Genomic DNA, 144,179 nt, shown 5'->3' with positions numbered 1-144,179 from the left:
GCCAGTGTGGGTGAGTTACACACAGTGGCTCTATTAGCTACAAGACACAGTTAGCGGGAGGGTCAGTGTGCTTCTCTGGTTTGTGTTTCACTTAACACCAGCCACAGTGGTTTCAATGACTTTGGCACAGAGCCATTCACACACAAAGGTTTGCCAACTATCCTTAATTCACCACCAAAGTGTTCAAATACAATAATAGTCTCATATGCCAAACTGCAACGTAATGGGAACTTTTGGTGTCAATATGGTGTCCAATCCGAATCCAACTGAGTTTGCAGAAATCTGCTGACTGCAGCTAAAGTAGTATGAGCTACATTCCGCTAATGGAAGTGATCTGGCAGGGGTCCAAGCCCAGCTTGAGACTGTAAGACAGTGTAAACTCCCCCCAGCTGGCTGTTCAAGACGTCAGTCAGAACCCTCTGTACCAGCCATCGGTTTGCATCTACAGAGATGTTAAACCCTCCAATCCGTTTGGCTTTATTCTCTTTAACAAACATGGTTGTGTTTACCTGCCTGGCGCCAGATTGTCATTCTTAAGTCTATTACGTATTCACTATTTGGTGAACTATGTAGAAAATCGGGTACCATTTGTTATGAAACCTCAGTCTCCCTGCCCCCTTAGGGTCCCATGGGAGGGGATTTGAAGAGACAGTAATAGAAGCTAGTTTGTACTTCCATTAAGATCGCATTCTATTACACTACTCTGTGGTGCTATTGATCCAGAGATCCAGGGTAGAGGGGGCAGCAAGAGCATAAGTTCCCCCGAGCAGAGGCCACCATGGCTGGGTAGAGATGGGCATCTCTGGCCCTAGTCCTCCTAGACACTGAGCCATGACTAAATATCTCAAAGAGTGACATGGTGTGTATGTGTGTGAAAGAGAGAGATAGGGCAATAGAAATAGAGAGAGAGCAAGCAGAAGGTTAAATACAGGATGTGTGTGTGTGTGTGTGTGTGTGTGTGTGTGTGTGTGTGTGTGTGTGTGTGTGTGTGTGTGTGTGTGTGTGTGTGTGTGTGTGTGTGTGTGTGTGTGTGTGTGTGTGTGTGTGTGTGTGTGTGTGTGTGTGTGTGTGATTTGTAGTCCTGAGTCTAGAGTTCTGGACCAATTCAAATGGACGTTTGGGATGTAAACTGTGACCTGAAAGTGTTCAACACAGATACAAAAAACTCCACTGTTATTAAGTGATAGCTTTAAAAACTTTAAAAACTGAGACATTTTGAGTGAGACTCAAACATGCTTTAGAAGAGCTGAACTGAGGACAGATACAGTATATAGCTGAGTAGAGAAGAGCTGGGCTGAGGACAGATACAGTATATAGCTGAGTAGAGAAGAGCTGGGCTGAGGACAGATACAGTATATAGCTGAGTAGAGAAGAGCTGGGCTGAGGACAGATACAGTATATAGCTGAGTAGAGAAGAGCTGGGCTGAGGACAGATACAGTATATAGCTGAGTAGAGAAGAGCTGGGCTGAGGACAGATACAGTATATAGCTGAGTAGAGAAGAGCTGGGCTGAGGACAGATACAGGATATAGCTGAGTAGAGAAGAGCTGGGCTGAGGACAGATACAGTATATAGCTGAGTAGAGAAGAGCTGGGCTGAGGACAGATACAGTATACAGCTGAGTAGAGAAGAGCTGGGCTGAGGACAGATACAGTATATAGCTGCGTAAGAAGAGCTGGGCTGAGGACAGATACAGTATATAGCTGAGTAGAGAAGAGCTGGGCTGAGGACAGATACAGTATATAGCTGAGTAGAGAAGAGCTGGGCTGAGGACAGATACAGTATATAGCTGAGTAGAGAAGAGCTGGGCTGAGGACAGATACAGTATATAGCTGAGTAGAGAAGAGCTGGGCTGAGGACAGATACAGTATACAGCTGAGTAGAGAAGATGGTGGAACATTAGGTCACCAAGGTCTAAAAATGAAGAGAGGAGATACCCTGTTGTGGCAGTCACAGTAGTCGATGAGAATAAATAATAACAGGAGATACCCCTGGTGTGGCAGTCACAGTAGTCGATGAGAATAAATAATAACAGGAGATACCCCTGGTGTGGCAGTCACAGAGTCACAGAATAAATAATAACAGGAGATACCCCTGGTGTGGCAGTCACAGTAGTCAATGAGAATAAATAATAACAGGAGATACCCTGGTGTGGCAGTCACAGTAGTCAATGAGAATAAATAATAACAGGAGATACCCCTGGTGTGGCAGTCACAGTAGTCGATGAGAATAAATAATAACAGGAGATACCCCTGGTGTGGCAGTCACAGTAGTCAATGAGAATAAATAATAACAGGAGATACCCCTGGTGTGGCAGTCACAGTAGTCGATGAGAATAAATAATAACAGGAGATACCCCTGGTGTGGCAGTCACAGTAGTCGATGAGAATAAATAATAACAGGAGATACCCCTGGTGTGGCAGTCACAGTAGTCGATGAGAATAAATAATAACAGGAGATACCCCTGGTGTGGCAGTCACAGTAGTCGAGAGAATAAATAATAACAGGAGATACCCCTGGTGTGGCAGTCACAGTAGTCGATGAGAATAAATAATAACAGGAGATACCCCTGGTGTGCAGTCACAGTAGTCGATGAGAATAAATAATAACAGGAGATACCCCCTGGTGGCAGTCACAGTAGTCATGAGAATAAATAATAACAGGAGATACCCCTGGTGTGGCAGTCAGTCGAGATACCCCTGAGTCACAGTAGTCGATGAGAATAAATAATAACAGGAGATACCCCTGGTGTGGCAGTCACAGTAGTCGATGAGAATAAATAATAACAGGAGATACCCCTGGTGTGGCAGTCACAGCAGTCGATGAGAATAAATAATAACAGGAGATTCACCCTGGTGTGGCAGTCACAGTAGTCGATGAGAATAAATAATAACAGGAGATACCCCTGGTGTGGCAGTCACAGTAGTCGATGAGAATAAATAATAACAGGAGATACCCCTGGTGTGGCAGTCACAGCAGTCGATGAGAATAAATAATAACAGGAGATTCACCCTGGTGTGGCAGTCACAGTAGTCGATGAGAATAAATAATAACAGGAGATACAGTCACAGTAGTCGATGAGAATAAATAATAACAGGAGATACCCCTGGTGTGGCAGTCACAGTAGTCGATGAGAATAAATAATAACAGGAGATACCCCTGGTGTGGCAGTCACAGTAGTCAATGAGAATAAATAATAACAGGAGATACCCCTGGTGTGGCAGTCACAGTAGTCGATGAGAATAAATAATAACAGGAGATACCCCTGGTGTGGCAGTCACAGTAGTCGATGAGAATAAATAATAACAGGAGATACCCCTGGTGTGGCAGTCACAGTAGTCGATGAGAATGTAAAAGCTGCTGTCTTGAACCTTTTTTACCTAGGCAAGTTAGTTAAGAACAAATTCTTATTTTTAATGATGGTCTAGGAACAGAGGCAGAACAACAGATTTTTACGTCGTCAGCTCAGGGATTTGATCTTGAAACCTTTTTGGTTACTAGTCCAACGCTCTAATCACTAAGCTACCTGCCACCCCAGGAGAAACCCTGATTCTTCGGCAGTCCCCATAGGAGAACCCTTTGAAGAACCCTTTTCGGTTCCAGGTAGAACCTTATTGGGTTCCATGTAAAACCCTTTCCCCAGAGGGTTCTATATGGAACCCAAAAGAGTTCTACCTGGAACCAAAAAGGACTCTACCTGGAACCAAAAGGGTTCTCCTCTGGGGACAGCCAAGAACACTTTTGGAACCTTGTTTTCTAAGAGTGTAATGTGTGTCAGTGACCGCAGAGTTAGAGACACGCTCGCAGCATGTTTCACGGGAACATGGGAGTGTGTGATCACACCATGGAGCAGGATGCCATCATTCAGCAGGAGAACAGTAGCGTATCAACTAGCACAAAATTGAGGTCGAGCAGAAAGCCACAAGAACATTTTGAAAGATAAAGGCACTGGAACTTGAGTTAACTTCTGACTGAAATATACTGAACAAAAATACAAGTGCAACATGCAACAATTTCAACTATTTTACTTAGTTACAGTACATAAAAGGAAATCAGTCAATTTAAATAAATGAATTAGGCCCTAAACTATGGATTTCACATGGCTGGGCAGGGGTGTAGCCATTGGTGGGCCTGGGAGGACATAGGCCCACCCAATTGGGAGCCAGGTCCAGCCAATCTGAATGAATTTTTCCCCACAAAAGGGTTTTATTACAGACAGAAATACTCCTCAGTTTCATCAGCTGTCCTGGTGGCTGGTCTCAAATGATCCCGCAGGTGAAGAAGCCAGATGTGGAGGTCCTGGGCTGGAGTGCATACACGTGGTCTGCTGTCGTATAGCCGTTTGGATGTGCTGCCAAATTCTCTAAAACGAAGTTGGAGGCAGCTTATGGCAGAGAAATTAACATTCAATTCTCTGGCAACAGCTTTGGTGGACATTCAGCATGCCAATTGCACGAGCCTCAAAACTTCAGACATCTGTGGCATTGTGTCGTGTGACAAAACTGCACATTTTAGAGTGGCCTTTTATTGTCCCAGCACAAGGTTCACCTGTGTAGTGATCATTCTGTTTAATCAGGTTCTTGATATGCCACACCTGTCAGGCAGATGGAGTATCTTGGCAAAGGAGAAATGCTCACAAACAGGGATGTAAACAAATTTGTTTATATGAGAGAAATAAGCTTTTATATATGATATATAATATATATATATATATATATATATATATATATATATATATATGAGGGAAATAAGCTTTTTGTGAGTATGGAACATTTCTGTGATCTTTTATTTCAGCTCATGAAACATGTGACCTACACTTTAAATGTTGTGTTTATATTTTTGTTCAGTATATAAAAACCCTTTGAAGTTTCTCCATCATGACCTTGATCAGAATGCCTTATTATAAGCAGCCATAACAACAGACAAGACTGGTAATGCTGATTCCCCTGCTGTCATTTAATCACATTGGGTAAATAAAACAGCTGCTGAAGAGTAATGACCTGAAGTGACTTCATCTCCAGGGAGTTTACTATACTGAGTCTGGGGGTGCATCTTTATCTGAAGTGGCTTCCTCCCCTCACCTCTCCTTCAACTGCACTGATCTTAAACCATACGATAGGTAAAGGCAATATGGTTGTGGACTTTCTTTCATGGTCTATTTTTCCAATCAGTGTGAATGAAGGTGAGGAGACAAAAATATGAGATAAGGAGAGGATACAAGGAGAGAGGAGATGAGGCTAGAAAGCCTTGTTTGACTGTTGGTATGCACGCAGAGAGTCAGTGAAGGCTCAATGATGTAATGCTAGCATATGGCTACAGTGTTAGCCTTACAGTGGTCCATTTTAATGTGTTGCTAATGAACTGAAGTACTGTAGCTTCTCAATAGGAGCCAATCAGGTTGACATTGTGGAAGAGGTGGAAGAGACAAAGCAGAGCTGAATATGGACCAGAATACATTTTTAAAGGGTTGGGAGTTCTGGCCCTGTTCAGTTACCCAAGTGCTCTGTTTACAATGGAGTTGCTGATGCTGTCATTTGTATCACATTCAAAAGGTGTTTTATCAGGACAAAGCAAGTCCTCAAATCAATTTCATGTGCAGTGTCTTGTTGTCAGTTTATAACAACACAGGAACCCCCTAAAAGAGGATAATGGTTGTTACTAAAAAGACAACTTGGATTTATTTTGACCTAAATGAAAAAGCATTGAAAATGAATGATGACTGAAGTAGTGAGGATGAACAACAGAGTGAGTCAACTTTGGATGAGAGCCACAGTCTAACACACCACTGGCCCCGGGGGTGACCCCTGTCCTACTGATCTACTGATCTACTACAGGGTTTTATGGAACAGGATCTGGGCAGCTTGCCCTATCACGTCTCTCTCTTCACCCAGTCCTATATAGCCATATTCAAAGTAGAAGGTTAAAAAGTGAAACAGTTTGGAAAGCTGCGCTTAGTGTTAATTGAAACCTACATCAAGAGTCCCTGACTGGGCAGCTTGCCATTCCCTTCCCTATCATAGCTCACTTGATCTAATCTTAGTGTAGTGTTATCCAAAAGGAGGTAAAAAGGTAGAACTCATTGATTTGTGCCTCATGGTAATTTAAACCCACAGAGCAGTTTGGGCAGTTTGCCCAATGCTATCCTTACTTGAACCAATCCTATAGTTTTCTTATCCATGAAGAATTAACAGGCAGAACTCATTCATGCTTACAGGGGCAATTCCATCCGACCTGTGTGTGTCACTAGGCTGGTACTAGAATACATTTGACACTGGGCACAGTGACCTTCACACAGAGTGTATGAGGAGCATGGTAAGGACCTGGGGAGGGTAGAGGTAACTTTCTCTTTCCGCACTCTCTCTTTTTTCTCTCTCTCTGTATCTCTTTCTTGCTCTCTACCCTTTCTTAAGCAGCCAAGAGTCCACATTTGACATGCATTTGATGCACACACACACACACACACACACACACACACACACACACACACACACACACACACACACACACACACACACACACACACACACACACACACACACACACACACACACACACACACACACACACACACACACACACAAAAACACAGGGCATGTCAGCAGGGATCTTCTCTCCAAGCTGCCAAGGTTATTCCTCTGTAGGGACACTTCAGAGCAGATTTCCCATGAGTATCTCTGGTCTTACTGTTACTGAGGTCACAAACACACACGAAGGCTGGGCTGTAAAACTGTCAATAACGATATACCGGTATTCATTTACAAACAGTAAACTGATGGCAATCAAGTTAGAAACTGCTGCTAACTTCTGTAGCACAACAAGTCAACATCTTCGGGAGGTCTGGTGAGGCTGGCTTCTCATACATGGAGGCTAACAAGAGCAAAGCCATTTCTTGGGGTGAAGCCACCCTGATGGAGTGATAAGAAAACCCCCAATAGGATCCTTTTTAAATAGGATAGTTTACGATGTTGCAGATATTCTATACCGTCAAATACCGTCATATACTGTCATATACCGTCATATACCGTCAAATACCGTCATATACCGTCATATACCGTCAAATACCGTCATATACCGTCATATACCGTCAAATACCGTCATATACCGTCAAATACCGTCATATACCGTCAAATACCGTCATATACCGTCAAATACCGTCATATACCGTCAAATACCGTCATATACCGTCATATACCGTCATATACCGTCAAATACCGTCATATACCGTCAAATACCGTCAAATACCGTCATATACGGTCAAATACCGTCATATACCGTCAAATACCGTCATATACCGTCAAATACCGTCATATACCGTCAAATACCGTCATATACCGTCAAATACCGTCATATACCGTCATATACCGTCAAATACCGTCATATACCGTCAAATACCGTCATATACCGTCATATACCGTCAAATACCGTCATAATGTCAAATACCGTCATATACCGTCAAATACCGTCAAATACCGTCATATACCGTCATATACCGTCAAATACCGTCATATACCGTCATATACCGTCAAATACCGTCATATACCGTCAAATACCGTCATATACCGTCATATACCGTCATATACCGTCATATACCGTCAAATACCGTCATATACCGTCATATACCGTCATATACCGTCATATACCGTCAAATACCCTCATATACCGTCATATACCGTCAAATACCGTCAAATACCGTCATATACGTCAAATACCGTCATATACCGTCATATACCGTCAAATACCGTCATATACGTCAAATACCGTCAAATACCGTCATATACCGTCAAATACCGTCAAATAGCGTCATATACCGTCAAATACCGTCATATACCGTCATATACCGTCAAATACCGTCAAATACCGTCAAATACCGTCATATACCGTCAAATACCGTCATATACGTCATATACCGTCAAATACCGTCATATACCGTCAAATACCGTCAAATACCGTCATATACCGTCAAATACCGTCATATACCGTCATATACCGTCAAATACCGTCAAATACCGTCATATACCGTCATATACCGTCAAATACCGTCAAATACCGTCATATACCGTCAAATACCGTCATATACCGTCATATACCGTCAAATACCGTCATATACCGTCAAATACCGTCATATACCGTCAAATACCGTCATATACGTCAAATACCGTCATATACCGTCATATACCGTCAAATACCGTCATATACCGTCATATACCGTCAAATACCGTCAAATACCGTCATATACGCAAATACCGTCATATACCGTCAAATACCGTCATATACCGTCAAATACCGTCATATACCGTGAAATACAAATATGAAATACCATCATATACCGTCCGTCAAATACCGTCATATACCGTCATATACCGTCATATACCGTCATATACCGTCAAATATCAAATACCGTCAAAATACCGTCATATACCGTCATATACCGTCAAATACCGTCAAATACCGTCAAATACCGTCATATACCGTCAAATACCACATATACGCTCAAATACCGTCAAATATATACCGTCAAATATAAATACCGTCAAATACCGTCAAATACCGTCATATACCGTCATATACCGTCAAATACCGTCATATACCGTCAAATACCGTCATATACCGTCATATACCGTCAAATACCGTCAATACCGTCAAATACCGTCATATACCGTCAAATACCGTCATATACGTCAAATATATACCGTCATATACCGTCAATACCGTCAAATACCGTCAAATATATATACCGTCAAATACCGTCATATACGTCAAATACCGTCATATACCGTCAAATACCGTCATATACCGTCAAATACCGTCATATACCGTCAAATACAAAATACCGTCATATACCGTCATATACCGTCAAATACCGTCAAATACCGTCATATACCGTCAAATACCGTCATATACCGTCATATACCGTAAATACCGTCAAATATACCGTCATATACCGTCAAATACCGTCATATACCAAATACCGTCATATACCGTCAAATACCGTCATATACCAAATACATATACGTACATATACCGTAAATACCGTCATATACCGTAAATACCGTCATATAAATACCGTCAAATACCATCATATACCGTCAAATACCGTCAAATACCGTCATATACCGTCAAATACCGTCATATACCGTCATATACCGTCATATACCGTCAAATACCGTCAAATACCGTCACCGTCAAATACCGTCATATACCGTCATATACCGTCAAATACCGTCATAAATACCGTCATATACAAATACCGTCAAATACCGTCATATACCGTCATATACCGTCAAATACCGTCATATACCGTCAAATACCGTCATATACGTCAAATACCGTCATATACCGTCAAAATACCGTCATATACCGTCAAATACCGTCATATACCGTCAAATACCGTGAAATACCGTGAAATACCATCATATACGTCAAATACCGTCAAATACCATCATATACCGTCTTATACCGTCATATACCGTCAAATACCGTCAAATACCGTCAAATACCGTCATATACGTCATATACCGTCATATACGTCAAATACCGTCATATACCGTCATATACCGTCAAATACCGTCAAATACCGTCATATACCGTCATATACCGTCATATACCGTCAAATACCGTCAAATACCGTCATATACGTCATATACGTCATATACCGTCATATACCGTCAAATACCGTCAAATACCGTCATATACCGTCATATACCGTCATATACCGTCAAATACCGTCAAATACCGTCATATACCGTCAAATACCGTACCGTCAAATACCGTCAAATACCGTCATATACCGTCATATACGCTCATATACGCTATATACGTCATATACGTCATATACCGTCAAATACCGTCAAATACCGTCATATACCGTCATATACCGTCAAATACCATCAAATACCATCAAATACCATCATATACCGTCATATACCATCATATACCGTCAAATACTGTCAAATACCGTCATATACGTCATATACGTCATATACCGTCATATACCGTCAAATACCGTCAAATACCGTCATATACCGTCATATACCGTCAAATACCGTCAAATACCATCATATACCGTCATATACGTCAAATACCATCAAATACCGTCATATACCGTCATATACCGTCATATACCGTCAAATACCGTCATATACGTCAAATACCATCAAATACCGTCATATACCGTCATATACCGTCAAATACCGTCATATACCGTCAAATACCGTCAAATACCGTCATATACCGTCATATACCGTCATATACCGTCAAATACCGTCATATACGTCAAATACCGTCATATACCGTCATATACCGTCATATACCGTCAAATACCGTCATATACCGTCAAATACCGTCATATACCGTCAAATACCGTCATATACCGTCATATACCGTCATATACCGTCAAATACCGTCATATACCGTCAAATACCGTCAAATACCGTCATATACCGTCATATACCGTCATATACCGTCAAATACCGTCATATACCGTCATATACCGTCAAATACCGTCATATACCGTCATATACCGTCAAATACCGTCATATACCGTCATATACCGTCATATACCGTCAAATACCGTCAAATACCGTCATATACCGTCATATACCGTCAAATACCGTCATATACCGTCATATACCGTCATATACCGTCAAATACCGTCATATACCGTCATATACCGTCAAATACCGTCATATACCGTCAAATACCGTCAAATACCGTCATATACCGTCATATACCGTCAAATACCGTCAAATACCGTCATATACCGTCAAATACCGTCATATACCGTCATATACCGTCAAATACCGTCATATACCGTCATATACCGTCATATACCGTCATATACCGTCAAATACCGTCATATACCGTCAAATACCGTCAAATACCGTCATATACCGTCATATACCGTCAAATACCGTCAAATACCGTCATATACCGTCATATACCGTCAAATACCGTCAAATACCGTCATATACCGTCAAATACCGTCAAATACCGTCATATACCGTCATATACCGTCATATACCGTCAAATACCGTCAAATACCGTCATATACCGTCATATACCGTCATATACCGTCAAATACCGTCAAATACCGTCATATACCGTCAAATACCGTCATATACCGTCATATACCGTCAAATACATCAAATACCGTCATATACCGTCATATACCGTCATATACCGTCAAATACCGTCAAATACCGTCATATACCGTCAAATACCGTCAAATACCGTCAAATACCGTCATATACGTCAAATACCGTCATATACGCTAAATACCGTCAAATACCGTCAAATACCGTCAAATACCGTCAAATACCGTCAAATACCGTCAAATACCGTCAAATACCGTCATATACCGTCAAATACCGTCAAATACCGTCATATACCGTCATATACGTCAAAATACCGTCATATACCGTCATATACCGTCATATACCGTCAAATACCGTCAAATACCGTCATATACCGTCATATACGTCAAATACCGTCATATACCGTCATATACCGTCATATACCGTCAAATACCGTCATATACCGTCAAATACCGTCAAATACCGTCAAATACCGTCATATACCGTCAAATACCGTCAAATACCGTCATATACCGTCATATACGTCAAATACCGTCATATACCGTCATATACCGTCATATACCGTCATATACCGTCAAATACGTAAATACCGTCATATACCGTCATATACCGTCAAATACCGTCAAATACCGTCATATACCGTCAAATACCGTCATATACCGTCATATACCATCAAATACCGTCATATACCGTCAAATACCGTCAAATACCGTCAAATACCGTCATATACGTCAAATACCGTCATATACCGTCATATACCGGTCAAATACCGTCATATACCGTCATATCGCCAAAAATGAAGAAAAAAATACAATGATATAACTGCCCTAACTGTCCCAGTGATATAACTGCCCCAGTGATATAACTGCCCTAACTGTCCCAGTGATATAACTGCCCCAGTGATATAACTGCCCTAACTGTCCCAGTGATATAACTGCCCCAGTGATATAACTGCCCTAACTACCCCAGTGATATAACTGCCCTAACTGCCCCAGTGATATAACTGCCCCAGTGATATAACTGCCCTAACTACCCCAGTGATATAACTGCCCTAACTGCCCCAGTGATATAACTGTCCCAGTGATATAACTGCCCCAGTGATATAACTGCCCTTACTGCCTCAGTGATATAACTGCCCCAGTGATATAACTGCCCTTACTGCCCCAGTGATATAACTGCCTCAACTGTCCCAGTGATATAACTGCCCTAACTGTCCCAGTGATATAAGTGCCCAGCCCTAACACACACAGACATGCACACATCATCACAGATTGACAGGCACACAAACAAGGACAGACATATACATATATATATATACATACAGTACATACATATACATACAGTATATGAACATACAAGGACAGACATATACATATACAAACAAGGACAGACATATACATATATATATATACATACAGTACATACATATACATACAGTATATGAACATAAAGACACACACAGGAGCGGAATGGCCATCTGGCAATTCTGGCAGGTGCCATTTTTTAGTTTGGTAGTTTTGTTACTAATTTTTGTTTTACTTTTTCCACATTTTGTTACGTTACAGCCTTACTCTAAAATGGATTAAAGTAAAAAATGTTCCTTATTAATCTACACACAATACCCCATAATGACAAATTATTTAGTTTAACAAAAAAATTGTAGACATGTATAAAATATGGATTTAAAAAAATACCTTATTTACATAAGTATTCAGACCCTTTGCTATGAGACTCGGAATTAAGCTCAGGTGCATCCTGTTTCAATCAATCATCCTTGAGATGTTTCTACAATTTGATTGGAGTCCACCTGTGGTAAATTCAATTGATTTGACATGGTTTGGAAAGGCACACACCTGTCTATATAAGGTCCCACCGTTGATAGTGCATGTCAGAGCAAAATCCAAGGTATGAGGTGGAAGGAATTGTCCATAGAGCTCCGAGATAAGATTGTGTTGAGGCATAGATCTGGCGAAGAGTACTGAAACATTTCAGCAGCATTGAAGGTCTCCAAGAACACAGTGGCCTCCATCATTCTAACGTGGAATAAGTTTGGAACAACCAAACTGAGCAATTGGGGAGAAGGGCCATGATCATGGAGGTGACCAAGAACCTGATGGTCACTGAAAGAGCTTGAGAGTTCCTCTGTGGAGATGGAAGAACATCAATCTCTGCAGCACTCCAGCAATCAGGCATTTATGGGTCATTGGCCAGACAGAAGCCACTCCTCAGTAAAAGGCAAATGACAGCCCGCTTGGAGTTTGCAACACAGCACCTAAAGGACTCTCAGACCATGAGAAACAAAGTTCTCTGGTTTGATCAAACCAAGATTTAACTATTTGGCCTGAATGCCAAGCATCACGTCTGGAGGAAACCTGGCACAATCACTCTAAAAATAAGGGGTTCAACATGGGTTCTTCTAAATCCTCAAAGTTCTTTGAAGAACCTTAAGGTTCTTGACACACAATGGCCCCCAAAAGGTTCTTGACACTGACAATGGCCCCCAAAAGGTTCTTCCAAGAACCCCATAGGAGGTAGGGTTCATCGAGGAACCTCCTTAGTTCTTGGGGGTTCCTGCAGGAAGCTAACTTCCCAACTAGAAACATTTGGATTTGAATTTGAAAGGACAGCAGGTGCAGGCACTTAAATTGAGGAGATCTTTACATTTTTCAGTTAAGGTTGGTCCCTTATATGATCTAAATGGGTATTGTTTAATGATGATACCGTCTCTCTTTTCATATTTGTGAAAATCTTTCTAAAACAGAAATTGGACACAATTCAATGGATATCAATCAACAAAGAGTTAAGAATTTGTAGGCTGTAATATGTTGAAGGCTGGCTGTATTGGTGCAGATGACTGAACTGCTCACTTTTGTGTCTGTGTCGGTATACAGACAAGGAGGCATACAAAGGTATGTCAATTGGTATATGTTATACAGATCACATGTACCATCCTCCTCTCTCTACATTATAGACAAGGTACAGTATGTGCAGGAAAACCATCATCAGTTTTTTTCATTCGCATTTACCGCAAAACCAAGGTATGAATACTGTCGTGTGCATGTTTTGTTAAACATCTGTTTAACACTCCCCATCCAACCTGACAGGACTTGAGAGGATCTGCACAGAAGAATGGTAGAAACTCCCCAAATACAAGTGTGCCAAGCTTGTAGCGTCATACCCAAGAAGACTTGAGGCTGTAGTCGCTGCCAAAGGTGCATCAACAAAGTACTGAATAAAGGGTCTGAATAATTATGTAAATGTGATACTTCCGTTTCTCTTAAAAAACTTTTTTTTTTTCTACCATAAAACTGTTTTCTTTACGTAACATGACAAAATGTGGAAAAAGTGAAGGGGTCTGAATACTTTCCAAAGGCACTGTACATCAAACACATGATATCCATGTGTTTGGTACCATTCCATCAACTCCATTCCAGCCATGAATATGAGCCGTCCTCCCCTCAGCAGCCTCCTGTGCAGTGGGTATTATATTTAGAGTCAGGATATTCTGGAGCCAATTTAGACATTAAGACTAATTTTCAACCTAAAATTCATCACAGTCACTGGATTAAGGTTGCACATCAAAATACACTACACGGCCAAAAGTATGTGGTCACATGCTCTCGAACATCTCATTCCAAAATCATGGGCCTTGATATGGATTTGATGTCATTGATGTTGGACGATTAAGCCTGGCTTGCAGTCGGCATTCAAATTCATCCCAAAGGTGTCCGATGGGGTTGTTGTCAGGGCTCTGTACAGGCCAGGCAAGTTCTTCCGCACCGACCTCTTCAGACCATTTCTGTATGAACCTTGCTTTGTGCACAGGGACATTTTCATGCTGAAACAAGAAAGGGCCTTTCCCAAACTGTTGCCACAATGTTGGAAGCACAGAATCATACAGAATGTCATTGCATGCTGTAGCATTAAGATTTCCCTTCACTGTAACTAAGGGGTCTAGTACAAACCATGAAAAACAGCCCCACACCATTATTCCTCCTCCACCAAACTTTACAGTTGGCACTCTGCATTCGGGCAGGTAGCATTCTCCTGGTGATTCATCACTCCAGAGAACGCATTTCCACTTCTCCAGAGTCCAATGGTAGTGAGCTTTACACCACTCCAGCCGACGCTTGGCATTGCTCCTGGTGATCTTAGGCTTGTATGCGGCTACTCGGCCATGGAAACCCATTTCACGAAGCTCCCGACGAACAGTTCTTGTGCTGACGTTACTTCCAGAGGGAGTTTGGATCTCGGTAGTGGGCTTGTGTGGCCTACTACTTTGCGGCTGACCTGTTGTTGCTAATATAAGTTTCCACTTCACAAAAACAGCACTTGCAGTTGAACGGGGCAGCACTAGCAGGGCAGACATTTGACGAACTCACTTGTTGGAAAGGTGGCATCATATGGCGGTGTCACATTGAAAGTCACTGAGCGCTTCAGCACGGGCTATTCTACTGCGAAAGTTTGTCTATGGAGATTGCATGGCTGTGTGCTCAATTTTATACACCTGTCAGCAACGGGTGGTGCTGAAATAGCCACATCCACTCATTTGAAGGGGTGTCCACATACCTTGGCCATGTAGTGTATCTTGAATCATGCATTCCTGCTTAGATGAAACAACATTTATTGAATACCTCAGTAGTCCATTCATAACACTTCTTAATAAAGTACTATGAATGACAAGATGATTACTCATGATTTGGTGGGGGTGAGTTGGCAGCATGTGCAGTGATGTTGGCTGGTGTGGATGAAATGCCAGGGCCAAATAGCACACACACACACACACACACACACACACACACACACACACACACACACACACACACACACACACACACACACACACACACACACACACACACACACACACACACACACACACACACACACACACACACCAGTAATTGCCAATTAAAGCCAATTTGACAGCAGTTCCATCACCACTCTCACAGAGACCCGGCAGCCCCCATCTTGTGGTTAAAGCCCCATTAAAAGGCCCGTTCAGATTCACTAGACTTGTTACCAGCGCAGGTCTCGTAAGTCACCAGCTATTGAAATGTTTAGTTTTTACATTAGTTACACTTACTGTGGCTTCGGCTATGTTATGTTCTCTCTGCACACTTCTAGTAGCATACATCTCACAGCAGACAGTTTGGAAGGATGCTTTGAGAGCAGCTTCTCATCTTAACCATGACACACTTCAACAATACAACTAGATACAGATACTAAACTAAAGCTCATTTCTAGCTAAGGGAATGAATTGGGATGATGAATGACTTAAGCTAAGCTAATGAATGCTAACACTAGTGTCTCTACATCACGTGTCAAACTACTAGTTCCACAGAGGGCCGTGTGTCTGTGGGTTCTCTCCTCCCTTGTATTTGATTGATGAATTAAGGTCAGCTGATTAGTAAGGAACTCCCTTACCTGGTTGTCTAGGTCTTAACTGAAAGGAGAAAATAAAAACCAGCAGACACTAGGCCCTCCATGGAAAGAGTTTGACACCCCTGCTCTACATGATGTAAAGTAGGAGGATGACGCTAAGCTAACTTTAGCCTCTAGCTAAGGTATGGTATGGGGAAGATACTGGTTTAAGCTAAACTAATGCTAGTGTCTCCAGCTGAGGTAAGCTAAGGGGATGGTGCAGTGTGTTAAGCCAGTGAGCCAGGAGAGCAGTCAGCTGTGTGGGGCCCACGCACATATCAATGTAGCCGATAGCTTTGGTGCAGAAATCTGGAGTCATGCATGCTGCCTGCTGCTATATTTAGAGATCAGCTTTATGTAAGGCTAGGTGAATCACACATTCCTCCTCTCTCACTCACACATACAGCATATTGTATACTGTACACACACACACACACACACACACACACACACACACACACACACACACACACACACACACACACACACACACACACACACACACACACACACACACACACACACACACACACACACACACACACACACACACACACACTTAATTATGACATATGACATGCCAAAATAACAACACTATGGGGAATCACATAACGGTATGAGCAAACACTCACATGATGAGATGAATTATTCATGTATATACACCAACAATGTATCACAGTTCGACTTCGAAATTTGACATTTGTCCACGTTTTTCCAAACCTCTATGGGTGATCTCAAGGTAAACGTTGGTTTTGATGTTTAAGTTGAGACACTCACCTAACCAAAAACACTTGCATTGGGCTAGGGGTTTCACTTCTTGTTAAATTAAGGATTAAGGTTTGGGATAGGATTAAAATAGGGTTAGGTTTAGAAATTAATTCAGCGTGATTAAGTTAAGGGTTAAAGTTTAGGAAAGGCTGAAAACAGAAAAACAAAACATTATCCCCTAGCTCTGGGATTGAACATGCAAACCTTGGCGCCGGGGAGTGGCTTTACCACTTATCCACCATCCCCATCTACAAGCCCCTTACAATCAGCCAGCCTACTTGACAGTAGTAACAATCACCGTGTGTCACGCCTTGGTCTTAGTATTTTGTGTTTTCTTTATTATTTGTTCAGGCCAGGGTGTGACATGGGGTATTTTCGTATTGGGGTTTGTAGTATTTGGGATCGCGGCTGAGTAGGGGTGTTGTACAGGCCTGTCTGCCTGAGGCGGTTCTCAATCAGAGTCAGGTGATTCTCGTTGTCTCTGATTGGGAACCGTATTTAGGTAGCCTGGGTTTCACTGTGTATTTCGTGGGTGATTGTTCCTGTCTCTGTGTAGTTTCACCAGATAGGCTGTAATTAGGTTTCACGTTCCGTTTGTTGTTTTGTATTTTGTATAGTTATTTCATGTGTCACTTTTTCCATTAAAGTCATGAGTAACCACCACGCTGCATTTCGGTCCGACACTCTTTCTACAAACGAAGAACGCCGTTACACCGTGGCCGGTTTTGAAGGCAATTCTAAACGTTCATGGGACCTGGATGGACATCTAACTTAGACTGTATACACACCATGCAGGACACAGACACACACATATTCACACACCTTATTCTGTGTTTTTTACTAACCTAAGCAAGGAAAAAAACAAAGGCTATTTTAAACTTAGTGGTTAGGTTTAGCGTTTGGGTTACAAATAGAGTTAGAATTAGGGTTAGGGTTCGAATTAGAAGTAGGGTTACAATTAGGGTTAGGGTTAGAATTAGGGTAAGCGTGAGGGAAAATAGGATTTTTTATGGAAATGACATATTAGGTCCCCACGAGGATAGAAGAACATAACAAGTATATATGTGTGTGCGCGCGCACTTGTGTGTATTCCTCAGAGACCACTCTGATGAGGGTAATTAGAGGGTGTTAATCAAAGCCCTAACAAAATAGATTAGACAGGTGCGTGTGAGCGTGTGTGTTTTGCTTAAACCCCCTCACCACACACACACTCCCACCCCCAACCACTCACCATGATTGTGTGAACTGCAATGCACTCAGACATCAGCCTCATCAGTCCAATGAAAGGGGTGGTTTGTCTCTGAGAACCTATCATCCATTTCCCAGAGGGACCACTCACTGCTGTGGTCATCCTTCCCTCCCTCACTCAGTCTATGTGTGGAAAGCGTCTATCTTCAGGTCATTTATAGCGCTCTTCCTCTAACTTGAGGGGTATGGTCAACTCTCTCTCTCTTTCTCTCTCTCTAAGTGCATAGTGCAGGGAAGCTAATTGAAGGAGAGAAACCAACTGAATGAGAGAGAAAGAGGGAGAGAGAGAGGGATCAATGAAGCTGAGGGGAGGGCAGGTCTACACAGCCCTGCTAAAAATATCCACATGGAAGCCGAACCATCAGACGCATTCACAAGACACAGACGCATAAAAACACATGTAGGCAAACATGCACACACAACACACACACACACACACACACGGGCAGAAACATATAGAAAAACACACGCACACACCAATTCAATTAAAGATAAGAAGAGGAAGAGCAGAGAGAAATCAAAGAGAGAGAGAGAGATTGAGGGGGGAGAGGCGGAGGGAGAGCCGAGACTGAGTCTGACATGAAACTGGTCGTCATGGTATCCAAATCTTTGCTCTCTCCTCTCCAGGGAAACAACCTCTGACAGCGCTGGTGCCGACTGAGAGCTGATTACCACACACACTCTCATACACAGACACACACCTGGGACTCTAGAGCAGAGGGATAAACAACAGTTCAGGCAGAGCCTGTGTCCACCACAGCAATCTCACACACACATACACTACAATCATATGCACATGCATGCATGCATGCGTACACTCCCAAACAATACTGCCAATCAGCTAGAGAAGTAAACACAGTCACATACACCAGCCCTAAAATCCCAAACTATATATACCGTTAATCAACTTCAGAAAACTCACTGTCTCTTTCTTACACACACACACACACACACACACACACACACACACACACACACACACACACACACACACACACACACACACACACACACACACAATACATCAATCAACTAGAGAGAACACACACAGGATTTCTGTCAGGAAAGTGGCAGGTCACCTTAAATGATCTCATAGCCTGCTACAGTCTTGCCAAAGATGACATCTGAAAGACAGGGTTGCTTTCCACTCTCTCCTCAGAACTCTTTCAGACCAATCACATTATATTACAAATCTGTCGTTCTGCCCCTGAACAGGCAGTTAACCCACTGTTCCCAGGCTGTCATTGAAAATAAGAATATGTTCTTAACTGACTTGCCTGGTTAAATAAAGGTCAAATTTAAAATATATATATATATATATATATATATATATATATATATATATATATATATATACATCAGATCAAATTTGAATAACACACAATACTATTCCATGTGACATTCCTGTGTGGTTAACCATTTCCTATGGCTGTGTGTGGAGAGAGGGAAGAAGAAAGAGGGGACAAAGAGAGAGGGGAAGAAAAGAGGTGAGACACACACACTCGCTTGTCACAGTCTCTCACTTCCTCTTACTGGAGTGGCAAGCAGAGGATTAGTGGACAGCCTACAGGAATGTGACAGTTTGTGATAAAACCAAAACAGCCCTTTGCTACACATTGACTTGTCTGTCGTACTGACAAAGCCCCGAATCACATACCATAGTGTTACAGTACATAAAACAGTCACAACATAGATAGTATTAGTGTTGGGAAAAACATTTCTGAATTAGGCTTATAATAATATCCATTCCAAAACCAGACAGTCTGTATAATGTGTGGTCAGATGTGTTGATAATTCAAAAAATAGCAAAAATATTGAGTAAATATTTTACCCAAAATATTGGGTCATTGAAACTAAAACGGTTCATCCCCTGAATGAGGTAGCATACAATGTACTAGCTGTGATTTTCAATCAAATAGCAATATTTATTTACTACCTTGATAATTTAGACGGATATCTGTTTGTTTCATTTCTGCAAATGAGTCCAAACATCCATTTTAAGAAATAGCTGATAGCACCGAACTATGAGAAAACTATTTTTGGTGTATTTGTTTTCATTATTGGTCGCTTGGCTCCTCCTAGTGGTTTTATCGACAATAGTTGATGAATCACCAATAAATCCATAATTTCAAATTCTGTTTAAAATGATTGCTCACCTGAGAAACCTCGCCAACTTCTTACTACTTCTCTCTTTAATGTCGATGTGGACCTCCAGGTCCCACATTGTCCTGCATGAATTCCATTCTATGAGGCTTTATGAGGGCGGGGAACCAGTGGGCTATGCCAGCATGGACTAGGGAACGTGAACAAAGTTGGATAAAGTTGAATTGTTTGTAAATATTCAGCGACATTGCTGTGCTATTGACCAATCAAAGCTCATTATAGTTTCCAGGACCCTACTGGATTGGCTGTTGATACCAAGCGCTACTTAGCCTTCTTGTACAAACATGACCGTGACCAGGGCGTGCGCGAGATGGCGGTCAGTGCAGATGTATTGTTTTGGTAGCTGAAGGAATTATTGGATTTCCTCACCCAAATATAACCATTTGGTTATTTCTAAGGTCATAAAACACTGTGTGAATATGGTTTCGCTTGTTAGTCAAAGTAATTGATTACTTTCTGCAAGTTATTCACCTCTAAAACGACTAAGTTATCGACAACACCAGCGAGCTCAAAAAATAGCTTGTCTACATGGAAACTTCCACGACCAGAACCAAAAGAAAAGATATTGAGAAATCATCAGATGGACAATTAACAGCAACATATGGTATGGTTTTAGGTACTCCTCTGTGGGGGGAAATACTGCTGTGGGTGATGAAAATTTGGTGTGCACAATGCTGACAAGTTGCACCCATCCAGTCCCCGGCTCAGGTCATTACCTCAATACCCCAACACTCCAGTCCAACCCCAGGGGGAAAAGATGAGAGGACAAGAGCGTGTGTCACTTCTTGAGATACAAAGCAATGTTGTGATGCTTTTGATAGCAAAGATAGATGAAAGGGCAAATGGCTTGGAGGACATGGTTGGGGTGAATACGATGAAAATTGATGCTAAAAAAAAGTGTTGACTATCTGGAGAAGTGAAAACCATCAAAAGTGACATGAAGAAAACGGAAGTTATCTGACAGGAAAATGAAAAGATGGTGGCTGAACTCGAGCAAAAGGTGAATGAGGAGGAGAGATACCAGGCCTGGTGAAACCTGAGGCTCCATGGAATTCCAGAGCAGGTGGGTGAGGACATCAAATGAGGAGTTGTTGACATCTGAGAAGCTGTCATTCCCGAATCAAAAGCCAAACTTCAGGAAAATGTGGACATCGTTCATCGTTTGGGGACTCAGGAATCATGACAAGAGGCCGAGGACAACCATCATCTGGTTCACCAACAGATCTACACAGGATCTTCTCTGTAGGCGAGCAAAGAACTGTCAGTTCCTCATCACGCAAAAATGGAGGTTCACAGAGGATCTGACCTCAGCGGTCAAAGTGACACGGGAGGGACTGTGGCCGATGGCAGCTGCAGCTCGAAACTGAATTTCTTTGTCAGTGCAAGAGTGACCATCGATGGGAAATAAATGCGGCCAAACCAGAACATTTGAGAGAGAGACAGAGTCTAACTCGGACAGAACTGGGAGGCCTAAACACTGCCTAAACACAGGTGAAAAACAGCCTTTTATTGTAAAGAATTCACGCAAACACTTGAATGAGGAAAGGCTGACTTGAGAACTGGTAAACCAAACACTAACTATGGGTGAATAACTGCTTACACAATGTCTCCCTCATGTGGGTGTAAGAATAATTTGATCACTTTATGACCAGTATTTCTTAGTTTTATGTTGGAGGGGTTAATAATGGGATGGAAATCCTTTTGAGTTACATATCCTTAGGAAAAGCTTACATTAGCATAACAAGGATGTTGGTTGAAGTTCATGTCTTTATCTCTTTGTTCAATTCGTCATTTACACAAACGTAAGGCTATTTTCATATATTGCAAATAGTTTAATGCAGACTTTTACTTTCTACAAGAGACTGTATTAATGCCTTCTCACGTGTATCTGGTTTATCTCTGAATATTAGGAAATGTGAATTATTTGCGTTGAAAAGATGTGACTTAAACTCATTATGTAATATCGGGGCTCCCGAGTGGCGCAGAGGTCTAAGGCACTGCATTTCAGTGCAAGAGGTGTCACTACAGACCCTGGTTAAATTTGAGGCTGTGTCATAACCGGCCTTGGGCATTGGAGTTGGATTGGGAGTTCCCTAGGGCGGAGCACAACTGGCCCAGCGTCGTCTGGGTTAGTGTTTGGCCGGTGTAGGCCATCATTGTAAATAAGAATTTGTTCTTAACTGACTTGTCTAGTTAAATTTAAAATATATATATATTTTAAATGATATCCCTGTAAAAGATGTGATCACATATCTTGGTATTACAGTTAGCACAGATCAGAAAGAAAGGGCCAACTTAAATTTCTCTCCTATTGTAGAGAACATTGGAAAGAGATTTAACTCCTGGGTATAAAGAGATATTTATCTGGACGTGTACTTTTATCACAATCTGAAGGTCCAGATGAGTTTATACCTCCCTTGCCTTGGATGTTCCTCTGTCAGAAACTAAAATGGTTGATACTAAATTATTTAACTTCATATGGAGGAATAAAGCTCATTATTTAAGAAAAGCAGTAATATGTAACACCCAAAGTGAGGGAGGGTTGAATGCTCTGGATATTAAAACCAATAATATCATCTTTAAGATCAAATGGATACAAAACAATTTGAGAAATAACAATTGCATTTGGAATATAATCCCTCATTTAATATTTCAACAGATTGGTGGTCTAGAATTCTTACTCAAATGCAACTTTGACATGGATGCCTATTAAGCCTGCTAACTTTCATTGACAGGTACTTCTAACTTGGATCTTCATGTACAAACATGTTTTTCCCAACATAGATTTACAATCTGGAATAATAAAGACATAAATACAACACACCAGAACTGGTTTGACAACAGCATTATTTGAGTTAAAAAATGATTGATGATGGACAACAATATGATTATTCAGAATGTATGAGAACACACAATGTTCCATTCACTCCTGAGGAGTTTCTAATAGTTGTTAGAGCTGTCCCTAAAGGTGCTATTCTTCTTTTAGGAGAAAATAACAGGACTCCAGGTGCAACTGTTGAGGAGTTTCTAATAGTTGTAAGAGCTGTCCCTAAAGGTGCTATTCTTCTTTTAGGAGAAAATAACAGGACTCCAGGTGCAACTGTTGAGGAGTTTCTAATAGTTGTTAGAGCTGTCCCTAAAGGTGCTATTCTTCTTTTAGGAGAAAATAACATGACTCCAGGTGCAACTGTTGAGGAGTTTCTAATAGTTGTTAGAGCTGTCCCTAAAGGTGCTATTCTTCTTTTAGGAGAAAATAACAGGACTCCAGGTGCAACTGTTGAGGAGTTTCTAATAGTTGTTAGAGCTGTCCCTAAAGGTGCTATTCTTCTTTTAGGAGAAAATAACAGGACTCCAGGTGCAACTGTTGAGGAGTTTCTAATAGTTGTTAGAGCTGTCCCTAAAGGTGCTATTCTTCTTTTAGGAGAAAATAACAGGACTCCAGGTGCAACTGTTGAGGAGTTTCTAATAGTTGTTAGAGCTGTCCCTAAAGGTGCTATTCTTCTTTTAGGAGAAAATAACAGGACTCCAGGTGCAACTGTTGAGGAGTTTGTAGCCTAATACAGCTAGAAGACATGTACATTTTAAACTATAACTACTATAACATGTAAATAAGAACTATGTCAATATGTTACCATTTCTGCTTTGCAGCCCTAGGACAAGTGAACTGGAACATAGTCTCGTTGTTGTCTGGCAAATATTGTATTATACAAACTCTACCTGGCAGTTTGCTTAGTGGTAAGAGCTGTCCAGTAACCAAAGGTGCTGGATCAAATCTTTTAGGAAAAATAACATGACAAGGTACTAAAATATGTTGTTCTGGCCCTGAAAAAGGCAGTTAATCCACTGTTCCCTGGTAGGCTGTCATTGTTAAGAAAAACTGACCGGTTAAATAAAAACAAAATACCTTTATTATACACAGATTCAAATTAGCTAGCTACTGATAACAAATGTGTATTTTGTGGTTGAGACCCAGAGACTCATGACCATTTATTTTGGCACTGTTCTTATGTCAGAAGATTTTGGAGTGAGTAAGATTTTATTTGAAAATAAACAACTAATAATGTTAATCTGAGAGACTCTGATATTATGTTTTATTTTGATCCAAATGATATTGACCCTGATTTATCTTTCATTGTTAATTTGTTTATCATTCATGGAAGATTCTTTATCCATAAAAAGAAATGGGTGGAGAATTTAAATATTATTTTGAAATTATCAGTAAGTGTAATAACAAAAAAGCAATACGTACCATGAAAAAATATATTTTTCCATGCATATGATGAAGCAGCATCATAGGCAGCCCAGATCTTGATTCCATATGTTGAGGGTTTAGACTAATGTACTGCCTGAAGAGGCAGCGGCCCCTAAATGGCATAAACTGCTCATCAACAGTAACGGACTGGGGACAGGGTTGTAAAACAGGGAAGGTGGTCCACCCAGTTGTCCCACACTGACCTGATAGCAGCTAGCTTGTCTTCTGCACTGACCTGATAGCAGCTAGCTTGTCTCTGCACTGACCTGATTTCAGCTAGCTGGTCTCTACACTGACCTGATTGCAGCTAGGTGCTTGTCTCTCTGCACTGACCTGATAGCAGCTAACTTGTCTCTCTGCACTGACCTGATTTCAGCTAGCTGGTCTCTACACTGACCTGATTGCAGCTAGCTTGTCCTCTGCACTGACCTGATAGCAGCTAGCTTGTCTCTCTGCACTGACCTGATTTCAGCTAGCTGGTCTTACACTGACCTGATTGCAGCTAGCTTGTCTCTCTGCACTGACCTTTAGCAGCTAGCTTGTCTCTCTGCACTGGCCTGATTTCAGCTAGCTGGTCTCTCTGCACTGACCCTGATAGCAGCTAGCTTGTCTCTCTGCACTGACCTGATAGCAGCTAGCTTGTCTCTCTGCACTGACCTGATTGCAGCTAGTTGGTCTCTGCACTGACCTGATTGCAGCTAGCTGGTCTCTGCACTGACTTGATAGAACAGGGCTCCGGGCAGCCGAGAACTATGAAATGGAGGAAAACTCCATTCCCTCGGACCTGGCATCCTTTCACTCCCTCCTCTGGACATTTTCTCCTCTGTCTGTGCTGGCAAAGCCACTTTCTACCATTCTAAATTCCAAGCATCTGCCTCTAACCCTAGGAAGCTCTTTGCCACCTTCTCCTTCCTGAATCCCCCCTCCTCCCTCTCTGCAGATGACTTCGTAACCATTTTGAAAAGAAGGTCGTTCATCCGATCCTCGTGCTAAGTCAAACCACCGCTGTTCTGCTCTGTCACTGCCCTAAACTATGCTGGTGACCTCTTTCTCTTTTATCTCTCCAGATGAAATCTCGCTTGTGACGGCCGATAACAACCTGCCCGCTGACCCTATCCCCTCCTCTCTTCTCCAGACCATTTCCGGAGACCTTCTCCCTTACCTCACCTCGCTCATCAACTCATCCCTGACCGCTGGCTTATGTCGTCCCTCCCGTTTCAAGAGAGCGAGAGTTTACCCCTTCTGAAAAAAACTACACTATCCCTCCGATGTCAACAACTACAGACCAGTATCCCTTTTTTTTTCTCCAAAACTCTTGAGCGTGCCTGATTTATCTTTCCAGTTAATTTGTTTATCTCTCTCAGAATGACCTTCTTGATCCAAATCAGTCAGGTTTCAAGACTAGTCATTCAACTGAAACTATCTTAAGTGTATAACAAAAAAGCGCTCCGCACTGCATGAAAAATATCTTTCTGCTCTCATCCTTCTAGACCTATCGGCTGCCTCATACTGTGAACCATCAGATCCTCCTTCCACCCTCTCCGAGTTGGGCATCTCCGGCGCTGCCCACGCTTGGCATTGCGTCCTACCTGAAGGTCTGCTCCTACCAGGTGGCGTGGCGAGAATCTGTCTCCTCACCACGCGCTCTCACCACTGGTGTCCCCCAGGGCTCTGTTCTAGGCCCTCTCTTATTCTCGCTATACACCAAGTCACTTGGCTCTGTCATAACCTCACATGGTCTCTCCTATCATTGCTATGCAGACGTCACACAATTAATCTTCTCCTTTCCCCTTCTGATGACCAGGTGGCACTGCATCTCTGCATGTCTGGCAGACATATCAGTGTGGATGACGGATCACCACCTCAAGCTGAACCTCAGCAAGACGGGCTCCTCTTCCTCCCGGGAAGGACTGCCCTGATCTCGCCATCACGGTTGACAACTCCATTGTGTCCTCCTCCCAGAGCGCTAAGAACCTTGTCGTGATCCTGCAACACCCTGATTCTCAACTAACATCAAGGTGTCCCGTTCCTGTAGGTTCATGCTTGCAACATCCGCAGAGTCTCCCTGCACTGACACAGGAAGCAGCGCAGGTCCTAATCCAGGCACTTGTCATCTCCCGTCTTGATTACTGCAACTCGCTGTTCTGGGCTCCTGCCTGTGCCATTAAACCCTACAACTCATCCAGAAGCCGCAGCCCGTCTGGTGTTCACTGACCCCAAGTTCTTCACGTCACCCCGCTCCTCCGCTCTCTCCACTGGCTTCCAGTTGAAGCTTGCATCCTGCACAAGACCATGGTGCTTGCCTAAGCTGTGTCTCTCTGCACCTCAGTACCTCAGGCTAGATCTGGTCCCTACACCCAAACAAGGGCACTGCGTTCATCCACCTCTGGCCTGCTCGCCTCCCTACCACTGAGGAGCAGTACAGTTCCCGCTCAGCCCAGTCAAAACTGTTTCAGCTGCTGGCCCCCAATGGTGGAACAAACTCCCTCACGACGCCAGCAGCGGAGTCAATCACCACTGACCGGAGACACCTGAAACCCCACCTCTTCAAGGAATACCTAGGATAGGCTAGCTGGTCTCCTGCACTGACCCCCCCAAAAAAAAAAAAAAAAAAGATTTAGATGCAAGTGGCTGTTCCACTGGATGTCATAAGGTGTATGCACCAATTTGTAAGTCGCTCTGGATAAGAGCGTCTGCTAAATGACTTAAATGTAAATGTAAATGTAGCTTGTCTCTCTGCACTGACCTGATTGCAGCTAGCTGGTCTCTGCACTGACCTGATTGCAGCTAGCTGGTCTCTGCACTGACCTGATTGCAGCTAGCTGGTCTCTGCACTGACCTGATTGCAGCTAGCTGGTCTGCACTGACCTGATTGCAGCTAGCTGGTCTCTGCACTGACCTGATTGCAGCTAGCTGGTCTCTACACTGACCTGATTGCAGCTAGCTGGTCTCTACACTGACCTGATTGCAGCTAGCTGGTCTCTGCACTGACCTGATTGCAGCTAGCTGGTCTCTACACTGACCTGATAGCAGCTAGCTTGTCTCTCTGCCGCCGAGCTGGTCTGGTGTCTCGGTTATCAAAGCAGATAATCCTGGAAATAACATGGAAGTTTTCCAGAGACATTGTTGCACTGAAAAGTTCTCTGCCAGTTTCTGCATCCAATAGGGATTATGTGGATTCCCCATTAGATCTGAAAACACCAGCAAGGATAAAAATCCCAAAGTATGCATGTAAATGAGTTTGGTCCATCTCCTTCCATCTCTCTCCAAAAACACACCTTCCCTCCAAATGAGTGCAGTCCAGAGTGATTTCCTGGATGGAGTCTGGGATGAACAGTTCAAAAGAAGACTTTGTCCTGAACATGAGTCACCACCATCCTCGTTGACCCTGGTTGCATCCTTATCACATTGGCAGCCATGAGGGGTGGCTCATTCCTTGGGCAAGAAGACCATTCATTTTCTAAATGTTTTGACATCCATATTTCTCCTCCTGCAGGCTGCTGATGAGCCGGTTGCTGACAGGCTGGTCCTGGGGTTGGTTGTTGACAGGCTGATCCTGGGGTTGGTTGTTGACAGGCTGATCCTGGGGTTGGTTGTTGACGGGCTGATCCTGGGGTTGGTTGTTGACAGGCTGATCCTGGGGTTGGTTGTTGACGGGCTGATCCTGGGGTTGGTTGTTGACGGGCTGATCCTGGGGTTGGTTGTTGACAGGCTGATCCTGGGGTTGGTTGTTGACAGGCTGATCCTGGGGTTGGCTGCTGACGGGCTGATCCTGGGGTTGGCTGCTGACAGGCTGATCCTGGGGTTGGTTGTTGACGGGCTGATCCTGGGGTTGGCTGTTGACGGGCTGATCATGGGGTTGGTTGTTGACGGGCTGATCCTGGGGTTGGCTGCTGACGGGCTGATCCTGGGGTTGGCTGCTGACGGGCTGATCCTGGGGTTGGCTGCTGACGGGCTGATCCTGGGGTTGGCTGCTGACGGGCTGATCCTGGGGTTGGCTGCTGACAGGCTGATCCTGGGGTTGGCTGTTGATGGGCTGATCCTGGGGTTGGCTGCTGATGGGCTGATCCTGGGGTTGGCTGCTGACGGGCTGATCCTGGGGTTGGTTGTTGACGGGCTGATCCTGGGGTTGGCTGCTGACGGGCTGATCCTGGGGTTGGTTGTTGACGGGCTGATCCTGGGGTTGGCTGCTGACGGGCTGATCCTGGGGTTGGTTGTTGACGGGCTGATCATGGGGTTGGTTGTTGACGGGCTGATCATGGGGTTGGTTGTTGACGGGCTGATCATGGGGTTGGTTGTTGACGGGCTGGTCCTGGCTGAGGGTCAATCTCATCCTCTTTTTCCAACTCGCTGTCAGATTCCGAATTGACAGAGACATGATCTTCATATCGCTCCTTCCACACTAGCTTCTCTTTCTGCAAAAAGTATTTCAAAGACCCTCTGAGCAGAGATTATTTTTTTGCCATACTGATTGATTGTGCTCAGGAGACACATGCACAGCTGTTTATTTGTTGTGTCCTTCCCCCAATTTGCCCCTGGCTGGGGTAGAGTGTGGGAAAATACAATGTATCGAAATAATTTATTGTAGTAACAATGTGCAGGTGGAGCCGAACCCCACATATGTAATAATAATGTGTAGGGAGGGGGGTGCACAGTGTGCACTCAATGAAAATGAGCCAAGGCCAATGAGTCTCAGGTTGAAAAAATAATGAATTGTATAATTTTTATTTGAGTAAATATTGAAAATGGGTTCCACAGAACCGAACACCACACAAGGGTTAAACAAAAATAAGTGTGGCTATCCGATTCATCATTTTGTGGAAATGCACTGTAAGACAAAAAAACAATGTTCCTGATGCCCCATTGTAGTTCCTATGTTAGCCATATGTGTTGAAAAGTGTGCATATACCTGTATACTGGCTATATCTTGTGCCTAAAATCGAAGTTAGTCTTTAGGAAAAAACAATGGGCTGGTACAGTCAAATGTGTTAAAACCATAAGGCCAATAGGCAATGGGGTATAGTGCTCTTTGGAAAGGGGTAGTCTATGGACTGGCAGAAAAACTAAGGGGATAATGGCCACCACTGAGTAAAGCAAAAAGCAACATTGATCCTTGGGCGTAAGAACGGAAGGATGAATGTCTTGTTACTAAAGCTTTTATTTGCTAGGCATTTCAGTAGAAATCTTTCGAAACTGCAGGTCAAACACAATGCTTGGTACAGGCAGTGTTTTCACTCTAAGTGTTGCGATTTTCCAACTTTATTGACACGAACTGTGATTGGATCATGAGCCAATTCACTCATCACTGCTCGACCAATCAAATACAGGTGAACTCATTTGATTAATGTACATTTTTCTATTGAACAGTGCAATTTGCAATGGATTTCTTTCACATATCTTACTGTATACATGCATTAAATGTGACATGACTCAACACCTCTTAAGACAGGCATGAGCTCATCGTCATAGGCTGAAGAGGTCGATAATTCATCTACCATGTGGTTTAATTAACTAGCATAGAAAGGTATTGCTGCAATGCTAAAACATGGTTATTCTCAGTATCATAATCACATACAGCTGGCTGTTTAACCAGTAAATCTGTATTGAGGACCAGGATGGGTTTGACAATTAGTTACAAATGACTATGTACAGTTGAAGTCAGAAGTTTACATACACTTAGGTTTGAGTCATTAAAACTCGTTTTTCAACCACTCCACAAATTTCTTGTTAAACAAACTATAGTTTTGGCAAGTCAGTTAGGACATCTACTTTGTGCATGACACAAGTAATATTTCCAACAATTGTTTACAGACAGATTATTTCACTTATAATTTACTGTATCACAATTCCGTGGGTCAGAAGTTTACATTTCCATAAATTGACTGTGCCTTTAAACAGCTTCTAAAATTCCAGAAATGTCTTGGCTTTAGAAGCTTCTGATAGGCTAATTGACATAATTTGAGTCAATTGGAGGTGTACCTGTGGATATATTTCAAGGCCTACCTTCAAACTCAGTGCCTCTTTGCTTGACATGGGAAAATCAAAAGAAATCAGTCAAGACCTCCACAAGTCTGGTTCATCCTTGGGAGCAATTTCCAAACGCCTCAAGGTACCATGTTCATTTTTACAAACAATAGTATAAAACACCACACAGCCGTCATACCGCTCAGGAAGGAGACGCGTTATGTCTCCTAGAGATGAACGAACTTTGGTGCAAAAAGTGCAAATCAATCCCAGAAAATGGCAACAGATCTTGTGACGATAATGGAGGAAACGGGTACAAAAGTATCTACAGTTGAAGTCAGACATTTACATACGCTTTAGCCAAATACATTTAAACTCAGTTTTTCACAATTCCTGACATTTAATCCTAGTAAACATTCCCTGTCTTAGGTCAGTTAGGATCACCACTTTATTTTAAGAATGTGAAACGTCAGAATAATAGTAGGAAGGATTTATTTAAGCTTTTATTTCTTTCATCACATTCCCAGTGGGTCAGAAGTTTACGTACACTCAATTAGTATTTGGTAGCATTGCCTTTAAACTGTTTAACTTGGGTCAAACGTTTCAGGTAGCCTTCCACAAGCTTCCCACAATAAGTTGGGTGAATTTTGGCCCATTCCTCCTGACAGAGCTGATGTAACTGAGTCAGGTTTGTAGGCCTCCTTGCTCGCACACACTTTTTCAGTTCTGCCAGCAAATATTCTATGGGATTGAGGTCAGGGCTTTGTGATTGATGGCCACTCCAATACATTGACTTTGTTGTCCTTAAGCCATAACTTTGGAAGTATGCTTGGGGTCATTGTCCATTTTGAAGACCCATTTGCGACCAAGCTTTAACTTCCTGACTGATGTCTTGATGTTGCTTCAGTATATCCACATAATTTTCCCAGCCTCATGATGCCATCTATTTTGTGAAATGCACCAGTCCCTCCTGCAGGAGAAAATTCCCTGACATTTCACATTCTTAAAATAAAGTGGTGATTCTAACTGACCTAAGACAGGGATTTTTTTTAACAAGGATTACATTTCTGCAATTGTGAAAAACTGAGTTTAAATGTATTTGGCTCAGGTGTATGTAAACTTCCCACTTGCATTGCTGATTTAATTCGTTAGTAATTAGGCTGCATGAATGAATCTGTAGCCTGACATCTTGTAAGGCATGTAATAAAGTCACTGAAGAATACTAGCCTATCCAAAGTGCTATTATGCAGAAACGATCTCTAACATTGATAGCTACACAGACATTTACAAAAAGAGCCTGCTAATTAAAAATCACACATTTTCACACAGGAAGAAACAATCTGAAATGGTTCATAAAAAGATCATTTTAATGAACAAATACTTTGCACTTTTCTTAACCCACTTCTGGAATGATCTGCAATGATTGTTCCACATTAATGAAAGACACATTGATCTTCAATAAAACCATTTCAACACTTCCAAGCTTGTAATGTGCTGCTATTGTAAAATGTATATTTTACTTGCAGGTTTCACTGTTGGTTAGGAATGGCAGCATTAAAACTAACTTAAAACTATGGTGAGTGAGTAAAAAAACAGAGAATAAGGCTTGTGTGTGGACCTCTGGAAAGCCAATGAGTAGCCAGACAAGAAAGCTAAAGATCCAATTGAGTGACTAATGGAGGATTCTTCTCCACTCCGACTGGTCTACTTGATCTCGACGCCCTGGATCCTGACGTCGCCCTCGAACTGCATGTATTTATACTTCTCGTCTCCTTGGCGATTGGGGAAGTGGATCTCAGAGCCGTCGGGAAAAGAAACTAGGAACTGCTCCTTGGTGAAGGTGATATTTATCTGAGACAGAGAGGTAATTACACATTTTTATCCAAAGAGGTGCTTAGGTATGTGGGATGCAGTGATTGCAAGTTATTGCCACCAGAGGTCCCTAGTAGAACTCCCTTATACATATGGGAAGAGAGGAGGACATTCACATCAGCATGGGTTCAATTGGAAACACACACAGTGTAATTTCTCACCTTAAACTCCTCTCCCTGGTTGAAGGGGAATCCTCCCTCTCTGTGCTCCTCACACCACTTGCCTCCATGGTAGGAATTACACACCACGGCCCGGGTGTCTCCGTGGGCGTCAAAGCGAGGGTTCATGTGCAAGGCGAGGTCATCCTCGCTGTTGCCCACGTTGATGACAAAACTACAGGAAAGGAAGAGGAGAGCACACAGACATAAGGGATAAGGAACCTCCTTTAACCTACAGCACAAGAGGGTCTGGATTGAGAATTACACAGAAACAGCTTATAGCTATAATCAACTTTTGATTGTAGTTTGATAATATATGTTGTGAATACGAACGGATCATTCTCGTGATACAGTGACTCGAGGTCTCTAGGCTGCTGACTGACAATGAAGTGTGTCTGAATGGTGGTTAGCTACTCACTGTGCTGCCTCAGAGTTAGGGATCCCTGTGATGGTCAGGGTCTGGCCCACCTTGAAGGACATGTTCTTTACCACAACACCCTGTAGGGAGAGACCGAGAGAGAGAAATACACCAATTGAAAAACATTGAAAAGGTGCAATTAGCTGATAGTTAATACGTAATTGGCCATAAGTTATGGCCTATAACTTCTGAAACAAAGACGGTTCTATGAAACCATTGTTATAGTAAGTACCCAGACGTCAATTCCATTGTATAATCCACATTAAAATGATGTGGAACAACGTTGAGTCAACCAGTGTGTGTTCAGTGGGTAATGTAGATGGACGTGGCTCTGGTGTAGAGAGCTGTAGAGTATGGCTACACTTTGCTAAACCCTTTCCTGTACTTTTATCCTAGACCCATCAGTCTAACAAATACAACATCTGTCTCTAATTAAAGCTTTTCCCATCTATGGAACGGCCCAAAGATTTTTTATAAATCCCAGTCCTGGACAGCGTTCCCATTTTCCATGCAGTGAATTGGAATTTGGAGGGGGAGGCTACATCTGTCCATAAATGGGGGAAGGAAGGCAGGGTTACACTCAGTAAGGCTTAAGTGAAGTCACATTTTCCGCAAGGTCCATATTATGGTGGGCAGCCAACATGGGCCCGATGGAGGTTGGGCACGGCACAGGATCAAAGTACTGAGTGATCTTTACATGTGGCAGGGGAAATGGTGTTTAGATGATGTTTGTCTGCACATATACAGTCCTCTTAATGAGCTGCATATAGACCTCTTATTGTTGCCCTTCTTTCCATATGACATCTATTGGCTGTGGTGTGTAGTAAATGTTACCCATTTCTTTCACTTGGCAACTCCCTGTTCCTTCTCTGACAGAAGACATAGTTAACCAGTTGAGCTAGAGACCAGGTGGATAATATACTGTATAACCCTGGACAACAGCAGCGAATCAAACAGGAACCTCAAAGGGAAATGACATCAACATTTGTACTTCGGTTTTGTTTCTGTCAGCATAACAGTGGGCATTGGACAAGAACAACTGTCACACCTTACCCCTGAACATGTGTTTTAGCTTTCTTACTTGAATGCACTTCTTGTAAGTCACTGGGGGATAGGAGTGTGTACTTAATGCTTTCCATGTAACTTTGAACGTACAGTAAGTGCCAAATCATTGCTTACAAGACATACACAGTAGGACACAGTATTAGGCCTTTAACAGTCCAGAGCCAGACACAAACCCATTGACATCCAATCCAGAAATACAACAGGATAATATAACTGAGCTCTATTAGTGTGGCACAGACTAGAAGACTACATTCTGACAAGAGAGAGAGAGGATGTAGAGAAGAGATAAATAAAGAGAGAGAGAGAGAGAGAGAGAGAGAAAATAAAGAGAGAGAGAGAGAAATAAAGAGAGAGAGAGAGAAATAAAGAGGAGAGAGAAATAGAGAGAGGAAGAGAAATAAAGAGAGGAGAGAGAAAGTAGACGAGAGAGAAATAAAGAGAGAGGAGAGAGAAAGTAAAGAGAGACGAGAGAGAAATAAAGAGAGAGGAGAGAGAAATAAAGAGGAGAGAGAAATAAAGAGAGAGGAGAGAGAAAGTAGAGGAGAGAGAAATAAAGAGAGAGGAGAGAGAAAGTAGAGGAGAGAGAAATAAAGAGAGAGGAGAGAGAAAGTAGACGAGAGAGAAATAAAGAGAGAGGAGAGAGAAAGTAGACGAGAGAGAAATAAAGAGAGAGGAGAGAGAAAGTAGACGAGAGAGAAATAAAGAGAGAGGAGAGAGAAAGTAGACGAGAGAGAAATAAAGAGAGAGGAGAGAGAAAGTAGACGAGAGAGAAATAGAGAGAGAGGAGAGAGAAAGTAGACGAGAGAGAAATAGAGAGAGAAAGTAGACGAGAGAGAAATAAAGAGAGGAGCAGAAAGGGAGGGGTAGAGGGTGGAAGAGACCGACAGAGAAAGAAAAGTTACAAAAATGAGAAATAGGGAAAGTGGTATAAAGTTCAGAGAGAGAGAGTGGGAGAGAGGGGAGGAAAGAGAGAGGGGGCGATAGTGAAGTGTTGCATTCTTTCCGTGTTAGTCCTCCCTCTTTAATGTAAACTGTGTGCAAAATCTACGGCGCTAGCTGGACTTGGCTACATGCAGCCCAGTGCTACTTCAGACTGCAGTTCCCATCCCAGTGTGAGACATACCTCCCCACACTGTTTGAGAGACACAGGACAACTGGGGCTGCAGGCAATGCAGAAATAGAATGGGTAGAATGGATATACATAGTTCGGAAATCCACATGAGCTCAGGACATGACAGCCAATCTAACCCTTGTTAACCTGACGTTTACTGTAGGTATATCCTATAGCTCCGCTTGGGAAGATCATACTGGCTCACTGGATATAACATCACTCTGCTACTCGATCTATTCTGACTTCTGTTTACGGTAACTTGAATTCATTTAGATCTGAATAGAATTAACCCTGTTGCTCTCAACAAATCTATGATTACCATGGTAACCACAAAATAGCCACGGTGAAACAAAGCCTTTACTTTTATACACAGCCAGAGACCTCAGAGAGTGTTCACACGCACACACACACAGTTAACTGCATTACAAGACCAAGGAGAGTCATTGTTAGTCATGTCCAAGACACGATGCTGCACATTGAGTTCCTGTTAAAAGTGAGGGAGTAAGTAATATTATTGTCTAAATGTGGATTGTAATGTCCAGGAACAGTAGGGTGTGGCCCAGGTTGAACCCACAATGATGCTGTTCATGATCATACTCTGATCAGAGGCAGTCTATCCCACACTGCCTACTGTACCCATATAACTCCCACTCAGCCAACTGTACTGTACCCATATAACTCCCACCCAGCCAACTGTACTGTACCCATATAACTCCCACCCAGCCAACTGTACTGTACCCATATAACTCCCACCCAGCCAACTGTACTGTACCCATATAACTCCCACCCAGCCAACTGTACTGTACCCATATAACTCCCACCCAGCCAACTGTACTGTACCCATATAACTCCCACCCGGCCAACTGTACTGTACCCATATAACTCCCACCCAGCCAACTGTACTGTACCCATATAACTCCCACCCAGCCAACTGTACTGTACCCATATAACTCCCACCCAGCCAACTGTACTTTACCCATATAACTCCCACCCAGCCAACTGTACTGTACCCATATAACTCCCACCCAGCCAACTGTACTGTACCCATATAACTCCCACCCAGCCAGCCAACTGTACTGTACCCATATAACTCCCACCCAGCCAACTGTACTGTACCCATATAACTCCCACCCAGCCAACTGTACTGTACCCATATAACTCCCACCCAGCCAACTGTACTGTACCCATATAACTCCCACCCAGCCAACTGTACTGTACCCATATAACTCCCACCCAGCCAACTGTACTGTACCCATATAACTCCCACCCAGCCAACTGTACTGTACCCATATAACTCCCACCCAGCCAACTGTACTGTACCCATATAACTCCCACCCAGCCAGCCAACTGTACTGTACCCATATAACTCCCACCTGGCCAACTGTACTGTACCCATATAACTCCCACCCAGCCAGCCAACTGTACTGTACCCATATAACTCCCACCCAGCCAACTGTACTGTACCCATATAACTCCCACCCAGCCAGCCAACTGTACTGTACCCATATAACTCCCACCCAGCCAACTGTACTGTACCCATATAACTCCCACCCAGCCAACTGTACTGTACCCATATAACTCCCACCCGCCAACTGTACTGTACCCATATAACTCCCACCCAGCCAACTGTACTGTACCCATATAACTCCCACCCAGCCAGCCAACTGTACTGTACCCATATAACTCCCACCCACCCAGCCAACTGTACTGTACCCATATAACTCCCACCCGCCAACTGTACTGTACTCATATAACTCCCACCCAGCCAACTGTACTGTACCCATATAACTCCCACCCAGCCAACTGTACTGTACCCATATAACTCCCACCCAGCCAGCCAACTGTACTGTACCCATATAACTCCCACCCGCCAACTGTACTGTACCCATATAACTCCCACCCGGCCAACTGTACTGTACCCATATAACTCCCACCCAGCCAACTGTACTGTACCCATATAACTCCCACCCAGCCAACTGTACTGTACCCATATAACTCCCACCCGGCCAACTGTACTGTACCCATATAACTCCCACCCAGCCAACTGTACTGTACCCATATAACTCCCACCCAGCCAACTGTACTGTACCCATATAACTCCCACCCAGCCAGCCAACTGTACTGTACCCATATAACTCCCACCCGGCCAACTGTACTGTACCCATATAACTCCCACCCAGCCAACTGTACTATACCCATATAACTCCCACCTGGCCAACTGTACTGTACCCATATAACTCCCACCCAGCCAACTGTACTGTACCCATATAACTCCCACCCAGCCAGCCAACTGTACTGTACCCATATAACTCCCACCCGGCCAACTGTACTGTACCCATATAACTCCCACCCGGCCAACTGTACTGTACCCATATAACTCCCACCCAGCCAACTGTACTGTACCCATATAACTCCCACCCAGCCAACTGTACTGTACCCATATAACTCCCACCCGCCAACTGTACTGTACCCATATAACTCCCACCCAGCCAACTGTACTGAACCCATATAACTCCCACCCAGCCAGCCAACTGTACTGTACCCATATAACTCCCACCCAGCCAGCCAACTGTACTGTACCCATATAACTCCCACCTGGCCAACTGTACTGTACCCATATAACTCCCACCCAGCCAACTGTACTGTACCCATATAACTCCCACCCGGCCAACTGTACTGTACCCATATAACTCCCACCTGGCCAACTGTACTGTACCCATATAACTCCCACCCAGCCAACTGTACTGTACCCATATAACTCCCACCTGGCCAACTGTACTGTACCCATATAACTCCCACCCAGCCAGCCAACTGTACTGTACCCATATAACTCCCACCCAGCCAGCCAACTGTACTGTACCCATATAACTCCCACCCAGCCAACTGTACTGTACCCATATAACTCCCACCCAGCCAACTGTACTGTACCCATATAACTCCCACCCAGCCAACTGTACTGTACCCATATAACTCCCACCCAGCCAACTGTACTGTACCCATATAACTCCCACCCAGCCAACTGTACTGTACCCATATAACTCCCACCCAGCCAGCCAACTGTACTGTACCCATATAACTCCCACCCAGCCAACTGTACTGTACCCATATAACTCCCACCCGGCCAACTGTACTGTACCCATATAACTCCCACCCAGCCAACTGTACTGTACCCATATAACTCCCACCCAGCCAACTGTACTGTACCCATATAACTCCCACCCAGCCAACTGTACTGTACCCATATAACTCCCACCCAGCCAACTGTACTGTACCCATATAACTCCCACCCGGCCAACTGTACTGTACCCATATAACTCCCACCCAGCCAACTGTACTGTACCCATATAACTCCCACCCAGCCAACTGTACTGTACCCATATAACTCCCACCCAGCCAACTGTACTGTACCCATATAACTCCCACCCGGCCAACTGTACTGTACCCATATAACTCCCACCCGGCCAACTGTACTGTACCCATATAACTCCCACCCGGCCAACTGTACTGTACCCATATAACTCCCACCCAGCCAACTGTACTGTACCCATATAACTCCCACCCGGCCAACTGTACTGTACCCATATAACTCCCACCCGGCCAACTGTACTGTACCCATATAACTCCCACCCGGCCAACTGTACTGTACCCATATAACTCCCACCCGGCCAACTGTACTGTACCCATATAACTCCCACCCGGCCAACTGTACTGTACCCATATAACTCCCACCCGGCCAACTGTACTGTACCCATATAACTCCCACCCAGCCAACTGTACTGTACCCATATAACTCCCACCCAGCCAACTGTACTGTACCCATATAACTCCCACCCAGCCAACTGTACTGTACCCATATAACTCCCACCCGGCCAACTGTACTGTACCCATATAACTCCCACCCGGCCAACTGTACTGTACCCATATAACTCCCACCCAGCCAACTGTACTGTACCCATATAACTCCCACCCAGCCAACTGTACTGTACCCATATAACTCCCACCCAGCCAACTGTACTGTACCCATATAACTCCCACCCAGCCAACTGTACTGTACCCATATAACTCCCACCCAGCCAACTGTACTGTACCCATATAACTCCCACCCAGCCAACTGTACTGTACCCATATAACTCCCACCCGGCCAACTGTACTGTACCCATATAACTCCCACCCAGCCAACTGTACTGTACCCATATAACTCCCACCCGGCCAACTGTACTGTACCCATATAACAAACATATCACTGCTGTCTGTCTGTCTTCTACATGCCTGCCCCACCAGGCCCTATGTCCACAACCTCTGTTATCAGTAGTAGTTTCAATAAGTTTAAATCATTCATTGAGAGAATAACATTAACTTTTGCAAATGACAGATCTACAAATGATATTGCAATGAGACTCCCTTCTCATCTGTAGTCACTGCAGAAAAATAAAGAGTGCCGTCATAAAACCTAGCCTGAACAAGACAGTCGAGCCATCTACCGTGCCAGAAGTCTGATTAGTCTTCTTAGACGCATCGACAACAAGGTTGACTATAAAAGGGCATTGTTAGAGGACATTGCTCTATTACATTGGGCTACAGAACATAGGCTATTAAAATCGGATAATTATTTTCCCAACAGCTGTTTAAAAGCGCCAACATGAACCGTTATGAACTTGCACTGCATGTAGGCTACTTTTCAGATAACAATCAAATGAACTAACATATCAGACATTGTAAACCAGTAAAATAAAATGTTGTACTTACACTCATCTTGACAGCACAAACCGCAAATGTTCACAGCTGAAGAATGCTTAGCTGGCTTCAGACTGCAGTAGAACCAAGCAGGCGAGCTTATATGGTCAAGTGCACTAGCCAAATGTGAGTGACGCTATGATAAACCAATAGGAATATAGGCGCTCAAAAAACGGACCAATCACAGATAAGTTTTAAAAAGCGATATAAACTATTTAGCACGCAAGAGAGGACGAAAATAAAACTTCCATAGTTGAAGGTGATTGAGAGTGAGAAGATAATTAATGAAAGTGTATTTATGATCTATTTATAATAACAATATATTTGGGTGAGTCAGAGGAAAGGATGTAGATGACCACAAGACCAGAGACACAAGTAGACATCACTTTCTTGTTGCCTGGGAGACAGCAAAATATTTGGTTTCAGACAAACTTTTGTAGCTTTTGACTAGGGGAAATTAAATTGTAGCTTTTAGTTGAAAATTGGTTTTAAGTCATTGATCAAGTTTTATGTAGGACGATATGGAAGAAAAAGGTGTAGTCACAAGCTGAAATCGTCTTACAGTATTGCATTTTGGAAGCAGGCCCCCATTAAAGAAGAAACAGACTCTTATGACTGCCTCTGCCTCTCTTTCCCAGGAACACATTTTAAGATCAGCAATAAAGCAGAAATGCTTATTATTAGTCAAAAGGTGGCATGATATTTCCCCAACACAGAGTACATTTCCTGGACTAGCTTGTTGGGGGTAAAGTGGTGTATCTGTGACTTTGGCCAGCGGTGGTGGGGCATCTGTGAGGTGTGTGTGAGAATGCTCTGGCGTGTGTGTAGGACACAGGGAGAGAGAGGTGGGACCATTGGTTTGTTTATGTGAATATAGGTGGACTGAGCACTAGACTGATTAATTAGGCCGTATCTCAGCAATGGGCTCTGTTTACACATCACTCATATAAATAATCAACAAGACTCTCTCTCTTGCAGACACACTGACCTCATGCACGCGGGCACATATAAATAATCAACAAGACTCTCTCTCTTGCAGACACACTGACCTCATGCACGCGGGCACACATAAATAATCAACAAGACTCTCTCTCTTGCAGACACACTGACCTCATGCACGCGGGCACACATAAATAATCAACAAGACTCTCTCTCTTGCAGACACACTGACCTCATGCACGCGGGCACACATAAATAATCAACAAGACTCTCTCTCTTGCAGACGCACTGACCTCATGCACGCGGGCACACACAAATAATCAACCCAGAACACACGTAATAAAAATCTAATCAAATAATACTCATATTCCCTACTCAACACACAATGATCATATATATAATTTTGACAATGTCACCGTGAGTCCACAGTTATCAGAAAGTATGGGCTGTGTTCAGTACGTTTTTACGTTCTGAAATGTTCAATTGAACGGAAACGGTGCTGTACTGAACGACCAGTTGAAAAATGGGGAGGGGTTTGGTTGGGGGTTGGGGAACGCTGTCAAGTTTCAAGCCACAATTCGCCACACCCACCAAACGGGAGCAAACATACCTCAAAGTCTGTTCAAGAACTTACAAGAACGTTTTGGGGAAACGTGATGTTCAGTACAAACCAGCGGTTGGAACCGGTTCAGGGAACAGAACCGATAACCCATTTTTTTTTTTAGGAACAGAATCAGAACCGCAAACTAACGTGATCTATACTGTTCCAGAACAGAACCTTTATTTTAAAATCATGGGAACAGGTTAATAATCCGGGAATTTTGTTTTTGTCACACAAATAATGCAACAAAGCCCCTTTGCAAAGCCCTCATAGTATCATTCAGCAACTTATTCCAGTGTTGGCCTGCCTTCCAGAACATATTTGCCAGGGTTTTATAGCCTATTTTTTGTTTTATTTTTTACTTTCTTAAAACAATAATTGTCCATCTCATGGTTCAGCTGTCAGAGTTTTGACCACTAAATACATCAGGCCATTGCATGCAAAGGCCTATAGGCTTAGATGTCCACTGTATGATATTACAAAAAAATAATAACATAAAATATATACAAAGGAAGAGAAGTTTAGGACTCGCCCCCAGAGATAGAGAGAGAGAAAGAGATGCCAGCGGCATGCTGCAACACCAACATGCATTTCTTTATGTCAGACAGCTACTGCGTCTAATATACAGATAAAGACCTACAGAAGGAGCTTACTTCGTTAATTTTCGATCCGAATATTTTGTATAAAGATAAGCATTATATTGTTAGATTATCGGAGTAACTTTGGTAGGCCTTAAACGTCTTCCTGACCTCAAGTTCAAATGTCAGAGACAGTTGGAGCCCAGGTTCTCAATGCCTTCATATCATAGGCCTGTAGTAGCTAAAGCTTCATTATAGCCACACCACACCTTCAGAAATGATTCTAAACTTATTAAGGTAATATCAAAACTAAGTCAGGCCATTGTTTATAGGGAAAATATGAGTACGCTATTATGTTGCCACAAACACAGAATTACAGTTAGAACTTAAATTGGCCAAAGAAAATGTCTCAACAGAATGAAACAGAACACTTGCAAACTGGTTTTAGCCACTGTCGTAACGTTTGCTATCGTTAAATGTGAAGACTGTTATATTATCAAATCAAGTAATTAACTAGGAAGTTGGGGCACCACGGGAAAATGTTGTTTATAGAGTTGCAATTTCCCAAATATAACTCTACAGATATTTTATTATCTTATCAATTACAGTCTTCTATCAATGATTATTACCTCATCAGTCTCATTCCTGAATGCCGCAAACCCTTGGATATCTGCATAAACCCTAGCATCTGAAATCATGAATCAGCGATATGCAAATTGGTTTAATTACTTATTTACTAACTAACTAATCAATCACAGAAATACATAAACACACACAATAGTTATACATGGTTTGTTATACACTGACATGATACACTGAAAAGTCCCTAGTGGGCTATGCTGATATGATGGCTTGGTAGACAAAGGAAAGGGGTGGGGCCAGCTCAAGAGCGGGAAACTCAGAGTGGACCTACGTCGACTACACTACACTCATGGGAATGCTTATACTTTGAACATGAACAACCGCTCATTTGAAAAAAATTGCAATTCACATATTTATGAGTGTATGACTTTGTTGTCCCTTTCTGCGATGCCGGTCTGTCTGCTGGATAGTCAATCGACAGAAAGTCTCTGGATGGTCCACCAGAGTTCAAAGTCTTTCGTAGTTGTAGTTTGTTATAATGGATATGTCAGAGTACCATTTGGTCATTCGACCGGTTGTGTTTACCAGACTAAAGAATTTAAACAGCTGCAGCCTGAATAATTGGTCTTTAGTTTGTAGATTTCTTAACCATTTCAGCATGGGGATGATCTCCACGTTCTCTGGCCTTGTCCTTTGGTAAAGTTGCCAACCATTTCAACATGTAGCGGCAGCTCCATGTTTTCTGGTCTAATGTAAATTTTGTCGGAAGTGGGTTTTATACTTAGTAGAAAAGGGGGCGTTCCATGACGCCATGTAATGTCTGTGCTCATGGGGGCGTGGCCACTGACTGATCCTAAGTTACTATGAACAACTATTCTCATTTAGAAGACTAAGATCACATTGTTATCTTTCCAAAAGTATTTCTATACTCAATAATTTATTTTATACAATATTCAGATGCGTCCCCCATAATTGAGAAGTGTATACAAACAAAGAAACAGTAATATGTGTCTCCTGTCCTTCATGATGTCACCAAATGAAACAAACTAGACATGACTGTCCTTCAGTGTCCACGTACCACTCCAACTGCTTGGAATACAGAAATACTGTTCAATTATTCAACCTTTTGATGACCAGGTGTCTCTCTGTGTTCCAGAGACATTCCAATCTCGATACTACAGAGCCCAGAAGCATAGTATTTTACGACCGCCATAAAGCGGCCCCCTCCACCTCTGTGGGAGAGAGAGGGAGCTGTAGAGCGGACCCACTGTACCCTGATCCTTCAGATCCTCACAGGAGAGTCATGACACCACACATGTTTTGAATAGGCTATATTGCAGCAATTACCCCAAAACGCTAGTGCCTACCATACCCAACACATGACAGCAATAGCCTACTGTTATTTATTTTACAACAGGCCTACTTATAATTTATCTTAAACTAAATACGGATCACACAATAAAAAAGACAGATCCAACTCAATTTAGCCAATGAAAATGTCAACATTTGGCATATTTAAATAACTTATTTTGATTAATAAATAGGCTAACAATAATAACCATGATATACAATAACAATAATGATAAAACAAATTACAAATACAAAAATAAATAAAATGTAAGTTCCAAAATTGCAATCTACCTTAATAGTGAGTTTCACAGTAGCCTGCATTTGGCCGCTCCAAAGTTCTTCTCATCTTAGTCCAATACAATATGAAAACGTGTCCACACAGAGGATATTCCTCTTGAAGGCTTTTCACTGTAGGCATCGTGCAAACTGCTCCACAATGTAGCAAACGTTCAAGCGAACTGAACTTACCTCTGAACTCACTGCTAATCACCATTCCTCTCCCTTCCTGGTATATAAGCAGCTTGTTTTACCTCAGTATTAGTTGAGTGTTTGTGGCAACATAGACCATTTAACTGACAATGTCACAAAAATGATGTGCAAGCTTCAATGGGGCAGAAGTCCATGAGTTGTTGTGATTCTGATTGGTCAGATAACTAGTGATAATGACAAGAAATTGCCGTATGGGGAATCGTAGGCTAGTTTTATGTTGTTTTGAGTTTTTTGACTGATGTCATGTCTGTGCTAATGTGGCAAATAAATGGCTAGCTAGCTAACAACTGTAGCAATGTATTTGAGAGACAACAATTGTTGATTGTACAAATGTGTTTGTTTTCAATAAACATTGGAGATTAAATATAGTTTACATGTTGTCAACAATCTAATCCAACCTTGTCTGTTTTGCCCCATATTTACACTCATAGACATGGAAAGTAGGGGTGCTGAGGGTGCTGCAGCACCCCCTGAAAAATCTAATATTTTTCATAAAAGTAGTGCACTTGTCACAATCGCTGTCGTTCGTGGAAATGACCGGACCAAGGTGCAGCGTGGTGAGCGTACATTTTTCTTTATTATAAATGTCGCCAACAAAACGGTCAGGGCGTGACAGCACTGGGCCTAGTATTATCGGACTGATATAGATGTCTGTAGTGGGGGCAAAACATTTTCTTCAGCATCTCTGCTTTGCTCAAGAAAGGTAGTTTTATAATTACAGTATCTTGCAGGTTTCAATAGTTGGAATTGTAAGAGTTGTTGCCCAGTCCCTTCATCTTCTCTGCTATTGTCATTCTAATGGATTCCAGAAAGAGCTAAACCCTGTTCTCAAACATTGACATCAAAAGGTGCAAAGTTATGGTCAACGACACAAAACATTCACATCAAATAAAATATTTTTCTTGATCAAATAACCACTTTTTGTGCAGTATTAATTTAACATCCTTACAGACCACTTAATGTAAATGTACATTACTGTATTGTACCTAGGCTGGTCATCTAGGTTTGTACCTGTAGACTTTCCATAAACATGAAGAAAAAAATGCACAATACAGTAATTGAGTACATCGAGACATCAAGTGGCTTGTGATTATGTGATGTGATAATGTGCCTCAGTTGGTAGAGCATGGCCCGTGCAATGCCAGGGTTGTGGGTTTGATTCCCACAGGGGGCCATTATGAAAATGTATGCGCTCACAACATCAAGCAACTATTTTCAGATCAACTGTTTTGTGCAGATAATTATCAGACTCAAGATACAAATGCTGGTAAACTCTCAAATACATTTAGTTTTTTCACAAAAGTTCTGTATTAGCAGACCGATATACCGGCCCAAAAATTGCAGCACCCCCACCCCAAATTACATCTCGCGGCTATGATTGGGCACGCGTCCATTTTGTTTCTAGAAATAACCAACCCGTCTATGAGGTGGACCAATTATTTTGCATTTCCTTTTGTTGTGCGTGACCTGACTAAAAACCACAACTTGTATCATACAACCATACCTACCGGCCTTAAAATCTATTCCATATCTCGATACTATCCCCAATATGCTCCAGTGTCTTTGTGCTATGCTTTTTAGTTAGTTAATCAATACTCTGAACTGGAATACTTGTCTTCAACTCCTCCTCATTGCAATATCACTCCTCAACCTAGCCTAAGATACAGTCAAATCTAATCCTTAATATACTTTGGAATGCATTGCTATTGAAGTCAGGATAGCCCACATTTAATATACTTTGGAATGCATTGCTACTGAAGTCAGGATAGCCCACATTTAATATACTCTGGACTGCATTGCTATTGAAGTCAGGATAGCCCACATTTAATATACTTTGGAATGCATTGCTACTGAAGTCAGGATAGCCCACATTTAATATACTTTGAATGCCCACATTTAATATACTCTGGAATGCATTGCTATTGAAGTCAGGATAGCCCACATTTAATATACTCTGGAATGCATTGCTACTGAAGTCAGGATAGCCCACATTTAATATACTCTGGACTGCATTGCTATTGAAGTCAGGATAGCCCACATTTAATATACTTTGGAATGCATTGCTACTGAAGTCAGGATAGCCCACATTTAATATACTCTGGAATGCATTGCTATTGAAGTCAGGATAGCCCACATTTAATATACTCTGGACTGCATTGCTATTGAAGTCAGGATAGCCCACATTTAATATACTTTGGAATGCATTGCTACTGAAGTCAGGATAGCCCACATTTAATATACTCTGGACTGCATTGCTATTGAAGTCAGGATAGCCCACATTTAATATACTCTGGAATGCATTGCTATTGAAGTCAGGATAGCCCACATTTAATATACTCTGGACTGCATTGCTATTGAAGTCAGGATAGCCCACATCTAATATACTCTGGAATGCATTGCTATTGAAGTCAGGATAGCCCACATTTAATATACTCTGGACTGCATTGCTATTGAAGTCGGGATAGCCCACATTTAATATACTCTGGACTGCATTGCTATTGAAGTCAGGATAGCCCACATTTAATATACTCTGGACTGCATTGCTATTGAAGTCAGGATAGCCCACATTTAATATACTCTGGACTGCATTGCTATTGAAGTCAGGATAGCCCACATTTAATATACTCTGGACTGCATTGCTATTGAAGTCAGGATAGCCCACATTTAATATACTTTGGAATGCATTGCTACTGAAGTCAGGATAGCCCACATTTAATATACTTTGGAATGCATTGCTACTGAAGTCAGGATAGCCCACATTTAATATACTCTGGACTGCATTGCTATTGAAGTCAGGATAGCCCACATTTAATATACTCTGGACTGCATTGCTATTGAAGTCAGGATAGCCCACATTTAATATACTCTGGACTGCATTGCTACTGAAGTCAGGATAGCCCACATTTAATATACTTTGGAATGCATTGCTACTGAAGTCAGGATAGCCCACATTTAATATACTCTGGAATGCATTGCTAGTGAAGTCAGGATAGCCCACATTTAATATACTCTGGACTGTATTGCTATTGAAGTCAGGATAGCCCACATTTAATATACTCTGGAATGCATTGCTACTGAAGTCAGGATAGCCCACATTTAATATACTCTGGAATGCATTGCTAGTGAAGTCAGGATAGCCCACATTTAATATACTCTGGACTGTATTGCTATTGAAGTCAGGATAGCCCACATTTAATATACTCTGGAATGCATTGCTATTGAAGTCAGGATAGCCCACATTTAATATACTCTGGACTGCATTGCTATTGAAGTCAGGATAGCCCACATTTAATATACTCTGGAATGCATTGCTATTGAAGTCAGGATAGCCCACATTTAATATACTCTGGACTGCATTGCTATTGAAGTCAGGATAGCCCACATTTAATATACTCTGGAATGCATTGCTACTGAAGTCAGGATAGCCCACATTTAATATACTCTGGAATGCATTGCTACTGAAGTCAGGATAGCCCACATTTAATATACTCTGGACTGCATTGCTATTGAAGTCAGGATAGCCCACATTTAATATACTCTGGAATGCATTGCTACTGAAGTCAGGATAGCCCACATTTAATATACTCTGGACTGCATTGATATTGAAGTCAGGATAGCCCACATTTAATATACTCTGGAATGCATTGCTATTGAAGTCAGGATAGCCCATTTAATATACTCTGGAATGCATTGCTACTGAAGTCAGGATAGCCCACATTTAATATACTATGGACTGCATTTAATATACTCTGGACTGCATTGCTATTGAAGTCAGGATAGCCCACATTTAATATACTCTGGACTGCATTGCTATTGAAGTCAGGATAGCCCATTTAATATACTCTGGAATGCATTGCTATTGAAGTCAGGATAGCCCACATTTAATATACTCTGGACTGCTATTCAGGATAGCTTTAATATGGAAGTCAGGATAGCCCACATTTAATATACTCTGGAATGCATTGCTATTGAAGTCAGGATAGCCCACATTTAATATACTCTGGAATGCATTGCTACTGAAGTCAGGATAGCCCACATTTAATATACTCTGGACTGCATTGCTACTGAAGTCAGGATAGCCCACATTTAATATACTCTGGACTGCATTGCTATTGAAGTCAGGATAGCCCACATTTAATATACTCTGGAATGCATTGCTACTGAAGTCAGGATAGCCCACATTTAATATACTTTGGAATGCTGGACTGCATTGCTATTGAAGTCAGGATAGCCCACATTTAATATACTCTGGAATGCATTGCTACTGAAGTCAGGATAGCCCACATTTAATATACTTTGGAATGCATTGCTACTGAAGTCAGGATAGCCCACATTTAATATACTTTGGAATGCATTGCTACTGAAGTCAGGATAGCCCACATTTAATATACTCTGGAATGCATTGCTACTGAAGTCAGGATAGCCCACATTTAATATACTCTGGAATGCATTGCTCTGGAATGCATTGCTACTGAAGTCAGGATAGCCCATTTAATATACTCTGGACATTTAATATAATCTGGACTGTATTGCTATTGAAGTCAGGATAGCCCACATTTAATATACTCTGGAATGCATTGCTATTGAAGTCAGGATAGCCCACATTTAATATACTCTGGAATGCATTGCTATTGAAGTCAGGATAGCCCACATTTAATATACTCTGGACTGCATTGCTATTGAAGGCAGGATAGCCCACATTTAATATACTCTGGAATGCATTGCTATTGAAGTCAGGATAGCCCACATTTAATATACTCTGGACTGCATTGCTATTGAAGTCAGGATAGCCCACATTTAATATACTCTGGAATGCATTGCTACTGAAGTCAGGATAGCCCACATTTAATATACTCTGGAATGCATTGCTACTGAAGTCAGGATAGCCCACATTTAATATACTCTGGACTGCATTGCTATTGAAGTCAGGATAGCCCACATTTAATATACTCTGGAATGCATTGCTACTGAAGTCAGGATAGCCCACATTTAATATACTCTGGACAGCATTGCTATTGAAGTCAGGATAGCCCACATTTAATATACTCTGGAATGCATTGCTACTGAAGTCAGGATAGCCCACATTTAATATACTTTGGAATGCATTGCTATTGAAGTCAGGATAGCCCACATTTAATATACTTTGGAATGCATTGCTATTGAAGTCAGGATAGCCCACATTTAATATACTTTGGAATGCATTGCTACTGAAGTCAGGATAGCCCACATTTAATATACTCTGGACTGCATTGCTACTGAAGTCAGGATAGCCCACATTTAATATACTCTGGAATGCATTGCTATTGAAGTCAGGATAGCCCACATTTAATATACTCTGGAATGCATTGCTACTGAAGTCAGGATAGCCCACATTTAATATACTCTGGACTGCATTGCTACTGAAGTCAGGATAGCCCACATTTAATATACTCTGGACTGCATTGCTATTGAAGTCAGGATAGCCCACATTTAATATACTCTGGAATGCATTGCTACTGAAGTCAGGATAGCCCACATTTAATATACTCTGGACTGCATTGCTATTGAAGTCAGGATAGCCCACATTTAATATACTCTGGAATGCATTGCTACTGAAGTCAGGATAGCCCACATTTAATATACTTTGGAATGCATTGCTACTGAAGTCAGGATAGCCCACATTTAATATACTCTGGAATGCATTGCTACTGAAGTCAGGATAGCCCACATTTAATATACTCTGGACTGCATTGCTATTGAAGTCAGGATAGCCCACATTTAATATACTCTGGAATGCATTGCTACTGAAGTCAGGATAGCCCACATGTAATATACTCTGGAATGCATTGCTACTGAAGTCAGGATAGCCCACATTTAATATACTCTGGAATGCATTGCTACTGAAGTCAGGATAGCCCACATGTAATATACTCTGGAATGCATTGCTACTGAAGTCAGGATAGCCAACATTTAATATACTCTGGAATGCATTGCTACTGAAGTCAGGATAGCCCACATTTAATATACTCTGGACTGCATTGCTATTGAAGTCAGGATAGCCCACATTTAATATACTCTGGAATGCATTGCTACTGAAGTCAGGATAGCCCACATTTAATATACTCTGGAATGCATTGCTACTGAAGTCAGGATAGCCCACATTTAATATACTCTGGACTGCATTGCTATTGAAGTCAGGATAGCACACATTTAATATACTCTGGAATGCATTGCTACTGAAGTCAGGATAGCCCACATTTAATATACTTTGGAATGCATTGCTACTGAAGTCAGGATAGCCCACATTTAATATACTCTGGAATGCATTGCTATTGAAGTCAGGATAGCCCACATTTAATATACTCTGGAATGCATTGCTACTGAAGTCAGGATAGCCCACATTTAATATACTCTGGACTGCATTGCTATTGAAGTCAGGATAGCCCACATTTAATATACTCTGGAATGCATTGCTATTGAAGTCAGGATAGCCCACATTTAATATACTCTGGAATGCATTGCTACTGAAGTCAGGATAGCCCACATTTAATATACTCTGGACTGCATTGCTACTGAAGTCAGGATAGCCCACATTTAATATACTCTGGACTGCATTGCTATTGAAGTCAGGATAGCCCACATTTAATATACTCTGGAATGCATTGCTACTGAAGTCAGGATAGCCCACATTTAATATACTCTGGACTGCATTGCTATTGAAGTCAGGATAGCCCACATTTAATATACTCTGGAATGCATTGCTACTGAAGTCAGGATAGCCCACATTTAATATACTCTGGAATGCATTGCTACTGAAGTCAGGATAGCCCACATTTAATATACTCTGGAATGCATTGCTAGTGAAGTCAGGATAGCCCACATTTAATATACTCTGGACTGCATTGCTATTGAAGTCAGGATAGCCCACATTTAATATACTCTGGAATGCATTGCTATTGAAGTCAGGATAGCCCACATTTAATATACTCTGGAATGCATTGCTATTGAAGTCAGGATAGCCCACATTTAATATACTCTGGAATGCATTGCTATTGAAGTCAGGATAGCCCACATTTAATATACTGTATTGCTATTGAAGTCAGGATGCCCACATTTAATATACTAATGCATGAAGTCAGGATAGCCCACATTTAATATACTCTGGACTGCATTGCTATTGAAGTCAGGATAGCCCACATTTAATATACTTTGGAATGCATTGCTACTGAAGTCAGGATAGCCCACATTTAATATACTCTGGAATGCATTGCTATTGAAGTCAGGATAGCCCACATTTAATATACTCTGGACTGCATTGCTATTGAAGTCAGGATAGCCCACATTTAATATACTTTGGAATGCATTGCTACTGAAGTCAGGATAGCCCACATTTAATATACTCTGGAATGCATTGCTATTGAAGTCAGGATAGCCCACATTTAATATACTCTGGACTGCATTGCTATTGAAGTCAGGATAGCCCACATTTAATATACTCTGGAATGCATTGCTATTGAAGTCAGGATAGCCCATTTAATATACTCTGGACTGCATTGCTATTGAAGTCAGGATAGCCCACATTTAATATACTCTGGAATGCATTGCTACTGAAGTCAGGATAGCCCACATTTAATATACTCTGGAATGCATTGCTACTGAAGTCAGGATAGCCCACATTTAATATACTCTGGACTGCATTGCTATTGAAGTCAGGATAGCCCACATTTAATATACTCTGGAATGCATTGCTACTGAAGTCAGGATAGCCCACATTTAATATACTCTGGACTGCATTGCTATTGAAGTCAGGATAGCCCACATTTAATATACTCTGGACTGCATTGCTATTGAAGTCAGGATAGCCCACATTTAATATACTCTGGATGCATTGCTATTGAAGTCAGGATAGCCCACATTTAATATACTTTGGAATCAGCATTGCTACTGAAGTCAGGATAGCCCACATTTAATATACTTTGGACTGAAGTCAGGATAGCCCATTTAATATACTCTGGACTGCATTGAAAGTCAGGATAGCCCACATTTAATATACTCTGGACTGCATTGCTATTGAAGTCAGGATAGCCCACATTTAATATACTCTGGAATGCATTGCTACTGAAGTCAGGATAGCCCACATTTAATATACTCTGGACTGCATTGCTATTGAAGTCAGGATAGCCCACATTTAATATACTCTGGAATGCATTGCTATTGAAGTCAGGATAGCCCACATTTAATATACTCTGCATTGCTACTGAAGTTGCCCACATTTAATATACTTGGAATGCATTGCTAGAAGTCAGGATAGCCCACATTTAATATACTCTGGAATGCATTGCTACTGAAGTCAGGATAGCCCACATTTAATATACTTGGAATGCATTGCTACTGAAGTCAGGATAGCCCACATTTAATATACTCTGGAATGCATTGCTATTGAAGTCAGGATAGCCCACATTTAATATACTCTGGACTGCATTGCTATTGAAGTCAGGATAGCCCACATTTAATATACTCTGGAATGCATTGCTACTGAAGTCAGGATAGCCCACATTTAATATACTCTGGAATGCATTGCTACTGAAGTCAGGATAGCCCACATTTAATATACTCTGGACTGCATTGCTATTGAAGTCAGGATAGCCCACATTTAATATACTCTGGAATGCATTGCTACTGAAGTCAGGATAGCCCACATTTAATATACTCTGGACTGCATTGCTATTGAAGTCAGGATAGCCCACATTTAATATACTCTGGACTGCATTGCTATTGAAGTCAGGATAGCCCACATTTAATATACTTTGGAATGCATTGCTATTGAAGTCAGGATAGCCCACATTTAATATACTTTGGAATGCATTGCTATTGAAGTCAGGATAGCCCACATTTAATATACTTTGGAATGCATTGCTATTGAAGTCAGGATAGCCCACATTTATTATACTTTGGAATGCATTGCTACTGAAGTCAGGATAGCCCACATTTAATATACTCTGGACTGCATTGCTACTGAAGTCAGGATAGCCCACATTTAATATACTCTGGAATGCATTGCTATTGAAGTCAGGATAGCCCACATTTAATATACTCTGGAATGCATTGCTACTGAAGTCAGGATAGCCCACATTTAATATACTCTGGACTGCATTGCTACTGAAGTCAGGATAGCCCACATTTAATATACTCTGGACTGCATTGCTATTGAAGTCAGGATAGCCCACATTTAATATACTCTGGAATGCATTGCTACTGAAGTCAGGATAGCCCACATTTAATATACTCTGGACTGCATTGCTATTGAAGTCAGGATAGCCCACATTTAATATACTCTGGAATGCATTGCTACTGAAGTCAGGATAGCCCACATTTAATATACTTTGGAATGCATTGCTACTGAGGTCAGGATAGCCCACATTTAATATACTCTGGAATGCATTGCTACTGAAGTCAGGATAGCCCACATTTAATATACTCTGGACTGCATTGCTATTGAAGTCAGGATAGCCCACATTTAATATACTCTGGAATGCATTGCTACTGAAGTCAGGATAGCCCACATTTAATATACTTTGGAATGCATTGCTACTGAAGTCAGGATAGCCCACATTTAATATACTCTGGACTGCATTGCTACTGAAGTCAGGATAGCCCACATTTAATATACTCTGGAATGCATTGCTACTGAAGTCAGGATAGCCCACATTTAATATACTCTGGAATGCATTGCTAGTGAAGTCAGGATAGCCCACATTTAATATACTCTGGACTGTATTGCTATTGAAGTCAGGATAGCCCATTTAATATACTCTGAATGCATTGCTATTGAAGTCAGGATAGCCCACATTTAATATACTCTGGAATGCATTGCTATTGAAGTCAGGATAGCCCACATTTAATATACTCTGGACTGCATTGCTATTGAAGTCAGGATAGCCCACATTTAATATACTCTGGAATGCATTGCTATTGAAGTCAGGATAGCCCACATTTTATATACTCTGGACTGCATTGCTATTGAAGTCAGGATAGCCCACATTTAATATACTCTGAATGCATTGCTACTGAAGTCAGGATAGCCCACATTTAATATACTCTGGAATGCATTGCTACTGAAGTCAGGATAGCCCACATTTAATATACTCTGGACTGCATTGCTATTGAAGTCAGGATAGCCCACATTTAATATACTCTGGAATGCATTGCTACTGAAGTCAGGATAGCCCACATTTAATATACTCTGGACTGCATTGCTATTGAAGTCAGGATAGCCCACATTTAATATACTCTGGAATGCATTGCTATTGAAGTCAGGATAGCCCACATTTAATATACTCTGGACTGCATTGCTATTGAAGTCAGGATAGCCCACATTTAATATACTCTGGAATGCATTGCTACTGAAGTCAGGATAGCCCACATTTAATATACTCTGGAATGCATTGCTACTGAAGTCAGGATAGCCCACATTTAATAATATACTCTGGACTGCATTGCTATTGAAGTCAGGATAGCCCACATTTAATATACTCTGGAATGCATTGCTACTGAAGTCAGGGATAGCCCACATTTAATATACTTTGGAATGCATTGCTATTGAAGTCAGGATAGCCCACATTTAATATACTTTGGAATGCATTGCTACTGAAGTCAGGATAGCCCACATTTAATATACTCTGGACTGCATTGCTACTGAAGTCAGGATAGCCCACATTTAATATACTCTGGAATGCATTGCTATTGAAGTCAGGATAGCCCACATTTAATATACTCTGGAATGCATTGCTACTGAAGTCAGGATAGCCCACATTTAATATACTCTGGACTGCATTGCTACTGAAGTCAGGATAGCCCACATTTAATATACTCTGGACTGCATTGCTATTGAAGTCAGGATAGCCCACATTTAATATACTCTGGAATGCATTGCTACTGAAGTCAGGATAGCCCACATTTAATATACTCTGGACTGCATTGCTATTGAAGTCAGGATAGCCCACATTTAATATACTCTGGAATGCATTGCTACTGAAGTCAGGATAGCCCACATTTAATAATGCATTGCTTTGGAATGCATTGCTACTGAAGTCAGGATAGCCCACATTTAATATACTCTGGAATGCATTGCTACTGAAGTCAGGATAGCCCACATTTAATATACTCTGGACTGCATTGCTATTGAAGTCAGGATAGCCCACATTTAATATACTCTGGAATGCATTGCTACTGAAGTCAGGATAGCCCACATTTAATATACTTTGGAATGCATTGCTACTGAAGTCAGGATAGCCCACATTTAATATACTCTGGAATGCATTGCTACTGAAGTCAGGATAGCCCACATTTAATATACTCTGGACTGCATTGCTATTGAAGTCAGGATAGCCCACATTTAATATACTTTGGAATGCATTGCTACTGAAGTCAGGATAGCCCACATTTAATATACTCTGGAATGCATTGCTATTGAAGTCAGGATAGCCCACATTTAATATACTCTGGAATGCATTGCTATTGAAGTCAGGATAGCCCACATTTAATATACTCTGGAATGCATTGCTATTGAAGTCAGGATAGCCCACATTTAATATACTCTGGACTGCATTGCTATTGAAGTCAGGATAGCCCACATTTAATATACTCTGGAATGCATTGCTATTGAAGTCAGGATAGCCCACATTTAATATACTCTGGACTGCATTGCTATTGAAGTCAGGATAGCCCACATTTAATATACTCTGGAATGCATTGCTACTGAAGTCAGGATAGCCCACATTTAATATACTCTGGAATGCATTGCTACTGAAGTCAGGATAGCCCACATTTAATATACTCTTGCTACTGAAGGACCCACATTTAATATACTCTGGAATGCATTGCTATTGAAGTCAGGATAGCCCACATTTAATATACTCTGGAATGCATTGCTACTGAAGTCAGGATAGCCCACATTTAATATACTCTGGAATGCATTGCTATTGAAGTCAGGATAGCCCACATTTAATATACTTTGGAATGCATTGCTACTGAAGTCAGGATAGCCCACATTTAATATACTCTGGACTGCATTGCTACTGAAGTCAGGATAGCCCACATTTAATATACTCTGGAATGCATTGCTATTGAAGTCAGGATAGCCCACATTTAATATACTCTGGAATGCATTGCTACTGAAGTCAGGATAGCCCACATTTAATATACTCTGGACTGCATTGCTACTGAAGTCAGGATAGCCCACATTTAATATACTCTGGACTGCATTGCTATTGAAGTCAGGATAGCCCACATTTAATATACTCTGGAATGCATTGCTACTGAAGTCAGGATAGCCCACATTTAATATACTCTGGACTGCATTGCTATTGAAGTCAGGATAGCCCATTTAATATACTCTGGAATGCATTGCTACTGAAGTCAGGATAGCCCACATTTAATATACTTTGGAATGCATTGCTACTGAAGTCAGGATAGCCCATTTTAATATACTCTGGAATGCATTGCTACTGAAGTCAGGATAGCCCACATTTAATATACTCTGGACTGCATTGCTATTGAAGTCAGGATAGCCCACATTTAATATACTCTGGAATGCATTGCTACTGAAGTCAGGATAGCCCACATTTAATATACTTGGAATGCATTGCTACTGAAGTCAGGATAGCCCACATGTAATATACTCTGGAATGCATTGCTACTGAAGTCAGGATAGCCCACATTTAATATACTCTGGAATGCATTGCTACTGAAGTCAGGATAGCCCACATTTAATATACTCTGGAATGCATTGCTATTGAAGTCAGGATAGCCCACATTTAATATACTCTGGAATGCATTGCTATTGAAGTCAGGATAGCCCACATTTAATATACTCTGGAATGCATTGCTATTGAAGTCAGGATAGCCCACATTTAATATACTCTGGAATGCATTGCTATTGAAGTCAGGATAGCCCACATTTAATATACTCTGGACTGCATTGCTATTGAAGTCAGGATAGCCCACATTTAATATACTCTGGAATGCATTGCTATTGAAGTCAGGATAGCCCACATTTAATATACTCTGGACTGCATTGCTATTGAAGTCAGGATAGCCCACATTTAATATACTCTGGAATGCATTGCTACTGAAGTCAGGATAGCCCACATTTAATATACTCTGGAATGCATTGCTACTGAAGTCAGGATAGCCCACATTTAATATACTCTGGACTGCATTGCTATTGAAGTCAGGATAGCCCATTTAATATACTCTGGAATGCATTGCTATTGAAGTCAGGATAGCCCACATTTAATATACTCTGGACTGCATTGCTATTGAAGTCAGGATAGCCCACATTTAATATACTCTGGAATGCATTGCTACTGAAGTCAGGATAGCCCACATTTAATATACTCTGGAATGCATTGCTACTGAAGTCAGGATAGCTCACATTTAATATACTCTGGACTGCATTGCTATTGAAGTCAGGGATAGCCCACATTTAATATACTCTGGAATGCATTGCTACTGAAGTCAGGATAGCCCACATTTAATATACTTTGAATGCATTGCTATTGAAGTCAGGATAGCCCACATTTAATATACTTTGGAATGCATTGCTACTGAAGTCAGGATAGCCCACATTTAATATACTCTGGACTGCATTGCTACTGAAGTCAGGATAGCCCACATTTAATATACTCTGGAATGCATTGCTATTGAAGTCAGGATAGCCCACATTTAATATACTCTGAATGCATTGCTACTGAAGTCAGGATAGCCCATTTTAATATACTCTGGACTGCATTGCTACTGAAGTCAGGATAGCCCACATTTAATATACTCTGGACTGCATTGCTATTGAAGTCAGGATAGCCCACATTTAATATACTCTGGAATGCATTGCTACTGAAGTCAGGATAGCCCACATTTAATATACTCTGGACTGCATTGCTATTGAAGTCAGGATGGCCCACATTTAATATACTCTGGAATGCATTGCTACTGAAGTCAGGATAGCCCACATTTAATATACTTTGGAATGCATTGCTACTGAAGTCAGGATAGCCCACATTTAATATATACTCTGGAATGCATTGCTACTGAAGTCAGGATAGCCCACATTTAATATACTCTGGACTGCATTGCTATTGAAGTCAGGATAGCCCACATTTAATATACTCTGGAATGCATTGCTACTGAAGTCAGGATAGCCCATTTAATATACTTTGGAATGCATTGCTACTGAAGTCAGGATAGCCCACATGTAATATACTCTGAATGCATTGCTACTGAAGTCAGGATAGCCCACATTTAATATACTCTGGAATGCATTGCTACTGAAGTCAGGATAGCCCACATTTAATATACTCTGGAATGCATTGCTACTGAAGTCAGGATAGCCTATTTAATATACTCTGGAATGCATTGCTATTGAAGTCAGGATAGCCACATTTAATATACTCTGGAATGCATTGCTATTGAAGTCAGGATAGCCCACATTTAATATACTCTGGAATGCATTGCTATTGAAGTCAGGATAGCCCACATTTAATATACTCTGGACTGCATTGCTATTGAAGTCAGGATAGCCCACATTTAATATACTCTGAATGCATTGCTATTGAAGTCAGGATAGCCCACATTTAATATACTCTGGACTGCATTGCTATTGAAGTCAGGATAGCCCACATTTAATATACTCTGGGAATGCATTACACAGTTGTCAGGATAGCCCACATTTAATATACTCTGGAATGCATTGCTACTGAAGTCAGGATAGCCCACATTTAATATACTCTGGACTGCATTGCTATTGAAGTCAGGATAGCCCACATTTAATATACTCTGGAATGCATTGCTACTGAAGTCAGGATAGCCCACATTTAATATACTCTGGACTGCATTGCTATTGAAGTCAGGGATAGCCCACATTTAATATACTCTGGAATGCATTGCTATTGAAGTCAGGATAGCCCACATTTAATATACTCTGGACTGCATTGCTATTGAAGTCAGGATAGCCCACATTTAATATACTCTGGAATGCATTGCTACTGAAGTCAGGGATAGCCCACATTTAATATACTCTGGAATGCATTGCTACTGAAGTCAGGATAGCCTATTTAATATACTCTGGACTGCATTGCTATTGAAGTCAGGATAGCCCATATTTAATATACTCTGGAATGCATTGCTACTGAAGTCAGGATAGCCTACATTTAATATACTTTGGAATGCATTGCTATTGAAGTCAGGATAGCCCACATTTAATATACTTTGGAATGCATTGCTACTGAAGTCAGGATAGCCCACATTTAATATACTCTGGACTGCATTGCTACTGAAGTCAGGATAGCCTACATTTAATATACTCTGGACTGCATTGCTACTGAAGTCAGGATAGCCCACATTTAATATACTCATGGACTGCATTGCTATTGAAGTCAGGATAGCCCACATTTAATATACTCTGGACTGCATTGCTATTGAAGTCAGGATAGCCCATGATTTAATATACTCTGGAATGCATTGCTATTGAAGTCAGGATAGCCCACATTTAATATACTCTGGACTGCATTGCTATTGAAGTCAGGATAGCCCACATTTAATATACTCTGGAATGCATTGCTACTGAAGTCAGGATAGCCCACATTTAATATACTCTGGAATGCATTGCTACTGAAGTCAGGATAGCCCACATTTAATATACTCTGGACTGCATTGCTATTGGGAAGTCAGGATAGCCCACATTTAATATACTCTGGAATGCATTGCTACTGAAGTCAGGATAGCCCACATTTAATATACTCTGGACTGCATTGCTATTGAAGTCAGGATAGCCCACATTTAATATACTCTGGAATGCATTGCTATTGAAGTCAGGATAGCCCATTTAATATACATTTAATATACTCTGGACTGCATTGCTATTGAAGTCAGGATAGCCCACATTTAATATACTCTGGAATGCATTGCTACTGAAGTCAGGATAGCCCACATTTAATATACTCTGGAATGCATTGCTACTGAAGTCAGGATAGCCCACATTTAATATACTCTGGACTGCATTGCTATTGAAGTCAGGATAGCCCACATTTAATATACTCTGAATGCATTGCTACTGAAGTCAGGATAGCCCACATTTAATATACTTTGGAATGCATTGCTATTGAAGTCAGGATAGCCCACATTTAATATACTTTGGAATGCATTGCTACTGAAGTCAGATAGCCCACATTTAATATACTCTGGACTGCATTGCTATTGAAGTCAGGATAGCCCCACATTTAATATACTCTGGAATGCATTGCTATTGAAGTCAGGATAGCCCACATTTAATATACTCTGGAATGCATTGCTACTGAAGTCAGGATAGCCCACATTTAATATACTCTGGACTGCATTGCTACTGAAGTCAGGATAGCCCACATTTAATATACTCTGGACTGCATTGCTATTGAAGTCAGGGATAGCCCACATTTAATATACTCTGGAATGCATTGCTACTGAAGTCAGGATAGCCCATTTAATATACTCTGGACTGCATTGCTATTGAAGTCAGGATAGCCCACATTTAATATACTCTGGAATGCATTGCTACTGAAGTCAGGATAGCCCACATTTAATATACTTTGGAATGCATTGCTACTGAAGTCAGGATAGCCCACATTTAATATACTCTGGAATGCATTGCTACTGAAGTCAGGATAGCCCACATTTAATATACTCTGGACTGCATTGCTATTGAAGTCAGGATAGCCCACATTTAATATACTCTGGAATGCATTGCTACTGAAGTCAGGATAGCCCACATTTAATATACTTTGGAATGCATTGCTACTGAAGTCAGGATAGCCCACATTTAATATACTCTGGAATGCATTGCTACTGAAGTCAGATAGCCCACATTTAATATATACTCTGGAATGCATTGCTACTGAAGTCAGGATAGCCCACATTTAATATACTCTGGAATGCATTGCTACTGAAGTCAGGATAGCCCACATTTAATATACTCTGGAATGCATTGCTACTGAAGTCAGGATAGCCCACATTTAATATACTCTGGAATGCATTGCTATTGAAGTCAGGATAGCCCACATTTAATATACTCTGGACTGCATTGCTATTGAAGTCAGGATAGCCCACATTTAATATACTCTGGACTGCATTGCTATTGAAGTCAGGATAGCCCACATTTAATATACTCTGGAATGCATTGCTACTGAAGTCAGGATAGCCCACATTTAATATACTCTGGACTGCATTGCTATTGAAGTCAGGATAGCCCACATTTAATATACTCTGGAATGCATTGCTACTGAAGTCAGGATAGCCCACATTTAATATACTCTGGAATGCATTGCTACTGAAGTCAGGATAGCCCACATTTAATATACTCTGGAATGCATTGCTATTGAAGTCAGGATAGCCCACATTTAATATACTCTGGACTGTATTGCTATTGAAGTCAGGATAGCCCACATTTAATATACTCTGGAATGCATTGCTATTGAAGTCAGGATAGCCCACATTTAATATACTCTGGAATGCATTGCTATTGAAGTCAGGATAGCCCACATTTAATATACTCTGGACTGCATTGCTATTGAAGTCAGGATAGCCCCATTTAATATACTCTGGAATGCATTGCTATTGAAGTCAGGATAGCCCACATTTAATATACTCTGGACTGCATTGCTATTGAAGTCAGGATAGCCCACATTTGGAATGCATACTCTGGAATGCATTGCTACTGCAAGTCAGGATAGCCCACATTTAATATACTCTGGAATGCATTGCTACTGAAGTCAGGATAGCCCACATTTAATATACTCTGGACTGCATTGCTATTGAAGTCAGGATAGCCCACATTTAATATACTCTGGAATGCATTGCTACTGAAGTCAGGATAGCCCACATTTAATATACTGAACGCATTGCTGGACTGCATTGCTATTGAAGTCAGGATAGCCCACATTTAATATACTCTGGAATGCATTGCTATTGAAGTCAGGATAGCCCACATTTAATATACTCTGGACTGCATTGCTATTGAAGTCAGGATAGCCCACATTTAATATACTCTGGAATGCATTGCTACTGAAGTCAGGATAGCCCACATTTAATATACTCTGGAATGCATTGCTACTGAAGTCAGGATAGCCCACATTTAATATACTCTGGACTGCATTGCTATTGAAGTCAGGATAGCCCACATTTAATATACTTGGAATGCATTGCTACTGAAGTCAGGATAGCCCACATTTAATATACTCTGGACTATTGCTATTGAAGTCAGGATAGCCCACATTTAATATACTCTGGACTGCATTGCTATTGAAGTCAGGATAGCCCACATTTAATATACTTTGGAATGCATTGCTATTGAAGTCAGGATAGCCCATTTAATATACTTTGGAATGCATTGCTATTGTCAGGATAGCCCACATTTAATATACTTTGGAATGCATTGCTATTGAAGTCAGGATAGCCCACATTTATTATACTTTGGAATGCATTGCTACTGAAGTCAGGATAGCCCACATTTAATATACTCTGGACTGCATTGCTACTGAAGTCAGGATAGCCCACATTTAATATACTCTGGAATGCATTGCTATTGAGCCCCACATTTAATATACTTGGAATGCATTGAATCAGGATAGCATTTAATATACTCTGGACTGCATTGCTACTGAAGTCAGGATAGCCCACATTTAATATACTCTGGACTGCATTGCTATTGAAGTCAGGATAGCCCACATTTAATATACTCTGGAATGCATTGCTACTGAAGTCAGGATAGCCCACATTTAATATACTCTGGACTGCATTGCTATTGAAGTCAGGATAGCCCACATTTAATATACTCTGGAATGCATTGCTACTGAAGTCAGGATAGCCCACATTTAATATACTTTTGGAATGCATTGCTACTGAAGTCAGGATAGCCCACATTTAATATACTCTGGAATGCATTGCTACTGAAGTCAGGATAGCCCACATTTAATATACTCTGGACTGCATTGCTATTGAAGTCAGGATAGCCCATTTAATATACTCTGGAATGCATTGCTACTTCAGATAGCCCACATTTAATATACTTTGGAATGCATTGCTACTGAAGTCAGGATAGCCCACATTTAATATACTCTGGACTGCATTGCTACTTGATAGCCCACATTTAATGCATTGCTACTGAAGTCAGGATAGCCCATTTAATATACTCTGGAATGCATTGCTATTGAAGCAGGATAGCCCACATTTAATATACTCTGGAATGCATTGCTATTGAAGTCAGGATAGCCCACATTTAATATACTCTGGAATGCATTGCTATGAAGTCAGGATAGCCCACATTTAATATACTCTGGACTGCATTGCTATTGAAGTCAGGATAGCCCACATTTAATATACTCTGGAATGCATTGCTACTGAAGTCAGGATAGCCCACATTTAATATACTCTGGACATTTAAAGTCAGGATAGCCCACATTTAATATACTCTGGACTGCATTGCTATTGAAGTCAGGATAGCCCACATTTAATATACTCTGGAATGCATTGCTACTGAAGTCAGGATAGCCCACATTTAATATACTTTGGAATGCATTGCTACTGAAGTCAGGATAGCCCACATTTAATATACTCTGGAATGCATTGCTACTGAAGTCAGGATAGCCCACATTTAATATACTCTGGAATGCTGCTACTGAAGTCAGGATAGCCCACATTTAATATACTCTGAATGCATTGCTACTGAAGTCAGGATAGCCCACATTTAATATAATGCATTGCTACTGGTCACCCACATTTAATATACTCTGGACTGCATTGCTATTGAAGTCAGGATAGCCCACATTTAATATACTCTGGACTGCATTGCTATTGAAGTCAGGATAGCCACATTTAATATACTCTGGATTGAAGTCAGGATAGCATTTAATATACTTTGTGTATTGCTACTGTTTACAAAAACATATCCTCCATTCAGTAGCACACACACACCCTCCAGAGAATTAGTAGTTTTCCATGATCATTCTATGGTTCTGTGGTTCCATGCACACATACCCACATACCAGCACAGTATCAGGCCAAATTCAGATGACATTGTGTGTTGCTAAATGTGGTGTAAGAGTTCAATGTGTAGCACAGACTCAGTTCCCCTGGGCTGGTCTTGAGACAGTCATAAGACTCAATTACAACAGAAACCAGAGCTGGATGGACAGAGGAAACAGCTGCATAACTGATACTTATTCTACAGCAAACTGTACACTGGGTTAGATATAGAGGACAATGTTCCAGTCACGTAAAGTAGTCCAACAGATCTTTACACAACATCATTTATTATAATCATTTGGTTTCTGCTTATATTTGTCATGTACAAGTGTGTATTTTACACATGTGGTTATTGGAAATGTGTTTTTTTGCATATCCTTCTCTTCCTGAGAAACCCTTGGAGAGTGGGGTCATGGCCAGGGTCTGCCATTATCAGTGGCGACCATGGGGCAGTTACGGTTAAGTGCCTTGCTCATGGGCACATCGACAAATGTTTCACCTTGTCGGTTGGGGGATTTGCCCACTATCATTCGTAATATCTATGTTTGGTCACCAGCACACTATTTATCAGGGCTTGGGCACACCCAGTTACTGGAAACTGTGCACATGGCATCTGAATAACGTTATCCACATAAACCACTCCTCCTCATCTATACTGCCCTCGTGTGTTGCCACTGGGTAGTACACTTGCAATAGAAACCATAATAACCATAATAAACAATATATGCCAAGTTCACATCACATTTTATTTGCCACTCGCGCCGAATACAACAGGTGCAGACTTTACCGTGAAACGAGCCCTTTCCTAAAAATGTAAACAAATGTGCCGAATTAAAAGGAAATCGTTGCCAACATACATCATAGGCCACAATCCAGCCTACATATCAGTCAGTCAGATTGAGCGGCAACAATGATCATTCCTAAATCATATTAAGTATGTAGACTTGAGTAGGAGAAAATTGTATTTAATTTCCATTGAAAAAAATATTATCTTGGGTATGAAACCTCCTGGACTGTATTTTAGCCCCCTGTACCTTCCTGTATGAAACTCACTCATTTCAATTCAATTCAATGGGCTTTACTGGCATGGGAAACATATGTTAACATTGCCAAAGCAAGTGAAGTAGAAAATATACAAAAGTGAAATAAACAAAAATGAACAGTAAACATTACGCTCACTCATTCTCTATATGTGTCATAGACTAACGTTACTACGACCGCTGCCAAGAGGTCTATCTATGCCTTTGTGTCACAGTTGGTAGTGTGCCTGCCCCATGATTGCACACTGGCTGACTCGCTGGCAGGCTACATCATAGCTTCGTGGTCTGTTTATACCAATGTCCCATCAGAATCCTCAAATGCGGTTGAAGCTAACTACGTCACAGCTCTTGCTGTTTCCCCTTTATCATCAACATATCACATTGGCATCTCACAAGGAAGTCTCCCCTGTTTGCAGATTTCCCCTCGATGACTGGTTATTACTTGGTTACAATTGACCTATGGCTTGTTTGGGAATAACGTTAGGCATGTCAGGCATGTTTTGCACCTCTTTGCATCATTCCGTTAAAGCGACTTTATCTTTATTCAATGAATGAGCAGGAACCAATCCTGATACAACGAGTTGACGCATTGCTGATATCAACCACGCCGATATTTTAACCACGCTGGACGTTTTTTCTAATTATATGTGAAGCACTCACTTGCTCTGATTGGTTTATTCTGGAATATTATTTGGGTATTCGGCGCGCAATTGGTTAGATTTTGATAAGAAGGGTGTGTCAGCAAAAAAACACTATGAACCAACCCCTTATGTTTTTAATTTACGTCACCTGCAATTTTCTGTTGCCACTTGGAGGATTGTAAACATATGTTTAGCCTACACAGAAAGCCAAAACGTACGAGATAATTTTTGTATTCTGCCTGTATCATACAATTGCTTTGTTTTCTCAGTTCTGTGTAATAACTGCATATATCAGCTGTTTAGTGGTGCAAGCTAGCTAGCTGTCATAATAATCAACACAAGAGACAGCAAGAAGACAATATGGCAATCGTTACTGCAAAGCTGACATAATGGCATCGTTAGCTGCTTTGTTCAGCTCTCAGTTCTGTGATACAACGAGTTGACGCATTGCTGATATCAACCACGCCGATATTTTAACCACGCTGGACGTTTTCTAATTATATGTGAAGCACTCACTTGCTCTGATTGACGTTTGATTCTGGAATATTATTTGGGTATTCGGCGCGCAATTGGTTAGATTTTTGATAAGAAGGTGTGTCAGCAAAAAAAAACACTATGAACCAACCCCCTTATGTTTTTAATTTACGTCACCGCAATTTTCTGTTGCCACTTGGAGGATTGTAAACATATGTTTTATTGCTAGCTACACAGAAGCCAAAACGTACGAGATAATTTTTGTATTCTGCCTGTATCATACAATTGCTTTGTTTCTCAGTTCTGTGTAATAACTGCACATATATCAGCTGTTTAGTGGTCTGAAGCTAGCTAGCTGTCATAATAATCAACACAAGAGACAGCAAGAAGACAATATAGCAATCGTTACTGCAAAGCTGACATAATGGCATCGTTGGCTGCACACGAGCCGAATATAAGCCCAAATTCCATACCAGTCCTCGCAGACGCTCTGATGCCCGCGAGCATTTTTGCTCCGGATGGAGGAGTTGTGGAGATCATGACGCCGGGGAAGAGTGCCTCGAGGACGGCGACCTCTTCAACGGCGAGACCGGGGATCTCGGGATTGACTTTACTAGCAAGGTAGTTAGCCTGGCCGCGCTAGTCGGGGCTGTGTTTATCATCTTCAAATAGGCATTTATTATGCCTAAACATGCTGTCATTCTGGCTGCTGTATTGCAAGCTAAGTTAGCTAGTTAGAATAACGATTGTGCTATATACTAATCAATCAAACTGAGTGCCCATCTTGCTTACAATGTTATGCAGATTTGCATATCTAAAAGTTCAGAACTATATTTTGTGGCAAAAGTTTGTAGTTTTAAAATGTCCTACTGACTCTGTCACCTTAAACTTCGGTTGAGCTAACGTAGGCTAATGCAATTAGCATGAAGGTTGTAAGTAACAAGAAAATTGAAATAAAGGTGCGGATCCTTAAGAGGCTTTAGCAAGCATATCAGATGTGGTTTGAATGGGTCTTGAATGTGTTATGGGTGATGTAACTACTGGCTAGAGGAGACACTCCAGCAGCAGTGTGACTCACAAACCATAGCCATGGGCATGACTCTTTCTCTGGTTGATGAGTCCTTATACATACTGTGCCACCACTTGGCCTGATGAAACACAGGGCAATAGGGAAATGGTGTGTGTCAGAGGAAGTGTTTCTGGCAAATGGGCCAGGCTCAACTTACAGTGCTGAACAATGATCAGTGTGTTGTTGACTGACAGGAAACCCATCTCCCTCCATCTTCGGCACTCATCCATATCAAGATCAGTATCAACAGAGAAACGAACTAGAATAAACAGAAAGATGCAATACTTCTAGGACGTTTTGGTGTCAATACTACAGAACAAATAGGCTAGGTGTATGTGTGTTTATTTTTTATGAAACTTTTTTTTAACTAGGCAAGTTAGTTAAGACAAATTCTTATTTACAATGATGGCCTAACCCTGTGCAGGGACGGGGTTGGGTTAAAAGAAATCAAATATAAATATGGGACAAAACACAGACAACACTAGTTTGCATCCTGTAGCTCCAACTCCAAAAAAAAAAAGTTCTGGGACACTGTGAAGTCCATGGAGAACAAGAGCACCTCCTCCCAGCTGCCCACTGCACTGAGGTTAGGTAACACGGTCACCACCCCGATAAATCAATGATTATCGAAAACTTCAACAAGCATTTCTCAGCGGCTGGCCATGCCTTCCGCCTGGCTACTCAACCTCGGCCAACAGCTCCGCCCCCCCGCAGCTACTCGCCCAAGCCTCTCCAGGTTCTCCTTTACCCAAATCCAGATAGCAGATGTTCTGAAAGAGCTGCAAAACCTGGACCCATACAAATCAGCTGGGCTTGACAATCTGGACCCTCTATTTCTGAAACTATCCGCCGCCATTGTCGCAACCCCTATTACCAGCCTGTTCAAGGATTGGAAAGCTGCTGCAGTCATCCCCCCTCTTCAAGGCGGAGACACCCTGGACCCAAACTGTTACAGACCTATATCCATCTTGCCCTGCCTACCTAAGGTCTTCGAAAGCCAAGTCAACAAACAGGTCACTGACCATCTCGAATCCCACCGTACCTTCTCCGCTGTGCAATCTGGTTTCAGCCAGTCACGGGTGCACCTCAGCCACACTCAAGGTACTAAACGATATCATAACCGCCATCGATAAAAGACAGTACTGTGCAGCAGTCTTCATCGACCTTGCCAAGGCTTTGACTCTGTCAATCACCATATTCTTATCGGCAGACTCGGTAGCCTCTGTTTTCTGATGAGTGCCTTGCCTGGTTCACCAACTACTTTGCAGACAGAGTTCAGTGTGTCAAATCGGAGGGCATGCTGTCCGGTCCTCTGGCAGTCTCTGCTGGGGGTGCCACAGGGTTCAATTCTCAGGCCGACACTTTTCTCTGTATATCTCAATGATGTTACTCTTGCTGCGGGCGATTCCCTGATCCACCTCTAAGCAGACGACACCAGTCTATATACTTCCGGCCCGTCCTTGGACACTGTGCTATCTAACCTCCAAATGAGCTTCAATGCCATACAACACTCCTTCCATGGCCTCCAACTGCTCTTAAACGCTAGTAAAACCAAATGCATGCTTTTCAACCGTTCGCTGCCTGCACCCGTACGCCTGACCAGCATCACCACTCTGGATGGTTCCGACCTTGAATATGTGGACATCTATAAGTACCTAGGTGTCTGGATAGACTGTAAACTCTCTTCCAGACTCTATCAAACATCTCCAATCGAAAATCAAATCTAGAGTTGGCTTTCTATTCCACAACAAAGCCTCCTTCAGTCACGCCGCCAAACTTACCCTAGTAAAACTGACTATCCTACCGATCCTCGACTTGGCGATGTCATCTACAAAATTGCTTCCAACACTCTACTCAGTAAACTGGATGCAGTTTATCACAGTGCCATCCGTTTTGTCACTAAAGAACCTTATACCACCCACCACTGCGACCTGTATGCTCTAGTCGGCTGGCCTCGCTACATATTCGTCGCCAGACCCACTGGCTCCAGGTCATCTACAAGTCCATGCTAGGTAAAGCTCCGCCTTATCTCAGTTCACTGGTCACGATGGCAACACCCACCCGTAGCACGCGCTCCAGCAGGTGTATCTCACTGATCATCCCTAAAGCCAACACCTCATTTGGCCGCCTTTCGTTCCAGTTCTCTGCTGCCTGTGACTGGAACGAATTGCAAAAATCGCTGAAGTTGGAGACTTTTATCTCCTCACCAACTTCAAACATCTGCTATCTGAGCAGCTAAACGATCGCTGCAGCTGTACATAGTCTATCGGTAAATAGCCCACCATTTTTACCTACCTCATCTCCATACTGTTTTTATTTACTTTTCTGCTCTTTTGCACACCAATATCTCTACCTGTACATGACCATCTGATCATTTATCACTCCAGTGTTAATCTGCAAAATTGTAATTATTCACCTACCTCCTCATGCCTTTTGCACACAATGTATATAGACTCCCTTTTTTTCCTACTGTGTTATTGACTTGTTAATTGTTTACTCCATGTGTAACTCTGTGTTGTCTGTTCACACTGCTATGCTTTATCTTGGCCAGGTCGCAGTTGCAAATGAGAATTTGTTCTCAACTAGCCTACCTGGTTAAATAAAGGTGAAATAAAAAAATTTAAATAAAATTGAGCGATTTCTTTTTCCGTGGCTGGGTGCTCTGGGTGGGTAGAGATTTCAGTTTAGGACCAATGGAATGGTCTTAAATGTGCAAACCCCGCCCACTGGGGCCCGAGTGATGCAAAACGAACTCCCTCACTGTTTGGATGAATCTATTTTCACATAAATAGTGGGGTATTCACAACTCTAAATGGTCTTTATCAGGGTTCCCTAAGCTGAGAACATTGAATAGAGATTGATTTGGACTGAAAGCAAGCTTGTAAGGTAAATCTACAGCCAAATCTGAGTACCCAGATAGTCAAATGTTTTTAGGCGAGATGAATAATCCATTTTTCACAGAAATGGTGTAGCATTCACAACTCTACCCAGATAGAGGACAATACAAGGTGAATAGCCCTATAGCTTTTGATAAAGTACAATTAGGCCTATATCAATGGAAATATGTGTAGGCTTTCCACCATGGCCATGTTATAGGATACCCAGGCCTACATTAACCATTTTATGTCTCTCTCCTTCCCTCCTTTGTCAGTTGGCCCTGGTCAGCCCTAATGGAGAGCAGTATGACTCGTTACTACGACAACTCCGGGAGAGGATGGACGAGGGTTGTGGGGAGACCATCTACGTTGTTGGGATGGGCTCAGGTAAGTCAGCCTCACTCACTTAATGAGGCTACACAGTATGCACTGATTTGCTCCTACATTCACTAGCTCACAGAATCAGTCACTTATTGTAGCGATTGACCGATAAACCCCCCAACCCCTCACCCCTCATCCCTTTCTATCAGACGGAGGTGACTATGGTCTGGATGAGGGAGACATGGAGGCATCTGTAGCCACAGTTCAGTCCCTGTGTGAGCAGACCGAGTCAGAGCTGATCCTGCTGAGGGAGCGTATCGAAGCTGGGGGCAGGTACGCGACTACCTCATCCGCCCGACGCGTGGGTGATCAAGACTTCTTGGAGGTCAGGTGAGTTGGGGGAAGGTCGAGTGTCAGGGGTCAAGGCTGACTTGATCAACAATTAGATGTGTTTTGACATTAGACCTGGGCTGACGAGGACAAGCATGTCTCTCAAATGCAATTTAAATGTAAAAAGCTTAAGGGACGTTGACATAAAGGGGAAATCCAGTGTTGTCAAAGCAACACACGAGCAATACTCTGTTTTCATCCCTCTCCTCGTCATCTTGATCTGATCTTGTCCCAAATGTCAAATCTCTCCCTTCCCTCTCCTCTCTCTCTCTCCCCTCTCCTCCTCTCTCTCCCCTCTCTCTCTCCCTCTCTCTCCCCTCTCCCTCCCTCTCTCTCTCCCCTCTCCCTCCTCTCTCTCTCTCCCCTCTCTCTCCCCTCTCTCCCTCTCTCCCTCTCTCCTCTCCCTCTCTCTCCCTCTCCCCTCTCCCTCTCTCTCTCTCCCTCTCCCTCTCCCCTCTCTCCCCTCTCTCCCTCTCCTCTCTCTCTCTCCCTCTCCCCTCTCTCTCCTCTCCCTCCTCCCCTCTCTCTCTCTCCCTCTCCCCTCTCTCTCTCTCTCTCTCTCCATCTCCCCTCTCTCTCTCCCTCTCCCCTCTCTCTCTCCCTCTCCCTCTCTCTCTCCTCTCTCCCCTCTCTCTCTCCCTCTCCTCTCTCTCTCCTCTCCCCTCTCTCTCCTCTCCTCTCCCTCTCTCTCCTCTCCCTCTCTCTCTCCCTCCCTCTCTCTCTCTCCCTCTCTCTCTCCCTCTCTCTCTCTCCCCTCTCTCTCCCTCTCCCTCTCTCTCTCTCCCTCTCCTCTCTCTCTCCTCTCTCCCTCTCCTCTCTCTCCCCTCTCCTCTCTCTCCTCTCTCTCCTCTCTCCCCCTCTCTCTCTCCTCTCTCTCCCTCTCTCTCTCCTCTCTCTCTCCCCTCTTTCCCTCTCTCTCTCTCCCTCTCTCTCCCCTCTCTCCCTCTCTCTCCCCCTCTCTCCCCTCTCCTCTCTCTCCTCTCTCTCCCCTCTCCTCTCTCTCCCCTCTCCTCTCTCTCCCTCTCTCTCCCCTCTCTCTCCCTCTCCCCTCTCTCTCCTCTCTCCCTCTCTCCTCTCTCTCCTCTCTCTCTCTCTCTCCCCTCTCCTCTCTCCCCTCTCCTCTCTCTCCCCTCCTCCTCTCTCCCCTCTCCTCTCTCCCTCTCTCTCCTCTCTCTCCCTCTCCTCTCTCCCCTCTCCTCTCTCTCTCTCTCTCCCCTCTCCCCTCTCTCTCTCCCTCTCTCTCTCTCTCTCTCCTCTCTCCCTCTCTCTCCCTCTCTCCCCCTCTCCCCTCTCCCCCTCTCTCCCCTCTCTCCCTCTCTCTCCCCTCTCTCCCTCTCTCTCCCCCTCTCTCCTCTCTCCCCCTCTCCCCTCTCTCCCCTCTCCTCTCTCTCCTCTCCTCTCTCTCAGGGTAGCGGTGGTGGGTAATGTGGATGCCGGTAGAGCACCCTGCTGGGGGTGTTGACCCACGGGGAACTGGACAACGGCAGGGGTTCGCCCGCCAAACTCTTCAGACACAAACATGAAATGGAGAGTGGCAGGACCAGCAGTGTGGGGAACGACATCCTGGGCTTCGACCAGAAGGGACAGGTGAGGAGATGACATAGGAGGGGCTTATAGGTGGCGGGGATTACACTGGGATATCATTGACATGACACTTGAGAGATGACAATGTAAGGCCTGCTTCATTGATAATTTTGTTGATGAATTGGTTTTATAGATAGAGACATGAAGTTGTTGTGTGTAATCTCTGTCCCTGTATCCCCCTAGGTGGTGAATAAGCCAGACAGCCATGGTGGCAGTCTAGACTGGACTAAGATCTGTGAGAGGTCCTCTAAGGTCATCACCTTCATAGACCTAGCTGGACATGAGAAGTATCTCAAGACCACAGTGTTTGGAATGACTGGACACCTGCCTGACTTCTGCATGCTCATGGTGAGTGAGGGGGTAGTGTCGTGCTTTTTCTGACTTTACTATCCATCAACAGCTCCACTGATGAATCTTTCACCATGTTCTTTTGCTCTCTCCCTCCTTCCTTCCTTCCCTCGCTCTCTCCCTCCTTCCTTCCTTCCCTCGCTCTCTCCCTCCTTCCTTCCTTCCCTCGCTCTCTCCCTCCTTCCTTCCTTCCCTCAAAACTCTCATTCCTTCCTTCCCTCGGCTCTCTCCTCCTTCCTTCCCTCGCTCTCTCCTCCTTCCTTCCCTCACTCTCTCCCTCCTTCCTTCCTTCCCTCGCTCTCTCCCTCCTTCCTTCCCTCCCTCGCTCTCTCCCTCCTTCCTTCCTTCCCTCCTTCCCTCCTCGCTCTCTCCCTCCTTCCTTCCTTCCTTCGCTCTCTCCCTCCTTCCTTCCTTCCCTCGCTCTCTCCCTCCTTCCTTCCTTCCCTCGCTCTCTCCCTCCTTCCTTCCTTCCCTCGCTCTCTCTCTCCCTCCCCTTCCTTCCCTCGCTCTCTCTCTCCCTCCTTCCTTCCTTCCCTCGCTCTCTCCCTCCTTCCTTCCTTTCCCTCGCTCTCTCCCTCCTTCCTTCCTTCCCTCGCTCTCTCCCTCCTTCCTTCCTTCCCTCGCTCTCTCCCTCCTTCCTTCCTTCCCTCGCTCTCTCCCTCCCTCCCTTCCTTCCCTCGCTCTCCCTCCTTCCTTCCTCGCTCTCTCCCTCCCTCCCCTTCCTTCCCTCGCTCTCTCATCCCTCCTTCCTTCCCATAGAATATGTCATCCCTCATTCCTTCCCATAGATAATCTCTAAATCCCTCGCTCTCTCCTCATCCCTATCGCTCTCTCTCTCCTAATCTCTAAAAATCTCCCTATGTCGCTCTAGATATCCCTCGCTCTAATAATCTCTCTCCCTCGCTCTATCTCTCCCTCTCCCCTCCCTCGACTAAAATAAAATCGCTCTCTCCATCCCTCCTTCCTTCCTGAATAATAATAAAAATAGAATCCTCGCTCTAAAATAATAATATCTCCCTCGCTCTCTCTCTCTCTCCTCGCTCTCTCTCTCTCCCCTCGCTCTCTCTCTCTCTCTCCTCTCCTCGCTCTCTCCTCCCTCGCTCTCTCTCTCCCTCGCTCTCTCCCCTCGCTCTCTCTCTCCCTCGCCTCTCTCTCTCTCTCTCTCCTCCTCTGCTCTCCCTCTCCCTCCCTCGCTTCTCTCTCTCCCTCCTCGCTCCCTCCTCCCTCGAATCTCTCTCTCGGCTCTCTCTCGCTCGCTAATCCTCATCGCTCTCTCCCATCCCCTCCCTAGCTCTGTCTCTCGCTCTCCTCGCTGGCTCGCTCTCTCCTCGCTCGCTCTCTCCCTCCCTCCCTCCCTAACTCTCTCTCCACTCTCCTCCTCCTCCCTCCTTCCTCCCTCCTCGCTCGCTCTCTCTCCTCCCTCCACCTCCTCTCTCCCTCCCTCCCTTCCTCGCTCTCTCTCCTCGCTCTCTCTCCCTCCCTCCTTCCCTCGCTCTCTCTCTCCCTCCCTCCCTCCTTCCCTCTCTCTCTCCTCCCTCCCTTCCCTCGCTCTCTCTCTCCCCCTCCCCTCCTTCCCTCTCTCTCTCTCTCCCTCCCTCCTTCCCTCGCTCTCTCTCTCCCTCCCTCCTCCCTTCCCTGCTCTCTCTCTCCCTCCCTCCCTTCCCTCGCTCTCTCTCTCCTCCCTCCCTTCCCTCGCTCTCTCTCTCCCTCCCTCCTTCCTCGCTCTCTCTCTCCCTCCCTCCTTCCCTCGCTCTCTCTCTCCCTCCTCCTTCCTCGCTCTCTCTCTCCTCCCCCTCTCCCTCCCTCTCTCTCCCCTCCCTCTCTCTCCTCCCTCTCTCCCTCCTCTCTCCCTCCCTCCCTCTCTCCCCTCCCTCTCTCCCTCCCTCCTTCCCCTCGCTCTCTCTCTCCTCTCCTCCCCTCCTCCTTCCCTCGCTCTCTCTCTCTCCCTCCCTCCCTCCTTCCCTCGCTCTCTCTCCTCCCTCCTTCCCTCGCTCTCTCTCCCTCCCTCCCTCCTTCCCTCGCTCTCTCTCCCTCCCTCCCTCCCCTCGCTCTCTCTCTCTCCCTCCCTCCCCTTCCCCTCGCTCCTCTCCTCCCTCCTTCCCTCGCTCTCTCTCCCTCCCCTCCTTCCCTCATGTTCTCTCTCCCTCCCTCCCTCCCCTCGCTCTCTCTCCCTCCCTCCTTCCCTCGCTCTCTCTCCCCTCCTCCTTCCCTCGCTCTCTCTCCTCCTCCTTCCCTGCGCTCTCTCTCCCTCCCTCCCTTCCCTCGCTCTCTCTCCCTCCTCCTTCCCTCGCTCTCTCTCCTCCCTCCTTCCCTCCCTCTCTCTCCTCCCTCCTTCCCTCGCTCTCTCTCCTCCCTCCCCTTCCTCGCTCTCTCCTCCCCTCCTTCCTCGCTCTCTCTCCCTCCCTCCTTCCTCGCTCTCCCTCCCCTTCCCTCCTCTCTCTCCCTCCCTCCCTTCCCTCGCTCTCTCTCCCTCCCTCCTTCCCTACCATCTCTCCCTCCCTTCCCTCGCTCTCTCTCCCTCCTTCCCTTCCTCCTCTCTCTCCCTCCCTGCCTCTCCTTCTCCCTCTCCCTCCTCCCCTCCTTCCCTCCCCTCATTCCTCTCCCTCCCTTCTTCCCTCGCTCTCTCTCCTCCCTCCTCCTTCCTCGCTCTCTCTCCCTCCCCTCCTCCTTCCCTCCTCTCCTCCTCCCTTCCCTTTATCTCTCCTCCCTCCCTCCCTCGCTCTCCCTCCCTCCCTCCCCTCGCTCTCTCTCATCCCTCCTTCCCTCGCTCTCTCCCTCCCTCCCTCCCTTCCCTCGCTCTCTCCTCATCTTCCCTCCTCCCTGCTCTCTCCCTCCTTCCCTGTCGCTCTCTCCTCCCCTCCCTCCCCTCGCTCTCTCTCCCTCCCTCCTTCCTCGCTCTCTCTCCTCCCTCCCCTTCCCTGCGCTCTCTCTCCCTCCCTCCCCCTTCCCTCGCTCTCTCTCCTCCTCCCTCCCTTCCTCGCTCTCTCCCTCCTCCTTCCCTCCTCTCCTCTCCCTCCTCCTTCCTCGCTCCCTCCTCATCTCCTCCCTCCTTCCCCTCGCATGAATCTAATCCCCTCCCTCCCGCAGTGTTCCCTCGCTCTCTCTCTCTCCCTCCTCCCTTCCCTCGCTCGTCTCTCTCCTCCCTCCCTCCCTCCCCTCGCTCTCTCTCTCCCTCCCTCCCTCGTCATCCCTCCCTCCCTTCCCTCCCTCTCTCTCTCTCTCCCTCCTTCCCCTCGCTCTCTCTCTCTCCCTCCTCCCCTCAAGCTCTCTCTCTCCCCTCGCTCTCTCCCTCCACTCCTTGCTCTCTCTCCCTCCCTCCCTCTCTCTCCTCCCTCCTTCCCTCGCTCTCTCTCTCCCCTCCCCTTCCTTCGCTCTCTCGCTCTCCTCCCTCCTTCCTAAGCTCTCTCCCTCCCTCCCTTCCCTCGCTCTCTCTCATCATCCCTCCTTCCGCTATCTCTCCCTCCCTTCCCTCGCTCTCTCTCTCTCTCCCTCCTTCCCTCGCTCTCTCTCTCTCCCTCCCTTCCATCATCGCTCTCTCTCTCTCTCTCCCTCCTTCCCTCGCTCTCTCTCTCCCTCCCTCCCTCCCTTGCTCTCTCTCTCCCCTCCCCTCCCTCTCTCTATCTCCTCCCTCCCTTCCCTCGCTCTCTCTCTCTCTCCCTCCCTTCCTGAACTCTCTCTCTCCCTCCCTCCCTTCCCTCGCTCTCTCTCTCTCCCTCCCTCCCTTCTCTCTCTCTCTCCTTCCCTCCCTCCCCTCGCTCTCCTCCTCCCTCCCTCCCCCTCCTCCTCTCTCCCTCCTCCTTCCCTCTCTCTCCCTCCCTCCCCTCGCTCTCTCTCTCCCTCCTTCCCTCGCTCTCTCTCTCTCTCCCTCCCTTCCCTCGCTCTCTCTCCCTCCCTCCTTCCCTCGCTCTCTCTCTCCTCCCTCCTTCCTCGCTCTCTCTCTCTCCCCTCCTTCCCTCGCTCTCTCTCTCTCTCTCTCCCTCCCCCTCTCCTCTCTCCTCCCTCCCTTCCCTCTCTCTCTCCCTCCTTCCCTCCTCTCTCTCTCTCTCCCTCCCTTCCCTCGCTCTCTCTCTCTCCCTCCCTCCCTCCCTCCCTCCCTCCCTCCCTCTCTCCCTCCCTCCTTAAAAATGGTCTCTGAATCCCTCCCTCGTAAATCTAAAATCTCCCTCCCTTCCCTAATATATAATATCCCTCCCTCCTTCCTCTAATCTCTCCCTCCCTCCTTCATCTCCCTCCCTCCCTTCCCCTCGCTCTCTCTCTCTCTCCCTCCTTCCCTCGCTCTCTCTCTCTCTCCTCCCTCCTCCCTCGCTCTCCTCCTTCCTCCCTCCCTTCCCTCCTCCTTCCCTCGCTCTCTCTCCCCTCCCTTCCCTCGCTCTCTCTCCTCCCCTTCCCTCGCTCTCTCTCCTCCCTCCCTCGCTCCTCTCTCCCTCCCTCCTTCCCTCTCTCTCTCCCTCCCTCCCTTCCCTCGCTCTCTCTCCCTCCCTCCCTTCCCTCGCTCTCTCTCCTCTCCCTCCCCTTCCCTCTCTCCTCTCTCCCTCCCTCCCTCTCTCCTCTCCTCCCTCTCTCTCTCCCTCCCCTCCTTCTCCTCTCTCCTCCCTCCTTCCCTCGCTCTCTCCTCCCTCCCTCCCTTCCTCTCTCTCATCTCTCTCCTTCCCTCGCTCTCTCTCCTCTCTCCTCCTCCCTCCCTCTCTCCCCTCCCTTCCCTCGCTCTCTCTCCCTCCCTCCTTCCCTCGCTCTCTCTCTCCCTCTCTCCCTCCCTCGCTCTCTCTCTCCCTCCTCCTTCCCACTCGCTCTCTCTCTCCCTCCCTCCCTTCCCTCTCTCTCTCCTCCCTCCCTCCTTCCCTCTCTCTCTCCCTCTCCTTCCCTCGCTCTCTCCCTCCCTCCTTCCCTCGCTCTCTCTCTCCTTCCCTCCTTCTCTCTTCCCTCCCGCTCTCTCTCTCCTTCCCTCCCTTCCCTCTCTCCCTCTCCCTCCCTCCCTTCCCTGCGCTCTCCCTCCTCCTTCCTCCTTCCCTCGCTCTCTCCCTCCTCCCTTCCTCTCCCTCTCCCTCCCTTCTCTCCTCCCCTCCCTCCTTCCCTCTCTCCCTCCCTCCTCTCTCTCCCTCCCTCGCTCTCTCTCTCCCTCCTTCCCTCGCTCTCTCTCTCCCTCCTTCCTCGCTCTCTCTCTCCCTCCCTTCCTAAACTCTCTCTCTCCCTCCTTCCCTAATATCTCTCTCTCCCTCGCTCTCTCCTCGCTCTCTCTCTCCCTCGCTCTCTCTCTCTCCCTCGCTCTCTCTCTCCTCGCTCCTCTCTCTCCCTCCCTTCTCCCCTCCTTCCCCTCGCTCTCTCCTCTCTCCCTCCTTCCCTTCCCCGCCTCCCTTCCCTCGCTCTCTCCCTCTCTCCCTTCCCCTCGCTCTCTCTCTCCTCCTTCTCCTCCCTCCCTCCCTCCCTCTCTCCCTCCCTCCTTCCCTCTCCTCTTCCCTCGCTCCCTCTCTCTCCTCCTTCCTTCCTCGCTCTCTCTCTCCCCTCCCTCCTTCCTCCCTTCTCTCTCTTCCCTCCCTCCCTCTTCCTCGCTCCTCTCCTCTCCCTCGCTTCCCTCCCTCCTCCTCCTCCCTTCTCCCTTCCTCTCCTTCCCTTCCTCGCTCTCTCCTTCCTCGCTCTCTCTCCCTCCCTCCCCCTCGCTCCCTTCTCTCTCTCTCCCTCCCTCTCCCTCCCTCTCCTTCCTTTCCTCGCTCTCTCTCCTCTCCCTCCCTCCCTCTCCTCCTCCTTCCCTCCTCCTCTTCCCTCCCTCCCTTCCTCTCTCCCCCTCCTCCCTTCCTCCTCTCCCTCTCCCTCCCTCCTTCCTCTCTCCTCTCTCCCTCCTTCCTTCCCTCTCTCCCTCCTCCCTCTCTCCCTCTCCCTCCCTCTCCCTTCCTCCTCTCTCTCTCCCTCCCTTCCCTCCCCTCTCCTCTCTCTCCCTCCCTTCCCTCCCCTCTCCTCTCCTCCTCTCCTCTCCTTCCTTCCTCTCTCTCTCTCTCTCCTCCTCCTCCTCTCTCTCCTCTCCCTTCTTCCCTCGCTTCTCTCTCTTCCTCCTTCCTCGCTCTCTCTCCTCCCTCCCTCCCTCCTCTCTCTTCCTTCCTCGCTCTCTCTCCCTCCCTCTCTCCTCTCCCTCCTTCCTCGCTCTCTCTCTCTCTCCCTCCCTCCCTTCCTTCCTCTCTCTCTCCCTCCCTTCCCTCCTCTCCTTCCTTCCCTCTCTCTCTCTCCCTCCCTCCCTTCCTCGCTCTCTCTCTCCCTCCCTTCCCCCTCGCTCTCTCTCTCCCTTCCTTCCTTCGCTTCTCCCTCCTCCTTCTCTCTCTCCTCTCCTTCTCCTCCCTCCTCCTTCCCCTCGCTCTCTCTCCCTTCCTTCCCTCCCTCCCTTCCTTCCCTCCCTTCCTTCCCCTCGCTCTCTCTCTCCTTCCTTCCCTCCTCCTCCTCTCTCCCTCCCTTCCTTCCCTCGCTCTCTCTCTCCCCTTCCTTCCCTCCTCTCCTTCCCTCCTTCCTTCCTTGCTCTCTCCCTCCTTCCACCCCACTGCTCTCTCTACACCTTCCACCCCCATTCTCTCTACCCTCCCCTTGCCTCCTCTACCCCTCTCGCTCTCTCTATCCCCCCACTCGCTCTCTCTCCCCTCCCCTCTCTTTACCCCCTCTCCTCTGTCTCTCTCCCATCCTCTCTCTAGGTGGGCAGTAATGCAGGTATCGTAGGGATGACTAAGGAGCATCTAGGTCTGGCCCTGGCCCTCAATGTGCCTGTGTTCGTAGTGGTCACCAAGATAGACATGTGTCCTGCCAACATCCTACAAGGTCAGTTCCTTTCTTTCTCTTTCTGGGTGCATCTCAAGTCTAAATCTGCTTCCTTTCCTGGACTCCTTCCCCACATCTGCACTGATATGAAATAATTATACAGGTGAAACCATATTCCCTCTACCCCACCATACTGCTTTCTCTTAGATTTAGTGATGAGGAACCCTCCTCACCCTTTTTTTGGTTACAATATTGACAGTCATCACAAAACCTGACTTTACTGGTTGTGTTATTGTAACAGAGACGTTAAAGCTGCTCCAGAGGTTACTAAAGTCCCCAGGCTGCAGAAAGATCCCTGTTCTGGTCCAAAACAAAGATGACGTCATTGTCACAGCCTCCAACTTCAGCTCTGAGAGGTAAACGTTAAGGCACACACTTTGTAGCCACAATCACACACTCTTTATAAACTGGATTTTGCTTCAATTATAGGGGACCATAATTCAGTGTGTTTGTGTGTGTAGGATGTGTCCAATCTTCCAGATCTCCAATGTGACAGGAGAGAACATGGACCTGCTGAAGATGTTCCTCAACCTGCTGTCTTCTAAAACCTCCTTCAGAGAAGACGAACCTGCAGAGTTCCAGATAGATGACACCTACTCAGTACCGGTTAGTCACACACACAAAGCAGCTGCTACACATGCATATTGATGCCACACACACACTTCTCTAACCATGTTTACCTTCTCTGTCAGGGTGTAGGCACAGTCGTTTCAGGGACTACTTTACGTGGATTGATACGTCTGAATGACACAATGTTGTTAGGCCCAGACCCACTGGGCAGTTTCCTCCCCATTGCAGTCAAATCTATCCACAGGAAGAGGATGCCTGTCAAGGAGGTGAGAGGTGGACAGACTGCCTCCTTCGCCCTCAAAAAGGTATGTTTTCTCTTTAGTGTTCCCTGCTGGAGATGTTTGGTATTACAACACTTTTCTGATGCATAGATAAATGTTTAGTTGAACTGAATGTTTTTTGCAGTGAATAGGAGTCAATACCTCAAGTCTCCCCCTACCCGCTCCCTCTCTCCATGTTCTCTCTCCCCCCTCCCCATCCCTCTCTCCCGCTCCCTCCTCCCCCTCCCCTCCCCCTACCCCCTCTATCCCTCTCTCCCTCCCTCCCCTCCCCCTCTATCCCCTCCCCTACCCCCCTCCCTCTCCCCTCCTCCCCACCCCCTACCCCCTCCCTCTCCCCACCCTCCCTCCTCCCCCCACCCTCCCTCCCTCTCCCGACCCCCCTCCCTCCCTCTCCCGCTCCCTCTCTCCATGTTCTCTCTCTCCCTCATCCCTCCCCATCCCGCTCTCCTCCCCATCCCTCTCCCTCCCTCCCCATCCCTCTCTCCCTCCCCATCCCTCTCCTTCCTCCCCATCCCTCTCTCCTCCCCTCCCCTCCCTCCCCCCTTCCCCCTCCCCATCCTCTCTCTCCCCCCCCCCTCCCCTCCCGCTCCCTCCTCCCCATCCCTCTCTCCCCCCCCCCCATCCCTCTCTCCCCCCTCCCCATCCCTCTCTCCCCCCCCATCCCCCATCCCTCTCTCCTCCCCCATCCCCCCTCCCCCATCCCTCTCTCCTCCCCCCCCCCCATCCCTCTCCATCCCCCCCTCCCCTCCCCATCCCCCCCATCCCTCTCCCCCTCCCCCATCCCTCTCTCCCCCCCCCATCCCTCTCCCCTCCCTCCCCCATCCCTCTCTCCTCCTCCCCCATCCCTCTCTCCCTCCCCCTCCCCCTCCATCCCTCTCTCCCTCCATCCCTCCTCCCTCCATCCCTCTCTCCCCCTCCCCATCCCTCTCTCTCCCTCCCTCCCCATCCCTCTCTCTCCCTCCCCCCCATCCCTCTCTCTCCCTCCCTCCCCATCCCTCTCTCTCTCCCTCCCTCCCCCATCCCTCTCCCCTCCCTCCCCCCTCTCTCCCTCCCTCCCATCCCTCTCTCCCATCCCTCTCTCCCATCCCTCTCTCCCATCCCTCCCCATCCCTCTCTCCCCCTCTCCCGCCTCCCTCTCTCCCATCTCTCCCTCCCCATCCCGCTCCCTCCCCATCCCTCTCTCTCCCCATCCTCTCCTCTCTCCTCCCCATCCCTCTCTCTCCCTCCCCATCCCTCTCTCCCCCCCCATCCCTCTCTCGCTCCCCCCATCCCTCTCTCTCCCCCCATCCCTCTCTCTCCCCCCATCCCTCTCTCTCCCCTCCCCCATCCCTCTCTCTCTCCCCCCATCCCTCTCTCCTCCCCCCCATCCCTCCTCTCCCATCCCTCTCTCTCCCCATCCCTCTCTCTCTCCCCCCATCCCTCTCTCTCCTCCCCCATCCCTCTCTCTCCCCCCCCTCTCCCCCCCATCCCTCTCTCTCCCCCATCCCTCTCCTCTCCCCATCCCTCTCTCTCCCTCCTCTCCCCCCGTCCCTCTCTCCCCCCCATCCCTCTCTCTCCCTCCCCTCCCTCTCTCTCCCCTCCCCCATCCCTCTCTCTCTCCTCCCCATCCTCTCTCTCCCCTCCCCATCCCTCTCTCTCCCCCCCCTCCTCTCTCCCTCCCCCGCCCTCCCTCTCCCTCCATCCCTGCTCCCTCCCCCATCCCTCTCTCCTCCCCCATCCCTCTCTCCCTCCCCATATCCCTCTCTCCCCATCCCTCTCTCCCCTCCCCATCCCTCCCCCCCATCCTCTCTCCTCTCCCATCCCTCTCTCTCCCCCAATCCCTCTCTCTCCCCTCTCTCTCCCCCATCTCTCCCTCCCCCCATCCCTCTCTCCCCCCCTCTCTCTCCATCCCCCCCATCCCTCTCCCTCCCCCCCCTCTCTCTCTCCCCCATCCCTCTCTCTCTCCCATCCCTCTCTCTCTCCCCCCATCCCGCTCTCCCTCGCTCCCTCCCTCCCGCTCTCTCTCCCTCCCTCCCCCCTCTCTCTCTCCCTCCCCTCCCGCTCTCTCTCCCTCCTTAGATCAAGCGTTCATCCATAAGGAAAGGCATGGTGATGGTGTCCCCCAGGTTAAACCCACAGGCATCATGGGAATTTATGGCTGAGATTCTGGTTCTGCACCACCCAACTACGATATCACCCCGCTACCAGGCCATGGGTGAGACTCACACACAGACACACACAGAGAGAAACACACACACACACAGCTGTCTCATGTCTGACTATATATCTCTCCTCTCGTCATTCCTCTTTCTCCCCCTTCGCAGTGCACTGTGGCAGCATCAGGCAGACAGCCACTATCCTGACCATGAACAGAGACTGTCTACGAACAGGGGACAAGGCATCGGTCCACTTCCGCTTCATCAAGACCCCCGAGTACCTCCACACAGACCAGAGACTGGTGTTCAGAGAGGGACGCACTAAGGCTGTGGGCACCATCACCAAGGTCAGGGGTTAGAAAGGCTTATGAATGGTTTATGAAGGGCTGGAAAGGGTTTATGAAGGATCATGCTCATGAAGACCCCCTCCACATACCAGAGAGTAGACTGGTGTTCAGAGGGATACACCAAGGCTGTGGGTATCACCAAGGTCTGGACTTAAAGGCTTATGAATGGTTCTGAATGGTTTACGAAAGGTCATAAAGACACCAGAGTACCTGCATGCAGAGTACTTCCCTCATGCATTAATCTTATTGGTGGGTGGGTGTTTACAGCTGCTGCAGTCGACCAATAATCTGCCGTCAAACTTCAAACCCCCGCAAATCAAAATGCAGTCTACGAAAAAGTCCCCGTACCGCAGAGAGGATGGAACCACGCCTGCCAATGAGGACGAAGCGAGCACAGCCCGACCAGACAGTCCGCACCAATCACAACAACTGGTGAGAGAGAGAAAGTGAAGGAACGAATTGAAAGGAAGGGAGTGGAGGGGATGGTTAGATGTCGGGTCGTGAAAGTAATAGTTTCAGGGCAGTTGAATAGGTGTAAGTGTTTAACTTATGTGTGTGTGTGTGTGGTGCGTAAGCTTTCCTCTTAACTTGCTTTACTGCTTCTAGAATGTTTTCTTCTGTAGCTGTGTCTAACACCTCTCCTTTCCTACTATTCTTCTCCTCTTCATGTTCACACCCTACTGTTTCCTTCCTTTTCATTGCTATTCTCATTTACTGATTACTCCACCTGTCACCCCGTTTCTTTTCCTCTCACCCTGTTTCATTCTTTGCATTCTTTTCAATTTCCACATTCATTTGCTCTTCATCCTCTTTGTGCATTACAACGTTACTACATCCTTGATTTGCCCTCCATTCCTCCTCTCTCTGTGTTGGTGCTTTGCTTGCTTCCTCAGACAGAGGGGGAGGATGACCCTCAGAGTAATGAGGGAAACAAAGAGAGCAAGGTAAACAGAAACAAACAGAGCAAGATAAACAATGGGAACCAGGCAGGTAAACAAGATAATTAGGTCAAATGAGTCTTGTCCAGTAACTTCTGTAAATATCCTGAAACAATGCATGCCTCAACTGATGTGAACCAAACATGAATCTTCTAGAGATGTGTCCACAGCATGTAGTTCAGTTTGATAACATCTTCTTAGCTGGAAGTGATTTTGAATGGTAACCTCTTTGTTAACCCAGTTGTTTCTGTTCTCCGTCTGTCTGATTGTGATCTGTTCTCGACAGACAAAGTCAGGAGGAGGGAGCAGGAGACGAGGAGGACAGAGACATAAAGGCAAATCAAACCAGAGCAGCTCCACCACAGCAGCCCCGTCATCAGCAGGCACAGGAGGTTCCTAAACTACACCCCTCTCAGCCCCCAAACTACAGTACTTCCTCCATCCAGCTGTTTCAGCAGACAACTACCCCCCCTTCCCAAAACTACTCCACTACAAACCCATCGAAAAAATGGGGTCATAAAATGTCCCTTTCCCCACCTCTCTCCCTCTATACCACCCGGCTATCTATCGCCTTATCAAGTGTCTTTATCACTCACACCAGAGAAAGTCTAGGTGAAAAGCAGCTCCCAGCTCTGTGCTTGTAGATGGGTACCTCTGCCTCCTCACTCTCATCTTATCTCTGATTAGTTTAGAAAGCATCCTTATTATATTTACAGTATATGAACCTGATACGCCTTCTTTCATTGGGTCTACGGTGAGAATCACTGTAATACTGTGTATAGTTAATCATGGGCCCGAAGCCACATGAGCAGCTATTCCCTTACAGTAGAGTAACCCAGCTCCATGCACTATAGCTCATTGTTTCACTGTTTAGCAGGCATACTAGTTTCTCTCATTTCCTATTTACCACTAGAATCCCCCAATATGACCTAATGAAGCATGTTTTCTATTTAATTTTATACTAAAATGTGAAGCTTGATGAAAGGAAGCAAGGTCACAACTGACATAGTGAATGGTACATTTTAGTGGGCCTTCATTAAGGATGAAATATTGTAGATAAGATGTTTTATTGGCCATTTATGACCAAAAGGAAAGCCAGGGTTTGTCTGACTATCACCCTTTCTCAAGTCCATCCTCCATGGCCCAGAAAGGGATTGAGTGTTTGTGAAAAATAGAGAAATATCCTCCCCTCCTCGATAGCCACCTTTCATGGAGGACAGTCATGTGTATCCTCTTCCTCTCTGAAGAGTTTACAACTATACTACACCCCCTGTGGATCAGCTGTTGTCTGACAAAAACATGCATTTATCACTTTACACTTATTTTGGGATCACACCTGTAAATGTAATTTGCCTGAGCAGAGGAGTCGTCATTTCATACAAGCGCATTTATCCACGTTCGTCATTTTTCAGGAGGCGAGAGGAGTTGAAGGCCACTTGTCCTGTCTAAAATAAATGATTCTATTTACACTGAAAATTAGGTTTATTTAACAATATAATGTACACATGATTAGCAACTGTTTAAGTGAGACATTGATTGTAATAATAGTCGCAGTGCTGTTTGGACCATCACTGTTTACTTAGTTGTGGAATTCCATTTGCTTCTGACATTCACCAATAAAAATAGGCTTTATTGATCTCTGATTGGTCAACTGTGTTGTACATGAAATGAATTTATATTTAAACAGTGAAAACGTTGTGTACAGTTTCAGTGAGGTTAGTGAGTCTGAACTGATACCATTTGTCTCTGTGCAGTATGACAGTCAGCACAACGCAGTCTATTGCTACAGGTTAAGACGAGGGGAATGAATACAAGTTACTGGGATAATATACCACCATTTTCTGGTGGTTAAATACACTGCCTTTCATATCAGAGCACAACAGGGAGATTGAGTTGATTTTCTGATGTATATAGTGTAATATTACTGCAAGGTGATGTGTGAAAGTCAAGTGGCTTTTCTTCAGTAATTACACACCAAGATGGAGGTTAGTTTGATGGCGGATGGACACATCCATTGTAATAAAGAAATTAACTGAAAGTTGACATAGTACAGTAGTTCTTCCCAGTCAGCAAAGTGAATACTACAGATCAAATGTTTATTGCCAACATGGCTCTCCGTTGTGGGCTACTAAACAGTGTGAGACAATAGTGGATGGAATGCAGAGTAGAATGGGATTGTTGGGTACCAACACAGATCGACAGGGTGGTTGGAGTATGTTCCACTTCTCAATCAGCACATTCTACTACAGTACTGGTAGCAGGAACACAGGAGTATGTTCCACTTCTCAATCAGCACATCCTACTACAGTACTGGTAGCAGGAACACAAGAGTACGTTCCACTTCTCAATCAGCACATCCTACTACAGTACTGGTAGCAGGAACACAGGAGTATGTTCCACTTCTCAATCAGCACATTCTACTACAGTACTGGTAGCAGGAACACAGGAGTATGTTCCACTTCTCAATCAGCACATCCTACGACAGTACTGGTAGCAGGAACACAGGAGTATGTTCCACTTCTCAATCAGCACATCCTACTACAGTACTGGTAGCAGGAACACAGGAGTACGTTCCACTTCTCAATCAGCACATCCTACTACAGTACTGGTAGCAGGAACACAGGAGTACGTTCCACTTCTCAATCAGCACATCCTACTACAGTACTGGTAGCAGGAACACAGGAGTATGTTCCACTTCTCAATCAGCACATCCTACGACAGTACTGGTAGCAGGAACACAGGAGTATGTTCCACTTCTCAATCAGCACATCCTACTACAGTACTGGTAGCAGGAACACAGGAGTATGTTCCACTTCTCAATCAGCACATAATACGACAGTACTGGTAGCAGGAACACAGGAGTATGTTCCACTTCTCAATCAGCACATCCTACTACAGTACTGGTAGCAGGAACACAGGAGTATGTTCCACTTCTCAATCAGCACATCCTACTACAGTACTGGTAGCAGGAACACAGGAGTATGTTCCACTTCTCAATCAGCACATCCTACGACAGTACTGGTAGCAGGAACACAGGAGTACGTTCCACTTCTCAATCAGCACATCCTACGACAGTACTGGTAGCAGGAACACAGGAGTACGTTCCACTTCTCAATCAGCACATCCTACTACAGTACTGGTAGCAGGAACACAGGAGTATGTTCCACTTCTCAATCAGCACATCCTACGACAGTACTGGTAGCAGGAACACAGGAGTACGTTCCACTTCTCAATCAGCACATCCTACGACAGTACTGGTAGCAGGAACACAGGAGTACGTTCCACTTCTCAATCAGCACATCCTACTACAGTACTGGTAGCAGGAACACGTTCCACTTCTCAATCAGCACATCCTACTACAGTACTGGTAGCAGGAACACAGGAGTACGTTCCACTTCTCAATCAGCACATCCTACTACAGTACTGGTAGCAGGAACACAGGAGTACGTTCCACTTCTCAATCAGCACATCCTACTACAGTACTGGTAGCAGGAACACAGGAGTACGTTCCACTTCTCAATCAGCACATCCTACTACAGTACTGGTAGCAGGAACACAGGAGTACGTTCCACTTCTCAATCAGCACATCCTACGACAGTACTGGTAGCAGGAACACAGGAGTACGTTCCACTTCTCAATCAGCACATCCTACTACAGTACTGGTAGCAGGAACACGTTCCACTTCTCAATCAGCACATCCTACTACAGTACTGGTAGCAGGAACACAGGAGTACGTTCCACTTCTCAATCAGCACATCCTACTACAGTACTGGTAGCAGGAACACAGGAGTACGTTCCACTTCTCAATCAGCACATCCTACTACAGTACTGGTAGCAGGAACACAGGAGTACGTTCCACTTCTCAATCAGCACATCCTACGACAGTACTGGTAGCAGGAACACAGGAGTATGTTCCACTTCTCAATCAGCACATCCTACTACAGTACTGGTAGCAGGAACACAGGAGTATGTTCCACTTCTCAATCAGCACATCCTACTACAGTACTGGTAGCAGGAACACAGGAGTACGTTCCACTTCTCAATCAGCACATTCTACTACAGTACTGGTAGCAGGAACACAGGAGTACGTTCCACTTCTCAATCAGCACATTCTACTACAGTACTGGTAGCAGGAACACAGGAGTACGTTCCACTTCTCAATCAGCACATTCTACTACAGTACTGGTAGCAGGAACACAGGAGTACGTTCCACTTCTCAATCAGCACATTCTACTACAGTACTGGTAGCAGGAACACAGGAGTATGTTCCACTTCTCAATCAGCACATTCTACTACAGTACTGGTAGCAGGAACACAGGAGTACGTTCCACTTCTCAATCAGCACATCCTACTACAGTACTGGTAGCAGGAACACAGGAGTACGTTCCACTTCTCAATCAGCACATCCTACTACAGTACTGGTAGCAGGAACACAGGAGTACGTTCCACTTCTCAATCAGCACATCCTACTACAGTACTGGTAGCAGGAACACAGGAGTACGTTCCACTTCTCAATCAGCACATCCTACTACAGTACTGGTAGCAGGAACACAGGAGTATGTTCCACTTCTCAATCAGCACATTCTACGACAGTACTGGTAGCAGGACACACGGACATAGGTGGTACTACGACATCAGATCAGTGCCCACTGTAGCAAAACGTTTCACAACAAAAACAAGTTTCTCTGGGACAAATTCAGGTACATTCCTCCCGGTTTGGTTCTTAGTGATACACCCGTCCTTGAGTCTGAGGAAATACTTCATATGACACAGTAGAGTTGACTACTCTGTACCTAAGGAATGCTACAATCAGCACTTTCTGTATATTCCTAGTCTTCTGCACCTGATCTAAAGTATCAGAAACACTGGTGTGGACAACATACACAGTAGCTTCACCCAAGAACTAACAGCCATGGACTATCAACCTTGGTTACATACTAATTGTTTCCTTAATGGACACATCAAAAGACCTTTGATTTGTTAGCAAGCTCAGAAAGTAAATGTAATTAGTTGATAGACATGGAAAGTCTTTTGGTGTCTCAAATGATACCCTGGCCACGTTAAGTTGCCAAACATTGCAGATAGAAATGCCATGAATAGAGCTGATGTTATTCCTTATTCTACATGTCAGAGGCATGTTTGTTCTACAATGCTTATTTCTATCTGAACATTCCAAAAAGTTGCATCTTGCTGAACGCGCCCCCTATAGTGTACTATCCTCAGTAGAAAGGCTTCGGATGCAGTTTAGTTGAGACGAGGAAGGGAAACCACGATGCATATCGATGTGTTTGTAGAATGATGATCAAATGTCTGAACAATACAATACTTCCTAGTGAGAGGTAGTGATGGAAACACTAGTAGTGGGTTCTGACATAGCAGTCAATATGAAAGAAACAGAAAGATGACTCTGGTAGACAGCACGTGTTGGGCAGGGGAGTTTTTTGCAGGCTTTGGGTGTGTCTCTAGCCATCAATGTCCCAGCTGAAGAGATGATGCTTCACCAACATGTCTTGGACTCCTTCCTTCAGTGGCCTCTGATCTTTCTCCTGAAGGGGGGGGGATAAAGAGTGAAAGAAAGAGGCTGTTTGTTTAAAGGGAGTGTATAAGGAACAGCAATTGCTGGGTGCAGTTTAAAATGTCCACAATGTAGGTCAAAGGGTTATGGGTGAGGTGTGCGCATTGGGATGGTTTTCACCAATGTTCACTATTCTACTATCACTAGCCACCACCAGCTACGTTCTCCAACAACTGAACCAGGAACAGCTTGTTGTTTAGATAACTCTAGTTTCCTATTCTAGTCCCTAAACCCATAGATGAGTAACTAGACCAACTACATTGACCAGAGTTTACCTAGAGAGATCCCAACTAAAGAGGTAATGGTCAACCAACACATCTGCAACCCCTTCTTTGAGAATGGTTTTTCAGAATTCAGCCACACACAGGTATGAGTTCACAGGGTGGGTGGGTGTGTTTTACACACACACACACACACACACACACACACACACACACACACACACACACACACACACACACACACATACCTCTTTCTTGGCAGGCAGCTCACAGTCCTGAGAGAGACTGAAGGCAAACTTTGAGAGAACCCTAAGGAAACATCACCTTTTTAAAACCACACCACCATCCTTTCCACACATACACCATTTTATATCAATTTCACTTCATCCTGGCCTCTTTCAAAAATAATCTAGCTGTTAATACGCTTGAATGGCGTTACTTAATCTTGTAATAGTCTGCTGGCACCGTCTGTGTGCGTCGCTCTCGCATTCATTTTCACTTGTAATCTCACAGTTTCACTCAAATCTCTCCTTTGTTTTATTTCTCAATCATTCGTTCCAATCTCTTCTTAATCTCTCTTAATCTCTCCCACTCTGTCTCTCTCGTGAACATCTGTCTCCATCTTTTACCTGAGCTCACACTTGATCTGGACCCATCCTGGGCTGCGTAGGAAGGACCAGGGCTGGTACCACTTCTCCACTGCAGGCATACTGGAACACAACACCTCCAACCACAGGTGTAACACCTGCTCACTGTGGGGTGAGAGAGATGTGGTTAGGGACTGTTCACTGATAAGAGGGACAGCCAGGATCTCTGAGTGAGAGAATCTGTGTGACTCACTTGAGGCCCACGCAGAGGAGCGAGCGGAACTTGACGTCCATCTGAGCGTGTGCAGAGTCGTGGCTCATATTTACAGACTGCACCGCCTGAAAGAGACAGACGGAGGGCGCTGAAGCATCACTGAAACAAATGCTTATGAACAAAACATTCAGTGTAAAACTGTCTGTAGCCTAAGGCCTATGTTTCTACCAGTCAACCTTCACAGCCCATCGGCCCCTACCACTAGGCACTAGTTTTTTCCTCCTTTCAAATCAAATTTTATTTGTCACATACACATGGTTAGCAGATGTTAATGCGAGTGTAGCGAAATGCTTGTGCTTCTAGTTCCGACAATGCAGTGATAACCAACAAGTAATCTAACTAACAATTCCAAAACTACTGTCTTATACACAGTGTAAGGGGATAAGGAATATGTACATAAGGATATATGAATGAGTGATGGTACAGAGCAGCATACAGTAGATGGTATCGAGTACAGTATATACATATGAGATGAGTATGTAGACCAAGTAAACAAAGTGGCATAGTTAAAGTGGCTAGTGATACATGTATTACATAAGGATGCAGTAGATGATATAGAGTACAGTATATACATATGGGATGAGTATGTAGACAAAGTAAACAAAGTGGCATAGTTAAAGTGGCTAGTGATACATGTATTACATAAGGATGCAGTCGATGATGTACAGTATATACGTATGCATATGAGATGAATAATGTAGGGTAAGTAACATTATATAAGGTAGCATTGTTTAAAGTGGCTAGTGATATATTTACATCATTTCCCATCAATTCACATTATTAAAGTGGCTGGAGTTGGGTCAGTGTCAATGACAGTGTGTTGGCAGCAGCCACTCAATGTTAGTGGTGGCTGTTTAACAGTCTGATGGCCTTGAGATAGAAGCTGTTTTTCAGTCTCTCGGTCCCAGCTTTGATGCACCTGTACTGACCTCGCCTTCTTACAGCTGTTCCGGTTGGAGCGAGCGGTCGCATTCGCACTTCGATCTGCAGGTTGTATAACTTTTTCATTACATTTCATTATAGTACAACGGTTGATTTGTCTAATCTTAGCAATTCTTCTTAGCTAGCTACATAGCCGTCCTTGTATCAGAGATAATTGCATAATTATCGTATTTCGTCGCCCTAACGTAGCCTTCACTGCTATTCGCCCAGGAGCTAGCTAACGCACACAGATTAGCATCACTGTAGTGCTACTCACTCAACTGTACGACTTGATTAGCTTACTGTTAGCTAGCTACATAATCTTAGCAATTCTTCTTAGCTAGCTACATAGCCGTCCTTGTATCAGAGATAATTGCATAATTATCGTATTTCGTATTTCGTCGCCCTAACGTAGCCTTCACTGCTATTCGCCCAGGAGCTAGCAACGCTAGCTAACGCACACAGATTAGCATCACTGTAGTGCTATTCACTCAACTGTACGACTTGATTAGTTCAGTGTTAGCTAGCTACATAGCTGTCTTTGTTTCCAAGATAATTGTGTAGTTTAGTGTGTGTAGCCTTGGAGTGATTATCTTAATTCACTGAGGTTCGCTAGCCAGCTATTTGTCGTCCTTAACGTAGGAGACTCTGCTAGCTAGCCAACAGCTAACAGCTAGCCAACGTCACCACACGTCTACTGATTCGAATTTAATCACCGGTCAGGGAGTATCACATTTTTCATTTCATTACAGTACAACGGTTTGATTTGTTTGATCGTAGCTAGCTACATAGCTAGCTAGCTACATAGCTAGCTACATAGCCGTCTTGTTTCAAAGATAATTGTGTAGTCTAGACCGATTTCCTAGGTTAGCTAGCCAGCTATTGTCGTTCTTTTAACTCAACGTAACGTAAACAACACTGCTAGCTACCCAGCTAGCCCCCGAATAGCAGCACTGTAGAAATTATTACACTCAACGGAACGACTTGATTAGTGTAGTGCCAACAACGCAGCTACTGCCAGCTAGCCTACTTTAGCAGTACTGTATCATTTTAATCATTTTAGTCAATAAGATTCTCGCTACATAAGCTTAACTTTCTGAACATTCGAGACGTGTAGTCCACTTGTCATTCCAATTTCCTTGCATTAGCGTAGACTTTTCTGTAGCCTGTCAACTATGTGTCTGTCTATCCCTGTTCTCTCCTCTCTGCACAGACCATACAAAAGCTCCACACCGCGTGGCCGCGACCACCCTAATCTGGTGGTCCCAGCGCGTACGACCCACGTGGAGTTCCAGGTCTCCGGTACCCTCTGGAACTGCCGATCTGCGGCCAACAAGGCAGAGTTCATCTCAGCCTATGCCTCCCTCCAGTCCCTTGACTTCTTGGCACTGACGGAAACATGGATCACCACAGATAACACTGCTACTCCTACTGCTCTCTCCTCGTCCGCCCACGTGTTCTCGCACACCCCGAGAGCTTCTGGTCAGCGGGGTGGTGGCACCGGGATCCTCATCTCTCCCAAGTGGTCTTTCTCTCTTTCTCCCCTTACCCATCTGTCTATTGCCTCCTTTGAATTCCATGCTGTCACAGTTACCAGCCCTTTCAAGCTTAACATCCTTGTCATTTATCGCCCTCCAGGTTCCCTCGGAGAGTTCATCAATGAGCTTGATGCCTTGAGGACGGCTCACCTCTCACAGTTCTGGGCGACTTTAACCTCCCCACGTCTACCTTTGACTCATTCCTCTCTGCCTCCTTTCCACTCCTCTCCTCTTTTGACCTCACCCTCTCACCTTCCCCCCCCTACTCACAAGGCAGGCAATACGCTTGACCTCATCTTTACTAGATGCTGTTCTTCCACTAACCTCATTGCAACTCCCCTCCAAGTCTCCGACCACTACCTTGTATCCTTTTCCCTCTCGCTCTCATCCAACACTTCCCACACTGCCCCTACTCGGATGGTATCGCGCCGTCCCAGCCTTCGCTCTCTCTCCCCCGCTACTCTCTCCTCTTCCATCCTATCATCTCTTCCCTCTGCTCAAACTTTCTCCAACCTATCTCCTGATTCTGCCTCCTCAACCCTCCTCTCCTCCCTTACTGCATCCTTTGACTCTCTATGTCCCCTATCCTCCAGGCCGGCTCGGTCCTCCCCTCCCGCTCCGTGGCTCGACGACTCATTGCGAGCTCAAAGAACAGGGCTCCGGGCAGCCGAGCGGAAATGGAGGAAAACTCGCCTCCCTGCGGACCTGGCATCCTTTCACTCCCTCCTCTCTACATTTTCCTCCTCTGTCTCTGCTGCTAAAGCCACTTTCTACCATTCTAAATTCCAAGCATCTGCCTCTAACCCTAGGAAGCTCTTTGCCACCTTCTCCTCCCTCCTGAATCCTCCCCCCTCCCTCCTCCCTCTCTGCAGATGACTTCGTCAACCATTTTGAAAAGAAGGTCGATGACATCCGATCCTCGTTTGCTAAGTCAAACGACACCGCTGGTTCTGCTCACACTGCCCTACCCTATGCTCTGACCTCTTTCTCCCTCTCTCTCCAGATGAAATCTCGCGTCTTGTGACGGCCGGCCGCCCAACAACCTGCCCGCTTGACCCTATCCCCTCCTCTCTTCTCCAGACCATTTCCGGAGACCTTCTCCCTTACCTCACCTCGCTCATCAACTCATCCCTGACCGCTGGCTACGTCCCTCCCGTCTTCAAGAGAGCAAGAGTTGCACCCCTTCTGAAAAAACCTACACTCGATCCCTCCGATGTCAACAACTACAGACCAGTATCCCTTCTCTCTTTTCTCTCCAAAACTCTTGAGCGTGCCGTCCTTGGCCAGCTCTACCGCTATCTCTCTCAGAATGACCTTCTTGATCCAAATCAGTCAGGTTTCAAGACTAGTCATTCAACTGAGACTGCTCTTCTCTGTATCACGGAGGCGCTCCGCACTGCTAAAGCTAACTCTCTCTCCTCTGCTCTCATCCTTCTAGACCTATCGGCTGCCTTCGATACTGTGAACCATCAGATCCTCCTCTCCACCCTCTCCGAGTTGGGCATCTCCGGCGCGGCCCACGCTTGGATTGCGTCCTACCTGACAGGTCGCTCCTACCAGGTGGCGTGGCGAGAATCTGTCTCCTCACCACGCGCTCTCACCACTGGTGTCCCCCAGGGCTCTGTTCTAGGCCCTCTCTTATTCTCGCTATACACCAAGTCACTTGGCTCTGTCATAACCTCACATGGTCTCTCCTATCATTGCTATGCAGACGACACACAATTAATCTTCTCCTTTCCCCCTTCTGATGACCAGGTGGCGAATCGCATCTCTGCATGTCTGGCAGACATATCAGTGTGGATGACGGATCACCACCTCAAGCTGAACCTCAGCAAGACGGAGCTCCTCTTCCTCCCGGGGAAGGACTGCCCATTCCATGATCTCGCCATCACGGTTGACAACTCCATTGTGTCCTCCTCCCAGAGCGCTAAGAACCTTGGCGTGATCCTGGACAACACCCTGACGTTCTCAACTAACATCAAGGCGGTGTCCCGTTCCTGTAGGTTCATGCTCTACAACATCCGCAGAGTACGACCCTGCCTCACACAGGAAGCGGCGCAGGTCCTAATCCAGGCACTTGTCATCTCCCCGTCTTGATTACTGCAACTCGCTGTTGGCTGGGCTCCCTGCCTGTGCCATTAAACCCCTACAACTCATCCAGAACGCCGCAGCCCGTCTGGTGTTCAACCTTCCCAAGTTCTCTCACGTCACCCCGCTCCTCCGCTCTCTCCACTGGCTTCCAGTTGAAGCTCGCATCCGCTACAAGACCATGGTGCTTGCCTACGGAGCTGTGAGGGGAACGGCACCTCAGTACCTCCAGGCTCTGATCAGGCCCTACACCCAAACAAGGGCACTGCGTTCATCCACCTCTGGCCTGCTCGCCTCCCTACCACTGAGGAAGTACAGTTCCCGCTCAGCCCAGTCAAAACTGTTCGCTGCTCTGGCCCCCAATGGTGGAACAAACTCCCTCACGACGCCAGGACAGCGGAGTCAATCACCACCTTCCGGAGACACCTGAAACCCCACCTCTTCAAGGAATACCTAGGATAGGGTAAGTAAGGGTAAGTAATCCTTCTCACCCCCTTCTCACCCCCAACAAGATTTAGATGCAAGTGGCTGTTCCACTGGTTGTCATAAGGTGTATGCACCAATTTGTAAGTCGCTCTGGATAAGAGCGTCTGCTAAATGACTTAAATGTAAATGTAAATGGATGATAGCGGGGTGAACAGGCAGTGGCTCGGGTGGTTGATGTCCTTGATGATCTTTATGGCCTTCCTGTAACATCGGGTGGTGTAGGTGTCCTGGAGGGCAGGTAGTTTGCCCCCTGTGATGCGTTGTGCAGACCTCACTACCCTCTGGAGAGCCTTACGGTTGAGGGCGGAGCAGTTGCCGTACCAGGCGGTGATACAGCCCGCCAGGATGCTCTCGATTGTGCATCTGTAGAAGTTTGTGAGTGCTTTTGGTGACAAGCCGAATTTCTTCAGCCTCCTGAGGTTGAAGAGGCGCTGCTGCGCCTTCTTCACGACGCTGTCAGTGTGAGTGGACCAATTCAGTTTGTCTGTGATGTGTATGCCGAGGAACTTAAAACTTGCTACCCTCTCCACTACTGTTCCATCAATGTGGATAGGGGGGTGTTTCCTGAAGTCCACAATCATCTCCTTAGTTTTGTTGACGTTGAGTGTGAGGTTATTTTCCTGACACCACACTCCGAGGGCCCTCACCTCCTCCCTGTAGGCCGTCTCGTCGTTGTTGGTAATCAAGCCTACTACTGTTGTGTCGTCCGCAAACTTGATGATTGAGTTGGAGGCGTGCGTGGCCACGCAGTCGTGGGTGAACAGGGAGTACAGGAGAGGGCTCAGAACGCACCCTTGTGGGGCCCCCGTGTTGAGGATCAGCGGGGAGGAGATGTTGCCTACCCTCACCACCTGGGGGCGGCCCGTCAGGAAGTCCAGTACCCAGTTGCACAGGGCGGGGTCGAGACCCAGGGTCTCGAGCTTGATGACGAGCTTGGAGGGTACTATGGTGTTGAATGCCGAGCTGTAGTCGATGAACAGCATTCTCACGTAGGTATTCCTCTTGTCAAGGTGGGTTAGGGCAGTGTGCAGTGTGGTTGAGATTGCATCGTCTGTGGACCTATTTGGGCGGTAAGCAAATTGGAGTGGGTCTAGGGTGTCAGGTAGGGTGGAGGTGATATGGTCCTTGACTAGTCTCTCAAAGCACTTCATGATGACGGAAGTGAGTGCTACGGGGCGGTAGTCGTTTAGCTCAGTTACCTTAGCTTTCTTGGGAACAGGAACAATGGTGGCCCTCTTGAAGCATGTGGAGATGGAGTCGTGGTCAGCTTTTCCGAAAGGGGGGCGGGGCAGGGCCTTATATGCGTCGCGGAAGTTAGAGTAACAATGATCCAAGGTTTTACCACCCCTGGTTGCGCAATCGATATGCTGATAAAATTTAGGGAGTCTTGTTTTCAGATTAGCTTTGTTAAAATCCCCAGCTACAATGAATGCAGCCTCCGGATAAATGGTTTCCAGTTTGCAAAGAGTTAAATAAAGTTAGTTCAGAGCCATCGATGTGTCTGCTTGGGGGGGGATATATACGGCTGTGATTATAATCGAAGAGAATTCTCTTGGAAGATAATGCGGTCTACATTTGATTGTGAGGAATTCTAAATCAGGTGAACAGAAGGATTTGAGTTCCTGTATGTTTCCTTCATCACACCATGTCTCGTTAGTCATGAGGCATACGCCCCCGCCCCTCTTCTTACCAGAAAGATGTCCATTTCTGTCGGCGCGATGCGTGGAGAAACCCGTTGGCTGCACCGCATAGCGTCTCTCCAGTGAGCCATGTTTCCGTGAAGCAGAGAACGTTGCAGTCTCTGATGTCCCTCTGGAATGCCACCCTTGCTCGGATTTCATCAACCTTGTTGTCAAGAGACTGGACATTGGCAAGAAGAATGCTGGGGAGTGGTGCGCGATGTGCCCTTTTTCGGAGTCTGACCAGAACACCACCTCGTTTCCCTCTTTTTCGGAGTCGTTTCCTTGGGTCGCTGCATGCGATCCATTCCGTTGTCCTGTTTGTAAGGCAGAACACAGGATCCGCGTCGCGGAAAACATATTCTTTGTCGTACTGATGGTGAGTTGACGCTGATCTTATATTCAGTAGTTCTTCTCGACTGTATGTAATGAAACCTAAAATGACCTGGGGTACTAATGTAAGAAATAACAAGAAATATCTCCCTAATTTCGTGATATCCAATTGGTAGTTACTGTCTTGTCCCATCGCTCCAACTCCTGTACGGACTCAGGAGAGTTGAAGGTCGAGAGCCATGCGTACTCTGAAACACCGTACACCTGGCGACTGACATCCCAGCCAACCAAACCCTCCCCTAACCTGGACGGCACTGGGTCAATTGTGCGCAGCCTCATGGGCCTCCCAGAGGTTTGTCAGTGAATTATTGTATAGTCAGTCTAGCCCGGGATTGAACCTGGGTCTGTAGTGACGCCTCTAGCATTGTGATTGAGTGCCTTAGTCCGCTGCACCACTCAGGAGGCCCAGATACTGTAAATTCAATAGAGAACTAGGTCCCATATTACACAGTTCTTTCAGATCTTGGAGATGGAATGAAGAAGTCTTTAGTGGCGGGAAGTCTTTAGTGGCGGGAAGTCTTTAGTGGCGGGAAGTCTTTAGTGGCGGGAAGTCTTTAGTGGCGGGAAGTCTTTAGTGGCGGGAAGTCTTTAGTGGCGGGAAGTCTTTAGTGGCGGGAAGTCTTTAGTGGCGGGAAGTCTTTAGTGGCGGGAAGTCTTTAGTGGCGGGAAGTCTTTAGTGGCAGGGTGTGAGGAAGACTTTAGTGGCAGGGTGTGAGGAAGTAAACAGGCTTGTTATAGGATAACATTTACAAAAGGACTCACTCTATAGAGCAGCTCCTCTGGTGTGAGAACCTTGCCATCCTCATCTAATCTGGGGGAGAGAGAGAGAGAGAGAGAACTGATGGACTGCACCACACAACTAAGACAACTGTGTAGGAATCCTAGCTGTTCATATGGTACAGAGGTCTGTGTGTGTCTAAGTTACCTGTACGTCTTACACAGCACCAGTCTGGAGTAGACCGAGTTAAAGTCCCTCTCCACCTCTCTACTGGCGGCCTGAGGAGAAAACAGAGAGAACAGTCAGGTAAGGCACTGACAGACAGACACGGAACCCAGCCCTCGGTCTCCTACCTCCTCTATGAAGAGCCAGGGGTGGCAGGGTCCTCCCAGTATGGAGGGTTTCTTCAAACCGTGTTGGAAGATGGCCTTCAGGGCAGGACACAACGTCCCTCTGACCAGGTCTGTCACCGCCTCAGTCACCGAGTCATCACCCGCCAGAGAGTACTGGGGACAGCAGACCAGTTATACATACAATACTGACAAACCCATAGACTGGATATATCCACTAAAAGAACACTGACAAATTTAAGTCTGTTTTTACTAGACTGACTACACAATAATTCACTGACAAACCTCTTTGCTCCGCTCATCGAGGATTTCTACGAACTTGGCTGGAAACCAACCTTGAGTAAGAGAACAGATGATGAGATAGAAGGTTCCCCAAAGTGTTAGGAAAACATAGACTACAACATTCTACAGGACGTGTGGAGGGGAGATTGGGACAGAGATGGACATTCTACAGGACGTGTGGAGGGGAGATTGGGACAGAGATGGACATTCTACAGGACGTGTGGAGGGGAGATTGGGACAGAGATGGACATTCTACAGGACGTGTGGAGGGGAGATTGGGACAGAGATGGACATTCTACAGGACGTGTGGAGGGGAGATTGGGACAGAGATGGACATTCTACAGAACGTGTGGAGGGGAGATTGGGACAGAGATGGACATTCTACAGGACGTGTGGAGGGGAGATTGGGACAGAGATGGACATTCTACAGGACGTGTGGAGGGAGATTGGGACAGAGATGGACATTCTACAGGGACGTGTGGAGGGGAGATTGGGACAGAGATGGACATTCTACAGAACGTGTGGAGGGGAGATTGGGACAGAGATGGACATTCTACAGAACGTGTGGAGGGGAGATTGGGACAGAGATGGACATTCTACAGAACGTGTGGAGGGGAGATTGGGACAGAGATGGACATTCTACAGAACGTGTGGAGGGGAGATTGGGACAGAGATGGACATTCTACAGGACGTGTGGAGGGGAGATTGGGACAGAGATGAACATTCTACAGAACGTGTGGAGGGGAGATTGGGACAGAGATGGACATTCTACAGGACGTGTGGAGGGGAGATTGGGACAGAGATGGACATTCTACAGGACGTGTGGAGGGGAGATTGGGACAGAGATGGACATTCTACAGAACGTGTGGAGGGGAGATTGGGACAGAGATGGACATTCTACAGGACGTGTGGAGGGGAGATTGGGACAGAGATGGACATTCTACAGGACGTGTGGAGGGGAGATTGGGACAGAGATGGACATTCTACAGAACGTGTGGAGGGGAGATTGGGACAGAGATGGACATTCTACAGAACGTGTGGAGGGGAGATTGGGACAGAGATGGACATTCTACAGGAGGTGGAGGGGAGATTGGGACAGAGATGGACATTCTACAGGACGTGTGGAGGGGAGATTGGGACAGAGATGGACATTCTACAGAACGAGGGGAGATTGGGACAGAGATGGACATTCTACAGAACGTGTGGAGGGGAGATTGGGACAGAGATGGACATTCTACAGAACGTGTGGAGGGGAGATTGGGACAGAGATGGACATTCTACAGAACGTGTGGAGGGGAGATTGGGACAGAGATGGACATTCTACAGGACGTGTGGAGGGGAGATTGGGACAGAGATGAACATTCTACAGAACGTGTGGAGGGGAGATTGGGACAGAGATGGACATTCTACAGGAGGTGGAGGGGAGATTGGGACAGAGATGGACATTCTACAGAACGTGTGGAGGGGAGATTGGGACAGAGATGGACATTCTACAGAACGTGTGGAGGGGAGATTGGGACAGAGATGGACATTCTACAGACGTGTGGAGGGAGATGGGACAGAGATGGACATTCTACAGGACGTGTGGAGGGGAGATTGGGACAGAGATGGACATTCTACAGAACGTGTGGAGGGGAGATTGGGACAGAGATGGACATTCTACAGGACGTGTGGAGGGGAGATTGGGACAGAGATGGACATTCTACAGAACGTGTGGAGGGGAGATTGGGACAGAGATGGACATTCTACAGAACGTGTGGAGGGGAGATTGGGACAGAGATGGACATTCTACAGAACGTGTGGAGGGGAGATTGGGACAGAGATGGACATTCTACAGGACGTGTGGAGGGGAGATTGGGACAGAGATGAACATTCTACAGAACGTGTGGAGGGGAGATTGGGACAGAGATGGACATTCTACAGAACGTGTGGAGGGGAGATTGGGACAGAGATGGACATTCTACAGGACGTGTGGAGGGGAGATTGGGACAGAGATGGACATTCTACAGGACGTGTGGAGGGGAGATTGGGACAGAGATGGACATTCTACAGGACGTGTGGAGGGGAGATTGGGACAGAGATGAACATTCTACAGAACGTGTGGAGGGGAGATTGGGACAGAGATGGACATTCTACAGGACGTGTGGAGGGGAGATTGGGACAGAGATGGATATTCTACAGAACGTGTGGAGGGGAGATTGGGACAGAGATGGACATTCTACAGGACGTGTGGAGGGGAGATTGGGACAGAGATGAACATTCTACAGGACGTGTGGAGGGGAGATTGGGACAGAGATGGGGTGTTTTCATTCACCTCTCAGCCCGTTGAGCTCTCCCACCCAACAGTGCTCATCTTTCTGGGAAAAAATCTGAGGGAGAAATAGAAAAACAGAGGGATGAGATGGAGGAGTGAGTTAGTCACTTTTGTAAAACATTTTTTTTATTTTTTTTATATATTTTTTTTTAACAAGCATGTTTTCACATACGTTTCACACGCTGTGTTTGCAAAAACAAAGTCAGTGTGCTGTTAACAGTATAGCTTTCCCACTGTCTCTATACCATACCGGGCTCCAACTAGTGCTACTCTGCTCACAAATACACGTGACCAACTTCCTTGACAACGTACCAACGGATTGAGCTACACAAATACATGGCAACATTTAAAGCAAGCTGTGGAGTGAAATTACAGCACTTAACTCCATTACATGTATGTGTTCTGTCCACTCACTGTGATGATGTCGTTCTTCCTGAAGCCCAGTTCGTCGTCGTCATGGCGCTCAAAGTCCAACAGGGCTTTGGCCCGTCTCCGTCGGTTACGAGACACAACCAGGAAGTTCTCGTGGTCTCTCTGGTGGCTCTCCATGGAGTAGTCTGGAGTCAAGTCCTGAGAGGAGGAGGGACAGAGGGAGGGAGAGAGAGAAAGATGAAGAGAAGGCGACAGGGGGAGGGACATAGATTAATCTAATCAAATTAGCTCAGAATGTGCTAGTGACTTGTGCATCAAACATGTCAATCAGAATGACTCCACTATTTCCTAACTGTGTCACAGTGTGAAGAACCATTGATTCAGTGATTTGATTTAATGACCGAGTGACTCATTGTTGGGTAACATGACTCACGGCGCTGCTGTGTCAGGGGAAGAATTCAATTATATGACTCATGCCACGATTACACCAGGCTCTACCTAAAGCCATCTACTGGAGATCAGTCATGGGAAAGGGGGATAGCCTAGTCAGTTGTACAACCATGCATTCAACTGAAATGTGTCTTTGCATTTAACCCAACCCCTCTGAATCAGAGAGGGGCAGAGGGCTGCCTTAAATTGACATCCAGGTCTTCAGCACCAGCATGGGGGAGGACAAGAGATGCATACATTCAGCGACTTAACAGCCAGCGACTGAGCTCAGAGACCAGAAAGTCACAGATTTCTGCAAATTATCAGCAAGGCGACCACAAGATAACCAGGATAACCCTAAGATAACCCTACCTAGCATTGTCACCATGCCAAATAGGCTAAGGTGACATTGTGCATGGTATTTAGGGAGAGCTCAGCTACTTCTTACTACAAGGCAGCTTCTCTTAAACGCGGGGTCAGTGAAACTGAGTCGATTCAGTAATCTGATTCAGTAGTGAGACTCACAGTGCTGGTGTGTTGGGGGTCCAGACAGCTATATGATTCAGTAGTGAGACTCACAGTGCTGGTGTGTTGGGGGTCCAGACAGCTATATGATTCAGTAGTGAGACTCACAGTGCTGGTGTGTTGGGGGTCCAGACAGCTATATGATTCAGTAACGAGATTCAGTGCTGGTGTGTTAGATTCAGGTGAGACTCCAAACAGCTATATGATTCAGTAGTGAGACTCACAGTGCTGGTGTGTCGGGGGTCCAAACAGCTATATGATTCAGTAGTGAGACTCACAGTGCTGGTGTGTTGGGGGTCCAGACAGCTATATGATTCAGTAGTGAGACTCACAGTGCTGGTGTGTCCAAACAGCTATATGATTCAGTAGTGAGACTCACAGTGCTGGTGTGTCGGGGGTCCAGACAGCTATATGATTCAGTAGTGAGACTCACAGTGCTGGTGTGTCGGGGGTCCAGACAGCTATATGATTCAGTAGTGAGACTCACAGTGCTGGTGTGTCGGGGGTCCAGACAGCTATATGATTCAGTAGTGAGACTCACAGTGCTGGTGTGTCGGGGGTCCAGACAGCTATATGATTCAGTAGTGAGACTCACAGTTCTGGTGTGTTGGGGGTCCAGACAGCTATATGATTCAGTAGTGAGACTCACAGTGCTGGTGTGTCGGGGGTCCAGACAGTGGAAGTGTTCAGCGGTGCGGGTGATGGCCTCTCGGAGCGCTGCTACCAGCTCTGTCTGCTTGATGTTCTTAGACTTGAGAGCCTCCGCCTCGTCCTCACCCCACAACAGAGAGCTCAGAGTGGACTTCCTACGTAGCGACTGTCTCCTCACAACCTATAGACACACTCTGGTTAGACATGCTATCACTCACACACACACACACACACACACACACACACACACACACACACACACACACACACACACACACACACACACACACTTCTATCAGACCACTCACTTTATTGAGGTTGTTGTTGAGTGTATGGGAGTTGTTTGTGTTGAGCTGGGCCTGCTCATTGAGGATGTAAGCCAGGTGTTTGTTCCTCTGGGCCTCCAGTGTGTCCTGGGACAGCGCCCCCGCCAGCCTCATGGCCTCCCCCAGTACAGCAGCCCCGTCACCCAGCTGGCTGGGCAGATCGGACAGCGTGTTGAAGATGGACGCAGAGTTCTCAGAGGACACCAGCTCCTCCTCCTGTAGGGGAGAGAGGAGAAGGTCAACCTCCTGTAGGGGGGAGAGGAGAGGGTTAAACAGGGGAATGACCAATCCCAAATCCCCAAGACACTTGTAGGCCTCTAGATCTGAAAGGGTTGGATAGATATAAGAAAAAGAGGTGGAGTTATTACTGTATGATTTTCAATACCAATCCTTTCTGATCTACACAGGTCTAGGGAGTAGGGGTTGGTTTAAAATCAAACCAGCAACCAGCCAGCCAATGAGAAACAACTATCCCACCTTCATCTTGAGCATGCCCAGTGTGACCTGGAAGAGGACCACAGAGCCCTGGTAGAACAGAAGGTCCCAGATCCTCAGCAGGATGCGGATGTCCACCACACTGGCAAACGATGTCAGGAACCAGTGCAGCGTGATCAGAGACAACTCTGGGGGAGGAGAGGAGACGAAGGGAAGGGTTAGGACACACAGGCAGGTTGGTCTCCTACACTACACATGACATTCTTAGCAATATTTGTGGCCTCTAAACACCAGACTTTAAAAGCCTTATTGCAGTTTCCCTGTAGCTCCCCTAGAACCCTATTCACATTTTTACATTAACATCTTAGTCATTTAGCAGACACTTTTATCCAGAGTGACTTACACTAGTGCATTCAATCTTAAGTTAGCTATGTGTGAGAACCACAGTTCCTTTTCCTCCATAAAGTAGTTACCAGCAAAGTAGGATAAGACGAGTGTTAAAGTGTAAAGAACCCCCCCCATCTCTCTCACCGATGTCATGCTCCTGCAGAAGCCTGTCCAGGCTTGGTAGATACTGGACTATGAGCTGTCTGAGGACCCTCTGGTCTGTCTGCACCCCCAGCAGGGTGGAGGAGAAGTAGGAGGGTGGCAGCAGGTCCTCGATCAGGGCACACATCATCCACAGCACGTCCTCCTCCTCCAGGAACAGCAACAGACATGACACCACCTGGGGATGGGGAGAGCGTGGAGAAAATAAACAGAAGAGATTATGTCTTTATTGTCCCCGTTGGGCAATTCGGTTGCAGCGAAAATACAGAGTCTGGGCAGATACAAACATATAGAAATTACAGTCGAGGTATTACAAACTCCCTAGATTAAAGAGTTAATCAAGAACAAGATCAAAGTCATATTTAAAATACTATTTAAAATGTGCAGAAAGGGACCTGGATCATATGCCAGGTCGTTACCAGCCAGAGGAAAGTGTATTAACCTGGATGGTAATATGCCAGGTCGTTACCAGCCAGAGGAAAGTGTATTAACCTGGATGGTAATATGCCAGGTCGTTACCAGACAGAGGAAAGTGTATTAACCTGGATGGTAATATGCCAGGTCGTTACCAGCCAGAGGAAAGTGTATTAACCTGGATGGTAATATGCCAGGTCGTTACCAGCCAGAGGAAAGTGTATTAACCTGGATGGTAATATGCCAGGTCATTACCAGCCAGAGGAAAGATTAACCTGGATGGTAATATGCCAGGTCGTTACCAGCCAGAGGAAAGTGTATTAACCTGGATGGTAATATGCCAGGTCGTTACCAGACAGAGGAAAGTGTATTAACCTGGATGGTAATATGCCAGGTCGTTACCAGACAGAGGAAAGTGTATTAACCTGGATGGTAATATGCCAGGTCTTTACCAGACAGAGGAAAGTGTATTAACCTGGATGGTAATATGCCAGGTCGTTACCAGACAGAGGAAAGTGTATTAACCTGGATGGTAATATGCCAACCTGGATGGTAATATGCCAGGTCTTTACCAGGAGGAAAGTGTATTAACCTGGATGGTAATATGCCAGGTCGTTACCAGCCAGAGGAAAGTGTATTAACCTGGATGGTAATATGCCAGGTCTGACAGAGGAAAGTGTATTAACCTGGATGGTAATATGCCAGGTTGTTACCAGACAGAGGAAAGTGTATTAACCTGGATGGTAATATGCCAGGTCGTTACCAGCCAGAGGAAAGTGTATTAACCTGGATGGTAATATGCCAGGTCTTTACCAGCCAGAGGAAAGTGTATTAACCTGGATGGTAATATGCCAGGTCTTTACCAGCCAGAGGAAAGTGTATTAACCTGGATGGTAATATGCCAGGTCGTTACCAGCCAGAGGAAAGTGTATTAACCTGGATGGTAATATGCCAGGTCTTTACCAGCCAGAGGAAAGTGTATTAACCTGGATGGTAATATGCCAGGTCGTTACCAGCCAGAGGAAAGTGTATTAACCTGTGGATGGGTAATATGCCAGGTCTTTACCAGCCAGAGGAAAGTGTATAGACCTGGATGGTAATATGCCAGGTCTTTACCAGCCAGAGGAAAGTGTATTAACCTGGATGGTAATATGCCAGGTCTTTACCAGCCAGAGGAAAGTGTATTAACCTGGATGGTAATATGCCAGGTCGTTACCAGCCAGAGGAAAGTGTATTAACCTGGATGGTAATATGCCAGGTCGTTACCAGCCAGAGGAAAGTGTATTAACCTGGATGGTAATATGCCAGGTCTTTACCAGCCAGAGGAAAGTGTATTAACCTGGATGGTAATATGCCAGGTCGTTACCAGACAGAGGAAAGTGTATTAACCTGGATGGTAATATGCCAGGTCGTTACCAGCCAGAGGAAAGTGTATTAACCTGGATGGTAATATGCCAGGTCGTTACCAGCCAGAGGAAAGTGTATTAACCTGGATGGTAATATGCCAGGTCGTTACCAGACAGAGGAAAGTGGTAATATGCCAGGTCTTTACCAGCCAGAGGAAAGTGTATTAACCTGGATGGTAATATGCCAGGTCTTTACCAGCCAGAGGAAAGTGTATTAACCTGGATGGTAATATGCCAGGTCTTTACCAGCCAGAGGAAAGTGTATTAACCTGGATGGTAATATGCCAGGTCTTTACCAGCCAGAGGAAAGTGTATTAACCTGGATGGTAATATGCCAGGTCGTTACCAGCCAGAGGAAAGTGTATTAACCTGGATGGTAATATGCCAGGTTGTTACCAGACAGAGGAAAGTGTATTAACCTGGATGGTAATATGCCAGGTCTTTACCAGCCAGAGGAAAGTGTATTAACCTGGATGGTAATATGCCAGGTCGTTACCAGACAGAGGAAAGTGTATTAACCTGGATGGTAATATGCCAGGTCGTTACCAGCCAGAGGAAAGTGTATTAACCTGGATGGTAATATGCCAGGTCGTTACCAGCCAGAGGAAAGTGTATTAACCTGGATGGTAATATGCCAGGTCGTTACCAGCCAGAGGAAAGTGTATTAACCTGGATGGTAATATGCCAGGTCGTTACCAGCCAGAGGAAAGTGTATTAACCTGGATGGTAATATGCCAGGTCGTTACCAGACAGAGGAAAGTGTATTAACCTGGATGGTAATATGCCAGGTCGTTACCAGCCAGAGGAAAGTGTATTAACCTGGATGGTAATATGCCAGGTCTTTACCAGCCAGAGGAAAGTGTATTAACCTGGATGGTAATATGCCAGGTCGTTACCAGCCAGAGGAAAGTGTATTAACCTGGATGGTAATATGCCAGGTCGTTACCAGCCAGAGGAAAGTGTATTAACCTGGATGGTAATATGCCAGGTCTTTACCAGCCAGAGGAAAGTGTATTAACCTGGATGGTAATATGCCAGGTTGTTACCAGACAGAGGAAAGTGTATAGACCGTAACTACACAATAGAGCACAGTGAACGTCCTCCTTACCATGCCTGTGCCCTGGCAGTAGCCGATGTCTGGGTAGAGCCATGCCAGGCCCCGCAGTACCCGCCTCAGCCTGGGAACACCCACACTCTGCAGGCTGCAGAAACACGCGTTGGAGGGCATGGTCCGCAACAGGTCCTTCTCTATCTGAGAGAGGGGGAAGAGATGGACGGAGTGGGATGAGAAGGGGTGGAGAGATAGAGGGAAGACAAAGAGAGGGGGGAAATATTGTTTTTCAACCAATGTGTTGTAAGAGTTTACAGATTTATTAGCATCTATAAATGAATAGTCGACCATTAATAAATCACTTATACAGGTTAACAATGTTTGATCCTCAATCACAGATTTTCATCAAGGGAGATAAACATCTTACATCATCAGTACTATTCCACCCCTCCACCTGGAGTCATCTGGATGTACAGTACCTCAGCATCCAGTACCTGTTTGGCAGCAGTGGTCTCGTCGTTGGTGCTGTTCTTAACGATCTCTTTGTAGGAGATCTCTGTAGTCCTTTTCTTCTGCAGAGCTCCAGACAGACGCATCCACAACTAGCACGATCAGAGAGGGGAGGGGGGGCAGTCAGACAACAGACTAGAGGTCCACCGATTATGATTTTTCAACGCCGATACAGATTATTGGAGGACCAAAAAAAATACCTTTTATATATAAATCAGACATAATTATAACATAAAAACACACAGAAATACGAGCCTTAGGTCATTAATATGGTAAAATCCGGAAACTATCATTTTGAAAATATAAAATGTTTATTCTTTCAGTGAAATACGGAACCGTTCCGTATTTTATCTAATGGGTGGCATCCATAAGTCTAAATATTGCTGTTACATTGCACAACCTTCAATGCTATGTCATAATTATGTACAATTCTGGCAAATTAATTACGGTCTTTGTTAGGAAGAAATGGTCTTCACACAGTTCGCAACGAGCCAGGCGGCCCAAACTGCTGCATATACCCTGACTCTGTTGCACAGAACGCAAGAGAAGTGACACAATTTCCCTAGTTAAAATAAATTCATGTTAGCAGACAGTATTAACTAAATATGCAGGTTTAAAAATATATACTTGAGTATTGATTTTAAGAAAGGCATTGATGTTGATGGTTAGGTACACATTGGTGCAACTATTGTGCTTTTTTCGTGAATGCGCTTATTAAATAACCCGTTTGGCGAAGTAGGCTGTGATTCAATGATAAATGAACAGGCACTGCATTGATTATATGCAACGCAGGACAAGCTAGATAAACTAGTAATATCAACAACCATGTGTAGTTAACTAATGATTATGTTAAGATTGATTGTATTTTATAAGATAAGTTTAATGGTAGCTAGCATCTTACCTTGGCTCCTTGCTGCACTCGTATAACAGGTAGCCAGCCTGCAACGCAGTCTCCTTGTGGAGTGCAATGTAATCGGCTATAATCGATGTCCAAAAATGCGGATTACAGATTATGAAAACTTGAAAATCGTCCCTAATTAAATCAGCCATTCCGATTAATCGGTCGACCTCTACAACAGACATCTCTGAATCAGGTTATACACCGTAGTAGAAGTTGGCCCTTTGACCACTTTATCTCCCCTTACTGGTCTGTGGTCTCATTCTGACTTTTCCCTTTGTTAAAACCTCTACTGCTGTGTTTCCCCCCTCTAGGCCCCCTTACCTGTGGTCTCATGCTGTGTGGTATGCCCCCCTCTAGGCCCCCTTACCTGTGGTCTCATGCTGTGTGGTATGCCCCTCTAGGCCCCCTTACCTGTGGTCTCATGCTGTGTGGTATGCCCCTCTAGGCCCCCTTACCTGTGGTCTCATGCTGTGTGGTATGCCCCCCTCTAGGCCCCCTTACCTGTGGTCTCATGCTGTGTGGTATGCCCCCCTCTAGGCCCTCTTACCTGTGGTCTCATGCTGTGTGGTATGCCCCCCAGCACCAGGGAGCGGAGGCGTTCAGAGCGGGGCAGGACGGGGGAGATGAGGTCCCAGGTCAGGTCTCCTACGGTGTGGTTGTGGGTGAACTCCAGGTGGGCCTGCCAGCGCAGCCTCTGCTGGGGGTCCTCTCTCTGGGGCTCTGGCCTCGGCTCTGGCTCTACTCCATCTGGAGGGGGAGAGAGATGGTGTTCAACTGCAGTTATCGTTGTTCAGGGTTATACTCCTGCATTCCTGTTACTTTGGCACTGTCTGCTTCCCCTGTTTGAATGATTTCTCCTCCTCCATCACTAAGGTCTGCTTCCCCTGTTTGAATGATTTCTCCTCCTCCACCACTAAGGTCTGCTTCCCCTGTTTGAATGATTTCTCCTCCTCCACCACTAAGGTCTGCTTCCCCTGTTTGAATGATTTCTCCTCCTCCACCACTAAGGTCTGCTTCCCCTGTTTGAATGATTTCTCCTCCTCCACCACTAAGGTCTGCTTCCCCTGTTTTAATGATTTCTCCTCCTCCACCACCACTACGGTCTGCTTCCCCTGTTTGAATGATTTCTCCTCCTCCACCACTAAGGTCTGCTTCCCCTGTTTGAATGATTTCTCCTCCTCCACCACCACTAAGGTCTGCTTCCCCTGTTTGAATGATTTCTCCTCCTCCACCACTAAGGTCTGCTTCCCCTGTTATAATGATTTCTCCTCCTCCACCACTAAGGTCTGCTTCCCCTGTTTTAATGATTTCTCCTCCTCCACCACTAAGGTCTGCTTCCCCTGTTTGAATGATTTCTCCTCCTCCACCACTAAGGTCTGCTTCCCCTGTTTGAATGATTTCTCCTCCTCCACCACTAAGGTCTGCTTCCCCTGTTTGAATGATTTCTCCTCCTCCACCACTAAGGTCTGCTTCCCCTGTTTGAATGATTTCTCCTCATCCACCACTAAGGTCTGCTTCCCCTGTTTGAATGATTTCTCCTCCTCCACCACTAAGGTCTGCTTCCCCTGTTTTAATGATTTCTCCTCCACCACTAAGGTCTGCTTCCCCTGTTATAATGATTTCTCCTCCTCCACCACTAAGGTCTGCTTCCCCTGTTTTAATGATTTCTCCTCCTCCACCACTAAGGTCTGCTTCCCCTGTTTGAATGATTTCTCCTCCTCCACCACTAAGGTCTGCTTCCCCTGTTTTAATGATTTCTCCTCCTCCACCACTAAGGTCTGCTTCCCCTGTTTTAATGATTTCTCCTCCTCCACCACTAAGGTCTGCTTCCCCTGTTTTAATGATTTCTCCTCCTCCACCACTAACGTCTGCTTCCCCTGTTTTAATGATTTCTCCTCCTCCACCACCACTAAGGTCTGCTTCCCCTGTTTTAATGATTTCTCCTCCTCCACCACTAAGGTCTGCTTCCCCTGTTTTAATGATTTCTCCTCCTCCACCACTAAGGTCTGCTTCCCCTGTTTTAATGATTTCTCCTCCTCCACCACTAACGTCTGCTTCCCCTGTTTTAATGATTTCTCCTCCTCCACCACCACTAAGGTCTGCTTCCCCTGTTTTAATGATTTCTCCTCCTCCACCACTAAGGTCTGCTTCCCCTGTTTTAATGATTTCTCCTCCTCCACCACTAAGGTCTGCTTCCCCTGTTTTAATGATTTCTCCTCCTCCACCACTAAGGTCTGCTTCCCCTGTTTTAATGATTTCTCCTCCACCACTAAGGTCTGCTTCCCCTGTTTTAATGATTTCTCCTCCACCACTAAGGTCTGCTTCCCCTGTTTTAATGATTTCTCCTCCTCCACCACTAAGGTCTGCTTCCCCTGTTTTAATGATTTCTCCTCCTCCACCACTAAGGTCTGCTTCCCCCGTTTTAACCCATTAGACATGGGCCCAACAACAGCCCCAGTGTTCAGCTGTGTCTCAGTTCCTTTACAGTGGACTACATCTACAGTATCAGCAACAGGTCAATAGGATTTCAGTAAGCAGTGCAAGTCACTTTTTTACCTTTATTTAACTAGGCAAGTCAGTTAAGAACAAATTCTTATTTACAATGACTGCCTTTCCCCCAGCTAAACCCTAACCCGGATGACACTGTCCAATTGTGCGCAATCCTATGGGACTCCCAATCACGACCGGTTGTGATACAGCCTGGAATCGAACCAGGATCTGTAGTGACACCTCTAGCACTGAGATGCAGTGTCTTAGACCGCTGTGACACTCGGGAGGCCCCAATTCAATGCCTGTGAATTGATCACAGGTATTGAATTGATCGGTCACACGTTGCATACTGTAACTGTACAGCTATGGCTGAAAAAATCTGAAAGACGATGGCCAAAGCTTACCCATGATGTTGCGTAACGATTTCATTCAATAAGTCAGTTTTAGTCAACGTATGGAATAGTTGGGAAATGACAAATTCGAAGTGCCCACTTTGTGCAAATGTGGTGTCTTTTCCTATGATATGACATACACATTATGTTCAGCCTACGTTACATTTCAGGGCTGGGTTTTATTTGGATGTTACCACCAACCAGCATGCCACTGTTTATTCATCAGAAACAGGTGCAGTGTTATTCATTTTCATGACTGAGATGAGCCAAACAGCCTTGTGTCCATTTGTCAACCTGAGCCATGGAGCAAATTAAAATGGGGCGTGGAAATGGGATTTTGCACCTCCACTTTTTTATTTTTATTTTACCAGAAATGCATCATCCATTGGATAATATATTTTTAATAAAGACTAGCTAAAAATAAAAATGTATCTGACCATTTTATAAATGGAATAATTGCGTGATATGATAATATTTTGCAAATCCGCAGCCGTAGTGGTCAAAACCAAAGTTGCTTCTCTACGCGTTCCACTGCTTTGATTGGTGTAACGTTAGCTAGAAACCACAACCGTCCATCAAGATAATGAAAAGCACCCGTGAAAGAACATTCAAGGAACTTCGTCACGTCATTTGCGGAGTGAATGATCATGAGGTAAGTCATTGTGTTGCCCATCATATCACTTCCCGTGAGAACCATGAGCACAGGCTGACTTGGCTTTGTTGTACCGCAGCCGACGCCTACCAGCAGCCTGCCAGCAGCCTGCCAGCAGCCTGCCAGCAGCCTACCTCCCAAAGGTTGCACTGTGTCCATTACAATGGAGAAAAACACATTTCAGCTTTATTTCAATAGTAATCTATATTACTGGAGCGTCATATTTTTTCTAACAATTTCACTGGTGGATTCGTGGACGCAATTTAGGGAAGATGCCACAACTATGGAGATAAAAATAGATGGCGAAGTCAAAGACAGGCCAGTGGTTACCATCAGTGGAGTAGCTTTCCCTAAATCAATGCTTATGACTTGGTGCAACTCAACTGTGTTTTGATCCAGGGAAAAGAAAGAGGGCTGAGCACAACCCACCACGGTAGTCAACTCTTAATCTACTGAATGACTGCTAACATATTGCTGGGTGAGTAAAGACCGATATCATTTAAAAGAAGCAAATCACATTAAAATTGATGCATGCAATGAGTGATATCTGTGATGTTGAAGGTTTGAGTCCTATGTTTTCTTCTTACCATCACTGTCCAGCCTGAAGCCAAACTCATCATACTGCAGTTCTGCCTCCTCTGTTGGGTCCTTCTGTAAACGGAGACAATAAGAGCCATACAACAAGTCCCATGACATATTATATTAAAGTACAAGATAAATCACAGTAAACACTAAGGGTTAAGCAGTACCTTTATAGGTCAATGAAAAAAAAATATGAATATGGGCAGGTGTGGTAAAAACATTCACATTCAATAAATCCAGAAATAGCCTAGAAAACCACAGTACTAAGCTAGAGGCTCCCTCTCCTCAGTGTTTACCTAGCAGTGCAAAGATGTTAGGTCAGTCTGTACCTGATAGTACTTGGCCAGGATGTCCTGGGGCCACATACTGGAGGTCAGGGCTGAGAAGGGGCCCCCAGGGGCTGGAGTGTAACCACCTGGAACACAGAGGGGGGAAGGAATGAGAGAAGAGGGAGATAGAAGAGGAAAATGAGGTACTGTGAGGATAAACTGATTGTGAGTCAAATAATGTGAGGGACAAAGAAAATAGAAGGACAAGAGAGGAAACATGAAGGGAACGGGGCAAGGTGGGATGACAGAGGACTGAATGAGAATAGACTGACAGGAGGAAAATCAAACCCTGACAGAGAAGTTTGAGAGAAAGACTGAATGGAAAATGATGGGGGGGGGGTGAGAGGAGAAACTGGCAGAAGGATAATCAAAAGCACTATCAGAAAGGGGAAGCGTAAGGGAAAGAAAAGGGAGAGGACGGAGGGAAGAGGGGAAGAGGGATGGGAGCCCTTACCTGACATGCTGGAGGAGAGCAGAATGAATAAGGTGTGTGTTGTTGTAGACAACCACTCTGGGAAAAGAGGGATATCAGATACGAGCACCGACTCTGGGAGGAGAAAACACATACTGGGTCAGACAGGTCATTTGTAACTCACTCACACTAATGTCCCAAAGATTAGTCCCCCTTTAGTTAACTCCTTTTTGAATCCAAGAGTGGCAGAAGAGCTCCTGCATGTTCAGTTTGGTCTTCAATTCCATGTAGCAAGGTAGCCAGCATCAGTACATCCTTTCGTAATCAGTCTTTCCCTCGCCTAGTAAGGAGGGGTCAGTTCAAACACATTTACAGACACTAGACAGAGCACACAATAAGAGCTTAACCCTTCTCCATGTGAAGCAGTAGAACTACTGGAGCAACAGCCTCTCTCTCTCATGAACACACCTCTTCCTTATAAAAAACAAACAAAACAGAAGACACTCACATGACCTATTCTTGCACCATGCAGTCAGGACCAAAACTGATAGAACAAGAGAGGGAGGTCAGGATGGAGAGAGGTACAATGAGGAAAGAGATTGAAGTGAGAGATGGAGGAGGAACAGATCATCAGTGCAAGAAAGGGAGCGAGTGGGAGAAAGAAAGAACTGGGGGTGTGTGAAGGAGAAAGAAAGAACTGGGGGTGTGTGAAGGAGAAAGAAAGAAAGAACTGGGGGTGTGTGAAGGAGAAAGAAAGAAAGAACTGGGGGTGTGTGAAGGAGAAAGAAAGAACTGGGGGTGTGTGAAGGAGAAAGAAAGAAAGAACTGGGGGTGTGTGAAGGAGAAAGAAAGAAAGAACTGGGGGTGTGTGAAGGAGAAAGAAAGAAAGAACTGGGGGTGTGTGAAGGAGAAAGAAAGAACTGGGGGTGTGTGAAGGAGGAAGAAAGAACTGGGGGTGTGTGAAGGAGGAAGAAAGAACTGGGGGTGAAGGAGGAAGAAAGAACTGGGGGTGAAAGGAGGAAGAAAGAACTGGGGGTGTGAAGGAGGAAGAAAGAACTGGGGGTGTGAAGGAGGAAGAAAGAGAGATAAAACTCTGAAGCACCAACTGTTCTCATTCAATAATCATGGCAACGTGACCATGGCTGCTGCTCCACATACTGTAAATATTGCCCTTCCTTGACTTCTCTCACAAACACACACACTATAAGAGTGTTATTGTCATGAAAGTAAACCCATGACATGCCTAGCTCCTCAGGGAGTAGAAGGGGGGGCTGGCAGCAGCATTTGAACTTGGTGTATTTGAATGAGCAGCAGTTAAGTGTACCCATTAAGACCACTTCCACCTTTGTATTCAAAGTAGAAAAAGAAAAATGTTCTGCTATTTAATGTTTCAACCAGTTATTCTAAGCCTCTCTTTGTTAGTGATGGCTGTTTAACAGTCTGATGGCCTTGAGATTGAAAAACAGCTTCTGTCTCTCGGTCCCAGCTTTGATGCATCTACACGGACCTCATCTTCTGGATGATAGCAGGGTGAACAGGCAGTGGCTCGGGTGGTTGTTGTCCTTGATGATCTTTTTGGCCTTCCTGTGACATCGGGTGCTGTAGGTGTCCTGGAGGGAAGGTAGTTTGCCCCCGGTGATTCTTTGTGCAGACCGCACCACCCTCCTCCCTTTGTGCAGTTGCCGTATCAGGTGGTGATACATTCCGATAGGACTGTTGCGCCTTCACCACGCTGTCTGTGTGGGTGGACTATTTCAGTTTGTCCGTGATGTGTACGACGAGGAACATTTTTTTTAAATTACAAAAAATATATATATTTTTTTTAACTTTCCACCTTCTCCATTACTGTCCTTTGTTTTGTTGACATTGAGTGAGAGGTTATTGAACTTTCCGAACACCACACTCCGAGGGCACGGACCTCCTCCCTGTAGGCCGTCTCATCGTTGTTGGTAATCAAGCCTGAGTAGCAGACAGTTTACTCTGGGCACCTTATTCATCCAAGCTACTCAATACTGCCCCCAGCCTTAACAAGTTAAACATATTGCACTTTTACTTTCTTCTCCAACACTTTGTTTTTGCATTATTTAAACCAAATTGAACATGTTTCATTCTTTCTTTGAGACTAAATTGATTTGATTTATGTATTAAGTTCAAATAAAGTGTTCATTGTTCATTCAGTATTGTCATTATTACAAATTAGAGGTTGACTGATTGACCGATCGGAATGGCCGATTAATTAGGGCCGATTTCAAGTTCTTTTTTTTACACCTTTATTTCATCTTTATTTAACGAGGCAAGTCAGTTAAGAACATGTTCTTATTTTCAATGACAGCCTAGGAACAGTGGGTTAACTGCCTCGTTCAGGGGCAGAACGACAGATTTTCACCTTGTCAGCTCGGGGATCCAATCTTGCAACCTTACAGTTAACTAGTCCAACGCTCTAACCACCTGCCTCTCATTGCACTCCACGAGGAGTGTTACGCGAATGAAGTAAGTCAAGGTAAGTTGCTAGCTAGCATTAAGCTTAACTTATAAAAAAACAATCAATCACTAGTTAACCTCTTCAGTCGACCCTCTACTTTTTCGAACATTCTGTTAAAAATCGCGCAACATTTCAGCGCCCTGCTACTCAGGCCAGGAATATAGTATATGCATATGATTAGTATGTGTGGATAGAAAACACTCAGACGTTTATAAAACTGGTTAAATCACGGCTGTGACTATAACAGAACGTGCGTTTCATCGAAAAGTGCAGGAAAATCTGATCTGAAATAAATATCCTTGCGCTACTTCCAGGAATTGTTCAAAGTGAACCGAATTACATGAGGCCGAGGTTGCAGTGCCTACAGCTTCCACACGATGTCTAGAGTCTTGTCATTTGAGTCGGCTTTGATTCTTGGTCAAACCGAATCAAGGGAACCGATTCCCTCCGGTCTCCGACCGGATGTTTTGGTCGAGCTCTCTCCAGACATTTTTTCGAGACGGACAGCTATAGAATTTACATCGCCTCCTGATGAATTTTATTGCTTATTAACGTGTACTAATACCTAAAGTTGCATTACTAAAGTATTTCAAGTGTTTTGTGAAAGTTTATCGTCGACTTTTTGAATTTTAAAAATGACGTTACGTTATGAAACGCTATTTTTCCCCGTTTATCACACAGTCTTCATAGATCGATATCTAGGCTATATATGGACCGATTTAATCGGAAAAAAGACCCAATAGTGATTATGGGACATCTAGGAGTGCCAACAAAGAAGATGGTCAAAGGTAATGAATGTTTTATATTTTATTTGTGCGGTTTGTGTAGCGACGACTATGCTAATTATTTTGTTTACGTCCCCTGCGGGTCTTTTGGGGTGTTACATGCTATCAGATAATAGCTTCTCATGCTTTCGCCGAAAAGCATTTAAAAAATCTGACTTGTTGCCTGGATTCACAACGAGTGTAGCTTTAATTCAATACCCTGCATGTGTATTTTAATGAACGTTTGAGTTTTAACTAATACTATTAGCATTTAGCGTAGCGCATTTGCATTTCCAGAGCTCTAGATGGGACGCCTGCGTGCCAGGTAGGAGCAAGATTAACTACACATGGTTGATGATATTACTAGATATTATCCAGCGTGTCCTGCGTTGCATATAATCCATGCGGTGCATATCGTTGCTCCAATGTGTACCTAACCATGAACATCAATGTCTTTCTTAAAATCAATACACAGAAGTATATATTTTTAAACCTGAATATTTAGCTAAAAGAACCAGGTTAGCAGGCAATATTAACCAGGTGAAATTGTGTCACTTCTCTTGCGTTCATTGCACGCAGAGTCAGTGTATATGCAACAGTTTGGGCCGCATAATTTGCCAGAATTTTACGTAATTATGACATAACATTGAAGGTTGTGCAATGTAACAGGAATATTTAGACTAATGGATGCCTCCCCTTAGATAAAATACGGAACGGTTCCGTATTTCACTGAAAGAATAAACGTTTTGTTTTTGAGATGATAGTTTCCGGATTCGACCATATTAATGACCTAAGGCTCGTATTTCTGTGTGTTATTATGGTATAACTAAGTCTATGATTTGATAGAGCAGTCAGACTGAGCAGTGATAGGCACCAGCAGGCTCGTAAGCATTAATTCAAACAGCACTTTCATGTGTTTTTCCAGCAGATCTTTGTTGTGCGTCAAGCATTGCGCTGTTTATGACTTCAAGCCTATCAACTCCCTAGATTAGGTTTAGGTAACCAATGTGAAATGGCTAGCTAGTTAGCGGGGTGCGCGCTAATAGCGTTTCAAACGTCACTCTCTCTGAGACTTGGAGTTGTTGTTCCCCTTGCTCTGCATGGGTAAAGCTGCTTCGAGGGTGGCTGTTGTCGTTGTGTTCCTGGTTCGAGCCCAGGGAGGAGCGAGGAGAGGGACGGAGGCTATACTGTTACACTGGCAATACTAAAGTGCCTATAAGAACATCCAATAGTCAAAGGTTAATGAAATACAAATGGTATAGAGGGAAATAGTCCTATAATAACTACAACCTAAAACGTCTTACCTGGGAATATTGAAGACTCATGTTAAAAGGAACCACCAGCTTTCATATGTTCTAAGCAAGGAACTTAAACGTTAGGACCTGCACCAAAGTCAGATTAGGATATAGGCCAAGACTGTATTTTTACCTGGAGTTTCCTTATTGAAGGCTACTTACTACATTTAGTCTTGAAATCTTTGGTTGTTTACTACACTACTCTGTTTCGCACATGGCCTCACATGTGAATCATGAACGTGACGGGTGGGGCTAAGGCTTAAGAGGATGTGAATGATGCTGAATGGGTGTCGACAAAGAAGAGCTCTCCAGTAAGTGAACCAAAACACTAAAAAGGGCCATTTTCTCAAAAGTGGGGTTACAAGTTTAACTTTCAAAGCAGAATTACTTACCCTGCAGTTAATGAACAATGGGTATCATATACTATTGTTCAGGCTCAGAGTGTCGACCTTTATCCCAATATTATTTTTTTATTTTACGTTTCAAAATGTTTCTCCATAGGACCGAATCCAGATGGTGAGTCACAAATATCCACAACCTAATACACCAATATTACCTGTCACTGTTACTTTTAAGTCCGCTTTTGAAAATACATGCATACAAGTACTTATACTTACTCTGAAATAAAGGGTATTTTAGTTAATTGCATTACGATCAGTGAGTTTAGTATTATGCAAGTAATTTGGGATTAACAAATAACACTGATGATTTGTTGAGTTACTGAATCTCTGATAGAAATCAAAAACAGTTAAACTATTCACTAGCGAAACATGTAGTCTCATCTCCGTAACCTGTGTATCATTACCGTAATGCACCGATATTGAGATTAGGAAAAATAAAATGTATACTTTAAGCAATTTCATCTTAATCTTCATCCAGATATATGTGCATAAATACAACTCATAAATAACACTGTATATATATATATATATATATATATATAAGTGATGACAAAAACCTTTCAAAAGTTTTGTTACTGGAATGAGAAATTACAAAGCAGTTACATTTGTAATAGTTTTATTTTCAGTGTGATTAACTCAGGCCTTGTCATTAGGGGAGCAATGTTACAAAGTATTAGAAATAGATTTGCGTACAACTTTTTGGGACTTTGAAAACGGTTGCAATAAGGAAAGTTTTTGAATTGGTAGTTGTGGAAATTGTGGTAAAATGCGTATCTGATCAAAACATGTATCCTAATAATAATATAAATATCTCAGTGATCCAAGAAGAAATGTCATGAAAAATAACACGATCATTCTTTGGGTCAAATGTCAGTTGTGTGAGAATTACCCATGCTTGTGCGTTTGCAAGGACAAATCAACAGGCGTTATCTGGTGAATCTGTCTGGTGAATGAATAACGAAGCCTAAAATCATGTGTGTGAGTGAGTGAGTGAGTGAGTGAGTGAGTGAGTGAGTGAGTGAGTGAGTGAGTGAGTGAGTGAGTGAGTGAGTGAGAAACCCTTCTGCAGCCAATGCTGTCAGTAGAAAATCCCCACTCGATAACACACAACTGTCCCTATCAGTTCATACCCATACTCATATCACAGCGAGTATAGATAGAGCTTACAGACAAACACAGTTACCTCATCACAGGCCTAAAGAACACCTAGTTGGTTACCCATGGAGACAGTGTCGTCTCTTAATCTTGGATTGGGAGGAAAGCTCACTCAAGTCTTATGAGCTGTGTAGCCTAGAAGATGTTTGTTTGCCATTCCTTTGAGCCAACAAGTCATGTTCTCTAATCACTATGACAAAAACACATTACAGCGCCCCTGGGCCCTAGTAACAGTGTCCATGTTAACAAACAGTACTTAGCCTATTGAAGTTGTAATCAGCGACAGCCAGACTTGTTGAACGGAAGTGATGTGGGGACAGGTCACACAGAAACATTTTTAAAAGGACACACGCTCGCACACACACAACTTTAAGTTTTCCAGATGCATTTTACAACACCAGGAGTCCTTTTACAAACCTGTTTAGCTTGCTGAACTGTGACAATCACAACTATACCATGGTAACCAACGACAGCTTCATGGAAACAGACACTGTCGGAAAACAAACGTTGCGGCAACACGACCACCTTGAAATGATTAAACAGCAGGAGGCTCGCTCTTCTGATACAACTTCCTAGAGACCATTCATTCACAGTAAACAGCCCCACTATCACCTCCTCATAAACAGACTACATTAGCATAATAGCTATAGCCAGCCAGCCAAGCATATCAGGCCAACCACCATGGCAACAAAGCAGTCATTCATCCAGACAGGGAGTATCAGCATATGAGGAGGATATTTGGGACTTGAGAAATCAATTGGTGGTTTGGAGGATGGCCAGAGCAGTCCTAGACTAGTCCTTGTGTTTCTCCTGCTTCGGGGGTACAGGGCAACATGTAGGCTACACAGTCATTTGTTGGATTGGTATTACACATTTATAGCGCAAATGTATCCCTTTTCTACATTCTTAAAGACAATTCTGGAAGAAAGCAAGATAAAAGAGAGATGGATGGGCAGATTTTAAGGCGAGGCTATCCTGTGTTTACCTACACTTTATACAATGAAGATCCTGCTGTGTGGGCTGGGAGTGCCCTGTGTGTGTGTGAGCCCTCTGAGTCACCAGAGCAGGAGATCTGGCTTGCAGATTCAGTGCCTTTTTAAATCCCTGCTGAAGACATTTTTACAACAATGTGTTTAATGCATGTTTATAATTATCCATCTAGTTTCTTTGTCCTTCCTCCTGTCTTTGTTAGTACTTATATTTTGTGTTTTATGATGTGAAGCACTGTTGCTTGTATTGAAAGGTGCTATACAATTTTTTTTTTTAAATGTATTATTATTAAAAATGGCAGCTACATGAGTCATTTAGCAGATGCTCTTATCCAGAGCAACTTACAGGACCAATTAGGGTTAAGTGCCTAGCTCAAGGGTACAGGCAGATTTTTTCACCTAGTCGGCTCTGGGATTCGAACCAGCTGCCTTTCAGTTACAGGCCCAATGCTCTTAAAGTAAGCAATCCTTCTCACCCCCCCCCTAAAAGATTTAGATGCACTATTGTAAAGTGGCTGTTCCACTGGATGTCATAAGGTGAATGCACCAATTTGTAAGTCGCTCTGGATAAGAGCGTCTGCTAAATGACTTAAATGTAAATGTAAAGGAAGTGCTGCGATGGGCCCTCTCCCTCTCTGCTGCTGTAGTCTCTGGTGAAAGTGACCCGTTCTCTGCTCAAAATCCATCCCCTTACTCCCTGGCTCTCCTTCCAGCAGGTCCCCTCAGAGCCAGACAGTCACGTCAGCAAATGGTGAGTCACAGCAGGCTATATCATCGGACACACACACAATGCAAGAGACTAGCTGCCACGAACACCACTCTACTCAACAGCTAAATTATGATCAGCAGGCCCCATTCTCTTTGGCATGCTGGCGTCACACCGCACAAACAGTGGCATACACGCCCCATCACAGGTTCCCACACCTATTCCAACACACAGACATGTAAGACATGGTAACGAGAAATGCCACTTTCTCTGAAATCCCAAATACTATTCTGGGGAAAGCTCCATAAATCCACAGCCTTCCAAGGAGCTTAGAGGGAACTTAAATGTCATCACATCACTCCCTACTGAGGAAACAGGCTCTTCCTCTGATCCAAACGAACACAGTATCCAACAGCATCCGTCACACTGTGGTCTTTAACCACCAGGTGTTAAAGGCAGAGTGTGTGGTGGACCCAGTAAGATGGTACCATTCATTTCAGTATTGAAACATGCAGTTGTTTCCAACACACTGGAGCAACGTACAGAAGACTGAGACTTGTTGTGTTGTTTGTTGCTCCATTGTATAGGCTTAATACAACCATCCTAGGCACTCAGACCAAACGGCAATAACAAAACAACCTAAATCAATACTTAACGGTGTCAGTAAAGTAATGCACAGCATCACACACACACCCTGCAAGCACCTGACCGAGGGATGGGCAACTTTGTTCATGGCTCAGGGGGTCTGCCATTTGGGGCCCTTTGTGAAATTGTCTTGGGGCCCTCCCCATCCACCGTGCAAGCACAACATTTTAGCGATGATGCTGCCCCTTTGCTCATCAACTTAGCCTATAAAAGGACTAGGTGATGTGTAGGAGCAAGAATATTTCTGTGATATATCTGCTGTGTGCAGCCTTGATGGACCCCATGGAAGGACGTGGCGCAATCTACCCTGATAAGGATAGCAAGTTAGCAGACTTAAGGAAAATTAAATGAAACATTTGCTCCCATTTAGAAAATCGATTTGTTAAGAAAACATGCATTTCATAATCAACTAAATATTTTGTCTGCATTACCATGGCCTAGAGGAGTGTCCCAGTTTGACAGTAGGTGATAGGGATACTGTCAAAATGTCACTATTCTAAAAAGCTGGGGTCCACCATGGGGCCCATCAAGGCTGTGCACAGTCATTTAGATTTACATCCCATTACTAAATATGTCATGAGTATCCTTTCTTAGTGAAAAAACAAACAATAGAACCTTAACATCAATTACCTCAGAAACCCTATGTCATTTGACTTACCATTATGCCTCTAGAGACATGTCATTACACGGGATGTCACACCCACAATGATGCCCATTGAACCAATTTTTTTTAATCAGTCATATTTTTGCACTAACACACAGGCATTGATTGTTATTGTACAAATGTATAGGATATCCATTACAAAGCTTAAATCTCCCACTTTGCCAGGTGTCCTGCTTAACAATACTCACCCTATACTTTTATATACATTTGATGAATTTACGAGGCATTAATAGACAAGACATTGCTGAATGCAGATGACCAAAATATAACCCATGCCATGGTTCTGACTGTCTGCCCAGATCCTCTCTGTCCCTTGCTGTCTTGCCTGTTACCCTTTCTCTTCGCTATGAAAAATGCTAGTATGTGTTTGGTCTTCGGTATGTTGAGTGTGGAATAGCTTAGCCTACTCACTGATAGCTCTTACCTCAATGAATTTGCGCGAGACATTGCAAGACAAGAAATAGCAAAATACAGCATTGCAAGCCTACATCTACTGATTACTGATGCACGGTTCTGGCTGTCAGCCTAGTAGCCGACACACCTACCTATGCCTGGCTGTGCTCCCACCCATCACTCTCTCCCTTGGAGTTGGCTCTTTCTTTACTGTGAAAGATGCAAGAGTTTGTGTTCTCGAAGTAGACTATGGCAAATAGTTTCCACCTTTGCAAAAAGAATGAATCTTTGGAGTTGATTCCAAGCGGAGCAGATGTCAGAGAATGGGGCAGATAGTCAAGGAATCGATTATTTTGGAGTCGACTCCCCACCACTAAGCACTAGCAGTTTTTCAGCTAATTTCCTGCAATTCTACACGTTGCCATAGGATGTGGAGAAATGTTTTAAGTTAATATGATATCTGAGTGATATCTGAATAAGGGCCCCTGGTCGCTCATTTGACCATGATTACAAAACATTTAGATAGCTGGGTAGACAAATTAACCAATCTAAAAATGTTTTGCTGACATGGGCTAATTGAGTGACCATCTGTGACAGCCATAAGAGAAAACTATTGATGCACAACCACATTTCGAAATTGCACCTTGTGTTTCTACTATGCTAACTCAGTAAATTAAGACCAACCGAGTTCCTAAAAACAATTTTTAAAAAATCAAATATCCGCGGGTCTACAAACAAGTGTACACTGCGCATGTGTGGAAAAACCTAGTAACCACCATCATCCATGCCATGGCACCGATCACAAATCCTCATCAATGAACTCGCCATACTAACGTTAGTTAACTTTAATTTGTCGGTTATACATAACATGATCATATTCCATTGTAGCAGCAACACATTAACGTTATATTGATGCCAACAGTCCAAGCATATTTCACGACTTGGATGGAAGGAAACCTTTATCGTTCGTCATCACTTGACATGAACATATTCTTTGATTCGTGATTGTATTGGCTACCTAACAAGCTAAACTTCAGTTTACTAATATGCTGTTCAGAACATGCTAGCTACATTGCCAATCATGATAGATAGATTCAATGAACATGCATGAAGCCTGGCTAGTAAGTTAACAGTTCTAGCTTGCTTGATAACAACGATAATGTTACCTAACTGGCGAACTAATAGCTAGCTAGGTAGCTAACCATATGTTAAATATGGCGCTGGCTACAACAAGTGCACTGACTACATTACAATAGCTAGTATCTTACCTTCTTGTCATTCTGTACAATTGCAAAGGCTGTCCAATGTTTTCCGACGGCGTTTCTTAGTTATAAAAATAGCTAAATCTGCTACTACTGGGGATTTCTGTTTTGCGTCATGCACCTGTCTGCGGTACGTTTCTCTTTGGGATCACTGCGCTTCTCCAATGTTTTCCAATGTGAAAAGTAGTCCCAGATCCCGGAACTTCTGTTTCCATATCCTTCCGCCTTGGACTCGATTAATGACGTGGAGTGTGGATTGATATGAATGAATATGGATCATTTTCTTTATTCAAATGATATAATGTATACTTTGAAAGTGATTCAGTCCAAGAACATATATTAATACATTTAAAGACGAAGAATGTCGATATTTGAGAGAAATAAAGTGAGTATCGAAAGAATAGGCATTGAAATTCCTGCTCAATGTAAACAGACGCATTAGCGGATTGCTCTTTGCCTGTCAATCCACTGACCTTGCAATGGCAAATACAGTCCATTACCAGTGAGTGATTAGCTAACTATTGGATGGATGATAGATAATGGCTGATTGATAAGGTTGTTCAGATATATATACTCCTCCATCTGTATTTTTCTCCAGCTCCACCACTCCCCCCCATTTCTCCCTCTAGCACTCTCCTATTCATCTATTGTTTGTGTTATTCTCATCTGTGGTCAGACAGAGTGCCTGGCCCTTGACATAGAATAAACAATGGGAGCACAAGAGTGGGAAGAGAGAGGGAGTGTGTTTGTGTGTGTGTGTGTGTGTGTGTGTGTGTGTGTGTGTGTGTGTGTGTGTGTGTACCTACCTTGTGCACACACATGGAACACTGATCACTTTAATAATGTTTACATACTATTTTACCCACATCATATGTATATACTGTATTCTTCTCAAGGCCTATCCTAATTTAACTATTGCTGTACATATACTATTCTATCCTATGTATTCTTCAGCTATACTATATATTCTATCCATATACTATCCATATATATATATTGCCTTCTGGGAGGCCATCATTGTAACTACGAAGTTGTTCTTAACTGACTTGCCTAGTTAAATAAAGGTTACATAAAAATAAATAAAATTAACATAAACCTGTGGCTAGAGCTGGATTTTAACATATTTCAATAAAGCACTTATCTTCATCACCACACGGTGTCGCCCTTCCCTATATTTTCCCCCCTGCATGTCAATGCCAGATCTGGCAGCCTGCCCTCAAAGACGAAACTCTCTATGGTTCATCACGGTAAGGGACAGCCTCAGAATGGAACTTAATGTGGAGGCAGGTATTAGAGCTGAGCAAGGGGAGCCTGGAGGCGAACAAGCCCTCCTTCAGATGTTATTATCGTGTAGAATAGACCTTGGGACCGGGAACGTCAGCCTGGTTTCATAGACTAGACTCAACACGTTAGATATAAAAAATGTATAATATGCAGTGGTGGAAAAATACCCACATTTTCATACTTCGGTAAGAGTAAAGATACCTTAAAAGAAAATGACTCAATAAAAAAGTTAAAGTTACCTAGGAAAATACCAGTGGAGTAAAAGTCTAAAATTATTTGGTTTTAAATGTACTTAAGTATCAAAAGTATAAGTAATTTAAAATTCCTTATGATAAGCAAACCAGACAACATGATTTTCTAGTTGTTTTAAATCACGGATAGCCAGGGGCACAGTTCAACACTCAGACATAATTTACAAACGAAGCATTTGTGTTTAGTGAGTCTGCCAGATCAGATGCAGTAGAGATGACCAGGGATGTTCTCTTGATAAATGTGTGAATTAGACAATTTTCCTGTCCTGCTAAGCACTCAAAATGTAACGAGTACTTTTGGGTGTCAGGGAAAATGTAAGGAGTAAAAGTACATTATTTTATTTCGAATGTAGTGGATTAAAAGTAAAAGTTGTCAAAAATATAAATAGTAAAATAAAGTACAGATATACACAAAAACTACTTAAATAGTACTTAAGTACTTTACACCACTGATAATATGTTATGTTGGTATGGTTACATAAGACAGATGGTTACTTGACATCATGGGAAAATCAAAAGAAATCAGCCAAGACCTCAGAAAAAAATGTGTGGTTCATCCTTTTTCCATACGCCTGAAGGTACCACGTTCCTTGTGGAAGGCTACCCGAAACGTTTGACTCAAGTTAAACAACTGAAAGGCAATGCTACTAAATACTAATTGAGTGTATGTAAACTTCTGACCCACTGGCAATGTGGTAACAGACTAAAAAGGTGGGGCTGAGTGACGGGTCGCCACTGTGTATCATACAGAGCACGCAAATTTTTAACATATTGTACCTTTTGCAAAGCCGTAATATTTTGTACAGTTTGCAAATTCATAACATATATAAAACGAATTGTAATTCATCAACATATCATGCAAAATGGGACATATCACACTAAACGTAACATACCTTACTCAATAGAGCATCTCTGATTTACATACAAAATAATAGGAAATGCTCTAAGACCAGGTTGGGGATGTCCTCAGGACATTCACAATGTCCCCTAGTGGTCCCTTGCTGGTCTTTATGGAAAGTTGACTTGCCTCTCCAAAATAATAATAATAATAATTGATTTAACTTGTGTAGAACTTTTCATTAGAGAAAATATTCTCAAAGCGCATATGTAGAGTAAGGAATCATGTAATCTCTATTTATTACATTTCTATCTGCATTTTCAGGAAGTTGTTTTGGTGTTTTACATGTCTGTAAGGAAATGGAAGGCGTCAAGAGGGGTTTTGAAGCCAAATGATCCTATCAGCAGTTTATTCTGTCATGGAAGTTCCAGGCACAACCTTTATATATGTTTTAATGATACGGCTGGAAAATCTGCACAGTGGGAGGTCGTATTTCATCTCAGTACCTCCAGCTGAATATAGCATTGGTTATTGGTGTGTGTGTGTGTGTGTGTGTGTGTGTGTGTGTGTGTGTGTGTGTGTGTGTGTGTGTGTGTGTGTGTGTGTGTGTGTGTGTGTGTGTGTGTGTGTGTGCGTTTGTGCATGCGTGACTGATTGAGTGTGTGTGAGTTAGTGTGTGTGTGCCTGCATGCATCTGTGCACGTGTGGATTTTCATGTAGGTGTGTATGAATCGAGCAGTGGTTATCTGTGTGTGAGGGTGGGAGGGAGTCCTGTAAGTAAATGAAACAAAGTATGATCAAGAGAGTGTGTGATTTGTAAAGGATTAGCTGGATTGTAAATGTGCACGTCCATGTTTGTTTACACATTGTAATTGTTAATGTATATGTGCATGCGCATGGATAAGGATATGAATGTGTGTGTGCCTGTGTGTGTGTGGCTGCGAAAGAGCAGCGTTGCACAGTCTCCTGAGTCAGCAGCCAATCCCTTTGGAATGCTAATCACTTAGCGTTTCTCTCCACCTGCACCCCCCTCCTTCTCTCTCTCCCTCTCTCTCTCTCTCTCTCTCTCTCTCTCTCTCTCTCTCTCTCTCTCCCCTCTGGCGCCTCTCTCTTTTCCCATCTTTCTCCATTCCTCCCCTCCCTTCTCCCTTTTCATTCCTTCTCTTCCTCTCTATGTCCAACATTTCTTTATCTCACTCTTCTTCCCCTTCCCCATATTGCCCCTCTCTCTCCCTCTCGCTCCCTCTCTCTCTCTCTCCCTCTCTCTCTCTCTCTCTCTCCCTCTCTCTCTCTCTCTTTCTCAGACATGTTTCTATGAAGTTGGTCTGTCTATTAGCTGGTCCTGTTGCAGGTTCATGTTTGGTCCTCTGCAGCAGTGGTGGGGTGAGTCAGACATAGAAATGTGACTGATAGAATAACTTTACTTCTTCTCAGGGGAACTTATACAGAGCCTGGTAGCAGCCAGTCTGTTTAAAGACAGATTATAGGGAATATTATTCTAGCGTCTCTATGACGTGGTCTGTAGAGCCTGAGTTTAGTACACACCTCTCCTCCTCCTCCCCCTCCTCATTCCGTTCTCCGATCCCCCTTTGTCCATAACTAGCCCCCAGACAGATGGAGAGATGTATGATGTTCTGCTCTGTGTTCTATTCGACTGCAGTTGCTATGACGTCAGAGAGGGGCAGACGGCGGTGCTAGAGAGAGGGGGAGAGAAGAGAGGAGAGGAAGGGAAGAGTCAGGCTGACAGGGTTCACAGGGTTTGTTTTGGGATATTTTCCATTCTAATAGAACAAATCAAAATGTATTTGTCACATGCTTCGTAAACAAGAGGTGTGGAGTGAAAAGCTTACCTGTTCCAACAATGCAGTTAAAGATATACTGTATATCTTTTTTTTTTTTTAAATTGAGAAGTAGACACGAGGAACATGTCTACCTGTACAGAGTCGATGTGCAGGGTACCATGTCAACTTGTGGACGTGAGAGGGCTGTGGGAACACGCACACTGACACTGACCATGGTCGTATTGATTACAGTCATATTGACCATGGTCATAATAGATCACATTCATTAGGATGAATCAGCAGGTTATTTTCACATGAAATAACAGAGGGGAGAAGAACATCTTAGTGTTCAGTTCTCTCACAGATTCAATTCGCTGCAGTCATGCAGTTATTTTACTGGACAGAAGAGAGCGCCTTTGGATAAATGAGGAAATGTGTGACGAATCTGTGAGTCTGTGTGCTGTAGTTGAGAAAGAGAGATTATTAGGTTGTGTGTAGGGGTTGTGTGTGTGTGTGTGTGTGTGTGTGTGTGTGTGTGTGTGTGTGTGTGTGTGTGTGTGTGTGTGTGTGTGTGTGTGTGTGTGTGTGTGTGTGTGTGTGTGTGTGTGTGTGTGTGTGTGTGTGTGTAAATTTGTGCATGTGTATGTTTGTGTATACAGTTGAAGTCAGAAGTTTACATACACTTAGGTTGGAGTCATTAGAACTCGTTTTTCAACCACCAGATTGTACTTTTTGGAGAAATGTCCTCTGGTCTGATGAAACCAAATAGAAGTGTTGGGCCATAATGACCATCATTATGTTTGGAGCAAAAAGGAGGAGGCTTGCAAGCCGAAGAACACCATCCCAACTGTGAAGCACGGGGGTGGCAGCATCATGTTGTGCCAAAATGGCTTAAGGTCAACAAAGTCAAGGTTTTGGAGTGGCCATCACAACGCCTTGACCTCAATCCTATAGAACAGTTGTGGGCCGAACTGAAAAAGTGTGTGTGAGCAAGGAGGCCTACAAACCTGACTCAGTTACACCAGCTCTGTCAGGAGGAATGGGTCAGAAATCACCCAACTTGTTGTGGGAAGCTTGTGGAAGGCTACCCGAAATATTTGAACCAAGTTAAACAATTTAAAGGCAATGCTACCAAATACTAATTGAGTGTATGTAAAATTCTGACCCACTGGGAATGTGATGAAAGAAATAAAAGCTGAAATAAATCATTCTCTACTATTATTCTGACATTTCACATTCTTAAAATAAAGTGGTGATCCTAACTGGGTATTTTTTACTTGGATTAAATGTCAGGAATTGTGAAAAACTGAGTTTGAATGTATTTGGCTCAGTGTATGTAAACCTCCGACTTCAACACTGTTCACTGTGCATCTTTATCTTTGATCTTCACTCCACAGAAACCAGCACAGAACCATTGAAGATGTCCATAGACAGGACATCATAGGCTAATGATTTCACATATCCACTGGACCCCCCACCAAGCCCAGAGACCAGATCCCAGGAGGGACAGATAGTTCGGAGTTGTGTAACATGCATGATGAAGTCTTGCCTGGAGGCCACGTTACATCATTCACATGCAGGCAATGCTAGCTCCAGTCTCCAGGGGCCTTTAATTCTTCTGTTGCCCCACTCTGAAGACCCTCTCCTTTGGTATGAAGGCTGAATGTAAGGGGCTGCTGTAAGATGCTATGGTTCTATGATCCTGCCCAGTGGTTGACTTGGTGTTTGGACAAGGAAGGTACACAAGGCTGGGCAAGTGTCTAGTATAACATCATGTTTATTTCACCATTATTGTAAAAGAGGTAAAACATGTTCAGATAAAGCAGTGTTACTGTGTTTTAAATGGTGATGGCTTTTGATGCGGGTTGATCTCTGGGGGTGGGGGTGGTATCTATTTTACTTTAACAGGCTCATGTAAGTCAAACCCCTCTCTTTCTCTATTTTTTGCTCTCAAATCAAATCAAATCGTATTGTATTTGTCACATACACATGGTTAGCAGATGGTAATGCGAGTGTAGCGAAATGCTTGTGCTTCTAGTTCAGACAATGCAGTAATAACCAACAAGTAATCTAACTAACAATTCCAAAACTACTGTCTTATACACAGTGTAAGGGGATAAAGAATATGTACATAAGGATATATGAATGAGTGATGGTACAGAGCAGCATAGGCAAGATACAGTAGATGGTATCGAGTACAGTATATACATATGAGATGAGTATGTAAACAAAGTGGCATAGTTAAAGTGGCTAGTGATACATGTATTACATAAGGATGCAGTCGATGATATAGAGTACAGTATATACGTATGCATATGAGATGAATAATGTAGGGTAAGTAACATTATATGAGGTAGCATTGTTTCAAGTGGCTAGTGATATATTTACATAATTTCCCATCAATTCCCATTATTAAAGTGGCTGGAGTTGAGTCAGTGTCAGTGTCAGTGTGTTGGCAGCAGCCACTCAATGTTAGTGATGGCTGTTTAACAGTCTGATGGCCTTGAGATAGAAGCTGTTTTTCAGTCTCTCGGTCCCAGCTTTGATGCACCTGTACTGACCTCGTGTTCTGGATGATAACGGGGTGAACAGGCAGTGGCTCGGGTGGTTGTTGTCCTTGATGATCTTTATGGCCTTCCTGTAACATCGGGTGGTGTAGGTGTCCTGGAGGGCAGGTAGTTTGCCCCCGGTGATGCGTTGTGCAGACCTCACTACCCTCTGGAGAGCCTTACGATTGAGGGCGGAGCAGTTGCCGTACCAGGCGGTGATACAGCCCGCCAGGGTGCTCTCGATTGTGCATCTGTAGAAGTTTGTGAGTGCTTTTGGTGACAAGCCAAATTTCTTCAGCCTCCTAAGGTTGAAGAGGCGCTGCTGCGCCCTCTTCACGATGCTGTCTGTGTGAGTGGACCAATTCAGTTTGTCTGTGATGTGTATGCCGAGGAACTTATAACTTGCTAACCTCTCCACTACTGTTCCATCGATGTGGATAGGGGGGTGTTCCCTCTGCCGTTTCCTGAAGTCCACAATCATCTCCTTAGTTTTGTTGACGTTGAGTGTGAGGTTATTGTCCTGACACCACACTCCGAGGGCCCTCACCTCCTCCCTGTAGGCCGTCTCGTCGTTGTTGGTAATCAAGCCTACCACAGTTGTGTCGTCCGCAAACTTGATGATTGAGTTGGAGGCGTGCGTGGCCACACAGTCTCTTTCTCTCTCTCAGTTCTACTGGTGTGTAGAGACACTATCTGTCATAGAGATAGATGGAAGGAGAGAGAGAGAGAGAGAGAGAGAGAGAGGAGGGAATGAGAGAAAACGGGAGAGAGAGAGAGAGCAAGAGAGAGGAGAGAATGAGAGAAAACAGGAGAGAGAGAGGGAGAGTGGGATAAAGGAGAGCGAGGGGAGAGACCGGGATGGAGGGGAACAGGACAGAAGGGAAGGAGTGTAAGAGAGGGTAGGGGGTGCACATGCAGGAGAGGGAGTGGGATAAAGGAGAGCGAGGGGAGAGACCGGGATGGAGGGGAGCGGGACAGAAGGGAAGGAGTGTAAGAGAGGGTAGGGGGTGCACATGCAGGAGAGGGAGTGGGATAAAGGAGAGCGAGGGGAGAGACCGGGATGGAGGGGAACGGGACAGAAGGGAAGGAGTGTAAGAGAGGGTAGGGGGTGCACATGCAGGAGAGGGAGTGGGATAAAGGAGAGCGAGGGGAGAGACCGGGATGGAGGGGAACAGGACAGAAGGGAAGGAGTGTAAGAGAAGGTAGGGGGTGCACATGCAGGAGAGGGAGTGGGATAAAGGAGAGCGAGGGGAGAGACCGGGATGGAGGGGAACGGGACAGAAGGGAAGGAGTGTAAGAGAAGGTAGGGGGTGCACATGCAGGAGAGGGAGTGGGATAAAGGAGAGCGAGGGGAGAGACCGGGATGGAGGGGAACAGGACAGAAGGGAAGGAGTGTAAGAGAGGGTAGGGGGTGCACATGCTGGAGAGGGAGTGGGATAAAGGAGAGTGAGGGGAGAGACCGGGATGGAGGGGAGCAGGACAGAAGGGAAGGAGTGTAAGAGAAGGTAGGGGGTGCACATGCAGGAGAGGGAGTGGGATAAAGGAGAGCGAGGGGAGAGACCGGGATGGAGGGGAACAGGACAGAAGGGAAGGAGTGTAAGAGAGGGTAGGGGGTGCACATGCAGGAGAGGGAGTGGGATAAACGAGAGCGAGGGGAAAGACCGGGATGGAGGGGAACAGGACAGAAGGGAAGGAGTGTAAGAGAGGGTAGGGGGTGCACATGCAGGAGAGGGAGTGGGATAAAGGAGAGCGAGGGGAGAGACCGGGATGGAGGGGAACAGGACAGAAGGGAAGGAGTGTAAGAGAGGGTAGGGGGTGCACATGCAGGAGAGGGAGTGGGATAAAGGAGAGCGAGGGGAGAGACCGGGATGGAGGGGAACAGGACAGAAGGGAAGGAGTGTAAGAGAGGGTAGGGGGTGCACATGCAGGAGAGGGAGTGGGATAAAGGAGAGCGAGGGGAGAGACCGGGATGGAGGGGAGCAGGACAGAAGGGAAGGAGTGTAAGAGAGGGTAGGGAGTGCACATGCAGGAGAGGGAGTGGGATAAAGGAGAGCGAGGGGAGAGACCGGGATGGAGGGGAACGGGACAGAAGGGAAGGAGTGTAAGAGAGGGTAGGGGGTGCACATGCAGGAGAGGGAGTAAAGGGATAAGACCGGGGGATAAGGAGAGCGAGGGGAGACCGGATGGAGGGGAACAGGACAGAAGGGAAGGAGTGTAAGAGAGGGTAGGGGGTGCACATGCAGGAGAGGGAGTGGGATAAAGGAGAGCGAGGGGAGAGACCGGGATGGAGGGGAACAGGACAGAAGGGAAGGAGTGTAAGAGAGGGTAGGGGTGCACATGCAGGAGAGGGAGGGGGATAAAGGAGAGCGAGGGGAGAGACCGGGATGGAGGGGAACAGGACAGAAGGGAAGGAGTGTAAGAGAGGGTAGGGGGTGCACATGCAGGAGAGGGAGTGGGATAAAGGAGAGCGAGGGGAGAGACCGGGATGGAGGGGAACAGGACAGAAGGGAAGGAGTGTAAGAGAGGGTAGGGGGTGCACATGCAGGAGAGGGAGTGGGATAAAGGAGAGTGAGGGGAGAGGCCAGGATGGAGGGGAACAGGACAGAAGGGAAGGAGTGTAAGAGAGGGTAGGGGGTGCACATGCAGGAGAGGGAGTGGGATAAAGGAGAGCGAGGGGAGAGACCGGGATGGAGGGGAACAGGACAGAAGGGAAGGAGTGTAAGAGAGGGTAGGGGGTGCACATGCAGGAGAGGGAGTGGGATAAAGGAGAGCGAGGGGAGAGACCGGGATGGAGGGGAACAGGACAGAAGGGAAGGAGTGTAAGAGAGGGTAGGGGTGCACATGCAGGAGAGGGAGTGGGATAAAGGAGAGCGAGGGGAGAGACCGGGATGGAGGGGAACAGGACAGAAGGGAAGGAGTGTAAGAGAGGGTAGGGGGTGCACATGCAGGAGAGGGAGTGGGATAAAGGAGAGCGAGGGGAGAGACCGGGATGGAGGGGAACGGGACAGAAGGGAAGGAGTGTAAGAGAGGGTAGGGGGTGCACATGCAGGAGAGGGAGTGGGATAAAGGAGAGCGAGGGGAGAGACCGGGATGGAGGGGAACAGGACAGAAGGGAAGGAGTGTAAGAGAGGGTAGGGGGTGCACATGCAGGAGAGGGAGTGGGATAAAGGAGAGCGAGGGGAGAGACCGGGATGGAGGGGAACAGGACAGAAGGGAAGGAGTGTAAGAGAGGGTAGGGGGTGCACATGCAGGAGAGGGAGTGGGATAAAGGAGAGCGAGGGGAGAGACCGGGATGGAGGGGAACGGGACAGAAGGGAAGGAGTGTAAGAGAGGGTAGGGGGTGCACATGCAGGAGAGGGAGTGGGATAAAGGAGAGCGAGGGGAGAGACCTGGATGGAGGGGAACAGGACAGAAGGGAAGGAGTGTAAGAGAGGGTAGGGGGTGCACATGCAGGAGAGGGAGTGGGATAAAGGAGAGCGAGGGGAGAGACCGGGATGGAGGGGAACAGGACAGAAGGGAAGGAGTGTAAGAGAGGGTAGGGGGTGCACATGCAGGAGAGGGAGTGGGATAAAGGAGAGCGAGGGGAGAGACCGGGATGGAGGGGAACAGGACAGAAGGGAAGGAGTGTAAGAGAGGGTAGGGGGTGCACATGCAGGAGAGGGAGTGGGATAAAGGAGAGCGAGGGAGAGACCGGGATGGAGGGGAACAGGACAGAAGGGAAGGAGTGTAAGAGAGGGTAGGGGGTGCACATGCAGGAGAGGGAGTGGGATAAAGGAGAGCGAGGGGAGAGACCGGGATGGAGGGGAACAGGACAGAAGGGAAGGAGTGTAAGAGAGGGTAGGGGGTGCACATGCAGGAGAGGGAGTGGGATAAAGGAGAGCGAGGGGAGAGACCGGGATGGAGGGGAGCAGGACAGAAGGGAAGGAGTGTAAGAGAGGGTAGGGGGTGCACATGCAGGAGAGGGAGTGGGATAAAGGAGAGCGAGGGGAGAGACCGGGATGGAGGGGAACAGGACAGAAGGGAAGGAGTGTAAGAGAGGGTAGGGGGTGCACATGCAGGAGAGGGAGTGGGATAAAGGAGAGCGAGGGGAGAGACCGGGATGGAGGGGAGCAGGACAGAAGGGAAGGAGTGTAAGAGAGGGTAGGGGGTGCACATGCAGGAGAGGGAGTGGGATAAAGGAGAGCGAGGGGAGAGACCGGGATGGAGGGGAGCAGGACAGAAGGGAAGGAGTGTAAGAGAGGGTAGGGGGTGCACATGCAGGAGAGGGAGTGCAAGGAGTGACAGACAGGCACAAAATAAAAAGGGAGAGCGAAAATGATTGAGAGAAGGAGACGAGAGAAGGAAAGGGAGATGGTGTGGAGTGATATACAACTGCAGAGATTTACAGAGAGAAAGAGAGTAATGTTCAGGACAGAGACAGATAGGCAGGCGGAGAATGATGTAGAGGGAGAGAGGAACCAAAAGAGAGAGAGTGAGACAGAGCGAGAGAGGTAAAGAGAGAGAGGGAGAAAGAGACCAACAGATAGACAGAGACAGATAGGCAGGAGGAGAATGATGTAGAGGGAGAGAGGAACCAAAAGAGAGAGAGTGAGACAGAGCGAGAGAGGTAAAGAGAGAGAGGGAGAAAGAGACCAACAGATAGACAGAGACACTCTCCAGTCCTGTTGCCACATCAGGTCACTATGGTAACAGCTGTAGCAACCGATCCATCATATGTCTCTATAATTCATGTTTATCAGGCCATGTGCTGGGACTGTACTGTATTGCTGTTATCATAGTAATGTGGATATTGAGGTGAGAAGCAGTTCAGTGCTTCAGCCTTATTGCTTCAACCCCCAGACCCTTAGTTCTGTCAACACCACAGAGTGTTTCTTCAATCAATCTTGGTAACTGCGGTTCTATAGCCTGTGTATTTGTTTCTGCCAAACAGAATCTTGCCAAACAGTCTGGAATAATTCAATGCAGCAGTATGACTTTGTGCAGAAACAGTAGGGTTTCTAAGTTAAAAATGGGATACTCAATTAAATCAAAACGTAATTCTTCTTGCCCAGCATGAATATATTTTTGAATTCATATTTTCATAAAAAGGGCTGACTGGTTAAAGCAAAAGGCAACTTAACGCCACAATAAATCAAAATATCTTTTGTTTTGTTGTAATATTTTTTCTCCAGACTTTGCTTAAGTTTGGTCCTGGGTTAGCGGCTGGGTCAGGCTCTTACCAACCTCTGAACCATCCCATTACCAAGTGATTATCATAGCCTTCAGGGAGATTTACAGCTCAGTGCCTCCATTCCTTACATTATGTGTCTGTGGAGAACATAAATCATGGATGTGTGTGATGTAATTCTCTCTCCCCCTCACCCCTTTTCTCTGTGTCTCGTGTGTGTGTGTGTGTGTCCGTTCGTGTATGCATGTGTCTGTGCACTCGCATTCATTCGTGTGTGTGTGTGCTTCTATCTTTTCACGTGTGTGTATGTCATACAAGTGTGTTATCCAGTCTGCAGAACAACCACAAAATATGACCAGAATAACTTAATCCATCATCTGCCTGTAGAATATAGCATTTACTGTTCAATCTGTTCAATTAGTTCAGTTTTGAGGGTTTTCGTCACTGTTTTGAGGGTTTTTGTCCCCTAGGGGGGGACAAATGACTCAAGAGTTGACTTCTGGGTTAACAGAGATTAGGCCTGGCTGGGACACACAATGAAACTGTAGACTAAACCACTCCTTTAGCCCTCCCAGATACATCATTGTGCATGGTGGCCCAAATGGCACCCTATTCCCTGTTTAGTGCACTACCAGGGCCCATTTGGGACACAACCATGCCACTATGAAGCTGGATGTTCACCCACTATAGAGCTATAGCTAGCTATGTACCACGGCGACAGGGCGACAGTTCAGGCCCCGGTTCTGTAAGCTGGTCTGACAGAACAGCCGGCAACGTCACTCTGACATCTCCTTTGATACGGACGGCTAATTAGATCTTCTGTAATAGAGAATAGTGCTGGAGGCTGGAGGCAGTTCCATCTGTCCCAGGAACTGGAGGAGTGGATACAGGACCACAGGGCTGGCAGAGAAGGGCTATGGCACCATGCACACAGGAAAGCAAACACACACACACACACACACACACACACACACACACACACATTCTTATTCTGGATCCTACTACTCTTCAACGTTTTAAGCTAAACTTCAACTTAACCTCATCTATACAAGGCAAAGTCAATCATGTATTCACTTAAAATACATTGTTTATTGTCCAATGCTTGTCATGTTTGCTGTGATGTTTGCAAAATGAAATGCCATATTGAATGTTCAAGCCACTGGGGCAGGTGTTTTGGCTTGGGCCACGCTTCGTAGACAGCAGATGCATCCTCCACCTTCAATCAATCAAATGTATTTATAAAATCATTTTTACATCAGCAGATGTCACAAAGTGCTAAACAGAAACCCAGCCTAAAACTCCAAACAGCAAGCAATGCAGATGTGGAAGCACGGTGGCTAGGAAAAACTCCCTAGAAAGGCAGGAAACTAGGAAGGAAACTAGGAAGGAACCTAGGAAGGAACCTAGGAAGGAACCTAGGAAGGAACCTAGGAAGGAACCTAGGAAGGAACCTAGGAAGGAAACTAGGAAGGAACCTAGGAAGGAACCTAGGAAGGAACCTAGGAAGGAACCTAGGAAGGAACCTAGGAAGGAACCTAAATATGAACCAGGCTCTGAAGAGTGGCCAGTCACCCAACCCAACACCAAACAGGCTACCTAAATATGGTTCCCAATCAGAGACAATGACTAACACCTGCCTCTGATTGAGAACCATATCAGGCCAAACACAGAAACAGACAAACTAGACACACAACATAAAATGCCCACTCAGATCACACCCTGACCAAACAAAACATAGAAACATACAAGGGTGTGGGTGTGACACTACCTGGCATGATGCCTCCTTGCTGTCCCCAGTCCACCTGGCCGTGCTGCTGCTCCAGTTTCAACTGTTCTGCCTGCGGCTATGGAATCTTGACCTGTTCACCGGACGTGCTACCTGTCCCAGACCTATTATTTGACCATGCTGGTCATTTATGAACATTTGAACATCTTGGCCATGTTCTGTTATAATCTCCACCCGGCACAGCCAGAAGAGGACTGGCCACCCCTCATAGCCTGGTTCCTTTTGGCCTTTCTAGGGAGTCTTTCAACATGCTTCAACACCTGCATTGCTTGCTGTTTGGGGTTTTAGGCTGGGTTTCTGTACAGCACTGAGATATCAGCTGATGTACAAAGGGCTATATAAATACATTTGATTTGATTTTGATTTGAGTTCCCTCAAGGGAAAAATCTAGTTATTCTATTTGATTCTGTAAAATTATATTATATTTTAATATATTCTATTAATTTCTCTTCTATCCTATTCTATTGCGTATATGGATGTGATTGAAAGATTTACAGTAGCTAGAATGTGTAATGGCGTAGCTGACTTAACTATGGCTTTTTAGAATGTTGAAGAAATAACATTGGAGAGGATGGGATGTTCTTGGGAGAACAAAAACCGGTGCAGTTTTAAAACTATAGAAATGGCATCAGAAAGCTATACGTCATCCATTATTGTCACTGTCTAGATGTGTTACGGAGCTCAGTGTCTGGGAGACCAGTGTGTCATTGGAGTGCATCTGATTTTGTCAGGCTGTGGATCAGATAAATGAGAAGAAGGTGAACAGGAGGTGGATCTATGTGGGCCACGGCCAGAAGAAATGCGCAACAAGCTCTCACAATCTCATATCACAATTAGACGTTTATCCATGTTTCTCAAACGTCAGATTTAGAAGTTGTTCCAAACTTAAAATGTAGACGTGTTTAAGGTTAAGTTTAGGCATTAACTCTGAATTTTTAAGGATAGGCATTAACTGTGAATGGTTAAGGTAAGTGTTAAGGTTTGAGATAGGCTTAAAAGAAAAATCCAAAAAGTGGCCAGTTTCTACATCATCTCACGACATCCTCAGATATGGATGGACATCTAATCCTTGTATCACTGGTGACCTGGCTGGAAATGCAAGTGCCAGACGTTGCTAAAATACAGGATTCAGCTGAGGAAGAAGGCCGCATTAACGGAGTCAATCTGTACATGAATAATATGGATGATAGCTGGGACGGTCATCATCTCCAGAAAGAGCTTTGCCACTTAGGAACAATCACAAGCACCAAGGTGATGATGGAGCACGGTTCAGAACCATCACAAGCACCAAGGTGATGATGGAGCACGTTTCAGAACAATCACAAGCACCAAGGTGATGATGGAGCACGGTTCAGAACAATCACAAGCACCAAGGTGATGATGGAGCCCGGTTCAGAACAATCACAAGCACCAAGGTGATGATGGAGCACGGTTCAGAACAATCACAAGCACCAAGGTGATGATGGAGCCCGGTTCAGAACAATCACAAGCACCAAGGTGATGATGGAGCACGGTTCAGAACAATCACAAGCACCAAGGTGATGATGGAGCACGGTTCAGAACAATCACAAGCACCAAGGTGATGATGGAGCACGGTTCAGAACAATCACAAGCACCAAGGTGATGATGGAGCCCGGTTCAGAACAATCACAAGCACCAAGGTGATGATGGAGCACGGTTCAGAACAATCACAAGCACCAAGGTGATGATGGAGCACGGTTCAGAACAATCACAAGCACCAAGGTGATGATGGAGCACGGTTCAGAACAATCACAAGCACCAAGGTGATGATGGATCACGGTTCAGAACAATCACAAGCACCAAGGTGATGATGGAGCCCGGTTCAGAACAATCACAAGCACCAAGGTGATGATGGAGCCCGGTTCAGAACAATCACAAGCACCAAGGTGATGATGGAGCACGGTTCAGAACAATCACAAGCACCAAGGTGATGATGGAGCACGGTTCAGAACAATCACAAGCACCAAGGTGATGATGGAGCCCGGTTCAGAACAATCACAAGCACCAAGGTGATGATGGAGCACGGTTCAGAACAATCACAAGCACCAAGGTGATGATGGAGCCCGGTTCAGAACAATCACAAGCACCAAGGTGATGATGGAGCACGGTTCAGAACAATCACAAGCACCAAGGTGATGATGGAGCACGGTTCAGAACAATCACAAGCACCAAGGTGATGATGGAGCACGGTTCAGAACAATCACAAGCACCAAGGTGATGATGGAGCCCGGTTCAGAACAATCACAAGCATCAAGGTGATGATGGAGCACGGTTCAGAACAATCACAAGCACCAAGGTGATGATGGAGCACGGTTCAGAACAATCACAAGCACCAAGGTGATGATGGAGCACGGTTCAGAACAATCACAAGCACCAAGGTGATGATGGAGCCCGGTTCAGAACAATCACAAGCAACAAGGTGATGATGGAGCACGGTTCAGAACAATCACAAGCACCAAGGTGATGATGGAGCACGGTTCAGAACAATCACAAGCACCAAGGTGATGATGGAGCACGGTTCAGAACAATCACAAGCACCAAGGTGATGATGGAGCACGGTTCAGAACAATCACAAGCACCAAGGTGATGATGGAGCACGGTTCAGAACAATCACAAGCACCAAGGTGATGATGGAGCACGGTTCAGAACAATCACAAGCACCAAGGTGATGATGGAGCCCGGTTCAGAACAATCACAAGCACCAAGGTGATGATGGAGCACGGTTCAGAACAATCACAAGCACCAAGGTGATGATGGAGCACGGTTCAGAACAATCACAAGCACCAAGGTGATGATGGAGCACGGTTCAGAACAATCACAAGCACCAAGGTGATGATGGAGCCCGGTTCAGAACAATCACAAGCACCAAGGTGATGATGGAGCACGGTTCAGAACAATCACAAGCACCAAGGTGATGATGGAGCACGGTTCAGAACAATCACAAGCACCAAGGTGATGATGGAGCACGGTTCAGAACAATCACAAGCACCAAGGTGATGATGGAGCACGGTTCAGAACAATCACAAGCACCAAGGTGATGATGGAGCACGGTTCAGAACAATCACAAGCACCAAGGTGATGATGGAGCACGGTTCAGAACAATCACAAGCACCAAGGTGATGATGGAGCACGGTTCAGAACAATCACAAGCACCAAGGTGATGATGGAGCCCGGTTCAGAACAATCACAAGCACCAAGGTGATGATGGAGCACGGTTCAGAACAATCACAAGCACCAAGGTGATGATGGAGCACGGTTCAGAACAATCACAAGCACCAAGGTGATGATGGAGCCCGGTTCAGAACAATCACAAGCACCAAGGTGATGATGGAGCCCGGTTCAGAACAATCACAAGCACCAAGGTGATGATGGAGCACGGTTCAGAACAATCACAAGCACCAAGGTGATGATGGAGCACGGTTCAGAACAATCACAAGCACCAAGGTGATGATGGAGCACGGTTCAGAACAATCACAAGCACCAAGGTGATGATGGAGCACGGTTCAGAACAATCACAAGCACCAAGGTGATGATGGAGCCCGGTTCAGAACAATCACAAGCACCAAGGTGATGATGGAGCACGGTTCAGAACAATCACAAGCACCAAGGTGATGATGGAGCACGGTTCAGAACAATCACAAGCACCAAGGTGATGATGGAGCACGGTTCAGAACAATCACAAGCACCAAGGTGATGATGGAGCACGGTTCAGAACAATCACAAGCACCAAGGTGATGATGGAGCACGGTTCAGAACAATCACAAGCACCAAGGTGATGATGGAGCACGGTTCAGAACAATCACAAGCACCAAGGTGATGATGGAGCACGGTTCAGAACAATCACAAGCACCAAGGTGATGATGGAGCCCGGTTCAGAACAATCACAAGCACCAAGGTGATGATGGAGCCCGGTTCAGAACAATCACAAGCACCAAGGTGATGATGGAGCCCGGTTCAGAACAATCACAAGCACCAAGGTGATGATGGAGCACGGTTCAGAACAATCACAAGCACCAAGGTGATGATGGAGCACGGTTCAGAACAATCACAAGCACCAAGGTGATGATGGAGCCCGGTTCAGAACAATCACAAGCACCAAGGTGATGATGGAGCACGGTTCAGAACAATCACAAGCACCAAGGTGATGATGGAGCCCGGTTCAGAACAATCACAAGCACCAAGGTGATGATGGAGCACGGTTCAGAACAATCACAAGCACCAAGGTGATGATGGAGCACGGTTCAGAACAAGCACAAGCACCAAGGTGATGATGGAGCAGGGTTCAGAACAATCACAAGCACCAAGGTGATGATGGAGCACGGTTCAGAACCATCACAAGCACCAAGGTGATGATGGAGCCCGGTTCAGAACAATCACAAGCACCAAGGTGATGATGGAGCACGGTTCAGAACAATCACAAGCACCAAGGTGATGATGGAGCCCGGTTCAGAACAATCACAAGCACCAAGGTGATGATGGAGCACGGTTCAGAACCATCACAAGCACCAAGGTGATGATGGAGCACGGTTCAGAACAATCACAAGCACCAAGGTGATGATGGAGCACGGTTCAGAACAATCACAAGCACCAAGGTGATGATGGAGCACGGTTCAGAACAATCACAAGCACCAAGGTGATGATGGAGCACGGTTCAGAACAATCACAAGCACCAAGGTTTCTATCCGACCTTGTAGTCATGGCAGATAACATTAACATTTTTGGTGACATTAAATATTCACATGGAAAAGTCCACAGACCCACTACAAAAGGCTTTCGGAGCCATAATCGACTCAGTTGGTTTTGTCCAACATTTCTCCGGATCTACTCATTGCCACAGTCATACCCTGGATCTAGTTTTGTACCGTGGAATAATTATTGTGGATGAAATGTTCTTCATCATAATCCCTGACAATCGGACCACGATTTTATTACATTTTCAATAACAACAAATAATCAGCTCAGACCCCAAACAAGGATCATCAAAACCGTGCTCTAAATGATACAATTCTGGGACAACCCAAAGATTCCTAGATGCCCTTCCAGACTCCCTCCACCTACCCAAGGACATCGGAGTACAAAAATCGGTTCACCACCAATCTGAGGATTTTAATTGAAAATTCCGTAATACCTTAGATGCAGTCGCACCCCTAAAAATCTGGACACTGATCTCTCTTTTGATGAACATATCAAGAATATCTTCGTAACATTTCAAAAAATCATAAACTTTTTGTACCAAAATTATACAGAAAAG

The 144,179-nt window shown here is 45.0% G+C and overlaps 2 protein-coding genes, 1 long non-coding RNA gene and 1 pseudogene across 16 annotated transcripts; 2 read left to right on the top strand and 2 right to left on the bottom strand.

Annotated features, from left to right (window-relative positions):
• Positions 1 to 32,256: 32,256 nt before the first annotated feature.
• LOC118376724 (beta-galactoside-binding lectin-like) lies at positions 32,257 to 40,420 on the bottom strand. Its single transcript, XM_052511619.1, has 4 exons — positions 40,283 to 40,420; positions 33,361 to 33,440; positions 32,946 to 33,117; positions 32,257 to 32,763 (listed from the first exon to the last, which is right to left on the bottom strand). Exons 1-4 carry the CDS (start codon positions 40,286 to 40,288, stop codon positions 32,617 to 32,619), a joined length of 405 nt encoding a protein of 134 aa, XP_052367579.1. The 5' UTR covers positions 40,289 to 40,420; the 3' UTR covers positions 32,257 to 32,616.
• A 26,740-nt stretch (positions 40,421 to 67,160) lies between these two features.
• Positions 67,161 to 86,286, top strand: LOC127926157 (GTP-binding protein 1-like; annotated as a pseudogene).
• Positions 86,287 to 86,629: 343 nt separating this feature from the next.
• LOC118379825 (small G protein signaling modulator 3) lies at positions 86,630 to 125,436 on the bottom strand. Of its 14 annotated transcripts, none has more exons than XM_052511620.1 (21): positions 125,258 to 125,436; positions 114,538 to 114,630; positions 114,084 to 114,169; positions 113,760 to 113,823; positions 110,186 to 110,385; positions 108,707 to 108,829; positions 108,285 to 108,428; positions 105,339 to 105,534; positions 104,850 to 104,995; positions 104,355 to 104,618; positions 104,045 to 104,227; positions 102,484 to 102,639; positions 102,070 to 102,124; positions 99,759 to 99,808; positions 99,477 to 99,629; positions 99,331 to 99,401; positions 99,168 to 99,216; positions 91,280 to 91,365; positions 91,069 to 91,191; positions 90,688 to 90,748; positions 86,630 to 90,189 (listed from the first exon to the last, which is right to left on the bottom strand). In XM_052511620.1, the coding sequence occupies exons 2-21, from the start codon at positions 114,542 to 114,544 to the stop codon at positions 90,106 to 90,108; spliced, it is 2,301 nt and encodes a 766-aa protein (XP_052367580.1). In that variant the 5' UTR covers positions 114,545 to 114,630; positions 125,258 to 125,436; the 3' UTR covers positions 86,630 to 90,105. The 14 variants fall into 14 exon arrangements, with proteins under 14 accessions (XP_052367580.1, XP_052367581.1, XP_052367582.1 ...); XM_052511621.1 differs by having other exon boundaries at positions 108,722 to 108,829; XM_052511622.1 differs by having other exon boundaries at positions 104,355 to 104,588; positions 125,258 to 125,434.
• LOC127926158 (uncharacterized) lies at positions 110,478 to 111,386 on the top strand. Its single transcript, XR_008123494.1, has 3 exons — positions 110,478 to 110,691; positions 110,968 to 111,192; positions 111,325 to 111,386. It is a non-coding gene; the product is annotated as an uncharacterized LOC127926158 (long non-coding RNA).
• Positions 125,437 to 144,179: the final 18,743 nt, after the last annotated feature.

Source organism: Oncorhynchus keta, unplaced genomic scaffold (genome assembly GCF_023373465.1).
Source record: "Oncorhynchus keta strain PuntledgeMale-10-30-2019 unplaced genomic scaffold, Oket_V2 Un_contig_7019_pilon_pilon, whole genome shotgun sequence".
NCBI classification, from domain to species: Eukaryota; Metazoa; Chordata; class Actinopteri; order Salmoniformes; family Salmonidae; genus Oncorhynchus; species Oncorhynchus keta.
This window is presented reverse-complemented; position numbering and strand designations above follow the sequence as displayed.

Bases quoted from the DNA above. Each gene is read 5' to 3' on its own strand.
- LOC118379825 (XM_052511620.1), bottom strand. The intron at 102,640-104,044 runs GTGAGTCTCACT...TCCTCCTCTCAG, and splicing joins ACCCCCGACACACCAGCACT to GACTTGACTCCAGACTACTC. The intron at 99,630-99,758 runs GTTTGTCAGTGA...TGCTGTCCCCAG, and splicing joins TCGATGAGCGGAGCAAAGAG to TACTCTCTGGCGGGTGATGA.
- LOC118376724 (XM_052511619.1), bottom strand. The intron at 33,118-33,360 runs GTGAGTAGCTAA...CCTTTCCTGTAG, and splicing joins CCTAACTCTGAGGCAGCACA to TTTTGTCATCAACGTGGGCA. The intron at 32,764-32,945 runs GTGAGAAATTAC...TCTCTGTCTCAG, and splicing joins ACCAGGGAGAGGAGTTTAAG to ATAAATATCACCTTCACCAA.